Raw genomic sequence first — 144,179 nt, forward strand, 5'->3', positions numbered from 1 at the left:
TCTCAGCTCACTGCAATCTCCGCCTCCCGGGTTCAAGTGATTCTCCTGCCTCAGCCTCGAGTAGCTGAGATTACAGGGGCCCGCCACCACGCCCAGATAATTTGTTTGTATTTTTAGCAGAGACAGGGTTTCACCAAGTTCGCCAGGCTGGTCTCGAACTCCTGACCTCAAGTGATCCGTCTGCCTCAGCCTCCCAAAGTGTTGGGATTACAGGCATGAGCCACCACGCCCAGCCCCATTTCTAAGATGGAGGGAAAGGTGTAGTTTGGAGTCCCCTACCCTTGTGAGTCAGCCACAGTGGAGCTGGGTTGAATTGGAGGCTGCCTCTTGTCAACCGCAAAGTCTTGATTTTTCCCACTGAGCTGTGACTAGGCAGTCACTGGGTCTCTTCCCTATACTTTCCCCAACTTATTTTTTTCTCCTATCACCTATGGGTTTTGGGAAACCCATATGGTTATAGGAGAACCCTAAAGTTGCCTGGCAGGTTGTCTAGTTTAAAAAAAATAAATGAAAGGCAGCACCTTTGGAGGTGTTTTGGGTTACTGAGCTAGTGTAGTATAGTGTTCTCAGCCCATCTTAAACAAAGACAGAGTAATGTGATATAACAAAGTTTCAACCTCTGTGAACAAAGAAAGGGTAGGAGAAACACTGCCGACACAGACTCTGAAATTAAGGAGCCCACTCACGTTGTCTTTAATACTCATGAGGGTTGTTTAATGAGCTCCCTGGCTTTGAGGATGTCCGGGAAGGATCATGTTTGCTCATTCTTTGAGGAAGGGAATAACAAGTTTTTCTACCCAAGACAAGTCCACTGAAGTAGATCCTGTCAAGATTCCTAAGAACAGAAATTGATGGAAGGAAGAAAACTTCCATGGCTTTAAACTTTTAGACAAGAGAGGATTTGCTTAACTTGCTTGACTTCAGTGGAAGTAAATGAGGGGAGTTACAGATAATACTTTTTCAAACTGGCTTCAGGTAATGTACTATTGAGGAGAAATGCATTTTCAATGGTCATAAGGACTTGGAAGCTCTCCAAGGAGGCTGAGAGAAGTCTTGAACACATTCCAACAAAGTAGTTATAGTATTCAGGAGTTCATATGCATTTTAAGTGCCGTAGTCACCCCAGGATCATGTTAACACAAACTAGAAAAGTACAAATATTCACCATCTTCACAAGCCCTAAGTAAAAAGTATCATACCCTTTCTTGAAATTAATGATGCTACTGAGATTAATAGATCAGATTTCATATCCTCCTCAAAGCAAATTGGTTTATCTTATTTGTTCATTCATTCAACAAATATTTATGGAGTGCTTGAGAATAAGGACACTGATGATTCAGTGTTAACAAGACCCTACCTCCCCAGCAGCTTAAACTCAAGTGGGAAAACTCAAAAACTATTAATGGAGACTTACACTTCCAGTCCCAATGGATTAACAGGGACCAGATTTACTCTCCCGTCAGACATAACCAAAGCAGAGAAACGGGAGCAATACACAAAACCATGGCTTTCCAAACTCTGAACTTCAGGCAATGCAAGACAGTGATCCTGAGAGACAGAAAACAAGGTGAGACCTACTGCCTTGAAAGACTTTCCACGCTATGCAGAGAAGGACAATCCAGGCAGAACCCAGGGGGTTCTGGAGTTCAAAAACAGGGCTGAGGACTCGGGGTGACGAAGGCAGCTAACATTAGCAGGACAGAGCTCCAGAGAGGAGACAGCTGCACAGAGAACCCTGGCTATCTGGAGAGAGAGAGGAGAGCCCTCTTCTAGAACCATCTGAAAAGATTAGAGGGGGCTGGGTGCAGTGGCTCAGGCCTGTAATCCCAGCACTTTGGGAATCTAAGGCGGGTGGATCACCTGAGGTTTGAGACCAGCCTGGCCAACATGGTGAAAACCTGTCTCTACTAAAAACACAAAAAAGTAGCCAGGTGTGGTGGTGCATGCCTGTAATCCCAGGTACTTGGGAGGCTGAGGCAGGAGAGTCACTTGAACCCAGGAAGCAGAGGTTACAGTGAGCTGAGATCGCATCACTGCACTCCAGCCTGAGCGACAGAACAAGACTCTGTCTCGAGGAAAAAAAAAAACCACACACACTCACATTAGAGAGAACAGTCCTCAGTATGCACACAGGAAACAGTGTGAGTTCAATCAGCCAGGCTGAAAAACTCGTAATTCATAAGGCATGGTACAGCACTCAGGAAAATCAGCACTGGGGAATGATTTGCCCTAGACTGAGCACTGCGCCAGACCTGCCTAACAAATTACAAAGCGAGACCCGTAAGGATCAAGCTACTTCCATGTCACTGGACGGCATCCCTACGCAAAGATAGAGAGTATATATAAGAATGCATATCCAGCACCTAAGACGGTAAAATTCACAAAGTGTGGCATCCAATCAAAGACAATGAGGCATGCAAAAAAAAAAAAAAGACTCATTAAGGACTTGTATCCAGAATTTATAAAGAACTCTCAAACTGTTGGGCGTGGTCACTCATGCCTATAATCCCAGCACTTTGGGAGACCAAAGTGGGCAGACCAGTCTGGGCAACATGGCAAAACCCCGTCTCTACCAAAAATAAAAAAATTAGCCCAGCCTGGTGGTGCACACCTGTAGTCCCAGGTACTTGGGGGCGCTGAGGCATGAGAATTGCTTCAGCCTGGGAGGCAGGTGTTACAGTGAGGCAAGATCTCGCCACTGCATGCCAGCCTGGGTGACAAAGTGAGATTCCATCTCAAAACACACACACACACACACACACACACACACACACCACAATACAAAACAAAACCAACCAAACAAAAAGAACTCTAAAAAAATCACAAACCCAGCGTGGGCAACATGGCAAAACCCCATCTCTATAAAAGCTACAAAAATTAGCTGGGTGTGGTGGAGCAAGCCTGTGGTAAGGAGGAGGTGCTAGGATTGCTTGAACCTGGGAGGTTGAGGCTGCAGTAAGCAGAGATTGCGCCACTGCACTCCACTCTGGGAGACAGGGTAAGACCCTGTCTCAAACATACGCACACACACACACAGGCAAACATATACACACACACAGAGGCAAAAGATTTGAACAGACACTTCCACAATGAAACACCACTACACATCTATAAAAATGGTAAAAGTTTAAAAGACTGACCGTATCAGTAACAAGCATGTGCAAGATTGGAACTCTCATAGGCTGGAACTCTCATAGATTGGAACTCTCATAAACTATCACTTTTGGTGGGAATGTAAAATGGTACAGCCATGCTGCAGAACAGTTCAGCGTTTTCTTAAAACACTAAACACATACCTACCATATGGCTCGGTCATTCCGCCCTCAGGTATTTGCCTAAGAGAAATGAAAGCATACGTCCACATGAAGACTTGTATACAAATGTTCATAACAGCTTTATTTATAACAGCCCCAAAATGGAAACAACCGAGGCGTCCATCGATAGGTCAATGAACAGATCTATTCAATGAAGTAGTACTCAGCAATGAAAAACACAAAAACTCTTGACACATGCTACCACATGGATGAATCTCAAAATAACTAGACCGAGTAAAATAAGCCTGACCAAAAAAGGGATACATATTGTATGATTCAATTTACATAGAATTCTAGGACATGCAAACTAATAAGGGGGCCCAAGAGCACTTGGGGATGATGGGTCCGCTCCTCACTTCAATCGCGGTGACAGTTTTATGTGGGGTACACATATGCCAACACACTGTACACTTTCGATACGTGCAGTTTATGGGGTGTCAAGTACACTTCCTAAAATAAAAATATTGATGGGCTCTACATTCTGGAGACACTGGCAGTAGAACTATTATTTTCAGCTTGAAATATTAGCTACACTTTGGTAAAAATACTTTTGAATTTTATCTTCACAGTGATAGCAAGGAAAACAAAAGGTATACACATTCACTGATTGAAAAAAAAGTCATAAAGTTGTCCCCGTTTCTGTGGGGGGTTGGTTCCAGGACTCCTGAGGATACCAAAATCATCAGATGCTCAAGTCCCTGATAAAAAATGGTGCAGTATTTGCATATAACCTACCCACATCCTCCCGTACACTTTAGATCATCACTAGATTCCTTATATGATCCCATATAATGTAAATGCTGTGGAAATAGTTGTTATACTGTATTAGAGAATAATAACAAGAAAAAAAGTCTCCATGTTTGGTACAGATGCAATTTTTTCTTAAATATTTTTGATCTGCAGTTGGTTGAATCCACAGATGCGGATACAAATACAGCAGGCTGTCTATATACTAAGAAAAACTACAAAGTGAAAATGAGGAATTCTCATTCGGTAAATGAAACCAAATCTACCGTATTTCTCAACAACAAATAAAACCACCTAAGGGTCAATCATTTGGTGTCTGACGGCCGTCTCTCTCCTGCATATTGCTGTGGTTTACAGCAGTGGTGCTCTTGGGTTCAGAAACCTGAACTGTGGTCTTCAGTTGTTCCCCAAGCTCCTCTATCAGAGGTCCAGACACTCCAAGAGGCTGGGAAGAGGCAAGGGGCTTTCCCTGATTGGCATCAGACTCCTGGATGGCTGTGTTTTTGCATACTCCACCATCAACAATAAGAAGGGCACTGCTTTCTTCAAGAAAGGGACCTTGCAAAGAATTGACTGTCTCAGATGGACTGTCTTTGAGTTCATCTTGTTCTGAATCTGAGTCTGAGTCTTCGTTTCCAGATGACACGGTGCTGTCTGAGTCCTCCGAATCACTTGCCTCAGAGCTGGAGCAAAGTGTCTGCTGCCCAGAAACTGAATGGGCTGCTTTTAATGCAGTTTCTTCCTCCTGGACAAGCAGTGCTGCTGCTTCTAGTTCTTCCAGTTCTAACCCCAGCTGGGCCTTTGTAAGGGAGACTTCCTTTAAGGCTTCTGCAAGAGCTGCCAACTTTTTGGATCTTGAAAACATTTTAAGAACAAAGATTAGAATTATTTATTAATTGGCCTGAGGATAACAGGGTATGCAGCTTCCAAAAAAATAAAGTTGAATCCATATTTTAAATGGCACACCAGGATATATACCATAACAGATCCAAGATATATATGTAAAAACAGATCCAAGATATACATATTTTTTAAAAAGCGATTAAAAGTATTACAGGGAAACACAGACTTCCTTTATGACCCTAAGAAGGAGGAAGGCTTTTCTAACTATGACTCAAAATTCAGAAGCCACAAAAGAAAAGACTGATAAATTCAACTAAATAAAATCAATTTCTTGGCCAGGCGTGGCGGCTCACGCCTGTAATCCCAGCACTTTGGGAGGCTGAGGTGGGTGGATCACCTGAGGTCAGGAGTTCAAGACCAGCCTGGCCAACATGGTAAAACCCTGTCTCTACTAAAAATACAAAAAAAAAGCTGTGCACAGTGGCAGTCACCTGTAATCCCAGCTACTTGGAGGGCTGAGGCAGAAGAATCACTTGAACTCAGGAGGTGGAGGTTGTAGTGAGCCAAGATCACACTACTGCACTCCAGCTAGGCAACATAGTGAGACTCCGTCTCAAAAAGAAAAAGAAAAAAATCTATTCCTTCTGGGTAATATATCTATAATAAGTGCATATATATATATATATATACTAATAAACCCTAATTCTCCTAACAGAGTTCCTAATAATGGATATATAACAATCTAACAGAAAAATGGACAAGCAGACAATTTTCACAAAAGGAAATATAAGTAACTCTTAAATGTATTAGATGTTCAACTCCAGTCAAATAAGAGAAATACAAATTAAAGTCATATGTGAGATATATTTTTTATATGTCAGATTGGCAAATACCCAAACATTTGATATTATTCTGTTAGCAAGACTGCAGGAGAAAAGGCACTTTCATATACTGATGGAGGGAGATTAAATAGCTACAACCCCCAAGAAGGAGAACTTGGCGATAACTTTCAAAATGGAAAATGTATATACCCTGGACCCAGCAAGCCCCATGTCTAAAAATTAAACACATGTAGCACACACACTACATAACATAGGTCTGAGGTTATTTACTATGACATCATTTTTTAATACCTAAAAATTGGAAACAACCAAATGTCCTTGTTATAAGACTGGTTGACTGGTGAAATAAGTTATGGCATATCCACACAAAGGAATAGCCTACAGCTGTATAATGAATGAAGCTCTCCATGGGCCAATCCAGACTTACTGCTTAACACCACAAAAGGCTCACCATATGTATATGCTACATATATATAAAAAGGGAAAATAACAGGAAAGATATCAAAACAGATGTTTCTATTTGCTTGTATACTTCTCAATAAACTCTCCAAAGTGACAAAAAACAGTAACTTATGTAAAGGAGATAGGGTGGGAACTGGAAATATGGGGGATGACACAGGATGATGTGATGGAGCCTTTTCACTGCCATTGTTTTATTTTTAAACCTATATAAATGTATAAATGTTCACAATCTTAAAATGTACAAGGAGGAAAAGCAATATCAGCAGCATGGAGTACTTTTTCTTAAACCATTTCATATTATTTCAGAAGATTTTTTTGAGACAGAGTCTCACTCTGTCGCCAGGCTGGAGTACAGTGGCGCGATTTCGGCTCACTGCAACCTCCACCTCCCGGGTTCAAGCAATTCTCCTGTCTCAGCCTCCCGAATAGCTGGGACTACAGGTACGTACCACCAAGCCCAGCTAATTTTTTTGTATTTTTAGTAGAGACAGGGTTTCACCATGTTAGCCAAGATGGTCTTGATCTCCTGACCTCGTGATCCACCAGCCTCGGCCTCCCAAAGTGCTGGGATTACAGGTGTGAGCCACTGCGCCCAGCCGAAGATTCTTTTCCTCTAAATTACTTGCTAGATTTATAATATTACATTGTATCGAGTAAATAAACTTTTCCATTATTAACTTGGATGCAATTAGTTGTTTTTTGTTTCTAAAAGAACCAACATGACAGAAACTGACATTCTCCAAAGATGACTACTCTTCTAAAGGGGAAATCTAATGTGACAACTGAAGAAAGGTGGCAGTGAGTGAAAGTGGTAAACATGCTGACATGGTTTCTATGTTTCCCCAACTCCAAAGATAAAATGAACGTACAAAACATTGAGTGGCTTTGATACAAACTGGATGAGGGTGAGTTTACAAGATAAATTCATTTGTAAAAGTGTAGTCCATCCCATAACATTGGGAAAATGAGACTTCGTTTCAGTGCAACTGACAGTACAATAGGAAATACCGAAGATGGTATTTTAATCTGGGTGTCCGCATGTACCTGAAATGCTATTTCTCAAAATACTTAGCACAATAATGAGATTGTGCAGGGATTGCCCCCCACCCCCCACAAACCCTGCTGCCCCTTCACACGTGCAATCAGGCCGCAGAAGCACCACTGCAGTGCCCAAGGGTGAGCGGGAGGCACAGTGCGGTGAGTGGGACAAGGGCAGTCACCATTGTTGATGGGTAGCTTTCTCTTATGCAAGGAAAGCCCTGGGTTTCAGTGCCAGAATTTCCAGAGCGCTTAGAAAAAGGGAGGGGTTAGGGTAAAGAGGAAAACCAAGGTGACATCCACTAGAGTCAGTTAATGATTCACCAAAGCGTTATAATCCCTGGCTAATCTTTTATCAGTCTGAGGCATTTTTAAAAGCATAGTTATGGAATATGACGGCTGCAACATAATTTGCACTTATACCCAAGATAGTTGTAGATGATGTCCACCAATATTTTTAAACCTTGACTACCAGTGCCAAAGGATTCAGTCTGAGCTGCTGCAAAGTTCGTTCAGTCTAAGAACTAGTACACCACTCTGTTTCTCCATGAAGGGGAGTCCTCTCACGCAGCTTAAGAAATAAAGAGTAATAAATTTGGGAAAATGGATACTGCCTCTAATACTAGAAATAAAAACATGTAAAATAAAAGCTTTTACTTTACTGACTACATATCTCATTTTAATCGTCACGACAAATACGTCTCAACAATATACAAAGGATGATGTTCCACTAACATCACTGCACTTGCTCCATTAACCACCCTGTGAATCAGTACCATTGTTATCCCTACATTACAGATGAGGACACTGGAGCTTGCAGGGGTAGGAGAGCCACTGAGGTTCGCTCAGCTAACAAGGAGCGGTCACGACTGGAAACCCAAGCCTCAGAACTCCAGTCCTCTTCCCGTTCCATCAAAGGACCTCCCATGAATACACAGGCTTTGCAAAGTGTTCTTTTTTTTCTTTTCTTTCTTTTTTTTTTTCAGACAGAGTTTCACTCTTGTTGTCCGGGCTGGAGTGCAATGGCACAATCTCGGCTCACCACAACCTCCACCTCCTGGGTTCAAGCAGTTCTCCTGCCTCCGCCTCCTGAGTAGCTGGGATTACAGACACGCACCACCATGCCCGACTAATTTTGTATTTTTAGTAGAGACAGGGTGTTTCCATGTTGGTCAGGCTGGTCTTGAACTCCCGACCTCAGGCGATCTGCCTGCCTCGGCCTCCCAAACTGCTGGGATTACAGGCATGAGCCACCGTGCCTGGCCAAAGTGTCCTTTCTTAAAGCCACATTCTTTACTTCTTCCCAATTTGAGCTCCACTCAGCATCTTCCAACTGAGCAAGTTCTGACTTGCACAAAGCCCAGAATCCTCCAAAGCAATTGTGACTAATATATTTAGCTTAACGATGTTAAATGAAGTATACATACAAACATCATCTATGGAGGTTCAGAAAAGAAGGGTAAAGTTCAAATCATTTTTGTGAATTTCACTGAATATATTAAACATGCCAATTCTCAGGTTGATATTATTTGGATCTTTGTTATTGTCTACTATACAGATATTGTGTCCTGTCTTTTATACCTGTAGAAATGTGGAATTCCAAAGCTCCTCCCCTAGAATCCTGGCTCTTCTCAGAAAGCATACCCCACACACAGGGGGACTAAAAGTATCAAGTGTAACAGGCAGAAAAGTGGTGAAGCTGAATCCAGGGGCCCAAATAGGAACTCCCGTCTGTAACCAGCTGATGCGAACTTTTATCCTTCAGGAAAAAGTTTTTCACTTTCAGCATTATATTATGCTTAAAATTACCAGGCTACACAATAAGTGGGTGGGTGGATGGATGGATGGATGGATGGATGGATGGACGGACGGACGGACGGACGGACGGACGGACAGGTAGAGAGAGAGAGAGACAGACAGACAGATTTCTGATTCTTCACCAAGCTTCATTTCTATTTTATTATCCCACCCTTACTACTTCAAGCTGGCTAGCTTCCTAAATTAATAAAGTTCTGAAAGAAACTTTAATAGAAGAAACATTCTGAACTCTCTCCCATTCTTAAAGAATGCCAGGATAAAAACTGATTAAAATTCAAAATAGCATCGGTGTAGAATGTGCCCCAACAGTCTGAGGAATGAAAGTTGGGTTTGTTTTTATTCAATTACTTAGCACAGATAACCTAGCAATCACTGCTCACGAAAAGGGAAATTATTCCTGTAGGGAAAAAAAATTAAGCCATGAAAGAGTAGCTGTTTTGTTTTTTCAACCACTAGTACAATTAGAGTTGGTTCTAATCTGCCACTCCGTGTAAATTCTAGAATCTACTTCTGTAACAGACTTACCTTTTCAGAAAGCAGCTCACTTAAGGTAGGTAGTGTCATACTCAAAACAGACTAGGCTAGTTCATGTCCAAAAGCCTGGTCAAATGACATTATTAGATAACCACTCTTACAAACATCAGGTATCATTTATTTATTTATTTATTTATTTTTATTTTTTTGAGACAGGTTCTCACTCTATTGCCTGGGCTCTGGAAGTGCAATGGTGCGATCAGGGCTTCCTGTAGCCTTGACCTCCTGGGCAAAAGTGATCCTCCCACCTCAGCCTCCTGAGTAGCTGGGACTGCAGGCATATCCATCACACCCAGCTAATTTTTAAATTTTTTGTAAAGACAGGGTCTCCCTATGTTGCCCAGGCTGGTCTCGAACTCCTGGGCTCAAGTGATCCTCCCACCTTGGCCTCCCAGAGTGCCGCAATTACAGGCGTGAGCTGCAGCCCTGGCCATGGTACATTTTGATACTCTCAACAAACACATAGGCTGAGTTACTAGTTATAGTATATGTTTTTTTTGTTTTGGTTTTTTTTTTTTTGAGACGGAGTCTCGCTCTGTCGCCCAGGCTGGAGTGCAGTGGCCGGATCTCAGCTCACTGCAAGCTCCGCCTCCCGGGCTCACGCCATTCTCCTGCCTCAGCCTCCCGAGTAGCTGGGACTACAGGCGCCCACCACCTCGCCCGGCTAGTTTGTATTTTTTTAGTAGAGACGGGGTTTCACCATATTAGCCAGGATGGTCTCGATCTCCCGACCTCGTGATCCGCCCGTCTCGGCCTCCCAAAGTGCTGGGATTACAGGCTTGAGCCACCGCGCCCGGCAGTATATGTTTTTTGTTTATCTGGTTGGGTTTTCTTGAGAGAGTCTCACTCTGCCTTCCAGCCTGGAGTGTGGAGTACAGTGGCACGATCTCAGCTCACTGCAACCTCTACCTCCCTGGTTCAAGTGATTCTCCTGCCTCAGTCTCCCGAGTAGCTGGGATTACAGGCATGCACCACCACACCCGACTAATTTTTGCTATTTTTAGTAGAGACGACGTTTTGCCACATTGGCCAGGCTGGTCTCAAACTCCTGACCTCACAGTGATCCACCCACCTTGGTCTCTCAAAGTGCTGGGGATTACAGGGGTGAGCCACCATGCCTGGCTAGTTATAGTATATGTTTTATATCTCAGTGAGGATCACCTACCTGTTAAGAATGTATTTATTATAGAATGAAGAGACTCTGCATTTAAAAAAGACAACTGGATACCACTACTGTCATATTTTAATAAAACCACACGCAGAATAGATTTTTCTTAGAAAGTTACTGGAAATGTAATCCTACGATGTAACTTTAAAAACACCTTTCATTCTTTTTGCATATGTGAAATAATATCCTATTTGGAGAATTTCTCTTTAAAGACTGAAGACAAGTTATGCTACATGTAACTACCACCAAAGAGTAATTGCAACAGCAGAAAGTACATGCCTTGACTGTGGCAAAGCTGATACAAAATTTCCTCAATTATTTTACATTTGGTGACTGTATTTAGGAGGGGGAAAGCCTCCACAGCCTTATGAAGCAACCAAAACAAAATGCAAAAGGAGCCTGAAATGTAGGGGCAGGGAGAACTGGGTATAAATGGAAAGCATACATCCTGTTTTTTTGCTGTAGTTTTGTCTCAAACTATCAATCAACTTTTCACCACTTCCTGCAATAGCAGGTCTACTATAAATCTTATAGTAACCGACTAGGTTTCATTTCCTCTGCCCAAACCTAGAAGCCTGCCAGGCATGACATACTGAGACTAGAGCCCACAACTGATCACAGAGGACAAGACTCCAGTGAGGCAATTCCAGACAGTTCAAACTGGATGCTTACTGACTAACCTGGCCTTTTAATTTCACAGCATACCACACACACAATCTCAGGTTCTATCTGGGACCAAACAGTAGATCAGATTTCTTTTTTTTTTTTTTTTTTTTTTTTTTTTTGTTTGAGAGATGGGGTGTCTCTGCATTGCCCAGGCTGGAGACCAGTAGTCAAAGGAGCAGTAATACCACATTACAATGTTGAACTACTGGCCTCAACAGCCTTCCTGCCTCAGCTTCCCAAGTAGGTGGAACTATGGGTACGTGCCACTGAGCCCGGCTTCAACTTTCTTTCTGAAGGGCATTTACTGCCTATCAATGGTAGACTGGATAAAGAAAACATGGTACATATACACCATGGAATACCATGCAGCCATAAAAGGAACAAGATCATGTCCTTTGTAGCAACATGGATGGAGCTGGAGGCCATTTTCCTTAGCAAACTAACGCAGGAACAGAAAACCAAATACCACATGTCTCACTTATAAGTGGGAGCTAAATGATGAGAACACATGGACACATAGAGGGGAACAACACACACTGGGGCCTATTAGAGGGTGGAGGGTGGGAGGAGGAGAGGATCAGGAAAAATAATGAGTACTAGGCTTAATAACTGGGTGGTGAAAATAATCTGTACATCAAACTCCCATGACATAAGTTTCCCATATATAACAAACCTAGACGTGTCTCTGAACTTAAAAGTTAAATTTTTAAGAAGGGCATTTGTGATAATAACATGTCATTGTTCCTCTCTACTGAAAAGAACCAGTTCCAAACTTTAGGTTCCTTGGCCCAAAACACACATATGTAGCCTGATCTAAAGGTAATGCACTGGCTTTAAGAAGAAGTTGCTGGTGAAATTCCTATCTTGAATCTGAGAGCCGCCAAGGAAAACAAATACCAGTGGATGCACAGAGGAACGCAGAGCTGTCTGTTCTTATTCTGTAACAGTGAGAAGCACTTCTAGCGCAGCCATTAACAAAAACATTCAATCTCTACGAACAAGAAATGACTAACTTAATACAAGGAAGGCTGCAAGATAAAGAGTTATTTATCTTTATCTTATTGACCCATATCTTATTGGTCCATACCTAGTTTGGGCCAATAAAACAACTTCTCATACACATTTCAACTGGCTTTTATGCCATTTTGTGGGCGCAGGCTCTGGGAAACATCATCTAGTCCATGGATCAGCAGAAGCATTTTCTGAAAACTCCCTGTATTAGTTTCCTAAGGCTGCCATAATAAACCATCCAAAACTAGTAGCAGAAAACAAGATAAATAAATTTATTTTTCACAGTTCTTGAGGCTACTTTTTTTTTCTTTTTTCTTTTTGAGACAGAGTGTCATTCTATTGTCCAGGCTGGAATGCAATGGCACGATCTCGGCTACTGCAACCTCCGCCTCCTGGGTTCAAGCAATTCTTCTGCCTCAGCCTCCTGAGTAGCTGGGATTACAGGTGCACACTACCACGCCCAGTTAATTTTTGTATTTTGGAAGAGACGGGGTTTCACCATGTTGGCCAGGCTGGTCTCGAACTCCCGACCTCATGATCCGCCCGCCTCGGCTTTCCAAAGAACTGGGATTACAGGCGTGAGTCACCGCACCCGGCCAAGGCTACTATTAATAGTTCAGAATTAAGGCATTAGCAGGGTTGGTTCCTTCTCAGGGCAGAATCCCTTCTATACCCTTTTCTTAGCTTCTGGTGTTGCTGGCAATCCTTGGAGTTTCTTGGCTTGTAAATGCATCACTCCAAGCTCTGCCTCTGTTGTTACAGGGTGTTCTTCCTATGTGTTCGTGACTTCACATGGCCATCTTCACTCTGTGTGTGTCTTAGTGTCTCTTCTTTTCTTATGAGGTCACCAGTCACAGTGGATTAAGGGCCCACCCTACTCTAGCATGACCTCATCTTAACTAATTACATCTGCAATGACTCTATTTCCAAATAAGGTCACATTGTGAGTTTCTGCAAGGACATGAATTTTGGACGGACATCACAGGGCATCACTGTAACACAGTACACCTTGTAGAGCTAAAATAAATAGTGGAGATGCTCATTAATAGAGGGTAATAGACCAGAAAAAAGTAAGCCAACTTAAAATGGAGACCAAAATTTAATAGTAAATAATGATGATAAGCTTAAAACTTCACATTGAGGCTGGATACAGTGGCTCACGCCTGTTATCCCAGCACTCTGGGAGGCCAAGGTGGGCGGATCACTTGAAGTCAGCAGTTCAAGACCAGCCTGGCCAACATGGTGAAATGCTGTCTCTATTAAAAATACAAAAATTAGCCGGCTGTGGTGGCAGGTGCCTGTAATCCCAGCTACTCAGGAAGCTGAGGCAGGAGAATCACTTGAACCTGGGAGGCAGAGGTTGTAGTGAGCAGAGATTGTACCCACTACACTCCACACTCCAGCCTCAGCAACAGAGGGAGACTCTGTGTCAAAAAAACAAACAAACAAACAAACAAAAACCAAACACTTCACCTTGAAACAAAATTACAAACTACAAAAATAAATTTATGAAATATTTAACAATGTTAACAATATGTAGGTTACAACTGCAATCACGTACTAATTCTCAAAAACAGCAAAGAATGAACCAAATAGTAATTGTATTTGTAACTGTTCTAACAAAATTCTATTACAGCACCATCTAACATTCATCATGTCATGTTGGTCTTTTTGTAGCAGAATCAGAGAAGGTAAATCTTACAGAAAAAAATCAAGGGTATCATCAGTTTCCTCAAGGGCCTCTCAATCATGTGAGGCTCAAATCAATCCTTTAATCAATCCTTTAATATTCAAAATAAGAATTTTCCACTAATTTCACTATTATTGTAGAGTTTTCTTCTTCAATTGTTTACTATGGTGAGCAGTTCCGTGTGGTTCAAGCACATCCCCCATATCACTTCCAATGTTTTCGTGAAATCCTTGATCTTTTGGTTGACTTGCAATTTATTTGCACTGTACAATATCAATGATCAACAAGAAGTCAAACAACAAAAATACTGGCAAGATGGATGGGAAAGATGCTGGGAAGGAAATGATATAGTAGAATGTGGATGAAATTTATTAAGAGGCTTGCTCATTATTTTTGAGTTTTGACTACCATCGCATTTCTCTAACTTTTTAAGTGCAGAAACTCAATGAATATTCAGAAAGGACTTTCTGCATGACACATATAGGTGGCTGTATTAGAGAGATCCACTGAAATTTCATTCTTTAAGGGAGCACAGAAGTCATCTACTCCAATTCTTCCACTTCATAAATGCAGTTGACATGACTGGCTACTTTGATGCAGCTTGAATGTTTGTGTGACTTAAATTGGAAGAGTTGCAACAAGATATTAATCCCAAAGTTCCAAGCTTAAAGGGTTCTTCTCTCTCACCTGCTCTCTTTCAACTGCTTACAGGGTAGTTGTTATGACAGTAATAGAAATTATTTAATTTTTGAAAAAGACTGTTGAAACCTTCAATGCTATTTAATTCCTATGGAGAAGTCAGCTTGACTGTGATGTACTAAGCTTAGGAAAAATACAATGTGGAGTTAGAAAATAATCAGTATCAAATCATTCCTTAAGGAAATGACAGTGACCACTTTCCAAAAGTCCCTGGCAGAAAATAACTTCTGTCTTCTTGAAATATTACAAACTATATAAAGGTTTTAAAAATCACAAAATAGACCTCCATATCCCTTTATGAAAAGTCAACTGTAGGTTTCCTGTACTTAGATTGATAAAAGCTCTCAAGATGATTCCAACGATTCAACAACTATGCCACTTTTCAAAAAAGTTTATGACCTCTGGTCCTTAGCGCTTTAGTAGAGAATACAAATATTCATGAACGCATTAATATATATCTGACACATTAGACTACAGATCCCAAGAAGGTGAGGGAAATAAAATTTTTATTTTTACTTATTTTTAAATTTTTTGTTATTCTTTTAGGGATGGGGTCTTGTTCCATTGCCCAGGCTGGAGTGCAGTGGCTCAATCACAGCTTACTGCAGCCTCAACCTACTGCGTTCAAGCCATCCTGCCACTTCAGCCTACTGAGTAGCCAGGATTAGAAGCACACACCACCATGCCTGGCTACTTTATAAATTTTCTGTAGTGACACGGTCTTGCTACATTGTCCAGGCTGGTCTCAAACTCCTGGGCTCAAGCGACCCTCCTGAACCAGCCTCCCAAAGTGCTAAGATTATAGGCATAAGCTACTGCGCTGGGCCAAGAAATAAAATTTTTAGATGTATTTGAATAATAGTGTCAAATCACTACGGCAAACAGTGATAATAAAGACTCAACCACCTCTTGGATGCTACGCAAAAGGACAAAGGTTCTTTGACAGTATCTGTTAATACAAAAGGCTTGCACTTCCTGTGCAGTAACTCTGTGCAGGCTTTCTAAGTATTTCACATGGTAAACTCATGAAGTACTTATAGCAACCCTGTGATATAGGTACTATTATTATCCTTACTGGTAAAATAAGAAAATAATGTGGCACCTTCTTTGAGCCATGGAGGACCAAAGAAGATGTCATATTATCACAGAACGACAACTCTAAAGACCTCAAGCAGAACATGTCTTACTTTTTATGTTAATATGTGTGAACTCACATACAGTTTCCCCTAGTTCACAATTATATAGAGAATCATTTACTTTAATCTTCAAACGATAAACAGGTGGGCTACATGTTTAAAAAGTCCTCCATCAGAATTACTCTTCTGCACAGAAGAGGTGAAAAGCAGGGGAGCTAAAGGCAAGGAGATAGGCTCTAGCTCCAGCAGTTCTTTTTGAGGACAGTCTGCACATAAACATGTACATACATACATGTGCCCACACACACACATACATGTGCCCACAAACATGTACATACATACATGTGCACACACATGTGCCTATACAAACATCTGCCCACACACATTAGTAAACACATAGACACACATCCATTTTTTGAGAAAAATAAATGACTAAAAAAAAAAAAACTTGCTATGGCAATGGTAAATACTGAAAAGAATGGCTCTCATAAGGTTTATCCAAATGCAGAGAAGCCACCATTTGGCTCAACCCCAACCACCACTTAAGAAATTCAAGGGTGAGGGCGACAAATAGGTTAAGAAAGGTACAATGTTGGCCGGGTGCGGTGGCTCAAGCCTGTAATCCCAGCACTTTGGGAGGCCGAGATGGGCGGATCACAAGGTCAGGAGATCGAGACCATCCTGGTTAACACGATGAAACCCCGTCTCTACTAAAAATCACAAAAAACTAGCCGGGCGAGGTGGCGGGCGCCTGTAGTCCCAGCTACTCGGGAGGCTGAGGCAGGAGAATGGCGTAAACCCGGGAGGCGGAGCTTGCAGTGAGCTGAGATCTGGCCACTGCACTCCAGCCTGGGCTACAGAGCGAGACTCTGTCTCAAAAAAAAAAAAAAAAAAAAAAAGAAAGGTACAATGTCCATAAAGAACTGTGTGAAAGAAACACAGTTCACCCCAGCTTTGCAACTCTTTTATATTTTTGCCAGGCCAGATCAAATTCTCAGAGATGGAAATGTGGGTCTCATAAATTTGCCACATTTCTCTCTACTCCCTAGCAGAAATGCTTTTGCTGAAATGTGCTTCACTGTGATCCCAAAAGCTGATTTAAATAACAGTCCCATGAAAATCTCTTGGAATTGTATACCTCACTTGAATTGTGTACCTCGCAAGGTCTCCCGTTCCACATGGGCTGTTCAAATCCGTGACTCACTCAACATGAGAGAATGTACCTAGAGCTCCTCCTTGCTCCCAGTTTCATTTTGTTTCTACTTTTTTTTTTTTTTTTTTGAGACAGAATCTTGCTCTGTCACCCAGGCTAGAGTGCAGTGGGGTGATCTCAGCTCACTACGACCTCTGCCTCCTGGGTTCAAGCAATTCTCCTGCCTCAGCCTCCCGAATAGCTGGGATTACAGGCACGCACCACCACGCCTGGCTAATTTTTGTATTTTTAGTAGAGACAGGAGTTCACCATGTTGGCCAGGCTGGTCTCGAACCCCTGACGTCAGGCGATCCGTCTGCCTCAGCCTCCCAAAGTGCTGGGATTATAGGCATGAGCCACCACGTCCAGCCTGTTTCTGCTTTTAATTTTCTTCTTTTACCTTCACCTTTATTATGCCATCTTGTTTTACACACACACACACACACACACACACACACACACAGAGAAATGCTTTAAATAATTTCTAGTACAAGGCAGAGTATAAATTATGAATGAAACCAATTATCTGCTTAAGTAAAAGACACCTTTGTAGGATAGGAAAGGACAGGAGAAACGGGGACTACAAGTCGCAGGCTGAAGCAGAGCTCTCCAATCCACTTTCTTCTCTATGACTATTCCATGAAGCATGGTATTTGGGCACATCAGACTTGGAACAATTCTGACAACATTCCTACATTTCACCTGTTTTGTGAAAAAAGGGCAAACAGTGTTGTTTAATGATGTAGGATTTTGACCTGTTAACTGTTCAAATGAAACGGCTGTTTGGATTCAGTTAAACTAAGTAGAGGTCAGTCAACTAAATAGAGAAGGTGTCACTATAAAGTTGGTGGTAGAAGGAAGATACTGTGGGTTGAATTGTGTCCCCCCACAAAGATGTGTTGATGTCCTAAGCCCTGGAAGCTGTGAATGTCACCTGTTTTGGAAACAGGGTATTTGCAGATGTAATCAAGATTGGATACTGGATTAGGGTGGGCCTTCAGTCCACCAACTGGTGTCCTTATAAAAAACACAATGTAAACACAATGTAAAGACACAGGGACACAGAGAATGCCATGAAGGTGGAGGCAGAGATTGGCATGATGTGCTCGTATGCCAGAGGATGTCTAGGGTTGCCAGCAACTGCTGAAGCCAGCAGAGAGGCACCAGAACAGATTCTGCTGCAGAGTTTGCAGAAGGAACCAACCCAAATGACACCTTGATTTTGTAATTCTAGCCTCCAGGAATGCAAGGAAGAAAGGTCTGTGGTTTTAAGCCACCCAGTCTGTGGTAATTTGTTACAGCAGCCTTAGGAAATGAATATAGAAGAACATCAGTGATCAAGATCTTTAGAGCAGAACAGAAATTAGAAAGCATTGCACAGTATGCTCCTGAGTTTACAAATGGGGGAAAAAAAAAGACACCACTAAAAGTAACAACAGCAAGGCACAGAAAAGTTTTCTTTGCATAATAACATGAGGGGAATAGATTAGTTTGTTACTAATTCCCATCCAAGCCCAAAATGCTACACTTTTACACTATGATCACAATGTTCCCCTGCTAAAAACCTGCAATGACTTCCCAAACTCAGAATAAAATCCAAACTCCCGACTGAAGACAAGGCTGTGTAAGACCTGGAACCCACCACTCTTGGCTCTCTCATGATTCTCATCCAGGCCACTAAGCTAACCCCTAACTGCCCTCTCTCTGTCCCAAGGACACATCAACAAATTCTCACACAGCCTTTGTACTTGTTCCCTTCTTTCTGGAATGCTCTTCCACAAGTATTCCCATGCTGGCTCCTACTCATTCACAATTCAACTAAAATGCTCTCAGAGAGTCTTGCAAAAGCAGTCTAGTTAAAGCAATGCTTCCCAAGGCGTTTCGTATCATGGAACACACAGAAAAACTGTCTCTATCCAGCATGGCGCGTTGGGTAAACTCACCAGGCTGGCCCACATCCTACCTGCCATCCCGAGGGCTGAGGGGCAATATGCACACTCACCTGAAGCCCTACTTGTGGTGTCTTGGACCACCAGCTGGGTTGCTCTGCCCTTCACCCTCCACTGACATTCACTATTATGAGCTTAACATTTGAGGAGAGTTCTGAGGTGTAAGGAAGTAGAAGTCCTGGGTAAACTTTCAAATGGCATCTCCTTTAACTTCACTGTCCCATTTTGAAAGCAGAATAAAAAATAACTGCTTTCAAAATTTCCTGGCATACTCAGAAAAAAAGACAAGGTCAAGTGACTTCATATGTTTTCTTTGGATGTTTGTTCTAAATGCTAATTTTTCTTTGGCTACAAAATGTAAAGTATGTGTGCTATACTGCTTTCACAGTACTAAGACAAACTACTCAAGTGTTGGCGTGTTGACTGCGTTATGCAGAAGCAGAAGCATGCAGGTCTTCACAATATAATAGGAGGCAAAAACTTCGAAAATTCAGAATATTTATGCAGTCACTGTTACAATATGCAATGAAATGTCTTTTTTTTTTTTTTTTTTTTTTTCCTCCCGAGACGGAGTCTTCTTCTGTCAACCGGGCTGGAGTACAGTGGCGTGATCTCGGCTCACTGCAAGCTCTGCCTCCCAGGTTCACACGAGATTCTCCTGCCTCAGCCTCCCAAGTAGCTGGGATTACAGAGGCACACCACCACAGCCGGCTAATTTTTTTGTATTTTTAGTAGAGATGGGGTTTCACCATGTTGGCTAGACTGGTCTCGAACTCCTGACCTCATGATCTGCCCACCTTGGCCTCCCAAAGTGCTGGGATTATAGGCGTGAACCACTGCGCCTGGCCAAAATGTTTTCTTAAATGCATGCCACAATGGCATGAGTTAGTTAACCCAGAACCATTCTATGGTTTCTTAATGCCAATCCTATTCTACAAAATGAATGAAAGTAATGCATTGCCCGCTGGCTCAGTTTGAGTTTTCAGGAATTATTAAATGACTGACATGTCACAAAAGCTCTGCCTCTTCCCAGTCATTCTGAACCTAAAAGAGTGTCTGTAACCCTTGTTTTCCTACAGAGAAAGCAGGGATGAACACAAGAGGGCACCGTTATGGCACAGAGGCACGGGACAGGGCCAGTCACAACATGGAGTGTCCATCTCTCAGGCAGAGCTGCTGTACTGTCCCATAGTCCTAAACAAACAATCCCACACTGTGCCAGTCAGGATAGCTCACTGACTTAATAAGAACAGCTATTTAACTTGTGTCTCTTCTGTAGGAGAGCCAGGCCTAGGAGCTGTAGCATTCAGCATTCAAGAGATCCTTCTGAACACAGGTCCTTGTTGGAACAGAGAGGACTGTGCTAGGGGTGGGAGGGAGCCCTGATGGCTGGGTCTTAGGTCTGATCAGCAAAGACCAAGAAGAAAGTGCTCAGGAAACGTGCCCATCTGTAATCTACTCAATATCCAACCCTCCCCAGCAACCCCACTCACACAGAGTTACATTACTTGCTGCATTCCTTTTTAGGGTACAGTGCTCTCAGGCCAATTTGTTGGGAGAGTTTTTTTTAAGGTGCCCTAAAGACACTTTTAGGAATTGATGTTGAGAGTCAGATTGCTCCAAAAATAATGCTGAATGAATGAAGCGACACACAAAAGAGTATGTACTGTATTTATTATCTCAATTATACCAAGTTCAAAAACAGGCAAAGTCAGTGGCTAGTGACAGAGCTCAGGACAGTGGTCACAAGGTAGGGTGTGCATGAATGGTGCCCCTGGAGTGACTTTAAGGCACATTTCTTGACTGGGGTGGTTGTTACATGGAGTTTTCCTTTATGAGAATTCATTGTTTGTATACTTATAATCTATGTATACAATAAAAATTAACTTAAAAATTCCATGAGTCCTGGAAAGAAGTCTCAAGCCAGAGAGAGGGGAGGACAGTCCTGAGGGTGGACGGGATCCCAGGATGGCACCCATTTCCTCTTGAAAACTGTCAGGACCACCAATACTGCATCCTCATCTCAAACTTCCTTTTATAAGGCATGGAGCATTCTACCAAACACAAAAAGAATTTGAAAACTATGCCTAGAGAAAGATCCATTAGCCATCTCTTTCAATGTGCACACTATACACAGAAAGTTTTTCTTTGCACAAGTGCACACACAGTTCATTGCTATTGAGGTTGTTCCTGAGGTATGAGTAAAGCACTATGGGTCATTTCCAATATCATTTTATAGGCATTTTCCCCCGAAGATTTCTGGCCTACAGACCAACTTTAGTACTTTCTGGGCTAAGTATAAAACAAGAATTTCCATTATTTTTACTTTACTTCCAAGCCTATATAATATTTCATCTTATCCAATAAAAAATCTGAACATGAGCTACCAAGAACCTTTATGCCACCATATAACCTTTATGCCAAAATATAAATATTTTACTCAAGGTAAACAATTTTTTCTAAGTTGTATACTACAGAGTAAAGCTTACTTTCTCGAAACAGGCTGCATGTGGTGGCTCAAGCCTGTAATCCCAGCACTTTGGGAGGCTGGGGTAGAAGGACCGCCTGAGCCCAGGATTTTGAGACCAGAAACATAGTGAGATCCCATCTCTACAAAAAATTTAAAAATTAGCTGAACATGGTGGTGAGAACCTGTAGTCCCAGCTGCTCAAGAGACTGAGGTGAGAGGATCATTTGCACCTGGGAGGTTGAGGCTGCAATTAGCCATGGTTGAGCCACTGCACTCCAGCTTGGGTGACAGAGCGAGACTCCTCTCAAAAAAAAAAAAAGAACAACAACAACAAAAAAACAGCTTTAAAAAATCGGGCATAATAGGCCCCCATTCTATGTCTATAATTACAAGTAAAATGTACACAATAAAAAAAGAAATCTGGCCAGGCACAGTGGCTCACACCTGTAATCCCAACACTTTGGGAGGCCGAGACGGGAGGATCACGAGGTCAGGAGATCGAGACCATCCTGGCTAACATGGTGAAACCTGTCTCTACTAAAAAATAGAAAAAATTGGCCAGGTGCGGTGGCTCACACCTGTAATCCCAGCACTGTGGGAGGCCGAGGCGGGCGGATCACGAGGGCAGGAGTTCAAGATCATCCTGGCGAACACAGTGAAACCCCGTCTCTACTAAAAATACAAAAAAAATCAGCCGGGCGTGGTGGTGGGCACCTGTAGTCCCAGCTTCTCGGGAGGCTGAGGCAGGAGAATGGTGTGAACTCCTGCCTTGGTCTCCCAGAGTGCTAGGATTATTTGCATGAGCCACGGAGCCCAGACTACTAGGGTTTAAAGTATTCAATGACTGCCTCAGGAAACATGGGATCTGAAAGCCAGACATGACAGCAGTTCTGACAAGTGGTCCTCCATAGAAAATCCAACTTGGGAAAGTGTATTTTATGCTTGCTTATACTCTCTCAAAAACTAAACTGAAGTGAAAAACATCTGTCTACCAGAATACCCTTAAATGACAGTCCCTAGACCATCTAAGTAGAATTTTAAAATACTTTTAATAAAGGCAATTGACTTCAATGGCTAATATTTAGTTTCTTTCCTTGATAAAGCCTTGCTTCTGAAAGCGTAACACTAGACCAGGAGCAGCAGCAGCATCTTGGAACTTCTTAGAAATGCAGAACCTCAGGCCCCATCCCAGGTCTCTGAATAGGAGTCTTTTTAACAAGACTCCCAGGTAATACACATGCACTATGATGTCTGGAACGCCCCAGAGAGCTGTGACTACGATGAAGTCATTATTACCAGCTGACACTTTTTATTCACTATCAATATTGTGGACTCTTGGATCTGATCAAACTGTGGGATGGGAATTGGTGGGAGGGTCCCCTTGTTCCCGAGTCAACTTGAAGTGAAGCATTGCTGACTTCACACATTGTGTACAGGGCAGCCTGACTCTGCTCCATCCCTCTTGCACCCAGAGCATGAGGATGAATCTCCACCTCGCATTTACTCACCAAACTTGGCTTTAAGTAAAAAGATGCATGGGGCCCTACTCTAATGGTTACATGGCTCAAGAGTTCTTTCCTTAGCCCCTCTTCTAGGCCAGACTGATCCTGAGGCCCAGACTTGGAAACATTTTATCTCACAACCCTGATTCTGCAAAGCTGGGCTTTCTGCCCATTAGTTGCCTTATTGTACATGATCTTCAACTTTCACAGGGACCTTGCCTGAAGCCAGGGTCCACATGCCTGCCCCTGAACCTATTTCTGTCCATTCAGATGCCACCACTTGCCTGTCTCCTCAGACCTCTGCCCGTTACTTCCTTATCTCCTTCTATGGCACTAGCCTCCCAAGAGTCGCTCTACCTCCAGACTGCACTGAAACTGCATCAGGCCTGCAGTTTTCACTCATTCATTCTTTTTTTTGAGACAGAGTTTCCTTCTGTCGCCCAGGCTGGAATGCAGTGGCAAGATCTCAGCACACTGCAACCTCCACCTCCCAGAATCACATGGTTCATATATATATATTTTTTTGGGGAGACAGAGTCTCACTCTATCACCCAGGATGGAGTACAGTGGTGTGATCTCAGCTCACTGCAACCTGCGCCTCCTGGGTTCAAGCAATTCTTGTGCCTGAGCCCCCGAGTGGCTGGGATAAAAGGCACGTGCTGCTACACCCAGCTAATTTTTGTATTTTAGTGGAGACAGGGTTTCACCATGTTGGCCAGGTTGGTCTCGAACTCCTGACCTCGGTGATCTGCCTGCCTCGGCCTCCCAAAGTTCTGGGATTACAGCCATGAGCCACCGTGCCCAGCCAAATAAATACTTGAAAGTACTATGTGTTCAAGCCCCGAACAAAACAGATCAATTCCTGTGCTCATGGAGCTTATATTCTTGTATAAGATAATAAATACTAAAATAATAATAGATAATAAAAACTAAGTAAAATACAGAGTGTGCTGGATGATATTAGTGCCATGAAAAAAAAAAAAATTGAACTGAAAAGGTAGCCAGGGAGCACCTGGGCCAGGGGGTGTTCAATTTTTTATGAGTATTTAGGGAAGGCCTCACTGAAAGGTGACCTTGGGGACCCTATACACCACTGAACAGCCTAAACTGCAGGACCTAGCTTATTCTTGTTTTCAGCTATTCCACCTCTTCCCAGCTTGAACCTCCAGTCTATTAAGCTTAGCGTAAGACACTCACAACGACTCCCTGCTCCCGGTTCTAAAAGCCATCTGGATATCGATTCTGATATAGCTATTGCTAGTCTCCAGATGATGTATCCAACCCTAAACCATTGTTCTCGTACCGTCCATCCACCTCTGTGGAACAACCTGCACCTCCAAAGCTTCATCTGCTACCCAAGTTCATACTACACCACTGCTGCCTGAGCCCAACACTGAGCCTAAGCTGTCCCATGTACACAGAAAATGACCACAGGTCATCTTGTTCTTGACAAGGAAGACCTAGAGGTTTAATAAAAGAGGAGGAAAATTCTGCCCAAGTCAGAATTTTGGGTAAACAAGATAAAACTATTTGAGGGCTCAGGAATGTGTCATTCTACAACTTACCTCTTCTAAGAAACTCACTGCAGAAGGTATCACAGGAAGCGTTCATGCCTCAGACACCAGGCAAACAAGGAGGGAAGATTTCAGCACATCCAAGCCCTGGTATAGGTGTGCCAGGGAAGGGAAGGGGGAACTGAAAGCACAGGCCTCTTTTAAGGACTTCATGAGTCATTTTGTTGAAGTCTAATCAATCCCCAGCTGGAGGAAACCTGCTAGATAACTGAGTTCAGGTTGTCCAGCGGACTTCACATGATGATGGAAACGTGCTGTCCAATAGGGTGGCCACTAAACCCATGTGGCTGTCGGGCATTCGGAATGTCAGCGTGACTGAAGAACTATACCTTAAATTGTATTTAATTTGAACTAATTTAAATGAAAATAGCCACATGTGGCAATGAATACCAAATCAGACCACACAGATCTAATCTAAAGCCCTAATTTGCTTGGCAAAGATGAAGCCTAGAAACTTCAGTGGCATAGGTATACCACAGGCTAGCCACAAACCCAAGCACTAATCCTCCACATGGCATCAGACTTGAGGGCTTCCAAATTGCTTTCATATGTACGACCCCATCCGATCCTTTCATCAGAAACATAAGCAGGTTCAATTCTCATATTCCTCCAATGTTCAGAAGCGAACATTTGCCCCATGCCAGCGGGTTCCTCCCTGATTAGCCAGAACTCCTCCTGTGCAGACCCACTATGCACTATGCTGTGCTGGCTCATGCTCTGAAGCAGGGACGCCATCTAAAGAGTTGATTACCGACATACAAGTTGAACAAGATGCTGGAAGATGACATTTGCCAGCAGAACCACCGGAGAATCTGTCCTATGTCACTGGGCCCAGTCCGTGACAAAACATTTATGCAAATTAAGTCTCCTAGAATAGTTGTACCAGGTAGGGAGCTACAATTAATCTCTTATATATTCTATTATAGTGATCATGACCCTCAACAATTAGGACTCAACTAATTTGCGGGATACCTTTTTAAAATCCTACATTCACTCTGTCCTCAAGACTTACTGGCAAAAACACTCCTATAATTAGAACTGAACAGTTGCCAACATGTCCCAATCAGACCCAAATTACTATCTACAAAAATTACTGATTACCAAAAATAAGAATGAAAAAGGGTCTCTGAGATACTATTTTACTAAATATAGGAATACACAGTACAACTTAATCCTCCACAGAGAGATGGTTGCCAGAACCAAACCTGTTGGCTGCCTAGCATTTCATGTTCCTACAAGAACTGGATGCAAAAGCCTAATTATGGCTCGATTCAAACGACGCTATCAAAATGCTTCCTGCGTGGGGCGGGAGATATAAGGGCTTTGCTCCTTTCATTCCCTGTCAGGGAGTCTGGGTGGTTTTTTTTCTTGGAGTCACCTCATTCCACTGAGACAAATCCAGCCCTAGAAGGAACAGTTTACAAAAAAGCAGGGAATGCTGTCAGCAGCGACCACAGAGCTTGGCTTTGATCACAGCTGCAGACCCCACCTGCTTAAAAAGGCAGCAGCAATGATACAACTCTTCATTCCCTTGCTCAAAAACAGAAGAAATCAGCAGAGATAAGCCGACAGGGAAAACATTACACAAATTGCTGACCCTGCTGCAGGCAGAGAAGAGCTGCCTCTGCTCGGCTTTGATTTTCCAAAGCCTGAGCCTGAGGGAGAGGCAGTTTGACTTTCTTCTTTCCTAGTGCTCCCGATGGCAAGGCACATTCAGATGGAGCCTGGAGGAATACCAAGTGCAGAAGAAAGGGAAATAAATAAATAAACAAAACAAGAACACAGGCTAAACCATGGAGAAGAGCTGCCATCAGCAACTAGGAAGATCATATCCCTAGTCGAAAGCAACTCGGTTTTACAGGTTTTTGCTAAAACACACAGAGCCCAGAGCTGTGGCTGTGATCTTTGTCATGTTGTTGTCCTGCTGAGTGAGGCAAATAAGTATGTGCCATAAGCCTTCCTTATGCATTTTCTATTCCTATTGTTTAGTACGTGTCCAAAGAAAACAACAACAGGGCTGCCATCCACGTCAGTGAGGGGAGCTGGAAACAGAGCACTGCATGGCCAGCAGTTTTTTCCTCGACACAAACACAGATTGTTCTCTGCTTTATAAGCAGCCTATTTGCTGCTTAATGGTCATCCACAGTGTGCCTTTAGAACAGGGTTCAACATGAGCCACCAGGTCGAATGGTGCGTGCCCCAGTCTGTTTTCCCCTAAGCATTCTAGAACCCCGCTGCAGCTTCCAAAATTGATTCCACTATAATACAGTCACTGCTGCCATCCAGGTGCCACATTTATTGAGTGCCCAGTATTTGCTGGGCATTTTTCTAGGCCCCAGCTATACAGCATTGCACAAGAAAAACATGGCTCCTGCTTGCATGGGACCTGCAGTTTGGCAGGAAAAAAGTGCAGGTCCTTTGATCCAGTAACAGAGCTTACACATTAGGCCAAGGCCACAAACTGCTGCCCCCAGAAGCCAAACAGATGGAGTCTAGCAGGCAGGTGGGGGTCTGTGGCAGAATGGAGGGCACTTGTCCCACATAATGGAGACAGCTGGCCCCAGTTCTAGCCAATTGTTACCATGTGGGGATGTGGGCCCAGCAACTGCCAGAACTTCCGTTATTTCAAGAGCAGCTGTAAATCCAGACTTTTACACAAAATCTTCCAATTTTTAAGTGTTGACAACCAATTTAAAGTCTTTAAAAACTCACTGAGAGCCAAAAGTGACCCAAGGGCCACTAGCTTGCAACTTTTACATCCGCAGACTTAGTTCCATCTCCCCAATTCCCTAATATATTCTATATATCTCAATACATAGCTGCTCCACCAATGTGACCGGTTTATCACTGCTTCCAGACCCAGAACAATTGTTTTTACTTTGGGATGTGCCTCAAGTTGTGTCCCTACCTAGCACATCTCCCTGCTTTCTTTCCGTGCCTGGTCAGATCCCACCCATCTTTAGTTCCCTGTTCAAGACTTTTACTCCACTAAGCTTGCAGACCAGCCTGGGATCCCCTTCTTTGAATCAATATGCCTCTTGCAACGGGGCCAGGGCTTGCTCAGCAGTCCTCGAATTCTGCCCTCTGCGTATCTTGTCTTGTCTCCACAACCAGACTAAATGCTCCACATTGGCTGCTTCACCAAGAAAATGTCCTGTGTTTATCAGGAGGTCACGTGTTCTGGAAGTCAGCAAATGACTGACTGACCACAGCAAGGAGGTTAAGAGCTCAGGCTCTGAAGTCACGCAGCCTGAGATTAAGTTAACTTAATCTCTCTGAGCCTCAGTTTCCCTATTCATAACCTGGGGTGATAAGAAAATGAGGACATAACCCAAATTCATATGGGGCTTGTGAGATCATCAAATGAGATAATCTCTATAAAGCACTTAGCACAATGCCTGCTATGCAGTAAGCCCTTGATAAATGCTAGCTATTATTGTTATGGACTGATTGCCTGATTCAGCCAATGCTATTGTTAAACAAGCATTGCATCAATGGAGCTTTGTTCTTAGCAAATATTATTGACCACTTACTCTGTGTTAACATGTTCTAAACAAATTGCATGTGTTAGCTCATCTAATTTTCCTAATTCTCCCCCATTTTATGGATAGCAGAAGCACAGAGAGTTTAAATGGCTTGTTCAAGGCCATACAGACAGAGCTGAGATCTGAAGCTGCCAGCTGGCTCCAGAGCCCATACTCTTAACCATAATACTCTATGGCCTCGCTACATTTCTAATGGCAGGGGACAGCTTTCTGACCTCAGCCTTCCCAAATCAGAAACAGGATTTGGCTTTGTGGACCATGGCTTAAGATGACAGAATGATCAGGGCCTGGTTTGAGCCAGACTACATCTCAGAAGTTCCAGGAAGGAACTTGCTTTTGCCAGTTTCACCAAGGGCTGTCAGTCTGTTCAATAAACTAATCATGACAAGGAAAGAGGAAAAATGCCCAGAAAGTACAAGATCATATCTATTATTATAGAAGGGGAAACTGTGATATAGATTAATACTAATGACAAAGGTGTTCTGCTGATCACAGAATAACTGAAGAGGGAATCAGAACAATATACCTAGCCTCGAATATCCACACAGAAGACAGGAAAGAGGCAAATGTGTCTTCCTTAACTTTTGAAAAGAAGGAAAATGATGAAACCATAGACCATGAACTCAAACTATGCGATATAGGCAGATAAGGGATGAAGTAGGTGATCCCCAGAAGTTACTATGGATTCACAAACTGATGCCATCCCTTGGACTAGCCCGCACCTGGGAATCCTGTGCAAAGATTGTGTCTGGATTTTAACAAAACATATGACAATCTCCTACGGTCTCTTTATGGACAAAATACAAAGTATGGGTGTATGATTATATAGTTGTCTAGACTGACATTTGACCTTGGAGGTGAGACTGATTTCCACCTGAAGGAAGGTATCTAGTGGAAGAGTACAAAGTTCTGACCTCAGCCTTCCTCATTCAACATTCTACTCACTGTCTTAGGTGAAATCACAGAATGTTCATTCTAATTCCTTAAAGCCAGAAGCCGTATCTAATTCTTCTTTAGTTCCACAGTGCCTAACCTTGTGCTTGCTCCAAAAAATGATTGCTCATTAGATTTCAGGAGTCAAGTTTACAAACAGTGTTACAAAGGTGTAAAAGATCAAGAAATAACCTAGGTGACAGATTCCAGTTCCAAAAAGTTTGTAACAGGTGGATGGGATATGCCGAATCTAACAAGGTGAAACTAAACCGGGACAAATGTAAAGATTGTGAACTAGCTAGCACAGAAGAAGAATTATACTTAAAGACGAATATGAAGAGTTTCAGCTAGTCATAAACTAAGAATATAGTGAGTTAAGGTTTCCTATGATAAGTAGATGGCTGACAAAGTAATATTCACAAAAACCAAAAGCAATAGCTTCTCTCTGGTCAAACCTGAAGTATTATATTTAAACTGGAGGATACTTTAAAAGGGTCTGGACCAAAACAATAAATAAAGGGAGGGGTTGAGGGACAGTGACAAAGTAGTGTGCCCAAAAAGAGACCAAAATGGACAAAGAGTTGGAAATTTGGACCTATAAGAATAAGGCAGAAGAGGTTGATCTGGAAGACTGAGAAAGGATGCAATAGTAATCAATCCTCCAGATAGCTGAAGGCAGACATTTGAAAAGAGAACTTATTCTATATGGATACAGAATTGAAATTAATGTGAAGAAAGCAGATTTCAATCAGATTTAAAGGACAACTTTTAAGCCCTCTAGCCTGCTTCAGAGTAGGAGGGTCCTCATTTATAAGTGAATTTGCGGGTATCGACTAAGCAATCACACAGCAGTGACAGCGCAGGGGGGAATTAATCCACAAAATAAAGGCTTACAAAAGAGAAGATTTTGCAAGACTTTTCAGTTCCATGACTGGCTGCATTACAGATAGTCATCACCAAGAGGAGTGATGTCAGTGTTAACTTCAAGTCTTACAATGCAGAGATGACTTAGTTGGGGTCGTTAGAGAAAGCTTAAAGCAAAATGTAATAAATATGGTAGAGAAAATGGAATGTACCAAAACAAAAAAAAAAGCTGCAGTTTATGGCAAATTTGGGAAATAGTGAGTACATCTACTTGTCGGGGTAGGGTGCGGCAGCGGGGCGGGGGGGGGGGGGGGGGTGCCTGATCAGCAAGAATGAGGGATTAAGCTTAGAAAATGAGGAGAAAGATGCAGAGGGTCTGGAATTCAGCTCAGCTCAGGCATTTAGGCTTTTGTCCTGTAGGCAAACCATCAAGAACTTCTGAGGAGACCAGTTCAAAGACAAGATTGTCAGATGTTCATTCATTTGGATCTTCAAATGCACATATGGATGCATCTGGACCCTCAGACAGTTATATGATAAGTCAGACACAATGTAAGCTTCAGAGCATGTGAAGATTGGGCAAATTATCCAGAACCATTTTTAATTAAACTAAAAAATATTTTCTTAGGGCTTGTATATATTATTGTAGAAAAGGAAACAGAAGATGTACCAGATAACCTTGATGGTGCTTCTATCAAGGAAGAGCTTGATGGTGCACCTCTGGAAGATGTAGATGGAATTCCTATTGATGCTACTCCCATTGATGATCTTGATGGAATCCCTATAAAAAGTCCTGATGATGATCTTGATGGAGTGCCTTTGGATGCAACTGAAGACTCAAAGAAGAAGGAACCCATATTTAAAGTTGCCCCATCAAAATGGGAAGCTGTGGACGAATCTGAATTGGAAGCACAGGTTGTTACAACTTCAAAATGGGAGTTATTTGACCAGCATGAAGAATCAGAAGAAAAACAAAATCAAAATCAAGAAGAAGAAAGTGACGATGAAGAGGATACTCAGAGTTCCGAATCTGAAGAACATCATCTGTACTCTAATCCAATCAAAGAAGAAATGACTGAGTCCAAGTTCTCTAAGTACTCGGAAATGAGCTAGGAAAAACAAGCCAAACTTTGTGAAATTGAGCTCAAAGTCATGAAGTTTCAGGATGAATTGGAATTTTGGAAAAAGACCTAAAAAACCAGGCCAGAGTTTTTAGGAGCAAGTAGAACACTACAGAGATAAACATCTTCAACACGAGAAAGAGTTAGAAGGAGAATGAGAAAGAGACAAGAAAGACAAGGAAAAACTGGAATCTAGCTCCAAAGACAAGAAGGAAAAAGATGAGTATACTCCAACAAGGAAGGAAAGGAAAAGGCGACACAGTACATCCTCCAGCCTATCTCACAGTAGCAGTGGTAGATGAGTGAAATCCCCATCACCAAAATCGGAGTGATCAGAGCATTCAGGAAGACCTCAGAAAGAGAGCTTAAAAAAAAAAAAAAAAAAAAAAAAAAAGAACTTCGAAGAAGACAGCCACATCCAAAATGGCATTTCAGAACTGTCAGACTGGCATTACTACAGGAAAGAAACAAGACGTGGAGTGAGACTGTGGTGGCAAGGACAACAGGGAGGACACTGTAGCAAGAGATGAGGAAATAGAGGCCTGAATTCAAAAAAAGGTGGTGAGACCAAAAAGAGGGATTTATATGAAAGGGATTGAATAGGAAGAATTAGAAGGATTTGCTGACGGAGTCAATGTGGAGTAGGGAATCAAAGACAGAAACACATGACTTAGAGAACCCAAACATGTCCACCTGCATAACGACAAGACCAAAAACCCAAAAACATCTAAAGTCACAACTGGTTCCCAAATTACTGATTCATCACAGCTTTGCATCATATGTTCAGAGCATATTTTTCACACATACAAAATGTAAGATTTTTGTAGTTAGGTTTGAATTTACTAGAAGCCAGTCATCAAAGGTTTATTGAAGAGATGTTCACAAAAATTAAATCCTCCAAGGACAAGAAGATATTCCAGGCCAATACTAATCAAAAGAAAGCTGGGATAGCCATGTCACTATCAGACAGAATAGATGGTAAGGCAAAAAGCATTATTAGTGATACATTTTAACCAACCAAGAAGATAAAACAATTATAAACTAACTAATAACACCAAATAACATGCCTCAAAATATAAAGTAAAAACTGATTGGTCTACAGGAAGAAACTGACAAGACTGACAACATAGGAGATTTTCACACATCTCTTTCAATTCAAAACAGACAGACGAAAAAGACAAAATATATCAGTAAAGACACAAAAAATAAACAGCCCAACAAGTTTCATCCAATGGACAGACATGAAGCACAGCAGCTAACAATTCGAAAATCAACATTACTTTTAAGACTAAAACCAAAAGTGAATGAAAACTGAGACCATTCTAGACATAAAACTAATCTCAACCAATTTCAAAACAATGATATAATTCTCTAGCAGAAATGCAATTAAGTTAGAAATCAATAACAAAAACTTTCCTATAAAAATCTATATGCTTGGAAAGGAGAAACATTTCCAAAATTTCATGAGTAAAATGAGAAAATACGTGGAATGAAACAGTAATGAAAATTCAGTACATTTCCAAACCTGTGAGAGGAAAATAAAGCAGATACTTGAAAGAAAATTTAGTTTTAAATGAAGAAAGGGTCAATGTTAGTAAGTTACTAACATCTATGTGCAGAATCTAACAAACTTCCAAGATGTAGATGAAATAAAACGATACAGGTAAAAGCAAAAGTAATGAAATAGAAGACAAACAGAGAGAGGATCAAGAGTGTGAAATGGGTCGGGCATGGTGGCTCACACCTGTAATCCCAGCACTTCGGGAGACCAAGGTGGGTGGATCACCTGAGTTAAGGAGTTCGAGACCAGCCTGACCAACATGGTGAAACCCCATCTCTACTAAAAATAGAAAAATTAGCTGGGCGTGGTGGCGGGTGCCTGTAATCCCAGCTACTCGGGAGGCTGAGACAGGAGAATCGCTTGAACCCAGGAGGCAGAGGTTGCAGTGAGCAGAGATCATGCCACTGCACTCCAGCCTGGGCACCAGAATGAGACTCCGTCTCAAGGAAAAAAAAAAAAAATTAGCTAATCAAATATACCCCTTACAAAAATAATTTTTTAAAAAAAGAGAGAGACAGCACGAATATTAGGAATGTAAAAGACAACAATTACAGATCTGTGGAGAAAACAGATAAGAGCAAATAAAAACAACTCTATGCCAGAAACTTTGAAAATTTAGAAGAAATGGACAAAATTTTGGAAAAATAAAACCTATGAAAACTGATTCAGAGAAATAAAGAACCAGAAAAGTCCTGTAACAATTAGAAAATCTGAATAAATGGTTAAGAATTTTCCCATAAAGAAAGCCACAATGGCGTTTTTGTTTTGTTTTGTTTTGTTTTTGGTGAATGCTACTGAAGATTCAAGGAATGTATCATTTCAATAATACATGCACTGCTTCAGAGAACAGAAAAGGCAATGCCCTTCTGTCTAAGTCATTTTATCAGGAAAGGACAGTACAACAATGGGAAATTATAGGCCAATCTCCCCTCCTCCCATACATACCCTCCTCCTGACCGTAGGCACCCAAAGAGTTTGCAAGCCAAATCCGGCATCATGTTTAAACAATACATCATAATCAAGACAGGTTTATCCCAGAAATGCAAGGCTGAATTTGTTTGAAATTTTACACATGCCATTCATTACATTAACAAATTAAAGGAGAAAATTTTTAAGATCATCCCAAGGATGAGGGAAAAAATGCAATAAAATTCAAAACTATTTAGAATAAAAAACTCTTTGCAAACTAAGAATAACATGAATCTTTCTTAACTTGATAAAGGCTATCTACAAAAGCAAATATCATATTTAATGGTAAAATGTTGAAAGCATTTTCTTAAAGATAAAGAACAAGATAAATATATTACCACCATATCTATTCAGGATTGTACTGGAGGGCCTAGACCAGTGCAACAAAATGAAAAAGAAAAAGAAATGAAGAATATAAAGACTGGAAAGGAAGAAACCAAACTGTCATTACTTGCATTACTACTGCCCATATAGAAAACTGGACAGAAATGATAAATAAGAGTTAATAGTAGAGTCTGGCAAGGTAGCTGGGTATGAAATCAATTTTTAAAAGTGAATTACATTTTTATATATGTTAACGTGCCACATAATAACATTGTGGTCAAAGATGAACTGCATATGGTGGTCCCATAAGAGTATAATATTCTAATTTTACTGTACCTTTTCCATATTTAGATATGTTGAGATATACAAATACCACTGTGTTACAACTGTCTACAGTAATCAGGACGGTCACATGCTGTACAGGTTTGTAGCCTAGGAGCAATAGGCTACACCACAGAGCCTACGTGTATAGTAGACCATGCCATCTAGGTTTGTGTAAGTGCAATCTATGATGTTCAGATAATAAAACTGCCTAATGACGCATTTCTCAGAATGTATCCCTATCATTAAGCAATGCATGACTGTACTTTAAACAGGCAGTTTACAAATAATTTTTTTTAAAAAGGTATCATTTTTATCAAGCAATAAATCCAACAAAAAATGTGTAAGCCTTTAATGGAAAAAAATTATAAAATTTTATTGAAAGACATTAAAGAAAACTTAAATAGAGAGTCATACCATATTACTGGAAAGAGTCACAAAATGTTTTAGTCTCTCCAAACTGATTAACAGATTCAAAGCAATTCCAATCAAAATGTTTTTCATGGAACTTGACAAGCTGATTCTAAGATATAAAGCTACAGTAATTAAGAAAGTATGGTACTAGCGCATGATAGACAAGTAAATCAGTGGGGCTGAACAGACAGCCTAGAAACAGATCCACACATACATGTTAACTTTATTTATGAGAGTGAGCACTGCAGGATGTATGAGGAAAGGATAGACTATTTAATAAATGAAGCCAGGATACAGTTATCCATATGGGAAAAATGAAACTGGATCCCCTATTTCATAACATATAAAAAATCTATTCCAGGTGGACTAAGGACTTAAATGCAAAATGCAAAAGAATAAAAATTTTAGAAGATACTACAGGAGAATATCTTTATAACATTCAAATCATAAAAACTTTCTTAAACAAGAACCAAAAGCACATCCATAAAGGAACATACTGAGAAATTCTACAGCATTGAGATTAAAAACTTCTGTTTATGAAAATACTACAAGGAGACTGAAACATAAACTATAAACTGGAAGAAAATATTTGCAACATATTTAACCAATAAAGGACTAGTATCCAGAATACTGGAAGAATCCTATAAATCAAAAAGAAAGGAAGTCCTACTGAAAAACAGGGGATACAATAGACAGACATTTCATAGTAGAGGAAACACCAATGGCTCATAAACACATGAAAAGATGCTCAGCTTCACTAGTAATTAGGAAAATGCAAATTAAAATTATAACAGAAACTATTTCATACCCCTTCAGATTGTCAAATCTTAAAATTTGAACCATATAAGTGTTGGCATGAAGGTGGAATCAGGAATATTCTTATACATTGCTGGTTAAAGTATAAGTTGAAATAAATTGGTACAACCACTTTGGAAAACAGTTTGACACTGCCCATTAAAGGCTAACATATCACTGTCCCCTGATCCCAGAAATTCCATTCCTAGGTATAGGGCTTAACCAAAAAGTTGCACAAGTACACCATGAAACATGTACAGTGATATCTGCAGCAGCATTTTCTTAATAGCCCAAACTGGAAACCATTTATTAGTGGTTCCACAGAACAACAGATAAACAAACAGCACTATATTCAGACAACGGGATAGTACACTGCAGGACAGAAAAGAACAATCTACAACTCTATGCATCATCATGGATAAATCTTTTTAAAATCAAAAGAAACAAGTAATAGAAGAACCATATAGTATGATTCCATTACATAAAGTCCAAAAGCAAGCAAAGCTAAAAACTAAACTTGAGATATATGCACGAATGGTAAAACTATATGGAAAAGTAATGACTGACACAAAATTTAGAGTTGTGGTTACCAGAAGTTAAGGTGGGAAATACAATTGGGATTGGTCCCACAGGGAATCTCTAGGAAATTGGTGATATTCTATTTCTTAAGATTGGAGGCCAGGCATGGTGGCTCACGTCTATAATCTTTCCACTTTCAGCACTTGGAGAGGTTGAAGTGGGAGGATCACTTGAGCCCAGGAGTTCAACCAGCCTGCGGTAACAGAGCAAAACCCTATCTCTACAAAAAATAAAAAAATTAGGTGGGTATGCCTGTAGTCTTAACTACTCAGGAGGCTGAGATGGGAGGATCACTTGAGCTCAGGAGTTTGAGGCTGCAGTGACCTATGATCACATCACTGTCCTCCAGCCTGGGTGACAGACAGAGACCCTGTCTCTTTAAAAAAAAAAAAAAATCAGTGGTAGTTACATGAATATTCAGTTCGTTACTATTCTTTAATTTGTGTAATTGTATACGCTTAATTTGTGTAATTTGTATACGCTTCAAATATTATTGCATATTTCATAAGAAAACATTTTAAGAAAATAACCCTACAAACATTCAAAAAAGACATAAAAAGGCAAACCTCCATAGATAACTGAGCCCAGTAGTTCATTAAATAATAAAGGCAACAATACCAGAGGCAAATAAAGAAAACTGGCCACTATCCAGAATTATGATTAAAGTACAGATCACCACAAAAGATTTTAAGTTCTGTATAAAGAAGAATTCCTCTAACAAAAGCCAAAACGCTGAGATTTCCTTTTCCAAAATTAGGTTTTATCATTCATTCAGCTGTGCAGGCTACAAACCCAGGCATCATCCTCCATGTTGCCTTCTTCCTCATTCTCTAAATCCATTTGAGTTCTTAAAATCTTAACTCCCTAGTCAGGCTACACTCACGCCTCATAAGGACACTATTAATAGTCTTGAAACTGGCCTAAAAAGCTCTTTACACTACAACACCAGTGATCTCCCATCATATGCTGAAAATCCTCCACTGGCTTCTCACTACTCTTAGAAAAAGGATAAAAATTCTTAACATTACTTAAAAGGCACTATACTGTCTGGGTTCTGGCTAAATCAGCAGCCTTTTATTGATCCCCTGCCCCCACATATATACCCTTTCTCTGTGTTCCAGCCACCTTGATCTTCTTGCAATTTCTTGAAAACATATAAAATTCCCTCCTGCCACAGACCCTTTGCACATGATGGATCTACTATATATTCCTGAAGTCCACCACCTTTCTTAGGTTAACTCCTACTTGTACTTCAGTACTCAAACCAAACATTTCCCCAGGGGATCCTCCTTCTCCTCCTAATTCCCTCACGAGGCGAGGTCAGCCATCTCTCATGGCAGTATGAAACTTTTCTTTTGCACCACTTTCCAAGGTTTTAATTTTACTTTTTGTGTATGCAAGTATTTGATTAATACTTCTCTCCCCATCAGACTACACATTCTAGAAGGGCAGAAGCCAAGTCAAGTTTTTGATTACCATTGGCAGGCCCCTGGCAGAGAAGCCTGCACACAGTAGGAACTCATAAACTATTTGTTGAATGAATGGACTGATGAACAGATACTCAAGTCTAAAGCAGTCACAATTAAACAACCACCATTACCATCACATAGGATAACAAGACCCCAAAAGATAGAAAATGAAGTCAGTATCTGGCTTAACTCTCATGCCCAAGCCTCAAGCGGACAGCCCATCTTAAAATGCCAGGGGACTTTGAAATAGTATTATTAACAGAAACAAGTAACACTGACCTATACAGAAGATGGAAAGATCTATGTGGCTCTGGTTTAAAAACAAAAGCAAAACTGTTTTCACACAAACCTGGAGCAAGGTTGAATCTTTCTGATAAAAACGTACCAGGCCAGGCGAGGTGGCTCATGCCTATGATCCTAGAACTTTTGGGAGGCCAAGGCAGGAGGACTGCTCGAGGCCAGGAGTTCGAGACCAGCCTGAGCAACACAGCAAGACCTGCCTCTACTATTTAAAAAATATTTAATTTTTTAAAAAAGGTATGATAAACCTTACTTACCAGGTAAAATTTTCGGATTTGAAATATGCATCTGAAACCATGGATCACAATACAGCTTCTGAAAGTAAGGATATATAGTGCTGCTACATTCAGAACACAAGCTTCACAACTAGAATTTTGAAAGCTTGACCTGTGTGATTAATCCAGCATTTAATATAAAGTGGAGATCCTTTGCCAACAGTTTTATTCAGATCACTAACTTATACAGCATTAAGTGAAGTCCTTTTAACTGTTATGTCCCTTAAAACAAGCAGATGGGACAAATGCTGACAACTGTAATCTTAAATATCAAGTTGAAAGTGAAGTCAATTTCTTCCAGTAAGAACTAAATCCTTATTTTTCTGAAGCATTAGGATATTCTAAGGATAGAAAACAAATCTAAATTGGTTGGCAAGCTTATTTGGAATGGCACAAAGGTACTTAATACCATATGTGAGAAGGTGTTTTATTCTTTGCTAAAAGAAAGTGTCTTTGGGTTCTAATAAGGTGTCAAAAGTGACAGCCACAAAGAAAAACTCTGGGTGTGTATGTGCTCTGGGTTTATAGCGTACGTACACACCCAAAGTGGCAGGAGTCAGGAGAAGAGATGATCATCAGAAGAGACATTACTTTTTGCCTTTCGCTCTGTCATTTAAAGTATACCACATAATTACAAATCTGGGATGTAAAGTGGTATTTCATCCATCACGAGACTAAAATCAGGCAAACTAACCAAAAGACAAACATGCCATGATATTAGAGGTGTATTCCATCACTTGATGTGCTGTACAACTCAGAGAATCAAGCGATTCTCCTGCCTCAGCCTTCTGAGTAACTGGAATTACAGGTGCCCGCCACCACACCCGTATTTTTAGTAGAGGCAGAATATAGAAGTAAATAAAGTAAAAAGTATGGTGGTCTGCACTCAAGGCAATTTTCTTTTCTTTTTTTTTTTTGACAGTCTCACTCTGTCACCCAGGCTAGAGTGCAGTGACGCAATCTCGGCTCACTGCAACCTCCACTCCTGGGTTCAAGCGATTCTCGTGCCTCAGCCTCCCAAGTAGCTGGGATTACAGGCATGTGCCACCATGCTCAGCTCATTTTTGTATTCATAAGTAGAGATGGGGTTTCGTCATGTTGGCCAGGCTGGTCTTGAACTCCCGACCCCAGGTGATCCGCTCACCTTGGTGTCCCAAAGTGCTGGGATTACAGGTGTAAGACACCATGCACAGCCTCAGGTGAGATTTTCAAGAAGGGCTTGCATTTCAGAAAAAAGAAAGCCCTTATACCCTACATGAAATGAAATAAACATAATAATTATAATTCATCAGTGCTGGTTTGAGTTTTCTCAAATACGAACTTAGCATTTAAGTCAGGTAGTCAATTGGACGCTACAAATGCAGTTTTTCTCATAGTTTTGGTGCACCATTTTATTATTTATATAAAATTACAGAGCAGAAAGAAGAGACCATATCATTAGGAGTCTTTAATTGGCAGAGACTGACGAGAGTCCCCGAACCCCAACACTAATTTCCTAGCAGAGGCAATCCCTGCCCTGACATAACTTAGGCTTTGAGAAAAAAGGTATAAGACTCTCTTTGAAAATAAGAATGGTTGTTCCATGAAGCAGTGTGCCTTTTAAGCTTCTAATCAAATATCACATCACTAAAAAAAAAATGTATGGTAAGTAGCCACTAAAAATGGTTTTTGCCATCAATCCATGTATGAAATATTAATGAAGCTTATTTCATTCTCAAAAAATAAGGATAGATAGAAGGTCTATTACAGTTTTCCTATACCCCAAAAAGATTGTTTTACGTACTTCCTGGAAAAAGTGGACCTCCACAGGAAGCCACAGCAATAGAAAATTTGGAGAATAAATATATACTCTAAATCACAGTTTCAGGATATTATAAAACTCTCCAGGAAAAGAGAGTAAGACAAACACAAAACAGAAAACATGATCCACTTCATGAAAGTCCTAATTTACACTTTAAATTTAACAGAAGTATGAAGCTCTTATGTGAAAAGGACAATAGAAACATGTAACAGCTAATATTTCCTTTAGTTTAAACTTTCCATAATGCCACACTAAATGAAAATATCTAACATTGGATCAGAAATTTGCTGATATCCAACCGTTAAAATAGAATTTGTCAATTTCTCTCAACACTCTGCTAATATCTATGTTTTCTGAAGCAAAAACACTTTCCTTGAAAGCTGTTTAAATTGAAACAGTACAAGAATAATCAATGAAAAAAACTGTAAAATGTCATATAAATCACTTCAAATCCAGAAATATACCTCAAGAAGGTCCTTTTCCAACACTCCATGCCCACCAATACAGAGTTCCGTAGCTCTGTTTATTATGTTCCCAGCTTCTATTTATTCAAGAAAGTAGTCAGAGCAGGAAATGGGACAAGTCAAATGATCACAATCAATCTCATCACCTTCGCAACATGCTGGGAATGTAATTAATCCTCTATTTATTTAGGGGACTTCACACCCCTTACATTAAGGCAGCAATTCCCTGTTGGCTTCAGCTGAGATAATTATGTTATAACAAAGATTGGGTTTCAATCATAATAGACAGAAGAAAAAGGAAATTGTACTTGAAGTTGTCAGTTTTTCTAAAAAGCTTTCTTGTGACTCCACTGAAAGAATGCTCTTGACAAAGCTCTACTTAAACAGAGCACTTTCTAAGTATGATAACCACACATATGCCACATTAATCAATGTAAGCCTTTTCTCTGAATAAGATGTTAAGACAATTCAAGCATAGTGAAAATTCTACGTGAAGTAGAGAATACTGGTTTTAAAAACCTGACTAAATAAATCACCTAACTCACTTGATCCTGTGGGTCTCCTTCCAAAGAGAATCCTCCTAAGAGTTTTGAGGTACAAAAATACACAGGAACCAAGAGATGAAGGAAAATAGCAATTTGCTTACTCTGTAAAAAGCCATGGCTCCACTGAGCCAAAACCAAGGACTTGAGCAATCTAGAGACAAGTATCAGGAACTAAAACAAGAAAGAACAGAGACATCTAACACAGCCACTCAGTTATAGTTATAAAATGGGCCTGATAAACATACTACTCCCTAAATAAAGGTACGCTATTTTCCATGCTTATTCACCTCTGAAAATGGTTCATACATATCTCCACATTTTCTCCTCTAACCTCCTCCACCTTAAGAAAATTAAGATGAAAATATAAAGGCCTTGCCCAATTTATTTTTATAAACCTTTTATTTATGTATTTATTTTTTTTTTGACATGGGGTCTCCCTCTGTCACTCAGGCGGGAGTGCTGTGGCATGATCTTGGCTCATTGCAGCCTTGAACTCCTGGGTTCAAGCACATGCCATCACGCCCAGTTAAGTTTTGTTGAGACAGGGTTTCATGTTGCCCAGGCTGGTCTCCAACTCCTGTCCTCAACTGATCCTCCCACCTCAGCCAACACACCTGTAAGTGTTGCAATTATCAGTATGAGCCACCACGGCCAGCCCTAAACTTTCTCTATTTTTATCAATGTATCATAATCATGATGTCCATGGTATACGTGTGAGTAAAAATGATAAATGAATTATGTTTCTATTTCTAAAAATTCTCAAATATTTATTTTTTCCAAGTCTGGATTCATGATGATTAGAATGTTTCTATGTATTAAGCTCCTCAGGTACCTGAGTATCTCAATAATATTTCACTACCTTTCATAGCATTTAAGCTCCTGAATAACCAAAATGTCCAAGAAATGGAGCACTACTCAATTTCCAGTTCTTTAGTAAAAGCAAAACAAAATGTGGTCTCATGGAACAGAAAAAGGACATTAGGTAAAAACTGAGAAAATCTAAATAAACTTTAGTTAATAATAACATATCAATATTGGTTCATTAATTGTGACAAATATATAATTCCAATATAAGAGGTTAACAGGGAAAACTGGGTGGGGGTACATGGGAACTCTGTACTACCTCTGCAATTTTTCTGTAAATCTAAAACTATTCTAAAATAAAGTTTACCTGAAAAACAACAACAACAAAAAAAACAGGATACAAATTCCAAATTTTTTAAAAAATGAACAAAAATATCCCACAAACCTTTAACATTCAAATATATGATGCTTTTGTTAGTTTTTTCAATACACTTAATTACAGGAAGCATTCATATCTTTATAAAAGGTTATTTTAGTCTTAAATCTGTAGGAACATTTGTAATCCTGTGATTTACTGGCACATTTCTTGTAAGAGAAGTCTAATGAAGAGCGACAGTCCCCAGTGGGCACTGCTGAACTACTGGTGATAAGGTGCAGAACCATTAAGTAAATCCTTTCTATATGAAACCACGCTGAATGGATCCAAGTGAATGGATACTGCCTTGTACTAATCTTTTCTTATGGAGATAAAAACCCACTTCCATCCAGGATGAATTTGTGGATTTAATTAAAAATAAACAGTAAAACTAAAGAGCAACTTGACATGCCAGAATAAGCACCTTACCAAGAATGATTTTAATCCAAGGAGGTTTAACTTGCTTGAAATTACACACAATTGTTTCTTGAAATTTCTACATGCTAATCATTAGCAGCTAATGTAACACTTAGCATTTCACCATTTGTCAGAGAAGAAACTTCCCATACAAACGTAAAACCACCAAGAGTGTCCGATTATCACTCTGTGTGCCTGAATTTAACAGATCCCCAAAATCACCTTCCACACTGTAGATTCATTATAAACACCAGTGACTTGGAGGGTGGTAGGTGTCATGGCTTTCCCCCAGCTATGGCTCAAAATGGTATTGCGAAATTACAGCAATGTCTTCATGAGGTGACTGCATGTCCTCCACCTTCACTTTCTTAGAAATGCCACTCACTACTTCTGATCCCAGTGTGCCCAAGGCAACTGGACCAGCAAAACTTACCCTTGCTGAGCCAATCACATTCTTCCTCCCCTGGAATTACAAACAAGGGAATCTATCCCCACTGAAAGTAAAGACACGTAAACTCAGAGTTGTGGAGTGGCCATCCTCCATGTGCAGTGAGAGAGAAGAGTGGCAGTGCCTTGCAGAAAGCAGCACCACGCGAGACCACATGTAAGAGCAAGCCGAATGCCTCACTTTCTCATCACCTGACCTCCTGGTATCCAGATGTACTCCTGAAAGTACAGTTCCAGGGGATAACCTACAGTCACCCAATAAAGTTCCTCAATTTTACTGTAAAAGTCTGAGTGAGTTTCTCTTATGTGACCAATTGACAAGAAGTAGTCAAGAGCCATGCTCCTGTATTCCCAGCTAATCCAGAGGCAGAGGCAAGAGGCTCACTTGAGCCCTGGAGCTAGAGGTCACACAGCGATATTCCATCTCTTAAAAAACAAAAAGAATTAGTTAAGAATACTGGCAGGCTCCGGCACACAGACTGAAGAGATAGGATTTCTTATCTGGCCCTATTACTAAAACATCGTGACCCTCAGAATGTTAACAGTAGACCCTCTTATTTAACAATAAAGGATAAGACCCTCTTATCCTTATTCGACAGCAAGGATAAACTATGATCCAAATGCAAAAAGCCTCACATCCACTCTTGTCCTACCTACACACTGTAGATAGAACGAGAAAATTTATTCACAATGTTGCATACCTGTTCTCCTTGTCTACTCCTCTGCATGACGTTATTTTCCCAGTTTGAAATGCATCCACTCCGATTATTATTATACTTATAGGTAACACAGTACCATGTAACCAGAGAACATTTTTTATGTTTTGTGACTTAATTCATTTCCCTTCTTGTCTAAACTCTTCTTTATACATCTGTCCCAGCTGTGCTCCAAATGTTCCTGGCTCCCTCTTTACTGATATTCCTTAGCGGCCTCAAACCAACATTTCCAAAACTGAACTTCTCATCTTCTCTCCCAAACTGCACACTCTTCATTAGTATTTAATCTTGGCAAATGCACCCAGTTAGATGCCCAAGTCAAAACCCACATCTCATCTTGGCTCCTCCCCTTCTCTCTCTCCCAGCAGCATCCAATCAATTACTAAGTCTGTCTCATCTGCCTCTCAAATCTGCCAACTAATCTCCTTCCCCATTCTCACTCACCTGGCTCAAGCTATTTTTCCTGGAATACTCTGCTTCTTAACCGGCCTTTAAGTCTTGAGCTCTGAGCTCTGTCCCACCACAATTCATTCCCCACAATGTCACCTGATGGATCTTCCCAGAATGTCAGTCTCATCCCCACACTCATATAGGCACTTCATCACTTAAAACTCTTCAGATGCTCTATATTCTCCCAGGACAAAGGCCAAGCATCTTTAGAAGGCCAAGCCTCTACATGAACCTCTAGCCTCACTTCTTTCCTCTCCCTTCTATACTATGACCTATGCAGCCTGGGTTTTCAAGCCCTTCAAATGGGCCATATTCTTTTGTCTACTGTCTGAAATATTCTTCATCCCCACTTCCCCACCTGCATCTTACCAATTCTTACAACCTTTCAGCTCTCAGCTTAAACTCTTCCTCTGGAAGCTTTTTCCTACAGCCCTGTGTCCTCTTAGATGCTTCCACAGCACCCATATTTGCCCACTGTAGCTGCTACTGGGTATAATATATTACATCTACATTTCCCACTAGAAGACCAGCTTTACAACGACGTGTCTCTCTTGTTCACCATAATATTCCCAGCACCTATCTCACCACCTGGCGCATAATAGAACTCAATAACTACTGTTTGAAAAAAATACATGACTCCACTTTTAGATGCAATTCTGATGTTGTACCTCTGCATATGAGTCTCTGACTCCCTAATTTTGGCAGATCAACCAGGAACAACAGACAGCCAAAAGGAAGAGATGTATGTTATCTATCCTGTTCTTAGCATAATCCTATCCCCTTCAAAAGCACACGCACATAGAAAGCAACTCAAGCAATCTAAAGTAATCGTAAGGTCTTAAGTTTTCCACAATTTTAGAACTTCAGTGCTGAAATGACTTAGGTTCGCTTACAACTGAGGAAACTGAGGTTCACGATTTATCCAATGACAGATAACTATTTTGTGATATAGCTGTTTCCCTCTACAAACTTCCCACATTAGTGTCCAAAAGACCGTAAGATTTCAGGCAAAAAGTGAATTGCACTGAGTATTAGAGTTAATTAACCATTAATCAGTTTAATGCAAAGAGAGTTTAGCATTTCAAAAACACTTTTTTCTTTTTCCCCATAACTACCTACTTAAAAAAACTACACTACAGAGAAAAAGTGTGATTTAACATCTTAATTACAAGTTCACATTTGTACTGATAAGAGTCAGGATTTTAGATTTTAGTTTCATTTAAAAACAACAACATTTTTCCATGTAGCAAAAACAAAAGAATACCCTTCTTGATCCCCTGTCATTTCAAAATGTGCTATGTATTAAAACCATAGTTTTAATGTGAAATTTTCTCAGTGAGCATATATGTACTCTTTTTATAATGATGAATAAATTAGTTACTTAAAAAAAAAACTCTGTAATGGATGTTATAAAGGGAAATGGTTTATAGGGTATTATCATGAGTATAAAACAGGCTACAGAATGGTATGTACAATATTGTTTCCACTGGTTTAAAAATGCATTAGGAAACAAATAGAGGAAATATCAAGATACTAACACTGGTTGAATTAGATTAAGTGACAAAGTGACTTGCTAAGGTCATACGGTCAATGAGAAGTAGAGCTGGAATGTATTACAGTTCATTATTTTCTAACCCAACTTATATAAAAAGGTGCCAACTCTTTGAATGAAATGACTTTTTTGCTTATCTGCAGTGGTGGATATCACAAAAATTATGCATGGACCTTTTTTTGGTCCATGCTATCGTTAGTATTAAGTGCATTTTATGTGTGGCCCAAGACAATTCTTCCAGTGTGGCCCATGGAAGCCAAAGGGTTGGATACCCATGGAACTGTTAAACTTTCAGAGGGTCAGAACTATCACTGCTACTGATGGCAGCCAACCAGCAAAGAATCGGGGAACTTGTATATGTAGCTGAAATATCAATAAAAATAAGTTAGAATTGATTTATATTTTTAAAGTCCTACATTTTAAAAAAAATGAAAAATGTTCCTTTAATCCGGTCTAACAGGTATCATTCCATTTGAGTAAAACTGATTGTGCTCACAAACTGTGATGGGCCCAGATAGGTGCTCATTCACAAAGACCTTAGTATTTTAGAGGGGAAAGAGTTACGCATCTAGATTCCTACAATATAAGGCAGGCATGAGAGGTGTCCAGTGATCTCTCAACCAAGTGCTACGGAAACATCCACGAGAAAGACAGACGTTTCATTCATTACCTTTCCTTTAGGAAAATCTCTCTGAAGAAAGGGCTTTCATCTTTTTTCTCCCACATGCTATGGGTGGAGACAACTGGTTGCATACGTGGCGTATCTTGAAAAATATGAAATCTGGAACCAGAAGACCTGACCTATCTCTTATAAGACATATAATCTCAAACAAATCACTTTCTAAGGCTGCCAACCAGAGAACATTTCCTGTAGTGAGCACCACACTTGAAACTTCCAGTGAAGCTTATAGTGAAGGGTGGGAGGGAGCATTCTTTTCAGAAAAACAATTCGTAAAGTCTCTAACTCAGAATGAGACGCCAGGAGCTTCAGTTTTTCAGCTTTGCAAATACGCACTACAAGACACAGAAACCACAGGGAAACGTAGTACAAAAGCAGAAGTAATAATAGATGTTGCTATAACTTCATTAATTCAAAGTAAGAATGACTTTGCTACCTATGTTTCCATAGGTTTTTGCCAAAGCATGTATCTGACTGTAAAAATGGAATGCTGTATTTGTGCTAGTCAGAATTTATCACTTACCTGGTATTTCAAACAAAACCTTACATAGTTTTTATCATTATAATCAAGAACATCAAACTAAACTAAGAAAAATACACAGCTCTTTCCAAACATAAAAATAAGGTGCTAGATTTCACTGATAAACTATATGGAGAAGAAATAAACCAGAAGGTAAAAGTGAGGAAAAAATTACTTATGAAAATCATGGATCTACACTGCAATAGAATTATTTAGACCTAAGAAGTTCACAGTAAAGGAAACACTAGAAAGCTCAATCATGTTGTGCTTGTAAAATTAAGAATGAAACTAGAAATTTTTATAAAAATTAGATAAACAAATGTTTTATTTCAAAAGAGAAAAAAACAGCTGGGCTACAGTTAAATTTAACATACAAACTGAAAGCAACACACCTGTTTAGGGAAAAGAAAGTTATGTTCAAATTGGTAAAGTTGTAAAAACCACTTTTGCAAAGTAATTTGAAGAGATCCTGCTGGTTTCTCTCTCCTACCTCACTCCCCAATACATTATCCCTTTTTAAAAAATTATTATTAGCACAACGATTACAAACAACCTAAGAATTTCGCTTCATGTCCCACAACGTAAAACCAAGAGAAAAAGTTTTTTCAAAGTCAGTCGATAATCCCTACTCTACTTGAGAGCCTATATCTTTCTACTTTAATGAAAAACAATCTTCTCTCTAGTTAATAAAGAATATCACAAAGAGAGAAACAGGCACTCATAGAAATGGGATCCTTGCACAAACCTCAATATTCATTACATGTTTACAAAATCATCACTCCTTAAAAAAAAAAAGAAAGAAGAAGAAAAACCAAAACCCACACAGATAGACTATCCCCATTTAATTTTATTATGAAAATGAAAGTAACAACAGGAAACGGCAGCAGGGTATTTGATAAGCTCAATTAGCAGGAGGATCAAATGAAGTGGTGACATGCCATTATGACCTCAGGGGTTAAAGATTCAATTTTCCATCTGGCGAAATCTAGATTTCCAACACGAATGCTGACACCACCTGCTGTATGTTATTAGGCATTATCTTGAGCAATCCCTAAGCATTTTCTGTACAACAGGTATAGCTTCAAGTTTTTTCATATTTCATTCTGCAATATAATTGCTTTCCCATGAAGAGAAATAAAAAATAAATCCCATATAATGGCTCATTCAAAACAGATATTAAAATCCACACTAAAGCATTTATTTATCAATCATGGCAGTAGCAAAAATATCCAGATCATTTTTCTTCTAAGTCACAATTGACATTGTAGCTATCATTTTCTATAGCACCTAGGAGTCATTCCAATTAAGAGTTCCCTTCATAGGTTTTTGTTTTGTTTTTTTAATACAGACAGGATCTCACTATGTTGCCCAGACTGGTCTTGAACTCCTGAACTCAAGCAATCCTCCCACCTCGGCCTCCCAAAGTGCTGGGATCACAGGCATGAGCCAACATGCCTGGCCCATTTATAGGTTCTTAATTAACAGCCTCTTGCTACTGAAATGGAATTTCGCCCTGTTTACTAAGAATCAGATCTACAGAACTTCACAAAATGAAAATTCACTGGCCGGGCGCGGTGGCTCACACCTGTAATCCCAGCACTTTGGGAGGCCGAGTTGGGTGGATTATGAGGTCAGGAGATTGAGATCATCCTGGCTAACACAGTGAAACCCTGTCTCTACTAAAAAATACAAAAAATTAGCCAGGCATCCAGGCATGGTGGCACACGCCTGTAATCCCAGCTACTCAGGAGGCTGAGGCAGGAGAATCGCTTGAACCTGGGAGGCGGAGCTTGCAGTGAGCCGAGATCGCGCCACTGCACTCCTGCCTGGGTGAGAGTGAGACTCCGTCTCAAATAAATAAATAAATAAATAAATATTCACTGCATTTCAAAATTTAATAGTTAATCTATTATGTTTCTTTGACGCAATGGTAAACACTTTTAAAAATGTTTATACACCGAGTGCTGGAGCCCATCTGTGAGTGTTCGGACCCTTCCATACATGCGTTATCAAGAATCATGCCATTAGGCTCTGCAGGTGGTAAGCCAGTGGCTAGCCAATGAATGCAGAGCTCTCATCTGGATTCATTTGATGTGGTTTGCATACTAAAATGTTTGCACACACAAACATGAAGGCACATACATCTACACACACACTCTACTGTAAGTGAACTATAGATACAAGTTCAGATACTCAGTCTTGAGATTTCATACTGGACAGTCAACAGCAAGGCAATAAATATCACAACTGTTTTAATACCTGTTTTCCAAGATATATCAATACCAATTTTTTCTAATAAAATTAACTTTTCACCATCTGTACCTTCTTCCCTAAGAACATTCATCAAGCTTCCCATGTTAATCCAGTTACTTTTTAGTGTTTGGTAGGTCTATGGGTTCCCTTCTCATTAAAACTTATTCCTGACCAGGCACGGCGGCTCTCACCTGTAATCCCAGCACTTGGGAGGTCGAGGCGGGCAGATCACCTGAGGTCATGAGTTCGAGACCAGCCTGGCCAACGTGGTGAAACCCCATCTCTAATAAAAATTAAAAAATTAGCCGAGAGTGGTGGCATGGCCTGTAATCCCAGCTACTAAGGAGGCAGAGGCACAAGAATCACTTTAACTTGGGAGACAGAGGTTGCAGTGAGCCGAGATCGCACCAATGCACTCCAGCCTGGGTGACAAGGGCAAACCTCTATCTCAAAAAAATAAATAAATAAAAAATAAACCTTAGTCCTCAGGTGATTTCGTTTTCTTCCTCCTGGGTAAATATGTCAGCAATGTGAGCATCTAAAAATTCATAAGTAACTCTATGAAAACTTACTTGACTTTCTGAATCCACACACAGTAGTCTGAGATGTAGAGATCATTCAGTATGTATGCTGGGTCGTTTTCCTGAAAAATTTTGTGAATATCCAAGAGACACTTTAAAACTGCACTTTTACCTGAAGAAAATTGAAAAAAAAACATAAAATTATCCTTAAGAAAAAGAAATTCAGATCCTGAGAGGTAATATATTTAAAGCAGTTTAGAATCCTGATCATTTCTTAAGAATATTTTTAAACGCAAAAAAATTTATGAGTCCTATTAGGTCTAAATCCCTTTATTGACTTCCTTAAGAATTACACATAATCTTTGGCCGGACGCGGGGCTCACACCTGTAATCCCAGCATTTTGGGAGGCCGAGGCGGGCAGATCACGAGGTCAGGAGATCGAGACCATCCTGGCTAACACGGTGAAACCCCGTCTCTACTAAAAATACAAAAAATTAGCTGGGCGTGGTGGCGGGCGCCTGTAGTCCCAGCTACTCGGGAGGCTGAGGCAGGAGAATGGCGTGAACCCAGGAGGCAGAGCTTGCACGAGATCATGCCACTGCACTCCAGCTTGGGTGACAGAGCTAGACTCCATACCACCCCCAAAAAAAAAAATTACGTATAATCTTTATATTCTATTGTTACAGCTGACTAGTTGTGGTTATCATTAAAATGCTATGAAATACAACTAGGTCTATTAAATGAAAGGCAGGAAGTTTTCTAAACCAAATGAATATTTAAATGCATCATAATTTTAATTAGATAATGTTCTTCCAATTCAAGCTTTCAAAATAACATGGAAAACTGTATTCTAAATTTCAAACTTCTTTATTTCTTATGTCAACATTTTCTGTCAAGGAATTATCTACTAATAAATTATTTTATCTTAAAGAATTGAAGAAAACTCAGTTTGAACACTCAAACATCATAGCACTACTTCAGAAATAAGCTGACAAAACTCATATGAACAAAAGCCATCAAGGATTAAAGTCTTGTTCAACCTAACTACTTCCTCCTGGTTTTTAAATGAACCTAATTTTAACCTAACCAAAGTCCACAAAAGGAGCCTTTTACAATTCAACAATTCCCTAGGTGTTCCACACTTCATGATATTCCCTGAAATTTATTAATTATAAGGTGAACTATTAATACCATATCTAGAGTATTACCACTTTCTTTGACCTGTGAAATTCAGTATTTTCAGTTTAACAGTTTCATTCTTATCTTCACAGTTCTGAAACACAGAAATACTGTATACTGAGTTCATGAAGACACTCGATGCGCTTTCATCGACATTTCCCATTTAACTTTTAGATCATAAAAGAATCATGAGCTAGATGATGACATCTCAAGATCCTAAAACTGCTGACACTAAATTTTTTAACATAATTAACACTAGAAAGTAAGTTTCAAAAGAGCAGGGGCTTCTGTTTTACTTAGTGGTTAATCCCCAATACCTAGAACAGAACACTGCAGCAGCAGGTTTTCCATTTAAGTATTCTAAGAATGAATGAATACATGACAGACACAGTAATCAACCAGCTTAAATCCTTAAAATTTCTTTCATTCTACAGTCTCACCCATCAAATCCTCATGATTTTTCCTTGGAAATGCTCCTTGTATCTGCCCTTTGTCTGCCACTGCCTGAGCTCCTATGTTCACTCATATTCTCATCTCACGTCTCGATTTTAAGAATCTTCTTGCCCATCTTTCAGATTCCAGACTCTACCCCTTCTAACACACATTTTTTAATGCACTGTTTTCATGGAATCTCTTCCCTGCATATGTTCTCAATGCTCTTTCTACAGACTTGTTTCCACGCCTTTTTCCCTTCTCATGTGACCTAGCCCGCTATCAAGGTCTAGCTCCAGTCTTCACTCCTTCGGGAAGCTCTGGGCTGACTTTCCTAGTCTTCACGGTCCTTTACTAAATGCTGCAAAGAAGTGGAAAGGAAACTCAAAATGGGGAAAATCCTCCCCAAACCTCTCCTGTTCAATTCCCAGGAGGAAAACTGGAGGCTCCAGGATGGGTAAGATACAGGGCCACTGAGTTGAGGGACCAGGATCTAAATTCCAATCTTAATGGCTCCAGAGGCTACCCACTGTGCCATGCTACCTGTATGTTCTTGCCCCATCCAGTCTATATCACGTTTTTATTACTCAAGGACTTATTAGTGACTTTAACCCCTAAGTAGGTAGTAAGTCCTTGAAAACAGAGTCCATGCCTTTTTAAAAAATATTAACTTGGTGGCTTCCTCATATGCAGATACAATAATGAATGAATGAAGAATGTCAATGGAAGCTCCACTGCTAGACTGATTGTGAAGAGAAACTAATATTTAGAAGGCCTAAAGCTACAAGATGTCAAGTTGATTTGGTTAAGTCAAGGTCAGTGCTACGGCTTATCAAAGTGGCCCAGCTTAACTATGTCAAATGATTAGTGTGGATCACCCAACAACAAGCCTATTTTAATTACAAACTAGGTAATGTTGAGAGCAGGGTGTGATGAAAGGAGGAGGAAACATAATCAAAATCTGCAGGCATGATGAAACCAAGTTTGCCACATTAGCCATATTACCCAAAGAATCAAGGAACAACTGACCTGTAAGAATGTTTTGAAGTTTTAATTGCCACAGAGAAGACAAATGTCACAGTAAGCATATGCCAACTAATTTCTTTCTTGCTTTCCTTCTCTCTCTCTTTTTAGGGGAAGGAGGGTGCAGAGGGAAGGAGTTAGTTTTATAAGCACTAAAAGTTTTAAATGTCAATCATAAGTCTTTACTGGAAAAACAAACTATTCTCTTGTAACTTGAATAAGCTTCTCTGCTATGTGACACTTCCACAATACTATCTCTCAAGATCCCACACTTTACTAACATAAACAGGTTAACAGAAAATGCAGGATTCAGGCTAGGCGTGGTGGCTCATGCCTGTAATCCCAGCACTTTGGGAGGCCGAGGAAGGCGGATCACAAGGTCAGGAGTTTGAGACCAGCCTGGCCAGCATGGTGAAACCCCATCTCCACTAAAAATATAAAAATGAGCCGGGCATGGTAGTGCGTGCCGATAGTCTCAGCTACTCGGGAGGCTGAGGCAGGAGAATAGCGGGACCCAGGGAGGCAGAGGTTGCAGTGAGCCAAGATCACGCCACTGCGCTCCAGTTTAGGTGACAGAGTGAGGCGCCGAAGAAAAAGAAAAGAAAAAAGAAAAGAAAAGGAAAAAGAAAAAGAGAAAAAGAAAAAGAAAAAAGAAAGAGAAAGAAAAAGAAAATGCAGGATTTGGAGAAAACCATTTGGCTGGAGCAAAGAGTTCATGTAGGGAAAAAAGGGAGAAGCAGATGAGTTTGGTAGAAATCAGACAGAAACAAGGAGGAAGAGAAGAATGCACTTGGACAGACTGAGTGAGAATGTCTCTAAACTTAGGTGTAGGCAGTAGGAATAAAGGACCCTACTCCGGATATCGTAATGTAGAAAGGTACAGAGTTAAGGTCACATATTTAAGGAGGATCCACAGCAGCCATTACCTAATAAAATTATATACAGCTTCATTTAGCAGACATGCCTAAAGTGAGGTTGCCCTCCTGCTAAAGGCCACAGGCAAATTTAAATCTTCCAGCTATCACAAAAATAATAATAATAATAATGAAAAGAAATGTCAAATAACAGGCAGGGCATGGTGGCTCATGCCTTCAATCCCAGCACTTTGGGAAGCCAAGGCGGGCAGATCACCTGAGGTCAGGAGTTCGAGACTAGCCTGGTCAACATGGCAAAACCCCATCTCCACAAAAGTACAAAACGGAGTCGGGCGTGGTGGCATACGTCTGTAATCCTAGTTACTCGGGTGGCTGAGTCAGGAGACTCACTTGAACCCAGGAGGTGGAGGCTGCAGTGAGCAGAGATCGCACCACTGCACTCCAGCCTGAGCAACAGAGCGAGACTCTGTCTCAAAAACAAACAAAAGAAATGTCAAATAACAAAAAATAAGAAATGTCAAAATTTTTTTTAATTTAAAGAGAAGAAATTACATTGTATTTGCATGTTCTGATTCCTATTTTAAAAAAAAAAAAAAAAAAAAAAAAAGACAAATACTCATTTAAAAAATGCTAGGCAGGGCAGAGTGGCTCATGCTTGTAATGCCAACACTCTGGGAGGCCAAGGCTGGCAGACCACCTGAAGTCAGGAGTTCAAGACCAGCCTGGCCAACATGGTGAAACCCTGTCTCTACTAAAAATACAAAAATTAGCCAGCCATGATAGCAGGTACCTGTAGCCCCAGCTACTTGGGAGGCTGAGGCGAGAGAATCGCTTGAACCCAGGAAGCGGAGACTGCAGTGAGCCAAGATCACGCCACTGCACTCAATCAAGCCTGGGCGACTTGAGAGTGAGACTCCATCACAAAAAATAAATAAAATAAAAATAAAAAATCCTAGACGTATATACCCAAATGATATTAACAGTATCCGTCTCTACGTTCACTGAGCAAATATGTGAGAGCCTGTCATGCACCTGACATTGTTCAATATGTGGGAGTACAGCTGTTTATTCTTTTCTATACTTTCCTCTATTTTCAAAACTGTCCACAAGAAACATTCATTATTTGTTTAACAAAAATTAAGACATGTTCAACTACACAGCCAACCCCTGAAAAATTGACAAATGAAGGTTACAAATTTGAATCCACATTTTAAATTATATTTTAAACAACTGAGAAGCAATATTTAGATTAATATTTAAAAATCATATTGCACGGCAGTTTTGAAAGGGAAAGTTATATGCTCTCTTCACAAGCTGTGTTTTACCTGTAAGCCTTAAACTACTTTCACAGTATGTGATGTGACAAATATGGTAAAGATAACCAGGCTACTGGCAGTTGACAATCTAGAATAAAAAGTACATGAAAACCATTCTCTCCCCAACAATATGCATTGTTACTCTGAGGTCACACTTGATCTCTTCTGTTCTGACTATGTCACCATAGATGACTATAGCATCACAGTCAGGAGACTCACCAAGCATGTGGCTGGGCTTTTTTTTTTTTTATTCAGTCTCTTTTGTACTGACTGCTCTTTCTATCAGACCCTCAGCCACTTACCTAGCAGCTATGAGCAAAGGAAAAATCTGGCCCTCTTCCAGGTTGTCACATGGCCGGTGGCCAGAAGCCTATGGGGACTCAAAGTACACGGTGCCTGTGGGGCTCTATCCAGTCGTGGGCTCATCACACATGATATGGGCATAAAAAAATGCTAAGGCCTAAGTCCAAGAGAATCATTTCTGCTCAAAGGCACTGCAGGAAAGTGACCATTTTTAGACAGTTCACTGCCAGGTTCAAAGCAGAAAAAAAAACAGTGCCTTGCACAGTAACCACGGTAACTATTTTCACTGCAGAATGGCACTAACAGCGCTCTCCAGGATGTTAAATCCCAAGAGTTAGGGATTCTTTAGGATGGACTTGGTTGAACAAGTCAACCCTATCCGTGGAAGAATGACTCTAAGACCAAGAATTCTTGTTCACTCATGAAAGCAGTTTAACACTAGTATCCTGGTATTATAAATGACAAGTGCCATGAATGTTTTACTTCAGGGAAAGACTAATGACAACACAGAGAAACGTAACGACAAGATAAAGAAAATATAGATGACAGTAATAAGTAGGTAGGTAGTAAATAAGATTTAACATATTCCCTGGCTTTCCTTTAAAGGAAAGGTAAACTAAGAACAATGTGATTTCCTGTCTGGACAGAAGTGGCATCTCAGGTTAATATATCTTAATACAAAGACAAGATTGAGTTGTTCTAAATAGAATCCCCTGGCTTCCTGAAATCCTCCTATTAGGAGAGCAGGGTTGGGAATAATCTTTCACTGACAGACCAGCTCATGGCTGGAGGCACATAAGAAATGGTTTCCATCTCTAGGAGATGATCAGGGAAGTGGATGTTTTTGCTGGCTAAAAGCCAGCATAGGAAAAACAATGTAAGTTGCTAAATCTATACAGTAAGAGCTAAATTTCTTTTCAATTGCTGGTACATTACAGCTATGTGACTGTGGTTTTCCGGGTATCTACTCTGCCCTTTAAAGTTCTGAGTTACCCAAGACAAGAAGCTAATTGCTTCTTGGCCTTTTGGCTAAGATTGAATGTCATATCTGTCCTTATCAAGAGGCCAAAATAAGAAAATGGACCAGGCCTAGTGGCTCACACCTATAATCCCAACACTTTAGGAGGTGCCAAGACAGGAGGATCACTTGAACCTGGGAGTCTGAGACCAGCCTGGGCAACATAGTGGGACCCCATCTCTACAAAAAAATAATAATAATTTAAAAAATAATCAGTAAAGAAAAGAAGAGTGGTTATTCCAAACATCTGAGGGAAAGCACTGCTTGGTCTTTATTTGTAAAATCATCTCAAAATAACAGCCAACATTACTATCATTTAAAATACATAGCTTAGTATAATAGATACCTGGCTAGAAAATGGGTAGAATTCTGGGATTCTGATGAGACCATATTATCAAAACAGATATCTTATGATTTCAACACTAATTTTCATATGTCATTTGACCATAAAAAGGGAGAAGGCAGAAAACCTGTGTCAAATTAATCTAAATTAAGAGAACCAAAGTGGGGTAATTTGCTTTAACACCAGGCCCTATCAGGAAATAGAATAAAGTCAAATTCCTAAAAATTAACACAAACACACACATTAACTTTAGCATTAAGAAGGCTTCTAGGTCTATGCAATTTTTTTATCCTCAAATTTCTCAGATGCCATTTAAGCCTAGATTTCTGAGCTGTATTAAGAAACACATACTTGAAGCAATGAATTACTATTTTGAACACAAACTTATGGTCCTGTCAATTTAAAAAGTATTCTTTGTTATTAAAATTACATATATTATCTGTATACTCGCAAACAAAATTAACAGGAAGCAAACATGTACTTTGTAGATGTCCCCTTTGCCTGGAATGTACAACCCTCAATTCAACCCCAAATTTACCGTCTATCCAAGTCTCAAATCAGACATTACTTTTTCTGGGAACAGGGTTCCAACTCTTCCCCCAGCTGGTTTAGGGTTCCCTCATATACCCGACATACGCCCCTATTACAGTAGTGCTATCGTTTGAATGCACCCTGCAAAAAGCATCTGTTGGAAAGTTAATCCACAGTGCAACAGTGTTGGAAGATGGGGCCCAATGAGAGGTATTTAGGTCATGAGGGCTCTACCCTCATGAATGTTAATGCCAATTATAAAAGAACTTGAGGCTCCCAGTTCAATCTCTTGCCCTCTTTCTCACCATGTGATACCCTCTGCCACATTCTGATGCAGCAAGATGGCCCTCACCAGTCCCGTGATCTTGGATTTCCCAGCCTCTAGAACCATGAGCCAATAATTTCTGTTCTTTATAAATTACCCAGTCTGTGGTATTCTGTTACAGCAGCACAAAACAGACTTAAGGTAAGTAATTAGGAGCTACCCACTTGCTCTGCACCAGATACTTTATATAATTACATGATTTAACCCTACAAGTTAGGTACTTTCTTCCCTGTTTCACAAATGAGAAAACTGAGGCTCAAAGATATGAAGGAGTTGGCCAAGATCACAGCTAGGAAGCAAGAATCAGAGCTGGAAAATAAGTTGTCTGACCCTCAGCCACTATGCAATAAATCCATTGTCAGTATTTATCACCATGTGTGATGAAGTCCTTGACAGGAAAGGACATGACTTTTCATCTTTCTTCCTTGGCCTAGAACAATCAATGTCCAGCAAATTGTATGATCCTGTTCAATAAACGCTGGTTGTTAATCTACAGTCTGGAGTACAAAGAATCTAACTTTAAACACACCCAGTCAAATTGCTCAGTTAGCATATACTAGTTATAAGATCTCTGTGGTCTACAGATTTGCTTTAAGTTATTTGCATCGTGACAAACATGGCATATACAATTTGTTTACTCCTTCCCTAATTACATATTTCCCTGACGAGAAAAGAATGTAGCTGTACAAACTTTATTACATCACTGTACCATTAAAAGTTCAAATAATGAATTTAACCCAAGGCTACTTTTTGCCTTTTCTGCTCTAACAATCCCTGCAAGATTCGCCAGTTTGGAAGGACAGCCTTGACATTAACTCTGTCCTCTTTCTTAAGTAACTTGTCAAAACAGTGACTGTTTCAGTTTAGAAATACATGACTAGATGCCATCAAAACTACATAATGGTAACATGACTAATTTCAATTTCTTCAGACAACTAAGAATGAGGCATCCAAGTTCAAGGTAGAACATTAAAAATATATAGTCCATCTACGCAGTAAGGAGAGAAGTAGATTAAAAAGCTGAAGATGCATGGGAAAAAAAAACTCTTTGAAACAGCTGCAACCTAAACTTGAACTTTTAAAAAACCCACAGGCATAGAAAACTTCAAAATTTTGTGGGTAAAATTTGTATTCAATTTTTCCATCTTAAGAATTACAGTATGTATTTCAATGCCCTTTGTACTTTTAATTAAAACAATTACACTCCATTTTTTCCAATAAATACCACTTAATAGAGTTCTAATTCTTTGAAATTTGTTTTATTTCAAAATGAAAAAAAACTAAAACTTCATGAAGTCGGAAAGAAGAAATAGGAGTATACAGGAAAAAGACAACTGGATATCTCAAAGAGCTCATAAAAAGAAAAACCAAACCTAAACCTAATCCTACCACTGATGAATTTATTTTGGTGATCTCAAGTACTGATAAGTATGTCAAGGTAAACAAGGAGAAAAACTAAACCGTTTTGAAATCCTCACTGTGTTTCAGTGAATATGTTTGCTTTCTGCTAAATGGTGTGCACACTGGTAGACTGAGCTATGCTTCTTTATATTTTAATCAATGGATAATAAATATAATTTAATAAAGCTGATTAGATATGTATCTCTACATGTAAGTTTAATTTATATGAAAAGGATGCATGAAAATTTTGACTATGAAATTAAGATCTTAGAACTGTGTTCCCCAATTCTAAAAAGCCAAGGAAAGATCATTAAAAAGCTACACATAAATAATCTTATGCAGTTCTTAGCTAATTTCTCACAAAGTAAAAATGGTAACAATCCCAACAGTTCCACTGGGGACCAGCTGTGCAGCCCAGAGTTTGCTTGCTTCTGGTATCACTTCTTAGCTGTTTGGTACTTAATCTGAATCTGTTTCCACAGGGATAAATTAGAAGAAAAATTCTTAAGAATTGCCATGGAAATTAAATGAGACAACAAACATGTAAGTACTTTATATATAAAAAAGGAAGGACGACAACAGGTCATATGATCAGCCCTGGCACTCCCGTTACTGGTCCCTGCCCCCGCTACCTGTGAAGCACCTGCCCACATATTCCTTCCTCCTCAGTGCCGTGGCTAGCGCTGTAGTTCAGACCATACTGCCTGTCCCCAGACTACCTTGGGTCTAGGCAAGAATAAGTCTCCTCTCTTCTCCATGCCCACTAACTTCACCCTTCTCAATGACTCTATACTAAGTGTTGCTGCCAGATGAATCTGATTTCATAAGCCTCTCACCGGCTCCAATGCCAAACTCTTCAGTGGTTCCTCCCTGAATAAGACCCAAACTCATCAGCAAGCCATTGCAGGCTCCTTTTAGCCCAGTCCCTGCACACTGTTTCCATCTTTACCCTACCATTCCCCTTCACACCTCTGGCCTCCAGACAGACAGGAATTTGCCGTTTCTTGGACATGGAACTCTTTCATTTTCCTTTTTCTGATTTTTTTGCCTTCTACTTTCTCAGGGAATACCCTTCCTCCACATCTTCTTTTCTAAATCCTACACATTCTTTAGTAACTATCATTATACATCACTCATTAATGCTGTTTGCTCCTTCCCTATTTATCCCTTCTCCTCCCACTACTAACAAGCACTCTATCAGGGTCAGAGTGAAGTATGGTAACTGAAATCCTATCACTCATTTCCTCCACCCTGACCAGGCTCTGGCTGACAAGATTAACAATACAAAGTAGTCAAAAGAGAGGCAGGGCATCCACTTTTTAAAAAGGTTTTTTGGTGTTAACTACATTAGACAATGCGGGACATCTCTTACCTCCTTTGCCTGCCCCAATCTTAGAACCTGTATCAGGCTGAGACTCAGTCTCAAGCCACGACTGAAGGAGCAAAGACCTGGTGCAAGCCTTCACTGCAGCTAGAAACAGGCAGGTCCAAGAGGGTATGAGAAAGACAGGCTGGCACTTAGCTTGCTTTAGAGCAGAGACTGAAAACCGGGGGCCTCCCAGGCTGACGTGGGCTCTCAGACATGCTATGGCTCTTACATTGTGATTTAAAATTATTTTACTTCTTTGTTCATACTTAAGCTTTAAAAGATTTTAAAGCTTTCTACTTTAATTTTACTTTCTACTTCTTTTTAAAACTGGCAATACTACATATTCACACAGCAACAGTAGGCTACAGTTGAGCCATGTATCTCTCGAGTTCACACAGGCCTCATTAGTCTCTATTTCCTTAAACCCTAGCATCCTTATTCATTTACCTGCTTGGCGAAGTAGCCATCTCAGTTTGCCTCTCCTAATGTACAGAAGTCTACTCTAATGTGAGCCAACTAGATCAGCTACATTTCATCCTGTGGGAAGGCGAGAGAAAACAGCTGAAATGATCTACTTCAATGCTGGCCACTATTTGGAATGGCAAGCAGCCAAAGACCTCGGCTCCCTACAAAAGGGCTCCCTCCAACCTCCATGTACATACCCAAGGCAGAGGTGGTAAATTTTCTCTGTAAAGAGATAGAAAGTAAATATTTTGGCTTTGCAGGTCAATATCTGATGCACTTACTCAATTCTGTCATCTTATCAGAAAAGCAGCCATAGACAGTATGTAAGTGAATGAGCCTGTGTTCCAATAAAACTTTATTTATGGACACTAAAATGAGAATTTAAAATAATTTTCCCAAGTCACAAAATATTATTTTTATTTTTTTCAACGATTTAAAAATGTAAAAAGCATTATTAGCTCAAGGGCAATAGAAGATGGATTTAGCCTGTGGATGGCCATTAAGGTAATTTCTTTTTTTTTTTTTTTTGTTAGAGACAAGGTCTTACTCTGTCACCCAGGCTACAGTGCAGTGGTGTGATCATAGCTCCCTGTAACCTCGAACTGCTGGGCTCAAGCAATCCTCCTGCCTCGTGATCCCAAGTAGTTAGGACTACAGGCACACACAACTATGCCCTGCTAATTTAAAAAAAAATTTTTTTTTCTAGAAACAAGGTCTCATTATGTTGCCCAGGCTGGTCTCAAACTCCTGGCCTCAAGAGATCTTCCCCCTTCTACCTCCCAAAGTGCTGAGTTTACAGGCATGAGCCACCATACCTGTCCGTTAAGGTCTTTTTTAAAGGGAGTCTCTCCTTTGTATCTTATAAAGACTTACATTTTGTTCTTGTTTTGAACATTTAAGTTCTGAGGTATATGTGCCATGGTGGTTTACTGCACACATCATCCCATTACCCAGGTATTAAGCTGAGTATCCACTAGCTATTCTTCCTGATCCTCTCCCTCCTCCCGCCCACCCCCTCCCACCCTCCGAAAGGCCCCAATGGGTGTTGCTGCCCGTGTCCATGTGTTCTTATCATAAATACTTACATTTTGTACCCTATCTTTTGACCTATCATTCCTATTACACAATAAACTCCTTAAGAGCTAAGACCAAGTCATAAATATCTTGTAACTCTTCACCAATTCTGTTATACTCCCTTGCATGGAGAATAGATTTGATTCATGTCTGTTGAATAAATAAATGTCTGCCACTTGTTATTTTCCAACGCTAACTTCTTACTTTAAACTTTAAGTTGGGATATGGTGGCTCACACCTGTAAACCAGCACTTTGGGAGGCTGAGGCAGGAGGACAGCTTGAGCCCGGGAGTTTGAAGTTGCAGTGAGCCATGATTATGCCATACTGTACTCCAGCCTGGGTGACAGAGTGAGACCTTGTCTCTAAAAAATAAAAGAAATGAAATGAAACTCTAAATTACCTAAATATATATATAATCAGATGTTGCTTAATGATTTGGATATGTTCTGAGAAATGTGTCATTAGGTGATTCTGCCATGTGAACATCACAGAATGTACTTACACAAACCTAGATGGTAGTCTCCACTACACACCTAGGCTATAGTATAGCCTATTGCTCCTAGGCTGCAAACCAGTATAGCATATGACTGTCCTGAATGCTGTAAGCAATTGTAACACGGTGCTAAGTATTTTTGTATCTAAACATATCCAAGCATACAAAAGATACAGTATATTCCAGCTCTTTTCTGATTCAAAGAAAAACAAACAAAAAAAATTAGTAAGAAAATAAAGATACAGTAATCACAGTATTACAATGTTATGGGACCACTATTGTACATGTGGTCCATCACCTACTGAAAGTCGTTATGTGGTACATAATTGTAATTCTTACATGTATTCCAGGTAAAACATAAACAATTATTCAATTCAGTTCATCAAGGCCTTAGTATTAGTATACAATAGGACCTTGATTCATTAGGGTCAAATAGAAGGTTTTCTCTTTGTTCCCCCAAAGTTGTCTTAAATACATACAATTTTCTGCTGCTATTTTCTTACAGAAAGTTACTTCCATAAAAAATCAGATCCATAAAAATAATCTCAAAACTGACTTTAAATTTATTTAAAGAGGCACTAATTATAGAAGTTTTTTTTAAGCCATACATTCAAACCATGTAACTAAGTTCTAGGGATTTCTACACTGCTCAGCTCAGAAACTGCTGAAATTAACAAAAATAAGTAATACAGAAAATATAGTGTAGATTTAAATTGTATGTAATATTTAAGAGGTCAGCCGACTTGAAGCCATCACCCATCAGTAAGCATTTCTATATAACTCCAATTTTCAAAGAATACTAACATTTTAAAATATTTTAAGTGATATTTTTGAAGCCAAATAACCACAAGCTATTCATCATTTGTTGCAATTAAAGGCAATTTATTATTTGTAAGCCATATGGGAAATGCTTCCCTCTACTGTGTATTTTAAGAGAACCAAGAATGTTTTATACAAATGTAACCCAAAAATTACCATGAAAGCAATCTAAACATTTTTAGTGATAAACATTATTTAGAAGTATTAGGGGGAAAGGGATTCTATGGAGATGACTAGAATTTGATATTCTTTCTTTTAATGTTTACATTTATACACAATACCCTTCTACAAAGGGTTATAAGTATAAACCTGCAAATGCTCTGAGGTTAAATAATACATATGAATGGGAAGAATGTACTAATTTAGGAGGCTGGGAACATAGACTTGTACTCCAAGGAAGAAACAAGAGTAAAAGGAATTCACTTTGCCTCACAGAAGGAGAATCCAGAGTTCTCCCTTTCAAACATTCAGCAGCAGTTCATGATTTCCAGGAGTTAACTCCTGCTGTCCTCTGAAGTTCTCTCCTTTCTTGGATTAGTTGGTATGTAAAATGGTCAACAAAAACAGGTACAAATGCTACTTCAGTAGCTGACTTTAATTCCATGCTGAAGTTTCTGAGAGCACCGTGATTGTTCTATTCTTAGAAACATTAATTGGTATGGGGAATTAAGTCAGAAAAAAAAAGTTCAAGAACAATTTAGAATAGGAGGAAGAAAACACAAGGAATTACCATCTCCCGGGTAAGGAGCAGGGAATTAAACAATAATATTTGAAAAGTAGAGATGTAAATTCCAGTGACCAGTTAACTCAGATAGGAAAGAAACTATCAACTAGTTTTAGAGGCTATAGAGCAAATCTCAGCATCAGATAGCATATCGATTTTCCATCATCTCATTCCAACAAACACATTTTCATAGCAGAAACTATACTATCCCATGAACCTCCTCACACGGTTTACTCACAATGTTTACAACATTCCCTCCATCCTTCAAGTCCCAATTCAAATCTCACAGCCTCTATGAAAATTTCCCTGACCCCTAGCGAAATGTGTCATCTCTCTCTTTTTTCAACTACTTAATCCACCTTTCTTGTAAGGCACTTACCACAGTTGACTATATATTTTATGTTATTGAGGGACATCTTAGCTCCCTGGCTAGTGAACAGGCTCCCCCAAAAAAGCCCACACATTTATTTATTTTTCTATTGCTCTTTATATTTACAGGGTGCTTTGCATGGACTGGCTCCTGAGTAGGTATACATTCAAAATATGTATCGAACAAATCAATGAATAGATGAACTCATCAAGCAATTAACAAGTACTTGAGGGCGCTAGGAAACTAGTAGAAGCTGAGAATTAAAGGTCAAATAAAGCAGAGGCTCCCACAATAGGAAGTTATATGTCTTCAATGACTTAAATGTAGGTCAGTTTCCCTGGCTTATATTTTCACTTTCCATATTTCTCTTTTGAGCTACTTAATACAAATGCAATTTTTCAAAAACCCTGGTAGTTGTGTAATTCTGTGCCCTGTGCCCCCATTAGAACTATTATATCTTCAGAATCCAGCTCAGCAGCCTCACACGGCAAGTTCTCAACAAATACTTGTTGAATAAATCTCAAAATAGTTTCATACGACGTATTTAAAGAGTAAAAATTAAAAGGCCTAACAATTCTTTAAAATGTCCAGAACTTGGAACTTACAGAAATTAAATATAGATAACTGTCAACACTGGAAAATCGCAGTGATTTCATCTTTTAGTTTTCGAGTTTGCAATATCTCCTCTACAATTCAATTTTTTAAAAAGTCATTTGCTATACTGACTCTGGAATAAATAAAATGTAAACATTAAAAAGAAATTCACCTCTAAGGTCTCCTCCAAACTCGGAGCTCATCCAATACACTTGCCAAACCTCAACGTTTTAAACATCCATTTTTCTTTTAAAAAACTGATCAGTCATAAGCCCTGGGCTTGGTGCCATAGCTCTTCTTTTCTTTCTCACTGATTGTGTTATTTTATCTACAGAAGAGGTTAGTAAAGCAGTAATCTCTGAAAATGTGTTTATTAAGCCCAATTAATAACTGATACGTAAGGGTTATTAATTATCTGAAGTAATACAAGGTTTTAATTGGTGACAACAACTAGACTCCTGAAGGCTGTTTCTTGGGTTACTACCTGTTCGGTAGCTACTATTCATTAGACTTCACATGTTATTAAAAAGTAGGTTTCTATTAACCTTAAAAACAAAACAGCAAATAGAAAGAACAACTGTATATGTTTTTATTAGTATGGTGGTGAAGAGTAGTATGGTGGTGAAGAGTCCAGACTTAAGAAAAAAAAGACTTTGTCTAAGGGAAAATCACAACATGTACAAAAATAGGGAACACAGTATCATGAATCCCACATACTCATCACCCAGACAGCCATCAACTTGTAGCCAACCTTGTTTCAGCTACACCCCACCCACTTTCCCACAACCCACTCTGGACTATTTTGAAGCAAATTCCAGGCTTCATATAATTTCATTTATAACTAGTTCAATATATATAAGCACACAGACTCTAAGTTACACAGATCTGGAGTCAAATCTAGGGTCTCCCACCTACTAGCTGTAAGACCCTGGGCCATTGACTTCACTTCTTTGAGCCTGTCTTCTATTTGCAAAATGGGGATAGTAATGCTTGCTTCACAGGATTGCAACGTGAGCAAAATGAGATATGGCATCTAAAGAACTGAACTTAGCGCTGGCACACAGAAAGTAGCTAACACACGCAGCTATGGTTATTATTAACAAACTAGCCAAACCAGAGCTACTTCTATTTAAATTATGGGGTGTCCAAACAAATGAGCCTCTTCAGTGGCAATAATGGCATCCCTGTGCCATCCACCTGTACGTATTATCAACACATCAGGACAGAACTCTTTCTGACTCTTTTCTAACGAGGCTCACAAAGAAAGTAACTGGTATCAAGTATCCCTATATTTTAAAGAGATACTAACCTCTTTATGCTGAACTTGTAGAGACAGAAACTAAAAATGATTTGTAATTCATTTGCCAAATATTCACCTTCAGGAGCTTAAGAGTAAAGAGGTCCAGAAAAAATCTCCATGGATAAAGGTGGTAGAGTGCTGTGCAGTTTCTTACTATACTCCATGGGTGCGGGAAGGAGGTGCTTTTCTGTTACCTCAAACCAAGAGAAACGGGGTTTCAATAGGCCCTAAGAGAGTACAACTTGCTTACCCTGGAAATTTTAACTGTAGACATCAACTGTAGAGTACAAAGATTGGTGTCTGGCTTCCATTAAGAAGCAGGACAGAGCAGCATGTGGTGGCCGAGTGGAGGAAAGCAGTATGTCCTGTCAAAGTGAAAGGGGTCCTCCTCCCTGCTGCTGGTCACCCACCCTCAGGCAGGTCCCAGCTGGGGAAGGGAAGATTTCCTTTTGTAATGAAGTTCAAAGTGGACATTTTAAGTGCCGAAATTAGACTCCTCTTGTGACTAGAAGTGGTAAAAGAACTTTTTAAAAATCTAAAGTGAAAGAAAAAGTTATAGGATATATATTATAGGAGACAAATATACGATATGATATATATAGGATATATATTCCATCCAAGAAGAAGGAAAAAAAAAAAGAACCCACAGAATGAGTTCAAAGGGAGAACTGGAAGCAAAAATTAAGTTGGTGTTTCTCTTCCACCCCATCCCATCCTACCCTTCTAATGGAAGTAAAGTAAGGAATACCTTCTATACATTAATAAGATGTAGACAATGCACTCACTAAATTACATAAATAATGTATGATCAAGTATTAAACTACGACTTGTCACTTCTAAAATGAGTAACTCTTCTGAGTGGGCCAGGTGCAGTGGCTCACACCTGTAATCCTAGCACTGTGGGAAGTCAAGGCAGGCAGATCACTTGAGGCCAGGAGTTCCAGACCAGCCTGGTCAACATGGCAAAAGCCCGCCTCTACTAAACATACAAATACTAGCCAGGCATGGTGGTGCATGTCTGTAATCCCAGCTACTTGGGAGGCTGAGGCATGAGAATTTCTTGAACCTAGGAGGTGGAGGTTGCAGTGAGTCAAGATCCGCCACTGCCCTCCAGCCTTGGGCAACAGAGCAAGACTATGTCTCAAGGGAAAAAAGAAAAAAAAAGAATAACTCTTCTGAAGATACATTAGAAAATCTGCTTTTTCTCTTTTATTTTTAATTGACTAACAGCAGCTAAGTGATGCTTCCATGAAAAATTTTATCCATTCTTCCAAAAATAAAGGAACAAAGAGGCAATAAAAGTTGAAGAGACAGAGACAGAGGAAAAGAAGGAGTCATGTGCCCCAAGATGACTGATCCAAAGAGAGCAAGGTCCTTTGTTAAGCACTAAAACAGTACTTAAGGGGCAAAGCAGGATTTCCTGCCCTTAAGGAGTTTGGATTAAACAAAATAGCAATCTCCAGAGATAAACATACAGTCTTCTGGAGGAGGGGATGGAATGAAAAGAAATGCAAACCTGAAAAGAGCCAAAGGCCTAGTAAAGAATCCTTGTAAAGGCTACTTGTGAAGTCACATGAAGCCAATTCCTGGCTCTTTGAAAACTCAGATCTTAGTCAATCAGTTATAATGACATATTCTGTAGTTTCTGAAGCACTCCTACATTGGTTTCGAAAGCTCATTCCATTTAAGATCAATCCTTCTTTGGAGCCAGGGTTATTCATTACTTTCAACTATGGAACACTATACTGACCTTTATAATAAAAAGTGTGAACACTGTGACTGCATTTTGAATTATAAGTAGGCATGAATTCATTCTTGGAAAACAGTAAATGCCAAACCAGAGCTACCTTTATTTAAATTATGGGGTGTTCAAACACATGAGCCTCTTCAGCGGCAAGAATGGCATCCCTGTGCCATCCACCTGTGCAAAGACAGGTGACAATTCTCATCCAGAGCATGTCATCTCCACAGCTTCTGGCACAAATTCTAGACAACCCAGCCCTCAGTTTTAGCACTAACTAGCCACAACCCAAATTAGTCACAGAACACACTGTACATGGTACATAGAGGGTTCAGGTTCATTTTTAGCAGTGGCCTCCAGTGTGTTACTTCAAGTTTTATGTTGCTATCATAACACAGTTGATAAAACTACTTCTTGTTGTAGTGATAATGAATAAAAGTTGAGTCTCATTTTCAGTCCTGGCTTACTAAAACGGTTTGGGTAATTGATTTCTGTGTAAGTCAAGGCAATCGAATTTATTTTTGGTTATGCAATCACAGAACTGATTACTTTTCCAATAAAAGTCAAAAGAACTAGATTACTTCCCAGAATAAAAAGTAACAAGCAGTAGTTTGTATATGTGAGTGAGAGTGAGAGAGGGAGAGTGAGTGTGTGAGTGCGTGAGTGTGTGTGCAAACGGGCATGTGGAGGTTCTGCCAATTCTCCATCTGGAAGCCACGATATAACAGGATAACCGCAAACTGCATTCTCACTGGTTAAGTCCATGAATAATGCCCAGATAATCTAGCAGGCCTTAAAAAAGAAATGAATGGTGACGTGTAACTGAGGCTCACACAGTCATTTATAGTAGACTGATTTTCCAAGGTACTTTTAGCAATTCAAAAAACATCTTGGATGGAAGGCAAGAAGAAATAACACGTGAAAAAACAAAGCAGTTTGTTTCCCACTGCTAAGTTAAAGAAAATAGATTTCTCAATGATAGCTCTTTTATCCTATAATCAACAATCCTTCAAAATAAAATACGGCTAGTCTAAACCAACTGGATGAATAAAAAGGCATCTTTCATCTAACCATGATTCATTTTTACAATTATTGTCTACTTTAAAATAATCTACTTCAAACGTGATTTTCCTCCCCCATCCCCGCCACCAGGGCAAGAAGACCACAGGTTACACAGTAGGCAAAGCACACCTCGAGGTAGGAGAAAACATTTGAGATGTGATTCTCTTCTGTAGGTCAGTGAAGTCACCTGGAGGTAGAGGGAAGAACTTCCTTTCTTTCCCCTTCTTATTCTCAAGTCTGAAAACCAAGTTCCCAGAAACACTTTTATCTAAGGGCAAAGGAATGATGAGTCTCCCCAGGGGGAGAATATAAGAAATGACCATAAAGTACTAAGAGTGAGTTTTAAATAAATGTGCCAGAACTAATACACACAAATGGATGGTGCCCCCTTCAAAGTCATTACCCTGGAAATTATGTACTTATTCTAATGATAATATTATGGGCACTTTGGAATTTGTTTCAGAACTCAGAATTTCCCACATCCTTAAAGCTAGCAAGTGTTTGTCTTTTCGGGTTGAATTTAGCAAGTCAAAAGTGCTCAGAGTAGCTGTACTTTTTGTTGGAAAATCTTTCTTGAGATGCCAAATCTAAGTTACTTGTCCCCTCCTAAATGATCCCTGGACTTCTCCCAGCAGAGTACTTTTCACTCTCTCTTTGGAACTGCTTACTTACTCATCATCTGTCTGACAAAACTGTAAACTTCAACAGAGCAGGGAACTTTTCTACCTTCTTTATTATTAGACCCTCAGCCCCACCATAGAGCCTAGAAGATTACAGGCAGTCAAGAAATACTGAACCATGCAAGCTATTATAATGTAAAATGGTTTGCAATACTGTGTGCGCCTTATTTGTTTACCTTCCTTACTCCTCTCGGAAAAGAGTTTTTATTACGCCTCTGTGCAATTACTTATCTACATATATGTTATACACAGGAATTTTGTACTTTAAAAGTGGTTGGATTCATTTTTCATTACTTATTTATATACAGAAAAAAAACAAAAATAATTGTATCTTCGCAGATTAAAAACTTACAACTTTTTCCCTCCCAAATTTGCAAGCGCAATAATATCTTACCTAGTTGCAATATCTTTATAGTGTCGCTGCAGGCCTTCACCACCAGCTTGAAATGGCGATAGAGTGGGTAACACAGCACCCTTCTTCCAAAAGACACCATGATTTCATGAACATTAGTCCAAGTCTGTGAAGTGACATTTTAATAAGCAGTCATTTCCATCAAATGTCACACAAACAAAAGCACACAATGAAATAGGAAGCTTTTCTCATTTAAAAGCTGTAAGTTCGGATCATTGTGATGCCAAGTAGAAGAGAAACATAAAACCATGAAATAAGATTATTTTCATATACCTTAAAATAAAACATAGAATCTTAGTTTTTCTAATTTCTCACACTATCAATACATCACAAATGTCACAAGAAAGCTTTTTAAAGTCCTAAGTATTTTAGATTCTTACAAATAAGAATCTAAAACACATGGCATTAACAAAATACAGATGCACATAAAGGATATTTTAAAATAATTTACATTTCATGTTTTTGTCATCTAGGGCTATTCAAGATGGCACACATCAAAAATGTAGAACTCACCGGGCACGGTGGCTCATGCCTGTAAAGCACTTTGGGACGCCAAAGCGGGTGGATCACCTGAGGTCAGGAGTTCAAAATCTGCCTGGCCAACAGGGCGAAATCCCGTCTCTACTAAAAATACAAAAATTAGCCAGGTGCGGTGACAGGCACCTGTAATCCCAGCTATTCAGGAGGCTGAAGCAGAGAATTGCTCAAACCTGGGAGGCAGAGGCTGCAGTGAGTCAAGATTATGCTACTGCACTCCAGCCTGGACAATACAGCAAGATTCCATCACAAAAAAAAAAAAAAAAAGTAGAACTCTTTAGTAAAGTATGTTCAACTTCCTCTCCTCGTTTTTTCTTTTCTTTTTTTTTTTTTTTTTTTTGCACTGGACATGGGTAATACAAGACATTTACTTGAGTAATTTGCTCTTGCTTATCAAACTGATTTCTACGGAAAAAAAGGTGTTCTATCTTGAATGGTATCAAACTGATAACATTAGCAATTCAAAACTTACTAAAAACACTAGACAACAGAAAATTTCCACAAAATTGTTTTTCGATAAACAAAGTATAAAAAATGTAAACCATATGTGAAACTTAAAACCAAGGGAGAAAGATAATTTACATGTACATTAATCCTTAAAACTATGAGAAATCTGATTAACACTGAGTATTTGACATAAAGAGAATTATGAACTTAAAAACCATAAATAGGTGAATTTTCATGTAGATTTTTAATAACTACACCACAAAATCATCCAGTCACCAACTACTTCCAACATATTAATAAATGCTAACACAGAAACCGATTCCTCTTATATGCTGATCATGGCAACATGAGGAACTCCAATGAAGCCTAGAGGGGAGCACTTTTCATCTTCAGTAGGCATACAAACTCCCCAGAGATCTTGCTACAAATTCTGGTTCTGATTCGGTGGGTGTGAGGTGGGACTGAAATGCTGTCTTTCTAATGAGCTCCCAGCTGAAGCCGCTGGTCAGGTTGTTGGTCCTTGAACCATTTTTGGAGTAGTAAGATTCTATAACGAAGTAAGTGTTTCAGTTCCTGTTTACATCTTACCTATTATTTTAACAAAGTGACGTCAATGAACCAACCTGGATTTTGCAACTTAAAAAATACTGGTTGTTTTCATTGATGATATAATCTTGATACTTTTTTAAAGTTTCTGCTTTTAATTACTGTTTTGATGCACAAGTTTGTTAAAAACTTATAAATTTAAAGATATTATCCTTTGGTATTTTTGGTGAGACCTGCACAACCATCTTTCAGAACACAGAAACAATTACTACCATACTAAAAGAGTTATCAAATGTAACCAGACTACATTTGAATTGCAGGACTTAAGATAAGTGATTTAAGCTATATGATCTAAGTTTCCTCACCTGTAAAACCTGCAACACTTACCTCACAGACTTACTGAGAACAGGTGAAGTTTTTCTTACATATACATATATATATATATATAAAAAACATATAAAAACATTATTTTTCGTGTGTGTGTGTGTGTGTTTATTCTTGGCATAGACCCTGATGGTCACTTATCACCTAGGTTTGCTTCCATCTTTGAGTTTCAAGCTCCAATAAATACATGCCAGCTTACAAACACACCTCTCACTCTGCCCCACATTCTTTCCCAACAAACCATGTCTCCATCCTCTCTCCGAAGTGTGTTTCCCTCCCCCAACTTCCAAAATACTCTACCTGGTTTCATTATCAGAATTTTATTAAAAAGATGGAAAACAAACTTGTACAATAGAGCTTCTATTTTTAAAAATTCAAGGAATTGCTTGAATTACCCCAAATGATGTAAAAACAACAAAAATAACTTCCTGAACAACAAACTCTAAACAACTGCAACTGGAAATCATACCTCAAACCAGCATAGTGTTGGACTCAGTTTCCTGATATTCCATGCAGATTCAACCTGTATTTGTTTTGGAGAAAAGAGTACCATCACATTAAAGGTAAAGTCATTTAAACAAACCAAAGAAATCCATTTTTTCAACCAGTGTCTGAGGATCACTGACATATGAGAACTAAGAAGTGTTCACAACTATAGAAAAATAATTATTTTGCTGATGCAGAGACTATCAGTGGGAAGTTTCTGTTTACTTTACTTGGGATTTTTGAAAATAAAACTTTTCTACTGATAAAAGTACCAGAACACAAGAGCAAATAACCAGGGGTTTTGAAACTAAAAGTTAAAGCAAAGTAATCCCTGCTTAATTTCTGTCCTTTTTCAACTAAGTTACATGCCTCCCAAACAATCCATAAATAATCTATCAAAGGAATCAAAGATAATGTTGAAGTATTACCTGTGGCACTTAAGAAGCTGCTAGAAAATTTGATCTTTCAGAGAATGCTGGTGAGAATAAGCACATTCTAGAGGAGGTCTCAAGTTGTAAGACTTGATGATTTTAAATACACAAATACAAGAATAAAAAATGGTAAATTTTTTCAAGTATACCTAAACACTCATCTTTTCAAGATTTAATATGAAGCATTTTTTGTCAAAGAAAACATTTTCTCCATTTACAGTATCTTTAAAAGATGAGTGAAAACCAAAAGTATTTTCAGATATATTAAGTAGCCTTAGCACACTCAATTAATAGTCATCTTGGAGTCAGACACAAACGTCAAGAGTCACCCTAGAAATTTTCAGAATCATGACAACAAAAAAATTGGTACACAGAAAATTCTAACTCTAATACCATCCTAGTGCCATAATGTTGAGTGAAAAAAGCAGGTTAAATAGTATATACGTTAGGACCCAAGGTAAATACACACAATATAGACACATGTGCACACTGAAAGAAGACTGGAAATAGATACATCGCTACGTAACAACGGTTATTTCTGATGACTAAAATTACAGGAAATCTTAATTATTTCCTTCGTTTGTATATTTTCCTTTACAATATGAATTATTTGTGTAATTCAAAAAAGGAAAGTTATGCTCAGATCAAAAATAACCTTTAGAGCGAGGACAATTATAAACAGCTGCAGCGCCACACTAACTAGAAAGGCTGTTTTTTGGTTTCCAGCCTTTTTAAATATACAATCAATGGTATAGGTGAAAAGGAAGTTTACAATATCAAATATGGTTTAAGAAGAAATACAATAAAGTCTATATTATTTTTTAAAAGATTAAGAAATAATTTACAAAAAGATTTACTTTTATAACATGATCCCTTTAAATAGCAAAAAAAGATATAATTCAGGTTTTAAAAAATCTGACTTACATATAATTTTTCAGAAATCCACATACTCTATGAATTGAGGGATTCGACACTTGCAGGTAAATACTAAGATTTCTCTATTTTGTAAAATGCCATATTTTGCATCTGCTGACTTCTGGCTGAGAGAAAGAATATAAATGGGTATGGTAGTTTACCCCCTGGCCAATGTGAAGTGTCATGTGACAGAGCACTTCTCTGGCCTAAAAGAGATGAGGGCTCAGAGTAGCCTTCCTCTCTACTCTCAGTTTTACTCCCTTAAACTTCCCTACTCTGCTATTTTGCAGAGACTAATCCCAAGAGAAAACTGAAAAAGACCGACTAAGCAATGTATGATTGCATGTGGGTACCCACCACCACCACCACCACCCCACACACGCAACCCTGCCGGGGGCATCCCCTGAATAACTAATCACCACCAGTTCTACTCTAGACAAGAAAGACTGATGCTTTAATGCAGTTTACTCAGCACAGTCATCTATGGCAACACGCACACATACAAGCACTTACATTCTTCTCTCCTTCCGTGACACGGGTTTCATAGCAATATGCCAGAAGGATATCAATCAAACTGTAGTACACTTGACGACAGGCTTTCTTGTCCAGCAGATAAGATTTATTGACAAATTTTCGTAGCTGATATTTCTCTTCTTCAGAAAAAGACACTAGAAGAAAACGCATTTAAAAATTAGATGTTTCATTCATTTTTGTAAATCCCCCAATGTGGAAGATTTGTCAAAATTAGAACTTTGATTATAGAAACTGAAATAAAAGTTATTTCTACTTAACTCTGGATATATAAATAACTTAAGTAGACGTCACAGTTTTAGTAAGAGCTGTGAGTCTGCTCAAATCCTAATAGGGCTGAATAAAGATTTTTTGAAATAATACCTAATCCTTAATTCCCAACCCTCCCTTTTTTGCCACACTGTTCTGTACTTAAGGTGTCTGAATGCCAGTTACTGACTTTAAAATTAAGATAACACATTTTGACAACAGAAAGCGCTAAAGTACACTGAAAATATTCATTATCCATTTGAAAGTTCTATACCAAGAAATAGGAATATTCCCAGATATTAATCAATTAAAATTGTTACATTTAAACTAAACTAAATTTCAATTCAAATTAATCCATTAAAATCTCATATTGTCTACCATATAAATCAAGTTTTACATATGACCACATCACATACATTAGACTTGTGGGACGAGACTGTTTCTTTACAACACGGTTCCTTTTTCCTTTTCTTCTTTTGCTTGGCACCCTCTCTCCACCTGAATATTCGTCAACAGCCTCTCACCCACTAAAAATCTAGTATATACCATTCCATAGTTTTCTCTACAGACATGTAATCATATACAGACACACAAGCATACATACTAGGGAGTTTGTACTTCCTACGCCCTCCCTTGACCCAAATAACTAGGTCATTTTTCTCCATCTAGCCCTTCTCACTCAACAATACCTCTGGCAAATCCCTAAAAGTCAACTGGTGTGTAACTAATTTTTGTAAAGGAGTATAATATTCCAAAACGTACCATGCTCTATCCAACCACTCCCCCTACTGATGGGCACTGACGTTGCTTCTAGCTTTCTGCCACTGCTAATAATGCTGCAATAAATATCCTTATCCTATGTCCTTGGATATTAGAGGCTTTATTTCCATAAAGTAGACTCTCGAGACTGGATTGACTGGGTTAAAAAAGTATCTGTTTTAGAAAGATACTTTACTTAAAGGCTACAATAACTCTCCTTTCTCACAGTCATGAATAGAAGTTCCTCTTCCTACACATACCTCCCACCTTCCCCTGGCAAGAAATGTAATAGCTTTTTTACAATCATTTCCAGGTTAATAAATTGAGTATAGCAGGCAGAATTCCAAGATGACCTCCAATGAGTCATATCACTATGTGGGGATGGAGCCTGTGATTTGCTTCTATCCAACAGAATACGGCCAGGCAATGGGACAGTCATTTCCATGATTACATTCCATTATTAGCAGACCAAAGCCAGGGACTCACCTGCTAGTTTTGAAGAAATGTCACACGGTGAAGTGAGAGAGCCTGTGAGAAGGCTATATGGCAGGGACCTGTAGGGGCCTCTAAGATCGAAGAGTGGCCCCCAGCTGACAGCCAGCAACGAAGTAGGGGCCTCAGTTCTGTATCTGCGAGGAACTAAATTCTGCCAACAATCATGTGAGACTGGAAGAAGACCTTGAGCTCCAGGAAACACAGCCTCCAACATTTGTTTTTTAAAAAAATAAGATGGGTATTTTTGGCTACAGCCTTGCAAGACCTTACACAGTGGACCCAGGTAAGCCAGGCCCAACTTCTGACTCGCGGAAACTGAGATCATGAACGTACACTGTGTGAAGCTTGTGATAATTTGTTATGCAGCAAAAGAGAACTAAAACAGTGACTTATCATTGTTATTTCACTTAGTATTTCTCCAAATGCTCAACTTTAAGCACTAGTTCCTTGGTTTGTAAGCAATCTGGATTTGCACTCTTATGAGTAACCCATTCGGATGTGTTTTGTCCAGTTTTTTCTTCCACTGGATGGCTTGTCTTGTCAAATTAAGAATCCTGTATATTATAGATATAAACCCTAATCATCTTTCCAAAGCTACCATATCTCTACAGACATGTAATCATATACAGACACACAAGCATACATACTAGGGAGTTTCTACTGACTTTGTTTATGGTACCTTTTGCCATTGAAGCATTTATTTTTCATGTAGTCAAATATGTCCATCTTTTTTTTTTTTTTAAGACAATATTCTGGATTTATAGCTTTAGTTAAGGTTTCCCCAATCCTTGAATTGTACATGAAGTCTCTTTAAGATTAAATTATCCATTAAGTGGAGGTATAGCATCATAAATAAAGGTCCTCATCCTGGTCTTCACATTGAGTAGACTGAGGAAAACGAGGAAGAGGAAGGCTTGGTTTTGCTATCTCAGGGGTGGCAGAGGCAAAAGAAAATCCCCATAAAAGCAGACCTATGCATTTCAAACATGTTTTGTTCAAGGGTCAACTGTGTTTAATTTAAAATTTACTAGATTTAATCAGTAAGACAGATAAACTGAGTGTTGACTGCCTCATTGGAGGACACATCTGAAGATTCCTTAATTTAAATAAAAGCTCTCAGTTCACTTTAAGCAATTTGATTTAAGGAAATGGCATGAAGGAACATACTCACTGCAGGAAGAAAGCATACCTGACAAAATATTTTAAGACTCCTGGTATTTAGCAAGAAGGTTTGAGACAGTATTCCCTTAGGTATGGTTTTTGAGATGTTCATTAATTTAGCTAATGGGAAAATGCCAGGTGTTCATGATATCTGACTAGAGAAATATCTTTATATCCTAGTTGACTAATAAAGATCCCTGCTCCCACATAATTCTCAATCACAAAGTAAGTTTGCCCAGAAACTATTTAGCAACATGTCAACTCTCCACATATTTATGCCTTCATTTTTAAGTAATCATACCTATCAATGCTTAATCATTTGTAAAAGTTGATCTAGGCAATGTAGGCTCTGATGTTACATTACGCACATGGAAGTGTTTCTACATTAGTCATTTTCAGTAACTGTGCACAGAAGAAAAACCTACTTGAATTATTCTTCTGAATTCTTGGATACTAGGAGCTGTTAGACTTTCCCTAAAACACTTCCACCTTTTACTGAGCATTTATAAGTTCCATTGTGGCCTACTTCATTAATAATACACAAATGCATTTAAATTCTGAAATTCAAGCAAAGAAATCAGAGATGATAAATAACAATAACAACAAACCAGGAAATCACTAGAGAAACCAAAAGTCTGAGCTCCCTAAGGCCTTTTTTATTAGAGCTATAAATCATATCACCCAAAGGGGAACTTGGGGGAAGTTTGCACACAATCAAGTCTAACCTAGCAGCAGTACTGGAAATAACTACAGATGCAGTGCCAACAATGCTTGGATGATTGCCACCATGAGTAACATTTGTCAAGCATTTATATGACTTAGCTACACTACAAAGCAGCTTTGCCATATAGTTCACAATGTTTTGGTTAATTATACTTTTAAAAACAATCTCCAGTGAAATAAAAGTCAGTTGAACTCAGTACATTTGAGGAGGAAACTGGTACTCGAGCATTGAAGCAAATGGCCGAGGACCACCTCCCAACATCAAAACGCCACCAATATGTCTGAAGGCTGCAAAGGGACTCTCATCAAAATGGAAAGATGTCTGCAAGGTAGTCACTTTTCTCTCCTAAATATTTTCTAATTTTGTTATTTTTAAATCCTCCCTTCCTCTCTAAATCCCCCTCCCAAACATCCCTCTTATCTAGGTCAACAATTAAATCACAAAGGATCTCGATGCTCTCAGAGTAATGCACATCTGTCTATTACATTGTACATTCACTGGAACCAGATCAAGGGAACCAGAAAAAATTGTGCTGCATTCAAACCTTCAGCCTAAATGGGTAGCCCTGCAGTGCTACAACTTTTAAAGTTGACACTGACAGTTATCTCTACAAACACTGAAGGGCTCACTGGTGCCAAACAGGATGTCCCTGCTAGGAAGTTCATTGACTATAAATGTTATGTGGTGTCATAACATGCAATAACGTGCCAAGACTTTGGAGCTTCAGATTAACCACTGAAAGACAACATGGGAAATGCGGTAAGTTCATCCTCATGAAACCAGAGCTCAGGGGAAGCATAGCGTTTAACACTTCCATTTACAAGCCTTTGGGGAGGAAAATCTGGATCACTACAAAGCTGGAGAAAAGTCTCCCTGTTGTAACTCAGGGCTGTGATGAAAATGACAAGAATTACAACCAAGGGAGAAAGAGAGGGAGCAAAGTTCACCACCTAAGGCTTATCTGGAATTCAAAGCAATCTAGGTTAATATTTTATGATACAGAACAAATCAAAGGTACACCCCTCACCTGCACTGTTATATCTGCCTGGCAACACCTGATGAGGAGGTGTTAAACAGACAACAGCCCACAGCTATGACACAAGGAGGAAGAAGGCCAGAGAGGCAAAGAACAAAGAGGAAGAGGGGAAAAGGTACAGCAGCAGGCACCGCAGGTAAGCAGAAAACTGTGAGGTTTATTTCTTGGTTTATTTCTTTTCCCCCATATTTTATCCTGGCTCAACACACTTCAATTTATTCCTCCAATTCTGAATGCCTCAAATATTTGAACCAGAATTTTTTAAATGAGAGAGAAATTTTGTTAACAAGGAACTTTTCCTTAAAGCTTTCTAAATGTATAAAAATTGTAATTTCACAGAGAAACTAACCAACTCCTGGCTCTCCTGTGACTGATTTTACTCTATAATAATAATTTCTAACATTTACAGGATTTTAAATATAACGTTTCATTCAATCTCAGGACAACTCTGAGGCAGGTACAGGATTTCCACAGCAACCCAAAGGTGCAAGATCATATCGCAAGCATGTGGTGGAACAAGAAGTCCAACCCCAAGCCTACATTGAGTTTATATCTTATATTTGGTATTATTAGAAGAGACACTCTGTTCAACACAAAGCTCAAGTTCTTCTACCTTAGATCACATGTCCTTGCTATTTTTAAAGGTGGTTTTTAGAATGAATCATCATAATGGCTTTGCAGACTATGACTGTTCCTGATGCACCAGCCTGGCTATCAGCCATGGGTCAGATGAAGGGTCAGGAGGGCAGGTGGTTAAAAGGACTGGGTGGCTTGATCTCCTGCTAAAATTACACAGAGAAGACTAACTCAAAGCATTGCTGACACAGAAAACTGGACTGAGAATAAGCTACAATTTATCAAAGTAGAGCAAGTTAGAATTTAAATCAAAGGGAATGCCTTCTCTTGATTTTTAGGGCCACTAGCTCACCCTGGTGGACAGAAAACTCAACTACGCAACCATCAATTTTCTCCCACACCACTCATTAAAATACTGTGCAAAAATTAGGGAAACTGACTCAAACCAATTGATATACTAGATGATTTAAGTTTGCTCAAACTTTATGACCAGATCTATCTAGCATATACAGTTAACTATCTAAATTGTGTTAGCAATCCTAAACCTGAAAATGTGCCTATATATACACATAGAACGTGAGAAGTCTGAAAGCTGCTTAAACTCAAATATAAAAGTCAGGATTTGTTGAAAACGACAATAAATCTATAACAAGAGTCACTATAATGAGCTTCTGTGATGCACTAAAGCTAATCCTCTTTTTTCTAAAATATTATAGTAGCAATGTTTTGATCTGGTAGAAATCACCTAAACTTTAATAAAACTTAACCATAAAAATATTTATTACAATATTTATAGATATTTATTGAGTACCTTTGTATAACAGGCACTATACTAGACACTGAAAAAATAGCAGATAACAGGTTATTGCATTGATATGCAGAAAATAAAAAACTGTGATGCATTAGAGACCCTGCAGCTACTTCAGAATGAGTGGTCAAAGAAAGTCACTATATATATTATTTGCAACTGCAGAAAGCAGGAAATCACCCAAATGTCCACCAGTTGTAAACAGCCCAAATATCCATCAATCATGAAAAAAAATCCAACGGGATACTAGGTAATCATGAAAAGCTTCAAGTAGATCTGTACATACTGATATGGAAGATGTGCAACACACTACAAATTGAAAACAACAAGGTACGAACCAGGTATACGTGAGTCTATGTGTAGACATTTCTAAAAGCAACTATTTAGATGTGGGAATATATATTTCTAAAATATCCCCAAAATTACTAATAGTGATTACTTCTGGGAAGAGGAACTTGAGGTGGAAAAAGTCTATATTCCATTCAGTATTCTTCAGAATGTACATATGTGTGTATTCTTTCCATTTAAACATTGAAATTTTATTTTTAATATGTAAATAAAAGCCAAATCAGTGTGACAGAAAACATGGGTGTTCTTTCCTTGATCTGTCTGCAAATGTTATATTTCTAATGTATAGTCTTAATATATCAACGCTGTACTTAGACAAGGTGGTAATAACATGTCCATCTAGGTCTTTTCCCACCTGGGTCTTTTCCCCCCATTACTAATACTCAAATGTCCTTACCAAAGAAGAATGTTCATACCTCTTAAGCAGGTTATTGAGAAACTACAAATGTCCTGTGTGATCATATCCCTAAATTTAGGTTTTAAAAAATAATTAATTGTAAAAGAACTCCAATGATTCTAAAGGAAAACATACTTCAAAAGAATTTTCCAACACAAATAAGCCTAATTACTTAGTGGCATGTTCCAGTCAGAGGCAAAGACGTCATTTCCAAAACTAGCAATTCAAACTCATATTTTAACATTATAAGGCAATTACATCTATATGCTTAATAATATGGAAGGCAGTAAATGTGGTACATACACCATGAGATTTTAAAATGAAACAAATTAGCCGAATTTGAGTTTCTTACCTAATGCAGCATGGTTTTCTTCCTCCTGACTCTTTTCCAAAAAGGCCTTCATTTTTGAATATTTGTCAATCCACCAAGGATTATATTTCAAAATCTGTTCAATCGCCTCATCTTCAAAAAAGTCAGCTCTAGGAAAAAACATTGAAAGAACTTATTATACTGGCTTTTACTTTTTAACATTTTATCTTAACTCATATTTGTACCAGAAATACAGATTTTTAATTCAAAGTACATTTCAAGGAAAGACTGAACACTATATTTACTTTCTTTGTAGTTACCAACCACAAACATAAGTTACTTATCATAAAACAAAAGTAAGTATCTGATTAAAGGGATATATAAGATTTCTGATCTTTTTTGTTGTTGTTGTTAACTTTTTTAAAAAGAGATGGGTCTCACTCTGTCATTCAGGCTAGAGTACAGTAGCATGATCGCAGCTCACTGCAGCCTCAAACTCCTGGGGTCAAGCAATCCTCCTGTCACAGCCTCTCAAGCAGCTATGACTATAGGCACGTGCTACTGAGACTGGCTAATTTCTTTTTTTTTTTTATAGAAACAGGGTCTTGCTTCCTTGCCCAGACAGGTCTTAAACTCTCAGCCTCAAGTGATCCTCCCACCACAGCCTCCCAAAGTGTGCTGGGATTACAGGCTTGACCCACTGTGTCCAACCTCTGATCTCTTTAAATAGAAGGTACGTAGAAGACTGGTCCTACCCTGAAGTCCCATCCCATATTCAATGATGTGAAATGAAGCAAATCTGAAGACACACTGGAATGAAATCTAGCACTTGTGCTAGGTCTGCAAGTACCACAGACTTCAGTAAAATTTCAATAAAGGAAAAAATTTTTGAACTCAACCAGCAAAGAAAAACAAGCAGATGAGTAGGAAATTCAGGATACTGCATCTCCGCAAAGACGCTAAAAGGGGCTATACACACACACACACACACACACACACACACACACCATTTTTGGCATGTGCACTCATATTTTCTACCAAGATACAATCTATTTTATTAAGATATGAATTTTAACAGTTCCTTAAATTACTGAAGAAGATAAAAGCAACATTTGTAGAGAACAGAAAGTTAATTTTCCCGTACTCTACATTCCTGTTTTAATTAGAAAAATAACAGCCACATTCAAAATATACCTGTCACTTTTAGAGGACACTTATTTAGAAATGATTCTATCTTGCATTCAAAGTTGGAAACTGGTATTCTTGGGAAAAGCATTAACAAAGTATAACTCAATGGTGAAAATTTTATTTATATTTTAGTTAACCAGAAACTCAAGGAATTGGTTGCTTTGATACACTGAATTTTCTAACTGATAGTTTTACAACCTTAGACACTTGAAGTTCCCTTTCAACTGAGATACTGAAATCGTTTAAAAATTAGAAAGATCACAGACAACTTACGGAGTTCTTTGTATGTTCCAGGCACTGCACCAAAAGCTTTGCATCCATTATTTCCTTGAATCTTCACACCATCACTATGAGCATGGGGTACTATTAATACCATCATTTTACAAAGGTAGAAACTGAGGCTCAGAAAAGTTTTGTAGCTTGGCCAAGTTCAGAGAACAAGTAAAAAGCATAGCTAGGATGTAGACCTACTTAACTCTTACTCCAGATTCCAAGCTCTTAACCAAATAAATATTCCATTTTTATATAGGAGGAAATAAAGTACATATTACACAAAACTGAACAGCTAATATCTTGAAATAGGAATTGTCAGTAACTATTTCTGACAGGTGCACAGACATGGGAGACTAAGACAAAATAGCTGCTTCATAAACTAATCCTGCTAAGCCTATTTTCTTCTTAGCTATCTCTTTCTCCTTAAAGTGAAGGAACTCTTTTGAATTGAGGTTCTACTATAAACTCATCCACAAATCAGAACGTGAGCTTTTTTCCAGGAAATGAATTTTAAATGGATAAACAATAATCAATGACTAACATGCTAAATAAGTCATTCATTCAACAGAAAGTATTGACATTGTGCCACGTTCCATGTTCCATGTTAGGCACTAGGGTTCCACTGCTGACAAGACACAGACAGTCCTGGCCCTCACACAACTTACAATCCCATGGGAGAGTCAAACAATTACAATATAGCAAAATGCTATGACATAACAGCAGTGTAAGATTCTAGGGCAAAATAAATTAGAATGACAGGCAAGGACCCTGGAGGATATAATATCTAAACCAACGGTGGAATGACAAAGAACAGTTAACCAGAGGAAGAGGGGTAGGAGAGAGTATTCTGTGATGAAAAACTGGTTGGCAAAGGCTAGAAAACAAGAAGGCACATTTAAGGGGAAAAAAAGTCGAAAGAAGCTGAAAATAATATAGTGGCAACCACCTTGTAAGCCATATCTAAGAAATCTCAAAGATTATCCCTACCAACTAAACACTTAAAAGCTTTGCACATAGGGGAATGACACTGGCATGGTTTAGAAACATCACTCTTATTGCAGCCTGGAGAATGATTTAAAGGGAGAAAGTCTGGAGAAGCAGACATAATGGTGGCCTAGAATAACATAGTGGCAGTAGACACACAGCAAAGTGGATGAATCTGACCTACATGTAGATGGCAGAACCCTCAGGATGCAGGGAACGAGGAGCTCAAGGAGTGAAAAATGACACAGAGAATTCTGGCCTCCATAACTCAGTGGACAACAGTGTCCTTCATTGAGACAGGGACATAGGAAGGAAGCTAACAGATATGAGTGAGAAATAAAGACCCCTGCTTGGGATAGGTTGAGTCTGACATGCCTTTTCTTAGGATTTACAAACATCCCGTCCAATAGGTAGGTGGACATACAAGTCTGATGCTCAAGAGAGAGATATGGGAGTCATAAGCAGTTAAATCAAGAGGAGGATAAAATTGCCCAGGAAGAACTGGCACAGTGAGAGAAAAGGGCCTTGGACACCACAGCGCGGAGGACACCAAAGGCAAGAGTAGAGGAGCCCATCTGAAAAGATGCTGTTTTCCTCCCCAAGGGACCACGATGAAGGGAAAAAGAAAACTGGCTTGGAAACATGGTATTTCTACCACCTCCATCCCCCTCCCCACCAAAAACACCTCCAAAATGTTTGATTATTTTGAGTAAAATTTCACTAACACAGTCCTAGTAATCCAAACTGTGCTGGTCTATGCTTGACATTGTCCATGAATTAAGAGTTTCATGAACAAGCGCTGATGGTGACTAATATTTTACTTTTCATAATAAATTACTTCCAAGTTCTGTCTGTTTTTTCATTTGAGATCTCAATTTTTTTTCAAGATTTTTAAGGTCACAAATTGAACAAGCATTCACTGAATGCCCTCTACGTGCGTCGTCAGGAAGATGAAGATCTGTAAAATTCACTTCCTGCCCTTAAAGACTCCACAATTTAATGAGAACCAGGTACACAAATACAGAACATTATAAAACAATGTGGTAAAAACAAGATAAACTGTAACAGGGGAACACTGAGGTGGGCTTCCTAAGCCAGTCTAACAGGGCGAGTGCATGGGAGAAACAATGAGCCTAGTCTGAAGAGATAAGAACCACTATTCAGGCAATGTGGGGTCAGGGGAAATAAATGGCAAAGGGATACCATGATAAAAGGAAACATATGAGAAGCAGTGTGGGCTGGGCGTGGTGGCTCATGTCTGTAATTACAACACTTTGGGAGGCCAAGGTGGGTGAATCACGTGAGGTCAGGAGTTTGAGACCAGCCTGGCCAACATGGTGAAACCCTATCTCTATTAAAAACACAAAAGTTAGCCAGGCATGGTGGTGCAGGCCTGTAAGCTCAGCTACTCAGGAGGCTGAGGTGGGAGAATCACTTGAACCTGGGAGGCAGAGGCCATGGTGAGCTGAGATCGCACCACTGCACTACAACCTAGGCAACAGAGCAAGACTCCGTCTCAAAAAAAAAGAGAGAAAAGCAGTGTGGTACAGGTGGGGAAATGCAAACATTCATCATTGTTGAGGCGTAAAACGTGAGCAGGGAGTGGCAAAAGTGAAGCTACAGAAGTAGGCAGGGTCCAGATCACAGAGAACTTGCAATGACACACAAAGGAGTTAGGTACTTTAAGCAGAAGAGCATCAAGGACAGGGTTCAGTAGATTTTCATTTTCAGCATGTAAGACATCATACTAATGGTTCATGGTTGATGGATCTGAAGTAGCCCGGACTAGCAGCAGAGATGCCAGTTAGGCAGTTAGTGAGTGCTGCACTAAACCAGACACAGATGAGGGCCAGAAATTGATGAAATGGAAAAAAAATGGAAAAAAAAAATACTACAGAGATGAATGGTACAACTTCAGAATTGATTGAATGTGTGGGATAAGAGAAAAAGCAAAGATGAATCCCCGCTTTCTAATCTGGGTGACTAGAGTGAAAAATGGGGCATCAACCAAGTTAGAAAATTCACAAAGACTTTAGAGGTAAAATGATGAGTTCAATTTTGGACATGTTGAAACAGAGAAGTCAGTGGGATACCGAGTCTCTCTCTAACCCTTCAATCTGCTTCTTCCTCATAGCACTTAATCAAAATAAAAATAGTGTCTACTTCCTCCACTACAATGGAAGTCCCATGGACAACACAGAGATTGAGATCTTGCCATATGCACCACGGTGTCCTTGGTATCTGTGACACTGCTTAGCATGTAGTTCATTCAGACAAATATTTGTTGAACAAATAAATACATAAATGAAAGAATGGATACATAAAATTGTATTCTAATGCTTTTTCTCAAGTTCTGTGTTTTGAATTGAGAGCCACCTCAGAAGCATGTGATCCTGCTCCCAGTCTTCCAATTACTATTTATTGTCTTAATATCCACTCAATAAATCCAAGAGTTTAATCAATATACCATCTTCTTTCACAAATTTAGAGTAATGAAAAATTATCGCAATTTAAAACAGTACCACAAATGGTATAAGATCATTTTTGTTCCTTTTCTTATCTCACAGATGTTTAGAACACTGACTAAATTCTTGTGCTTCCTTCCAAAGAAAGAGGCAAGATTTTAAGACCTTATTAATGTAAAATGTATGCCAACAATTTAAAAACTATTGGGGAAGAAGAAAACCAAACATTATCAGCAAGAGAAATATGAATACTTGGCTATAATAATAAGCAATGAGGAATGACTATTAAGAAATGCTAGGCCGGGCACAATGCCTCAAGCCTGTAATCCCAGCACTTTGGGAGGCCGAGATGGGCAGATCACGATGTCAGGAGATCGAGACCATCCTGGCTAACATGGTGAAACCCCGTCTCTACCAAAAAATACAAAAAATTAGTTGGGCGCGGTGGCGGGCACCTGTAGTCCCAGCTACTCGGGAGGCTGAGGCAAGAGAATGGCATAAATCCAGGAGGCGGAGCTTGCAGTGAGCTGAGATCTGGCCACTGCACTTCAGCCTGGGCGACAGAGCGAGACTCCGTCTCAAAAAAAAAAAAAAAAGAAATGCTTCAAGAGGGTGGTTCCATGATGGGTGGTTCCATGATGGCCAAAAAGGAACAGCTCCAGTTTACAGCTCCCAGCGTGAGTGACACAGAAGACAGGAGATTTCTGCATTTCCAACTGAGGTACCAGGTTCATCTCACTGGGGTTTGTTGGACAGTGGGTGCAGCTCACCGAGCATAAGCCAAAGCAGGGCGAGGCATCTCTCACCCGGGAAGCACAAGGGGTCAGGGAATTCCCTTTTCCTAGCCAAGGGAAACTGTGACAGACAGCACCTGGAAAATCGGGTCACTCCCACCCTAATACTGCGCTTTTCCAACAGTCTCAGCAAATGGCACACCAGGAGATTATATCCCCGAGTTTGGCTCGGAGCATCCCACGCCCACGGAGCCTTGCTCATTGCTAGCTAAGCAGTCTGAGATCGAACTGCAAGGCAGCAGAGAGGCTGGCGGAAGGGCACCCGCCACTGCTGAGGCTTGAGTAGGTAAACAAAGCGACCAGGAAGCTCGAACTGGGTGGAGCCCACCGCAGCTCAAGGAGGCCTACCTGCCTCTGTAGACTCCACCTTTGGGGGCAGGGCATAGCCGAACAAAAGGCAGCAGAAACCTCTGCAGACTTAAATGTCCCCATCTGACAGCTTTGAAGAGAGTAGCGGTTCTCCCAGCACAGGGTTTGAGATCTGAGAATGGGCAGACTGCCTCCTCAAGTTGGTCCCTGACCCCCAAGTAGCCTAATTGGGAGGCACCCCCCAGTAGGGTCAGACTGACACCTCACATGGCCGGGTACCCCTCTGAGACGAAGCTTCCAGAGGAACGATCAGGCAGCAACATTTGCTGTTCAGCAATATTCGCTGTTCTGCAGCCTCCGCTGCTGATACCCAGGCAAACAGGATCTGGAGTGGACCTCTAGCAAACTCCAACAGACATGCTGCTTAGGGTCCTGACTGTTAAAAGGAAAACTAACAAACAGAAAGGATGTCCACACCCAAATCCCATCTGTACGTCACCATTATCAAATATCAAAGGTAGATAAAACCACAAAGATGGGAAAAAAAACAGAGCAGAAAAGCTGAAAATTCTAAAAATCAGAGCACCTCTCCCCCTCCAAAGGAACGCAGCTCCTCGCCAGCAATGGAACAAAGCTGGACGGAGAATGACTTTGATGAGTTGAGAGAAGGAGGCTTCAGACGATCAAACTTCTCCAAGCTAAAGGAATAAGTTCAAACTCATCGCAAAGAAGCTAAAAACCTTGAAAAAACATTAGATGAATGGCTAACTAGAACAAACAGCATAGAGAAGACCTTAAATGACCTGATGGAGCTGAAAACCATGGCACAAGAACTACATAACAAATGCACAAGCTTCAGTAGCTGATTCGATCAACTGGAAAAGGGTATCAGTAATTGAAGATCAAATAAATGAAATGAACCAAGAAGAGAAGTTTAGAGAAAAAAGAGTAAAAAGAAACAAACAAAGCCTCCAAGAAATATGGGACTATGTGAAAAGACCAAATTTACGTCTGATTGGTGTACCTGAAAGTGACGGGGAGAATGGAACCAAGCTGGAAAACACTCTGCAGGATATTATCCAGGAGAACTTCCCCAACCTAGCAAGGCAGGCCAACATTCGAATTCAGGAAATACAGAGAACGTCACAAAGGTACTCCTTGAGAAGAGCAACTCCAAGACACATAATTGTCAGATTCACCAAAGTTGAAATGAAGGAAAAAATGTTAAGGGTAGCCAGAGAGACAGGTCGGGTTACCCACAAAGGGAAGCCCATCAGACTAATAGCGGATCTCTCAGCAGAAGCTCCACAAGGCAGAAGAGAGTGGGGGCCAATATGCAACATTCTTAAAGAAAAGAATTTTCAACCCAGAATTTCATATCCAGCCAAACTAAGCTTCATAAGTGAAGGAGAAATAAAATCCTTTACAGACAAGCAAATGCTGAGAGATTTTGTCACCACCGGGCCTGCCCTACAAGAGCTCCTAGGAAGCACTAAACATGGGAAAGAACAACCGGTACCAGCCACTGCAAAAACATGCCAAATTGTAAAGACTCGATGCTAGGAAGAAATTGCATCAACTAATGAGCAAAATAACCAGCTAACATCATAATGACAGGATCAAATACACACATAACAATGTTAATCTTAAATGTAAATGGGCTAAATGCCCCAATTAAAAGACACAGACTGGCAAATTGGATAGAGTCAAGACCCACCAGTGTGCTGTATTCAGGAGACACATCTCACGTGCAGAGACACACATAAGCTCAAAATAAAGGGATGGAAGAAGATCTACCAAGCAAATGGAAAACAAAAAAAGGCAGGAGTTACAATCCTAGTCTCTGATAAAACAGACTTTAAACCAACAAAGATCAAAAGAGACAAAGAAGGCCATTACATAATGGTAAAGGGATCAATTCAACAAGAAGAACTAACTATCCTAAATACATATGCACCCAATACAGGAGCACCCAGATTCATAAAGCAAGTCCTTAGAGACCTACAAAGAGACTTAGATTCCCATACAATAATAATGGGAGATTTCAACACCCCACTGTCAACATTAGACAGATCAACAAGACAGAAGGTTAACAAGGATATCCAGGACTTGAACTCAGCTCTGCGCCAAGCAGACCTAATAAACATCTACAGAACTCTCCACCCCAAATCAATAGAATAGACATTCTTCTCAGCACCACATCACACTTACTCCAAAATTGACCACATAATTGGAAGTAAAGCACTCCTCAGCAAATGTAAAAGAACAGAAATTATAAGAAACTGTCTCTCAGACCACACTGCAATCAAACTAGAATTCAGGACTAACAAACTCAATCAAAACCGCTCAACTACATGGAAACTGAACAACCTGCTCCTGAATGACTACTGGGTACATAACGAAATGAAGGCAGAAATAAAGATGTTCTTTGAAACCAACGAGAACAAAGACACAACATACCAGAATCTCTGGGACACATTTAAAGCAGTGTGTAGAGGGAAATTTACAGCACTAAAATGCCCACAAGAGAAAGCAGGAAAGATCTAAAATTGACAGCCTAACATCACAATTAAAAGAAGTAGAGAAGCAAGAGGAAACACATTCAAAAGCTAGCAGAAGGCAAGAAATAACTAAGATCAGAGCAGAACTGAAGGAGATAGAGACACAAAAAACCCTCCAAAAAATCAATGAATCCAGGACCTGGTTTTTTGAAAAGATCAACAAAATTGATAGACCGCTAGCAAGACTAATAAAGAAGAAAACAGAGAAGAATCAAATAGACGCAATAAAAAATGATAAAGGGGATATCATCACCAATCCCACAGAAATACAAACTACCATCAGAGAATACTATAAACCCCTCTACGCAAATAAACTAGAAAATCTAGAAGAAATGGATAAATTCCTGGACACATACAATCTCCCAAGACTAAACCAGGAAGAAGTTGAATCCCTGAATAGACCAACAACAGGCTCTGAAATTGAGGCAATAATTAATAGCCTACCAATCAAAAAAAGTCCAGGACCAGACAGATTCACAGCCGAATTCTACCAGAGGTACAAGGAGGAGCTGCTACCATTCCTTCTGAAACTATTCCAATCAACAGAAAAAGAGAGAATCCTCCCTAACTCATTTTATGATGCCAGCATCATCCTGATACCAAAGCCTGGCAGAGAAACAACAATAAAAAAAAGAATTTTAGACCAATATCCCTGATGAACATCAATGCGAAAATCCTCAATAAAATACTGGCAAACCGAATCCAGCAGCACATCAAAAAGCTTATCCACCATAACCAAGTGGGCTTCATCCCCGGGATGCAAGGCTGGTTCAACATATGGAAATCAATAAACGTAATCCATCGTATAAACAGAACCAAAGACAAAAACCACATGATTATCTCAATAGATGCAGAAAAGGCCTTTGACAAAATTCAACAGCCCTTCATGCTAAAAAACTCTCGATAAATTAGGTATTGATGGGACGTATCTCAAAATAATAAGAGCTATTTATGACAAACCCACAGCCAATATCATACTGAATGGGCAAAAACTGGAAGCATTCCCTTTGAAAACTGGCACAAGACAGAGATGTCCTCTCTCACCACTCCTATTCAACATAGTGTTGGAAGTTCTGGCCAGGGCAATCAGGCAGGAGAAAGAAACAAAGGGTATTCATTAGGAAAAGAGGATGTCAAACCATCTCTATTTGCAGATGACATGATTGTATATTTAGAAAACCCCATCGTCTCAGCCCAAAATCTCTTAAGCAACTTCGGCAGTCTCAGGATACAAAATCAGTGTGCAAAAATCACAAGCATTCTTAAACACCAATAAAAGACAAACACAGAGCCAAATCATGAGTGAACTCCCATTCACAATTGCTTCAAAGAGAATAAAATACCTAGGAATTCAACTTGCAAAGGATGTGAAGGACCTCTTCAAGGAGAACTACAAACCACTGCACAACGAAATAAAAGAGGACACAAACAAATGGAAGAACATTCCATGTTCGTGGACAGGAAAAATCAATATCATGAAAATGGCCATACTGCCCAAGGTAATTTATAGATTCAATGCCATCCCCATCAAGCTACCAATGACTTTCTTCACAGAATTGGAAAAAACTACTTTAAAGTTCATATGGAACCAAAAAAGAGCCTGCATTGCCAAGACAATCCTAAGCCAAAAGAACAAAGCTGGAGGCACCATGCTACCTGACTTCAAACTATACTACAAAGCTACAGTAACCAAAACAGCATGGTACTGGAACCAAAACCGAAGTATAGACCAATGGAACAGAACAGAGCCCTCAGAAATAATACCACACATCTACAACCATCTGATCTTAGACAAACCTGACAAAAACAAGAAATGGAGACAGGATTCTCTATTTCATAAATGGTGCTGGAAAAACTGGCTCACCATATGTAGAAAGCTGAAATTGGATCCCTTCCTTACACCTTATACAAAAATTAATTCAAGATGGATTAAAGACTTAAATGTTAGACCTAAAACCATAAAAACTCTAGAAGAAAACCTAGGCAATACCATTCAGGACATAGGCATGGGCAAGGACTTCATGACTAAAACACCAAAAGCAATGGCAACAAAAGCCAAAATTGACAAATGGGATCTAATTAGACTAAAGAGCTTCTGCACAGCAAAAGAAACTCCCATCAGAGTGAACAGGCAACCTACAGAATAGGAGAAAAATTTTCCAATCTACTCATCTGACAAAGGGCTAATATCCAGAATCTACAAAGAACTTAAACAAATTTACAAGAAAAAAACAACCCCATCAAAAAGTGGGCAAAGGATATGAACAGACACTTCTCAAAAGAAGACATTTATGCAGCCAACAGACGCATGAAAAAATGCTCAACATCACTGGCCATCAGAGAAATGCAAATCAAAACCACAATGAGATACCATCTCACACCAGTTAGAATGGAGATCATTAAAAAGTCAGGAAACAACAGGTGCTGGAGAGGATGTGGAGAAATAGGAACACTTTTACTCTGTTGGTGGGACTGTAAACTAGTTCAACCATTGTGGAAGACAGTGTGGCGATTCCTCAAGGATCTAGAATTAGAAATACCATTTGACCCAGCCATCCCATTATTGGGTATATACCAAAAGGATTATAAATCATGCTGCTATAAAGACACATGCATGCGCATGTTTATTGCGGCACTATTCACAATAGCAAAGACTTGGAACCAACCCAAATGTCCATCAGTGATAGACTGGATTAGAAAATGTGGCACATATATACCATGGAATACTATGCAGCCATAAAAAAGGATGAGTTTGTGTCCTTTGTAGGGACACGGATGCAGCTGGAAACCATCATTCTCAGCAAACTATCACAAGAATAGAAAACCAAACACCGCATGTTCTCACTCATAGGTGGGAATTGAATAATGAGATCACTTGGACACAGGAAGGGGAACATCACACACCAGGACCTGTCATGGAGTAGGGGAGGGGGGAGGGATAGCATTAGGACATATACCTAATGTAAATGACGAGTTAATGGGTGCAGCACACCAACATGGCACATGTATACATACGTAACACACCTTCATGTTGTGCACATGTACCCTAGAACTTAAAGTATAATAAAAAAAAAAAAAAGAAATGCTTCAAGATGCTGTCAACATATTTTAGTGTAAAACTAATACCCCAAAGGAATTACAAATAAGAAATGGATAATAAAAAACAATAAACATTTATGGATCATCTGTGATATGCCGATCACTGTAGTGGGCTGCAAAACATGCCAAAAAAAAAAAAACAAAAAACAGATTATACCTAAATAACATCCAGATTTTACAATAAAAGACTTTTAAATAACAATCTAAAATCATATATATGCCTTTGAAATGTATAATTTTTTCTTTACAATCAATTGACTTCACTGTGTTCTGCTTAGGCTGAAATTAAAATTCATTTTCCTAAAGCCCCCCAAATCCTGACAACATGAGGAAACACTATGACTTGTAAAGACAAAGTCAAACAACTTACAAATAGGTAATATTATATACATTATTGATTATCCTAATATATACATTATGTGTTACAAGTGTATATTATAATGTATTATCTACACGGTGATAGTAATTTAAAGTGAGTCTTTTTTTCTCCACTGTTTTAACCACTAACAACAACAAAAGCACTGAGCTAAAAAAATTTTTAATTAAAAATTTAAAAGCATTTTAGTTGCATTTCATTTAATATTAATACATTTGGATGAGTCAGGTAATATTACGCTAATATTATATATATTATGTATTACATGTGTATATTGCAATGTATTATCTGCATGGTAGATGGTAATTTAAAGTGAGCCTTTTTTTCTCCACTGTTTTAACCACTAACAACAAGAAAAAAGCACTAAGCTAAAAAAAAGAATTTTTAGTTAAAAATTCAAAAGAATTTTAGTTGCATTTCATTTCATATTAACACATTTGGGTGAGTCAGTCAGCTAATAATGAGTAGTAACACAAAAATTACACTGAGCCAAAGTCTTACTGCTATCAGAAAAGTCACAAAGAATCTTTACCTCATGACTCCCACTCTCCTCACTTAGCCCTAAATTTAAACCATTCCTGTAAGAACTGTTCTTTGAGAAGTGGAAAGAATATTTCATGCATAGCATTAAAGAAAATGAGCTTCTGGATAAAAACACACAGAAGACGGAGAAAAATAAGGGCTGCTTATAATATCACACTGCTAACTATAAATTCCAATTTCCTAATTCTCTCAGGCCATAGTTATTCTTCTAGTTTTGGAAGAGAGATAGGCAGTTCTTCTAATTAAGCTCCCTCCCACTTGAAATTTCAGTCTTGTAAAGCTCACTCTGTTTTTATGCTAGCCTGAGAAATTTGCTGACAATGAAATTTCCACTTTAAATATTCAGCATGATTTTAAATGGGTTTCTTCAAATTACTCTTCAGTGGACCTTTAAAACCACAATTGGAGAGATAAAGGTAATTAGAAATAGCAATGTAAATGGAGTTCAATCTCTCAGATGTCCTCCAAAATGTAACATCCCCTGCTCTTACCCAGTTTCCCTTAGGATGTTAAACAGTTCAACCATTTATCATTACACATCACTCATTCCATTTGCACATCACAAGATATATCCCTGCCATTCCAATTAGTATCCTACTGTGTCACAGGAGATAGAATGTTAATCACAAGAGCTACAGCAGTTAAACTGAAATAGTGTACATGAAAAGGATATACAAAATGACAAATGGAGAGACTCTTTTCAAGTCTTGGCCAAGCCACTTAGTAGTAGTGTGACCTTGAGCAAGTCCCTTAACCTCCTCTCCTCATCTGTTGTGAAAACTGAATAATTACATGAGTGCACTTTATAAGCTGCAGGTACTATACCAATATAATGAGATACAATGATTATAGCTATATATGTAAGCTAAAAAAATCTTGACCCAGAATAATAATTGAGGTCTACATCAACCTAAAACACTCATTCTCCATGCATCCTAATAGAGCCATGTGTCCAAGAGAGGTCAAGCAACAATCCTTGGAAGAAACGCTGCTATCCTGGCCAGCGGGAGGTATCACAATCTCTCAGGTCATCATGTACCTATCTGTTAATTAGATAAGTTCTTTACGCAAATGTAAGCCTGATGGAGACACATTATAGCCAAAAACACAATTAATGCCAGTGGGAAATACAGCAAAACTTCAAATTAAATTCTATTTATACTCTACCACAAAGTATAGTTACTTGTTCACTGGAAACATACCATTGATTACAAGGGCTAGTGGATGAAAGCATTAGGAAGATCCTGGGATCAGCCAAGAAATATAGTACAGGTACATTCAAATTCTTAAAGAAACTGAAACATACTTTCACTTATGCATACCGTTAATCACAACCAAAAGCTTACTTAAAAGAAGTGTAACAGTCTCATGAATTCAGTATTTTTTATATATATTTTTTTGAGATGAAGTCTCACTCTGTCGCCCAGGCTGGAGTGCAGTGGCGCAATCTCGGCTCACTGCAAGCTCCACCTCCCGGGTTTACGCCATTCTCCTGCCTCAGCCTCCCTACTAGCTGGGACTACAGGTGCCCGCCACCACACCCGGCTAGTTTTCTTTGTATTTTTTTAGTAGAGACGGGGTTTCAGCGTGTTAGCCAGGATGGTCTCAATCTCCTGACCTTGTGATCCGCCCGTCTCGGCCTCCCAAAGTGCTGGGATTACAAGCGTGAGCCACCGCGCCCGGCCTCAGTATTATATTTTTAAGCCTGGCAAGAAAAAAACTAAAAAGTATGTTAGAAGAGTTCTCTGTTGCTAAGATGAACAACTTGAGATATAAGAGGCAACATCTTACAAAGACTACAGAGATACAACAGTTGTAGGTTAATTCAAACGTCCATTAAGGTCTTCAGTCTTCAATAGTTTCTAGAATCCAAAACACACATCCCTAGCAGAGTTAAAAAGATACTCAAAAATTTTAAAATAAATGTCAAGTAAATTATTTAATCCTCAAAAACCTCATTACTCACAGATAATGATCAGGATCAAACTTGGCCAGCTCAGCAGCCAGGCGCTTCTGTCTTCGTTCAGCTGCAGGGGTGAAATCTGGATTCTTAATATCAATAACATCATTCAATTCATCCTGAGGACACCCAGAAAAGAAATAATTGCTATCTCCTATTTTTAGCATTTAAAACTCAAATTTTATACAAAATGCCAAAGCACAGGAAGAACCTAACTGATCAGTAAACCATGATGCCACCTGTGACATTTAGATTCAAATCCAACAAATGTTTAAGCACCTACTACTTGGTAAGCCCTGTGAGATCTTTCTCATAACTTATCTCATTTAATCCTTACAACAAACAAGCTGACTGACAGATATTAAGGCTATAAAAGTTTAACATAAAAAACAGAATGGAATAAACCCCTACAAGCAAGCAGGAACACTTAATTCAACATCCATTTCCCCATTTACATCTAGATATTTGAAAGTTATTAACGTAGAGTGGCTTGATTTTCAGACATCTACACATAGTCTCTTCTTTCTTCCTATAGTCTAGCTCAGCTGGCCTAAAGAAGCATTACCATACAGACAATATCCCTTATACGAAATGCTTGGGATCACAGTGTTTTGGATCTTGAATATTTCTAAATTCTGGAATACCTGCATTATACCAGTTCATCAGGCCTATTCCAATAATCCCAAATGCGAAATGCTCCAAAGAGTATTTCCTTTGAGGGCCATGTTTGTGCTCAAAAAGTTTTAGATTTTGGATCATTTCAGATTTCAGATCCTGTAAAAGACTACATACAAGCTGAGCGTGATGGCTCACACCTGTAATCCAAGCACTTTGGGAGGCCAAGGCGGGTAGACTGCTTGAGTCCAGGAATTCGAACTACCCTGGGCAACACAGCGAAACCCCATCTCTACAAAAAATACAAAAATTAGCCAGGCCTGGTGGCTCACGCTGGTAGTCCCAGTTACTCGAGAGGCGGAGGTGGGAGGATGGCTTGAGCCCAGGAGATGGAGGCTGCAGTGAGCCAAGATCATGGCACTGCACTCCAGCCTGTGCGACAGAGCCAGACTCTATGAGAGAGAGAGAGAAAGAGAGAGAGAGAGATTATAGGCTCATGCCTATAATCCCAGCACTCTGGGAGGCCAAGGCAAGCGGATCACGAGGTCAGAAGATCGAGACCATCCTGGCTAACATGGTGAAACCTCGTCTCTACTAAAAATACCAAAAATTAGCCGGGCATGGTGGCAGGTGCCTGTAGTCCCAGTTACACGGGAGGCTGAAGCAGGAGAATGGCATAAACCCAGGAGGCGGAGCTTGCAGTGAGCCAACATCATGCCACTGCACTCCAGCCTGGGCGACAAAGCGAGACTCCGTCTCAAAAAATAAAATAAAATAAAATAAAATAAAGCAGCTCTTTTCCTCTCTCCTCTTCCCCCTGGCCTCCAGATTCAGGGCCTCCACATACAGTCATGCAACATGTACACAGCAGAACGTGAGTGTTCTATGGCAGTGCAAGCCCCACCCAGGCTTGTTCTATGCACAGTCACATGCAGCAGCCCTGTTCAAACTGGACCCTAAAAAGAAACAGAAACAAACTAAAAGCAAAGGTAGCTTGGGGTTTAGAAGTAGAAGGCATCAATCAACCAAACGGAAGAAAGAGGATAAGAAGTGTTCAACTACAGCAGGAAAAAAAGGTTCCTTTTTTTTTTTTTTTTTTTTTTTTTTTTTGTGAGACAGAGTCTCGCTCTGCCGCCCAGGCTGGAGTGCAGTGGCGTGATCTTGGCTCACTGCAAGCTCCGCCTCCCGGGTTCACGCCTTCTCCTGCCTCAGCCTCCCGAGTAGCTGGGACTACAGGCGCCCGCCACCTCGCCCGGCTAGTTTTTTTGTATTTTTTAGTAGAGACGGGGTTTCACCGTGTCAGCCAGGATGGTCTCGATCTCCTGACCTCGTGATCCGCCCGTCTCGGCCTCCCAAAGTGCTGGGATTACAGGCTTGAGCCACCGCGCCCGGACCCTTTTTCTTTTAAACAACTGCTACGGCCACTAGTTACTACAGCTATTTAAAGATAGATATTGTCAAAAAAAGGTCATGTAGGATTTAAATTAGGCTTACAGAAGTTTACGCATAGGTTAGGCAGAGACAATCCAGAGAGAAAATAAAGAACAGTGAACACATCTGGCTAGTGGGTCTCCTGGAAACAATGGCCTCAGGTCCCCGTGTAGCCAAAAGGACAGGGCCAGCAAGCCTGGCGTCCTGAGGCGCTGGCAGCAGCAGTCCCAGGAGCTTGCTGGGTTGGCGCCCAAAGACTCTAGGATTGTTGCTGCTGGCAGCCACCACTGCCAGAAGCTTGTTGTGAAGTCCTGACTTTGAGCAGCCAGGGCAGTTTTCCAAAGGCACCCTGGTGGCTGGCAGCAATTTCAGAAAGGAAAAAAAGACTAGGACTGGGGAGCGTATATCTCTGTGTATGGGGAGTAGAGGGAGGAATGTTCAGAGAATTTGTTTCAGCAAAAATATTTTATTTTCTTATTATCAGTATAAAATATAGAAGTTTACAAGCAAATCCTGTCTAAAAAGTTGGAGGCAGGCCAGGTGCGGTGGCTCACACCTGTAATCCCAGCACTTTGGGAGGCCGAGGTGGGTGGATCACGAGGTCAGGAGATCGAGACCATCCTGGCTAACACGGTGAAACCCCCCGTCTGTACTAAAAATTACCAAAATATTAGCCAGGCATGGTGGTGGGAATCTGTAGTCCCAGCTACTGAGGAGGCTGAGGCAGGAGAATGGTGTGAACCCAGGAGGCGGAGCTTGCAGTGAGCTGAGATTGCGCCACTGCACTCCAGCCTGGGCGACAGAGCGAGACTCCGTCTCAGGGGAAAAAAAAAAAAAGTTGGAGGCAAAAAATGTGAAAGACTTCTGTAAAGGGCTAAATTATTCAATGAAGAAAAGATCCCTGAGTTGAAATTATGAATTTTTTTACTTTCTTCTTTGTATTATATTTTTATAATAAATCTGTATTGCTCTTATTCTTAGAAACAAAAAAAAGCCATTTTTCATCTATGGAGGGAGGAAAAAGCTGTAAAAATACTGATATGAATAGTTAATGAAGCTGTATGGACATCTCTTCATCTACAGGCAGAACTAGAAAAAATAAACTTGTACGAAAATAGTATTTGAGAAAATGGTGAAGTTTTCAAAATCATTTTAAATTAGAAGAGATGTTCTAAAATATCTTATTTGTGATCATCATTTCAGTTTCTTCTAGCTGCTTTACTCACAGAAATAGGGTCACATTATTAACCTCACATGATCACTCAGTTTTGAACCACTTGTTACAGCTGCCATAAACAGAGCAGCTGTGAATGCAGACAAACTCTACAAGTAATTAACCAATTATGCAAGATTTCTGTGGCAATATTTCATAAAACATATCTACCTTAATACCTTCAAGAGGATACATTTGAATTTTTGGAATCTTGGGTTTACACTTGATTTCTGAAAAAGTCTGGTTGCTGCACACAAAGCACTCAGCACAGTGCTATCCAAATCCCCTGGAGCAAGGTGAGCTTCAGGATTCACTCAGAGTTTGGAAAGGTAACATGGCGCGCACACCATATTTTACGTAATACCCTCTAAGATGTCTGGGGCAGCGCCCATATCCAAACACTACTTCTACAAGGAAGTTTTGAATATGTACACTAAGTGGGATTTAAAAACCTGTATCATTTCAGGTTAAGTTTTGCCATCAAATTAAATATTTTAAAACTTTTAGTTTTCAGAACTTTGTGTGATCCCAGCATTCCACATATGGGGTTATAAACCTATACTACAAGTAGTATACTATTCACTTTATAAAACCCTTAGAGTTTTCCCAGATGCTCAGTCGTTTTTCCCCTACATTAGGGAATATGCATTCAAATTGTTTAGAAAAACAATGCTCATGCAGTTAAAATTTGAAGAAGAGTTTAATGATTTTAGACAATTAAGCCATTTTAAACGCTTAGAATAATAAACATTACATTCAGTGGTTCATTTCCTTTTTTTTCCTTTTTTTTTCCCCCTGAGATTTAGTCTCACTCTGTCACCCAGACTGGATGGAGTTCAGTGGCGCAATCTCGGCTCACTGCAACCTCTATCTCCTGGGTTCAAGCGATTCTCCTGCCAGCCTCCCAAATAGCTGGGATTATAGGCGTGCGCCACCATGCTCAGCTGATTTTTGTATTTTTAAGTAGAGACAGGGTTTCACCATGTTGGCTAGACTGGTCTCGAACCCCTGACCCGCCCGCCTCACCCTCCCAAATTGCTGGGATTACAGGCATGAGCCACCACGTGCAGCCACAGCAGTTTATTTCTGATGGGAAATAAGAGGGATGTAAACAAAAAGGGATTAGACAGGAGTGAACTATATTGGTTAATATTTAATGTTTTTAACCTAAGTAATAAATATCCAGGTATTTGACACATTAGTTAAGACATCCAAAAAGACAGAAAGTATAGCAGCTTTAAAAAAAAAAAAAAAATTAAATTATTTATTAAGTGAACATTTTCAAGATACAAGAATTTCTGACCTAAAAGGGACTCGTTCTAGGTTCACATTATGGCATTCCTGCAACATCTCAGCAACGTGTCAGAAATCCTTCAAAAGGATTTTCCGTAAATAGCAGCAACAATTAAGTAACAAACCCCTGGCCTCAAGAAGCACTTCTAATCTAAATGTAAAATCTGTACTTAGCCGTGTGACATTTATTATCATTTATGTATAGCGTTAGATTGGCAAGCCCCAAACAGCCTGACCACAAACTATCTCTTGGCCAAACAATTGAGGTCCATTCACTGTAGTTCCTGCTACAGACAAAACTGACTATTCTAATTACCTCTGAGATCACCAGCGATTGTGATCAAGCAGAGAATATGGGCAGACTACAACTCAGCAGAAAAACACCTAAGTTTTTAGAAGGAAGGCTATTTTATCAGCATTATTTGCTCCTAAGTAAATCTCAATTTTGTTCCCTTTAAGGAATTTTGAGAGCATTTTATATTTTTCAAGGGCAGGAGTCTTTACAGCATTCTACACTTTCCAAAGACTTTTCACATACATTCTCTTCTTAAATTTTCAAGACAGCCTTATAAAGTAGGTGGGCAAATTTATCCCCACTTTCCAAAAGAGGAGACAAAACTTACTTGTGGTCAAATAACTGGCCTGGTATCCCAAATCTAAACATAGGCAGAAGCAGGACTAGAACCTGGGTCTTTTCCCTCTCCTTGGTAAATTCAAATATGTCTTAAGATAATAAACCACATTCTAAACAGGTTTTGTTTTGTTTTGTTTTGTTTTTTGAGACAGAGTCTCGCTCTGTCGCCAAGGCTGGAATGCAGTGGCGCGATCTCAGCTCACTGCAACCTCCGCCTCCTGGGTTCAAGGGATCTTCCTGCCTCAGCCTCCCGAGTAGCCTGATCTACAGGCAGGTGCCACCATGCCTGGCTAATTTTTTGTATTTTAATAGAGACGGGGTTTCACCATGTTAGCCAGGATGGTCTCGATCTCCTGACCTCATGATCCGCCCGCCTCGGCCTCCCAAACTGCTGGGATTACACGCACCACCACATCCGGCTAATTTGGCCAACATGGCAAAACTCCGTCTCTACTAAAAATAGAAAAATAAGCCAGGCGTGGTGATGGGCACCTGTAATCCCAGCTGCTTGGGAGGCTGAGGCCGGAGAATCGCTTGGACCCAGGAGGCAGAGGTCGCAGTGAGCCAAGATCATGCCACATGCACTCCAGCAAAGTGAGACTCTGTCTTAAAAAAAAAAAAAAGAATAAATAAACAATGGGCTGGGCACAGTGGCTCATGCCTGTAATCCCAGAACTTTGAGAGGCCAAGGCAGGCAAATTGCTCAAGTTTGAGACCATCCTGGCCAACATGGTAAAACTCCATCTTTGCTAAAAATACAAAAAACTAGCTGGGCGTGGTGGTGGGCACCTGTAATCCCAGCTACTCAGGAGGCTGAGGCAGGAGAATTGCTTGAACCTGAGAGGCAGAGGTTGCCATCAGCCGAGATCGCGCCACTGCACTGCACTCCAGCCTTGGCGACAGGGTAAGACTCCGTCTCAAAAAAAAAAAAGAATAAATAGACAATGGTGCGTACTACACACCAAGAATTAGACAATTTGATCAAAACACATAATCTCACTCTCGCCAGGAACATTCTATTTCATGTATATACAGAAAAGAAGAGACATCGTGCCGTAAGTACATGATCACATTTTTCAGAAGTATAAAACATAAAGCTTTGCAGGAAGTATGAGAGAAGAGTTCTGCTTCGCACTTTGGAAACTTCATGTCTAGAATACTGAATAAAGGGGAGAAAAAAGAAAGCCACGGGGCATCTGTAAGAGCAGTACAGTTAGGCAGAACAGCCAATGATATGGAAGGGAATGAACATCTATGTACTTTAGCTATGCTAAGTGCTTAAATACAATCACCTCCTGTAGTATTACTTTTAAAAACTACTGAGTATAAGCATAACTGAAATTAAAATATCCAAATGGAAAAATTCTATAGATCAAGATCTTTCAGAAAGACAACATACCTGTAACCGCTGAAACACTCCTGATCTTAAGTTTCCAAATCCATAGTGGCACTGCGGATTCAAAGCACTTTCTGATACCTCTTCATAGGGTGTCTGCTCAATTTCCCAATCAAATTCTTCATCGTCAACTACTTCCTCAGGAATCTCAGAAGCATCTGAATGTGTTAAATTTTAATTTAATTTTTTTAAAGTATTGGACTTAAGCACAACTAGGGGAAGAAAAAGTATAGGAAAAAATGCCCACACAGATGTACCAAAAGACACGTACAAGAATATTCATAGCTCCGCTATTCATGATAGCAAAAAAAAAAAAAGAACCAAAAATGTGGTATATTCATACAATGGAATATTACATAGCAATGAAAGCAAATGAATCTCAGCTAGAATATGAATAAATCTCACAAAAATAATGTTAAGTGAAAGCAGCCAGACAAAAACAACACATACTGTATGACCTATATATGCAACACAGTAACAGGCAAAACAGAGAATAGTGGTTACCCTGGAGAGAGCACAAAGTAATGGAAGAATACAGGATGGGGTTCCGGGGTGTTGGAAATGCTCTATTTCTTGACAGAGGTGGTGTTCACTTTACATCGGTGGTCCCCAAACTTTTTGGCACCAAAGACTGGATTTGTGGAAGACAACTTTTCCACAGATCAAAGGGGTAAAGAGATAGTTTTGGGGGATGAAACTGTTCCATCTCAGATCATCAGGCTTTAGATTCTCATAGGGAGAACGCAACCTACACCGTTCGCAGGCACAGTTCACAGTAAGTTCATGCTCCTATGAGAATCTAATCTGATCTGACAGGAGCCAGAGCTCAGGCAGTAATACTCCCGGCCCTCCGCTCACCTCCTGTTGTGCATCCAGGTTCCTAACAGGCCATGGATCAGTACTGGTCTGCAACCTGAGGGTTGGGGACCCCTGTTTTACGTAACTCACTGAACTGTATACTTCTGATGTTAGCTCAAGATGCTAATATTTTGCCAACCACAAAATGCTGCTTCAATTGGTCCAAAAATGTGAGAGATCTGGTTCAACAGGATTTTTAATGTCTTAATTATATCACCAAAGAAGCTATTTTCATATGGTTTCACATGAGCACCTTATACCTGAAGTATTTTCTTCAATTTCCCATTCACTATATCCCATTTCCCCTACAAATACACAGCATTCCAAATATTTCTATCTATCTTAATTTCCTCCCAACTGCAATAAACATACCTATTTCTTCCACAAGTGGTTTTGCTGTCCTGGATTTTCTTGGTGCCAGAAGAGCAGTTAACATGTTCAGCCCCTCAAAATGCTGGCCAGGAGTTTCTTTGGGCAGGCGAATGGTAAAAATTCCTTAAAGATAAATTTGTTTTACGCTTAGATTAAAAAGCTGGACACAATAGCTCACACCAGTAATCCCAATACTCTGGCAGGCTGAGGCAGGAGGATCATTTTAGCCCAGGAGTTCAAGAACACCCTGGGCAACATATCAAGACCCCATCTCTACAGAAAATAATAACAAAAATTTTTAATTAAAAGTAAAAAATAGGCCGGGCGCGGTGGCTCAAGCCTGTAATCCCAGCACTTTGGGAGGCCGAGACGGGCGGATCACGAGGTCAGGAGATCGAGACCATCCTGGCTAACACGGTGAAACCCCGTCTCTACTAAAAATACAAAAAACTAGCCGGGCGCGGTGGCGGGCGCCTGTAGTCCCAGCTACTCGGGAGGCTGAGGCAGGAGAATGGCGTAAACCCGGGAGGCGGAGCTTGCAGTGAGCTGAGATCCGGCCACTGCACTCCAGCCTGGGTGACAGAGCAAGACTCCGTCTCAAAAAAAACAAAACAAAACAAAAAAAAAAAAAAGTAAAAAATAAATAAAATAGTCAAAGACTTCATAAATATATCTAAGAAATATATGCCTTGGTAAAATACAATTCTATTTTACAGAGCTCTAAAACTATGTCCTCATAGATTTGGTGAATACAAGTCAAGATAGAAAAAGGTTCTTAACAAGGGTTTTTCAGAAGCTGTCATTTCTATAAAAAATTATTAATCTGGCTGGGTGCAGTGGCTCATGCCTGTAATCCCAGCACTTTGGGAGCCTGAGGTGGGCGGATCACGAGGTCAAGAGATCGAGACCATCCTGGCCAACATGGTGAAACCCCATCTCTACTAAAAAATACAAAAATTAGCTGGGCGTCGTGGCAGACGCACCTGTAGTCCCAGCTACTCAAGAGGCGGAGGCAGGAGAATCGCTTGAACCCAGGAGGAAGAGGTTGCTGTAAGCCGAGATCGTGCCACTGCACTCCAGCCTGGGCAACAGAGCGAGATTTCATCTCAAAAAAAAAAATATATATATATATATATATATATATATATCTTAATCTGTTAAAGCTATAGAATACTTTAATCTTATACAGTATGACCTTCACCTACTGATAATATTAAAAATCTGAGTTAAAACTTCTAAAAATCAATGGCCTAAGAAGGTAATAGCTTAGAATTAACCAGGAGTTACTAATTAGACTTCTGGAAAAGGAGGAAAAAATCCAAATACCTAATCCAATGGAGAATGGCAGCAGTTTTAAAAATACACAGAATCTTAGATACAATAACTATGGCTTAATAAGGTTTTTGGGCACGTCAGGAGATCTATCCCTAAAGTCTATGGCAGACTCAAATTCTATGTACTTCTTTTCTTTCCTTGACTGAGTTTATCAATCTTATTTAGGCTTCCCTGGGAACTTACTACATTATTGAGCACTCTTATATTTTAAAACATTTTGCCTCTTTCAGTGTACTGAACTGAATTTCAACATATCAAATACAACTCAGCCCAAATATGTCCGCATATACAATCTTCCTTAACTCCTGTGTACATTTAAAATTTAATAATTTTGTTTCAATATGCAACTTACCTATAACTAAAAGCCAGTTTACTATCTAGGAAGGCAGTTTCACTATACTTCATTACACATTAATTATACTGCATTATGGGTTAGATTTCTGTCATTTAACCCACCTTAGTCCAGTTCAGTAAGGTCAATAAATATTCATTGAATAAAGTACACAAGAGTACACAAGGTGTTCTAAATCCAATGACAAAGGAAGCCAGTGGCTTCTATAAAGGAAAAATAAATGGGTTCATGGCTAGCTGAAATGAAGGGCTCATCAATCACGAGGAGAAAATTCAATTAGCCTTTAAATGCCACCCATGCATAGTTTCTCTCTCACCTATCTGTTATTAAAATTCAAGTGTGAAAATTATACAAGAAAGATTCCATTCATAAGCTCATAAGTCATCTACATTTTTTATGATCAATCATTTCATGTTCTAATTTTTACTTTTAAATGTCTACTAAATGTAGGGAAAGTACTCTAGGAAACAGAACCAGAGCATTTAACTTTACTTTGAAGAATATTGTGAAATACTTTAAAAGACTTGCGGGGGACAAAAACATCAATAACAGGCACTAGACACTAAGAAGCAAGAAAGAGTGATCAGAACAGATTGTACTTGAAAGATATTGAAAGGTCCCCATGGTACCTTGAAAGATTATTATGTAAATAATGTGAAAAATCCCAAGAAATAAACTAACAAAAATTCCGAAGACGATACCTTTATCTGCATCATAGGACCCTTGCTCGCTTCCATTTTCTACTATTCTTCCAGGAAGGGTTAATCTGCAGATTTAACACAGGTCTCATGAAGTCCTTAAATTATAACATAAGTGGCCATCAATACTTGTAAACATTTAACCATCAAAATAATCATTTTTTTAAAAAGTTCCTCAGTATTACTTTCACATTTTAATAAACTAAATAAGTTAGATTCAAAATAAGTTAGATTCTTTCCCCAACTAAGAAAGCAGAAATCAGAGATGACTCATCTTTCTATTTGAATACCCTTAGTCACCAATAAAATAGATACTGAAAAAGAAAAGCCATAATAAATAATAGTTATCACTACTGTTAAAATACAAGTTGAGTATCCCTAACCTGAAAATCTGAAATGCTCGAAAATCTGAAACTTTTTGAGCACCAACATGACACCACAAAGTGGAAAACTCCACACTTGACCTCACGTGATGAGTCACAGTCAAAAAGCAGTCAAAATTTGGTTGCATACACAAAATTAATAAAGGTATTATATAAACCTACCTTCTGGCTATGTGTATAAGGTATATATAAAACAAATAAATTTCGTGTTTAAACTTGAGTTCCATTCCCAAGATATCTCATTATGTATGCACAAATATTCCAAAACTCTAGAAAATCTGAAATTTCAGATAAGGGACACTCAATCTGTACAGACAAGGGATACTCAATGGGAAACAATAAAGAAACATAAAACCAATTGCTTTTATCAAGCAAATTACTACTTTAAAAAAAAAGCAGAAAGCAAAAGTGTCAAATCTCATCATTATTATGTGGGGATTTACCCATCTTTAGTACTAAAAGAAAGGAAGTGATTGGCTGGGTGCAGTGGCTCACGCCTGTAATCCTAGCACTTTGGGAGGCCAAGGCAGGTGGATCACCTTAGGTCAGGAGTTCAAGACCAGTCTGGCCAACATGGAGAAACCCCATCTCTACTAAAAATACAAAAATTAGCCGGGCGTGGTGGTGCATGCCTGTAGCCCCAGCTATTCAGGAGGCTGAGGCAGAAGAATCACTTGAACCCAGCAGGCGGAGGTTGCGGTGAGCCAAGATCACGCCACTGCACTCCAGCCTGGGCGAGAGTAAGATTCTGTGTCAAAAGAAAAAAAAAGAAAGAAAAAAGAAATGAAGTGATTTCCCAGCTTCCAGTTTTACCCTAGTTCAATCAGTCTTCCACTGAGGCCCCAAAAGAATTTTTCTTTTTTTTTTTTTCTTTTTTTTTTTTTTGAGACGGAGTCTCACGCTGTTGCCCAGGCTGGAGTGCAGTGGCGCGATCTCGGCTCACTGCAAGCTCCGCCTCCCGGGTTCCCGCCATTCTCCTGCCTCAGCCTCCTGAGTAGCTGGGACTACAGGCGCCCGCCACCGCGCCCGGCTAATTTTTTGTATTTTTAGTAGAGACGGGGTTTCACTGTGGTCTCGATCTCCTGACCTTGTGATCCGCCCGCCTCGGCCTCCCAAAGTGCTGGGATTACAGGCTTGAGCCACCGCGCCCGGCCCCAGAAGAATTTTTCTAAAACAGGAATCTAATTGTCACTTTTCTATTTTAAAAAACGTCTATGGCTGCCTGATATTGCCTAGATAATTTAAACTCATCAGAAGGGCATCTCAGGCCCACTCCGTATCATTCCAAACTTGAAATTTGAGCTTCCTTTCCTCCCATGGCCCTCCCCCTTCTTTCCCATTAAATACAATTAAAAACAAAAACACCTGACAGTCCCAAACAGCCCAGAGCCTTTAGTCCCAAGGTTTCCTCAAGCTTCAATACATTTTCAGAATGAAAATCCCTCTAAGCCAGAATAAGGAGTCAGTTTATGGATGAGTTTGTTATAATGGTTACAAACACTAACTTTAGTGTCAGAATCTGAATTAACTCCCAGATCTGCCATTTACTAGATGTGTAACAACCTTCTTTGTACAAGTTAATCATTCTTCAAGAATCATAAATCCCTCTTCTGTAAAGGAGGGAAATAACAGTAACTATCCATGAGTTACTATGAGCATGAAATGAAAATGCAAAGAGCTCAGTGGTTGGCACAATAGGTGAGCATTCAGAAAATGTGAGCTATTATTACCAGCTCCCTTCCCCTAAACTCTAAAAGCCTAGAGTTCAATTCTTACTGCATAGGAAATCATATTTGCTTACAGGGTGCCTCCCCAGCTACACTCTCCGTTCTTCAAGGAGAGGGACCAGGTTTTATTCGTCCTTGGTATGCCACAGCAAACTGTATTTTTTTTTTTTAAGACATAGTCTTGCTCTGTTACTCAGGCCAGAGTGCGATAGCACAATCTTGACTCACTGCAATCTTCGCCTTCCAGGTTCAGATGATTCTCTCACCTCAGCTTCCCAAGTAGCTAGGACTACAAGTGCGTGCCACCGAGCCCAGCTAATTTTTTTATATTTTTAGTAGAGATGGGGTTTCACCATGTTGGTCAGGCTGGTCTCAAACTCCTGACCTCAAGTGATCTGCCCACCTTGGCCTCCCAAAGTGCTGAGATTACAGGCGTGAGCCACCACACCTGGGGGCAAACTGTATTTTCAAAGAATGCCCATCTCACAGCACTCTTCCCAACCATGAAGGTCTATGTCCCCTCCTCTTAAGATTCAGCAGGCTCTGGGACTGTTTTGATGAATACAATAAAGCAGAAGTGACACCGGAATTAGACCTTCAACATATGAATTTGGGGGCAAGAGTTGGGGGGGTGCCCATAAATAATCCATCCACGGCAACGGGTAAATAATAAAACCTCATTGTAATACTGTCCTAATAACAAATGAGATAATCCGTATAAAGCACCAATCTGGAGTAAAAATTCAATAAATATTTGCTACCACCATAATCTTCCTATTCTTCACATCCTGGCTTAAATATCGCCTCCCCAGAAAGGCTGTTCCTGACTACTTTATAAAATATGGGCCCCTTTTCATTCTATATCATGCACTTCTTTCTCCTCATAGCACCTGCCACAATTAGGTAGACGGCTAGTTTATTGTTTTCCTCTCCCCAGTGTAAAGTACATGAGGGCAGAACTTTGTCTTGTTCAGCGCAATAATCCCAACACTGAAACTCAATAAACAAACTAAAGAAATAAGTGAATTAAGAAACTGGAAACTGCAATATATTCAAATAGGTACGTTACACGGTATAAGGGAAATCCAAGCAAAACTGGTTCAGGAACAGCGAAAAAAACCACCTTGACTGGTGGAGAAGGTTTGTATCACAAAAGTACTTGGGTGGGAAAAGCAGGCTGCAGCTGCACTTGAGAAAAATTAGGAGGATGGATAAAGAGAAGGACAAAAGATTGGCAATGCTTTACGATGAATATGTAGCAGCGGGTTCTGTGCAATGGGGTTAATAGCAGTGCTTATCCCTAAGCAACACTGTCAAAGTTAAATGAGATACGGCATTACAAAGCACTTAACGGAACTGCTTGTCCACCACACTGCGGGTGATCAGTGTTAGCTGCTACTAAGGTTACGATTCTGCAAGGAGAATAATTTAAACAGATCAAGTACTGACGGCCCCTCACGAAGACTTGGGGGAAATAACCACACATCAGGGGCAAAACCAAACAGAGAAGCAGCAGACAGCAGGGAAGCAGGAGAACTAGGCTAATATGGTGTCAAGAGGTCCAAAAAAGGTAAGAATTTCAGGAAGTAGGGAGGGGACAGACAAGAGATGGATCAACAGAAGGCTGCCTGAGCAAAGTTAAAAGGACCGACGGGTTGGGAAGTCACGGGGATGTCAGCGCGCGCCGTTCGTAGGGAGGGAGAGACTGGGAGAGCGAACGCGGAGTGAAAGAACAGAACAAGTCAAAATGGAACGAGAACTAGGGCGACAGGGCAGAAACGGGCAAGTGACACGGTCCAAACGCCACTTTTTCAAGTGATTCCGCAATCCTTTGATGTGGGATTTAAGAAAGCTTAAGAAGGAAAAGGGCTTCTGCAGCATCTAAAACGCACCCCTGGAAGAGGGAGGGCATTGCCCTGTCACCAAGAGAAGCTGTGGAAACGTCGGGAAATGGCATTCGCGCAATCGAGAACTGCTCTCTCGACCTTGCATTCTCCCTCTAAAGCCGCTAACTAACGAATGCGCCTTTCCTGCGGCCAGGCACCCAGAACTCGCCTGAGAAAGTAGGGCTTGGCGTAGAACTTGAAGTCGGACCCCTCAAAGTAGACGTCGAACTCGGAGACCCGGGCGTAGGGCACGCGGATGGCGATGGTCAGGAAGTCCGGATCCTGGCTGAGGTCGAACGCCGGGGTCAGCATCGCCGCACCGGACGCAACAGCCGGCGCCACTCGCTCTCACTGCCGCCGCGTTCCCGCCACGCAAACTCTACAATTCCCCACGCGCAGGAACCCGCGGTGTCAGCCACAGAGCTTCCGGCTCGAGGCGGAAGTGCTCTCGCGTGGGGCAGGAAGTCCCGCCCCACGCCAATCTCCACGGAGACGGGACGCCGTTCGAGAAGAGGTGGAACTTTCGAAACCGCCGGGAGGAGAAAGGACGTGGCGAGTGGTGCCTGGGCGCAGGCGTTGGACCGACCGGATGACTAGCAACCAAGCCTTTTGCGAGGTTTTTAGAGATGATTTTAACAACACTGGCTTGGCAGGTGGACAGACGTGCGTTTGAATCCCTTCCTGGCCACAACTTCCCAGCTGTAAGACCTTGGGAAAGTTACAAAACCTCTCTATATCTTCTGTGAAACGAGGATGATACGAGAACCTGGCCCCATAGAGATGCTGTGAGGGTAGCATGAAGTTGTGCATGTAGAACTCTAATAACGAACTTGGCAAGTTGTCAACGTTTGATGTGCTGAAGTAGTCACCGCAGTAGCCACAGCAGCACCGTTACAGTGGTTTCCCTTAGTCCTCACCTGCCTTATTAACAATTCCTCTTACACTTTCCCTTTCCTCCCTCTCTTTTTCCACTTCTCTTTTTCTGCAGCTTTCTCTCTCATTCTTAACCGCTTATTTGAAGAGTTTTCTCTTTAACAGATCATCCATCCCACTAATCTCATCTAATCCACGCTGCAAACTCTAAAGAAAACGACTCACAGAGGTTAAGAGTATATTTTATAACCATGCATTTTACAGTGATTAGAACTCAGAACGTTTGCCTCTTACACCGTGTCGGTGATTGCATTCACAAATTAAGATCCCTCTGTATTCCCCTTCTTTCCTTTTTCTCACTCTTGTCCTTACACTTGTCTGAGGACATCTTTTCTGTTTTGTTTTGTTTTTTTTTTTCTACTTGTCTTCCCTGTATTTTCTCCCCTTGGAGTGTGCCCCTTATACTCTCTCCGTGCCTCTCCCACTAGTCTCCCTCTTCCCCCACATATTCCCTTGGTCTTTCCACACATGTCGTTTCCTGTTATTCCACCACTAATTAGAATAATCCAGTTGCGGTATTTATTCCATGGTTTTAAGTATCAGTGGAAAGGAGATGAAAGTCATCTCCTAGGACAGTGGAGATAACCAGAAAACTTCAAAAGACTTTTCAATCTCCAACTGTTTTATGATTCTAAGGAAACATTGTTGAAATTTCATTAGGACTCAGAAAAAAAAAATAACGGGCTAACATTAACTGAATACTTACTATGTGCTAGCACTGCAGCAAACCCTTTATAATGATCTCATTTTCCCTCCTGACAGCTCTATGAAGTAGGCATTATATATTCCCTTGGCTTGCACAGGATCTCACAGTTAGTAAGTGGTGCAATGGGAATTGAAACCCAGGTGAGTCTGATTCCTAGGCCCAGGCTCTACACTATTACGGAGTTGACTCCCTCTGTTATTACCACCTACTTCCTTTGTTTCACATTCTAATGCCAAGCCTGCCTGCTTTAGACCATACTGAGCCTTACAAGTAACAGGCACTCAATATTGACAATGAATTGATGCCAACTTGGATTTAGTAAAGCTCTCAAAAGGTCCCTTGAGATAGGCCTTTGACTAAACTATTCCAAGTTAGCTTCTTTACAAAGAATCTTGGCCGGGTGCGGTGGCTCACGCCTGTAATCCCAGCACTTTGGGAGGCCCAGGCGGGTGGATCACCTGAGGTCAGGAGTTCGAGACTAGCCTGGCCAAGATGGTAAAACCCCGTCTCTACTAAAAATACAAAAATTAGCTGGGCATGGTGGTGTGCACCTATAATCCCAGCTACTCAGGAGGCTGAGGCAGGAGAATCCCTTGAACCCAGGAGGCAGAAGTTGCAGTGAGCCGAGATTGCGCCATTGCACTCCAGCCTGGGTGACAAGAGTGCAACTCCATCTCAAAAAGAAAGGAAGAATCTTTACATCTACCATGGGGCCTCATTCCTGTAGGTCACAAGCATTAATATTTTTAAATTATTAATGCCAGAGAATCAACTGAAACAAGCTATGCTATCCATGAGGAAACTCTAATTGAAAGCACTTTGCAAACTACAGCTGTGCATTTCCTGGGTACTTTATTATGTGTCTGGCAACACACACACACACAGGACTGCAATACAGAAAAACAGACGACATGGTTCAGTGCTGCTCTCATTATAAGAAATATATATTGCATCTGTGAAACCATAAAATACTGATAGTTTCAAGTATATAACAAAGTTTTGTTGTTTTGGGTTTCTGTTGGTTTTTGTTTTCTTACAAGCAACAGTTTTCTTATTTTTGCATTTCTAATTTGTGGTAAATATAAGTTATAGATTCATTCTCACTTAAGAACATAAAGTTCCTTTTGGCTGCCATGCAACTTTGGTTCTTTCTCCTTCCTCAGAGGCAGTCCTTGTAGCTATCACTTCAGACCCATTTCTAATTCTACATCCATTTCTATGGACCCTGATGCCTTGTGTTTAGACCCACTTTATGTGGGCACATTCTCACACTATAAATGTAATTCTGCAACATGCTTTTTTTCCTACTTTGGTTCATTTTTGAGACATAGCTATATTGATTTATAGATCAAATTGAGTTTCTATTTCTGGATACAGATATTGCTTGACAATAAAGACATTTTAATATTTTAAATTAGCTCTGGTTTAGAGGGGAAAAATAGGAATGCAATTTTTCATCATTTTTGAGCATTCAAATGTTGCAGTATTTTTTATCTTTTCATTTTCTGAAAGCTTACTTTTGGATGGCCTACCACTATTTTAAAAATAGTTTTTTCTTCTGGCCTACAGAGGACATAAAATAAAATAATAAGATAAAGTTTTTTCCATGACCAACTTATTTAGGACAAGTGTGTAACCCATCATCTTTCATTATTTTAAATTGGCCCCTCCTCTGATCTAACAACCCTGATTGTGATCCATAAGCTTCCAAATTAAATGTTGAATTAAAAATGGTTTTTATAAACAATTGCAATGTGAGCTTTATTACCAAGTTCTATTGTTAAAAGTCTTTTAATGGTGAAATACTCCTTGTTTCCAGAAGGTGGCATGCATGTAGGTGATTAAAACAATGTTATCTCAAAGAATGGAGTTTTAACCTATGTTGAAAAATAGCTTCCTGAATAAGTTGTTTATATCTCTAGTTCATTCTCTGAGCCATTTTGGGGAGGTGGTGGAATCTGACACATTACTTGCAAACTACATCTTAACCACTGTATTTTGGCATACAACCATTATTTTGGCATACATCTTTTCAGTCTCCTATTCATAAAAGTATGGGAAGTATTTTCAACAAAATAATGTAATAATCTGTATTTGCTTTCCTCACTTAATATAGCATTACAGGCTGGGCATGGTGGCTCAGGCTTGTAATCCCAGCACTTTGGGAGGCCTAGGCGGGTGAATCACTTGAGGTCAAGAGTTTGAGACCACCGTGGCCATCATGGGAAAACCCTGTTAGTACTAAAAATACAAAAAAATTAGCCAGGTGTGGTGGCGCCACCTGTAATCCCAGCTACTTGGAAGGCTGTGAGGCAGGAGAATCCTTTGAACCTGGGAAGTGGTGGTTGCAGTGAGACGAGATTGCTCCATTGCCCTCCAGCCTGGGTGATAGAGCAAGACTCCATGTCAAAATATATCTATATATAATATATGGCATTACAATATTTCCATTTGACTACATTTTTGTCAAGAATAGGTTTATCCATAGTTGTACTCTTTGTACTTTTTTTTTTCCCCCAGAGACAGGGTCTTGTGCTGTTTCCCAGGCTGGAGTGCAGTGGCAGGATCATAGCTCACTGCAGCCTCAACCTCCTAGGCTCAAGCAATCCTCCCACCTAGCCTCCCGAGTGGCTAGGACTACAGGTATGTTTCACCACACCCAGCTAACTTTTTTTTTTTTTTTAGTAGAGACGGGGTCTTGCTATGTTGCAAAGGCTGGTCTCAAACTCCTGGCCTCAATCGATCTTCCCACTTCAGCCTCCCAAAGCACCGGAATTATAAGAGTGAGCCACCACTCCTGGCCTAGTGTTGTAACTCTTAAAAACAGAATTGAATATGGTGATGATTCATTTTAACATTTTAAGAAAGGAAAAAAACAAATACTAGGATTACAAAACTAGGATAAAAATACGAAAGTTAGAATACAAACTAGATAACATTTTGAAGTTTGAAAAAATCCTTTTGTATAACAGTGGTAATACAATGGGACTAGATATCATTAGTTTTTTATTTAAATTTATTTTATTTTAGATTCGGGGGTTCATGTGCAATTCTGTTACGTGGATATATTGCATAATGTTGGGGTTGTCCTTCTAGTTAGCCATCACCCAAATAGTGAACACAGTACCCATTAGGTAATTTTTCAGCCCTTACCCTTCTCAGTCTCCCGCTTTGGAGTCCCCAGTGTCTACTATCTCCATCTTCATGTTCATGTGTACCCATTGTTTAGGCTCCTACTTATAAATGAGAACTTACAGTATTTGATTTTCTATTTCTGAGATTTTCTATTTCTGAGATTTTCTATATCTATTTAAGATAATGGCTTCCAGCTCCATCCATATTGCTGCAAAGGGCTTGATTTCATTATTTTTTATGGCTGCATAGTATTTCGTGGTATACATATACCACTTTTTTATTTTATCTATTTATTTATTTGAGACAGAATCTCACTCTGTTGCCCAGGCTGGAGTGCAGTGGCACAATCTCAGCTCACTGCAACCTTTGCCTCCTGGGTTCAAGCAATTCTCCTGCCTCAGCCTCCCGAGTGGCTGGGACTACAGGCATGTACCACCATGTCCAGCTGATTTTTTGTATTTTTAGTAGAGATGGGTTTCATCATGTTGGCCAGGCTGGTCTTGAACTCCTGACCTCAAGTGAGCCACCTGCCTCGGCCTCCCAAAGTGTTGGGATTATAGGCGTGAGCCACTGCACCCAGCTACCACATTTTCTTTATCCAGTCAACCACTGATGGACGCTTAGGTTGATTTCATGACTGCTATCGTGAGTAGTGCTACAGTACACATATGACTGGTGTTTTGTTTTTGTTTTTGTTTTTGTTTTTGTTTTTTGAGACAGAATCTTGCTCTGTTGCCCAGGCTGGAGTGCAATGGTACGATCGTGGCTCACTGATACCTCCGTCTCCCGGGTTTAAGCGTTCCTCCTACCTCAGCCTCCCAAGTAACTGGGACTACAGGTGTGCACCTGGCTAATTTTTGTGTATTTTAGTAGAGATAGGGTTTCACCATGTTGCCCAGGCTGGTCTCGAACTCCTGAGCTCAGGCAGTCCGCCCACCACAGCCTCCCAAAGTGCTAGCATTACAGGCATGAGCCACCGCACTCAGTCAAGTGTCTTTTTTTAATATAATGATTTCTTTCCTTTGGGTAGATACCCAGTAGTGAGATTGCAAGTTCAAATTACATTTCTATTTTTAGTTATTCGAGAAATCTCCATACTGTTTTCTGTAGAGGCTGTACTAATTTCCATCCCCACCAACAGTGCATAAGCATTCCCTTCTCTCCACATCCATGCCAACATCTGTTGTTTGACTTTCTAATCATGGCCATTCTGACTGGTGTTAAGATAATATCTCATTGTTGTTTTAATTTACTTTTCTCTAATTAGTGATGTTGAGCATTTTTTCGTGTTTATTGGCTACTTGTATATCTTCTTTGGAGAAACGTCTGTTCATGTCCTTTGCCTACTTTTTACAGGTTTTTTTCCCCCTTGTTGAGTTGTTTGAGTTCCTTGTAAATTCTGGATGTTAGCCTTTTGTTGGAGACATAATTTGCAAATATTTCTTGCCATTGATACTCTGAGTTTTGCAATTCCAAGCTATAAACTGCTTCTGAGAGGACACAGATAAATTAATGGGTAACAGACAGATAAATACAGGACTGTAAAAGAGGTTTAAGGGATGATCCCAACAGGATGTAGAGACTAAGAAGACCATAAGTCTGACACTGGTGAACTCCAGTGGTTTTCAAACTCCTCTGGATTTAAGTACAGCTATTTTTGTTCTTTTCCCCAGTCTTTTAGCCCATTCACATTACTGTTAGAGTTAAACTTGCTAAGGAGCACAGTGTTAGCACTAATGCAGCATAGTAATGAGTATTTCAGGGAGGATTCAGCCCAATTCCAGTTTTACACAAGTTCAATAAAGCTCCAAAGAAAATCCAGAATGGTTACAGCTGATGTAAGAGTGTTTTTTGACAAGATTTCTGAGCAATGTACCTAAGGGCTTAGTGATATATATTTCAAGATGCTAGTCTCATCCCATTAAGTGAAATGCAGAATTACAAAAGAATGCTAACTTAACCGCATTTCAAGCCTCCTTCATTGTTTAACATATTTTGAAAAGACATCTGCAAAAGGTACTATTCTGATGCCCTGCCCAGATTCCCTTTATGGAGCCAGGAAGCTCATCTGTCACTAGCAGTGAATGTAATGGCTTCCCACTGATCCCTCCAAAGAATTGTCCTAGCCCAGGATTTCTTCACCCCAGTATCGTGTGCAGGATCATTCTTTGTTGCAGAAGGCTGTCCTATGCATTGTAGGATGTTTAGCAGCATCTTTATCCTCTAATCTCTCAATACAAGCATGAGTTTTCCTGGTGTGACAATCACAAAACATCTCCAGACTTTGCCAAATGCCCTCGAGGGGACAAAATTGCCCAGGGCTGAGAACAGCTGCTTTAGATTGACAGAAGAAACCTCCAGGATTTAATTACCACCACCACCACCACTACCCCCTTGCCCAGGCCTGCAATCACGAGGAATGATATGGGGTTCAGAAGACCAGCTCAAAAGGGAAGGTGACTCTGTGGCATGGCTTATGCGCCAGAGTTTTGTTTTGTTTTTTTAATGGGATCAGGCCAAGGCTAGATTTTCCCCAAACCCACATCTTGATTTGGCTGTCTTCCCTTTTCCCATTCCCTTTCACCTCCTCAATAAGTTTCTCCAGAGAACCCTTCCTCGTAAATCACATGCATCAGAATCTCTCAGGATCTGGCCAGGTACAGTGACTCACACCTGTAATCTCAGCACTGTGGGAGGCAGAGGTGGGCAGACCACCAGAGGTCAGTAGTTCAAGACCGCCCTGGCCAACAGGGAGAAACCCTGTCTCTACTAAAAATACAAAAATAGGCCGGGCGTGGTGGCTGACGCCTGTAATCCCAACACTTTGGGAGGCCGAGGTGGGTGGATCACCTGAGATCAGGAGTTCGAGACCAGCCTGGCCAACATAGTAAAACTCTATCTCTACTAAAAATACAAAAATTAGCTGGGCATAGTGGTGGGCGCCTGTAATCACAGCTACTTGGGAGGCTGAGACAGGAGAATCGCTTGAACCTGGGAGGCAGAGGTTGCAGTGAGCTGACATTACACCAATGCACTCCAGCCTGGGCAACAAGAGTGAAACTCCATCTCAAAAATAAATAAATATAAATAAATAAATAAACAAACAAAAATTAGCCGGACATGGTGGCGCATGCCTGTAGTCCCAGCTACTCAGGAGGCTGAGGCAGGAGAATCACTTGAACCTGGAAGGCACAGGTTGCAGTGAACCGAGATCGCACCACTGCACTCCAGACTGAGTGACAGAGCAAGACTCTGTCTCAAAAAAAAAAAAATCTCTCAAGATCTGCTTCTAGGGAACCTGACTCATGACCACACATAAGGAACCCCTTAAACCTTCTTCACGCTCCTGCAAAATTACTGGAGAAAAGTTTCTACAATACCCATGGAGGAGAGCTGATTCAAGTCTTTATCTTACTTTTTAAAAAGTTCCTACAGTCTAGTTATCCTTAGTCTAACTAATGTTTTCCTTGATTCAGAGTAAACATATTTTTATTTTTATTATTATTTTTTTGAGGTGTAGCTAGGACTACAGGCACATGCCACCACGCCCAGCTAATTTTTGTATTGTTTAGTACAGACAGAGGTGAACATATTTGTAGTCCCTCATGCAGAAATGATTTAAATGTACCTTTTTTGGCTTGAAAGATTGTGGTGGGATTGTAAACTGGTATAACTACCTTAAAAAATTGTTTGGCAGTATCTACTAAGGCTAAACATATGTATACCTTGAAGTTCCTCTTTTACACATAACAGAAGTGAGGTACTATTCCATCGAGAGACATGTACAAGAGCGTTCATGGATGCATTATTTATAATAGTCAAAACTGGATACAATTCAAGTGCTCATTAAGAGTAGAATGGGCAAGGGCCAGGTGTGGTGGCTCACGCCTGTAATCCCAGCACTTTGGGAGGCTGAGATGGGAAGATCACCTGAGGTCGGGAATTTGAGACCAGCCTGACCAACATGGAGAAACCCTGTCTCTACTAAAAATACAAAATTAGCCAGGCATGATGGTACATGCCTGTAATCCCAGCTACTCAGAAGGCTGAGGCAGAATAATAACTTGAACCTGGGAGGCGGAGGTTGCAGTGAGCCAAGATCACGCCATTGGAATCCAGCCTGGGCAACAAGAGTGAAACTCCGCCTCAAAAAAAAAAAGAGAAGAATGAGCAAATTGTGGTATATTGACTCAATATAGACACACAGCAGTAAGAATAAATTACTGCTATGCAGAGCAACATACGTGAATCACATTAGGCACATTAAGTCAAAAAGGCAAGACCCAGGAGAGTATATTTAGATATTATCTAAATATATATATATTATATATTTACTAATATATAATAATATACTAATATATTAGTAAATATAGATATTTCCACTTATATGAAGTTCAAAAACAGGCAAAACCAGTGGTCATAGATGTGAGAATAGTGATTACATCTGTGTGAATGGTTATTGAGGGGACTTGAGACAGCCTGCTGGGGTATTGAAAATTTGGTTTTTATCTTAGTTTGAATGGGAATTATATAAGTGTATTCATACATAAAAATTCATAGAGCCATGGATTTAAGATTTGTGCACATTACTCTGTGTAATATCTCAATAAAAAGAGAATCTGTGGATGCCTGGACAACGGTCAGAAGACCCTGGATGCTGGGAGGGACACTGCTGCTGCTGGCTCACAGCTGTGTACCTCACAGGGCACTGCCCTTACCTAGAGAGAACTACCTTTTCCAGTTACCCTCTTCCAGAGGGCTGATGTGCAAAAGGCCTTACTCCTTTCCACAATATGAGACAACTCCGAAAAGGCTGTTAAATACTGGAGAAGAAAAAGTCATCCCAGCTCCAAAGCTCCTAGTAGAAATGGTATGGCTGGGCGCAGTGGCTCACGCCTGTAATCCCAACACTTTGGGAGGCCAAGGCAGGCAGATCACAAGGTCAGAAGATCGAGACTCCTGGCTAACATGGTGAAACCCCGTCTCTACTAAAAATACAAAAAATTAGCGGCATGGTGGCCGGCACCTGTAGTCCCAGCTACTCGGGAGGCTGAGGCAGGAGAATGGCATGAACCCGGGAGGCAGAGCTTGCCGTGGGCCGAGATCACGCCACTGTACTCCAGCCTGCATGACAGAGTGAGACTCCATCTCAAAAAAAAGAGAAATGGTGGAGGCCTTGCTTGCAATTGTAATGTCCAGTCCCACCTCCCTCTTTGTAGAGGTGTTATCTCCAAAAGCATCCCCCAAAACCATCTGCACTCAACTCTCCTTCTTAGAGTCTTAGACTGGAATGCTGACCTTCCCTTCAATACTAAAATTCCCCATGTAACTCTGAAGCCTCCTTTTGATTTTCCTGCAGTGTCCTCTCCCAGCATTTCTTCACTAAGGGGTCTTAAAGCCATGAGTTTGCCTGTACAGTCTTGTGCCCGATAATGACTTCCCAGTCAACAATAGACCACATGTAAGATAGTGATCCCATAAGATTATAATACTGTATTTTGCCTGTACCTTTTCTAGATTTAGATTTATTTAGATATACAAATACCTATCATTCTGTTACAATTTCCTACATTATTTAGTACAGTAACATGCTGTGCAGGTTTGTTGCCTAGGAGCAAAAGCTTATACCATACAGCCCAGGTGTATAGGAGGCTAGGCCATCCAAGTTTGTAAGTATTCTCTGACGTTCACACAATCACTTAAAGAAAGAATCACTTAATGACACATTTTCCAGAACGTGTCCCTGTCACTACATGATGCATGACTTCACTTTAAAAATCCATCCAGGCATGGTGGCTCATGCCTGTAATCCCAGCACTTTGGGAGGACAAAGCAGGAAGATCACTTGAGGCCAGAAGTTCAAGACCAACCTGGACAAGAGATTGAGACTCTGTCTCTACAGAAAATTATTTTTTAAAAATTAGCTGGGGCTGGGCACAGTGGCTCACACCTGTAATCCCAGCACTTTGGGAGGCTGAGGCGGGCGGACGATTTCAGGTCAGGAGTTCTAGAGCAGCCTGGCCAACATGATGAAATCCCATCTCCACTAAAAATACAAAAAAATTAGCTGGGTGTGCTGGCACATGCCTCTAATCCCAGCTACTGGGGAGGCTGAGGCAGGAGAATCACTTGAACCTGGGAGATGGAAGTTGCAGTGAGCTGAGATCATGCCACTGCACTCCAGCCTGGGCAATAGAGTGAGACTCCATCTCAAAAAAAGAAAAAAAATTAGCTAGGTTAGTGACATGCACCTGTAGTCATAGCTACTTGGGAGGCTGAGGCAGGAGGATCGCTTAAGCCCAGGAGGTTGAGGCTTCAGTGAGCTATGATTGCACTGCTGCACTCCAACCTAGGCAGCACAGCAAGACCCTGTCTCTAGGGGGAAAAAAATCCATTGCCAGCGCGTTCTATCTTGCTGAATGTCTTTTGATTATTGCAGCCACCCAAAAGAAAGCCAGTCTTGTTGAAGGAAAGAAGCAAAACAAAATGAGCTCTAAGTAGGAGGAAAATTGGCCCTCCTGCAATTTGAAACTATTTCTGTAGATTATATGTATTGTAAACTCATTACAGGCACTTCTCTGTAAAGTTAAAATAGTATAACTGGCTTGTTTTATATTGTTTTCCCAGAAGAGTTCACATTAGTTGCTTTTTTCCAAAATAAGGACCAATCCTTTCAACAAGATGCCTTCGTGTTTAAAATGCAGTTAGCAATTTTGTTATTGTCAATTGTACGTAATCAAAACATGCCTTCAGATTCTTCTTCTAATCTTCTTCTTTTGATCTGTGCTCCATTCTCCACCCTGCTTTTTGCATATCCTCTGCAAGTGTTCATTCATCCTTCCAATTTACTTGAACTTCTTTTCTCTACATTGACATTTTCTTTGTTTCATGTCAGTTTTTTGGTGATTTTTTTTTTTTTTTTTTTTTTTTTTTGCCTTATAGGTTTTGTTTATTTACACTTGTTTTTCGTGGTCATTTCAGTATTTAACAGCCTTTTGGTTGTGATTTTTTTTTTGTTCTCTTCATTTTTTTTCCTTTGGTTGTGATTTTTAAATTGTAATTTATAGCCAATTAAGCATATACTCTCTTTAGATAAAACATGAAGAAACCATTTCTGGTCAGGCGCGGTGGCTCACGCCTGTAATCCCAGCATTTTGGGGGGCCGAGGCGGGCGGATCACAAGGTCAGGAGATTGAGACCATCCTGGCTAACACGGTGAAACCCCGTCTCTACTAAAAATACAAAAAAATTAGCCGGGCGCGGTGGCGGGCGCCTGTAGTCCCAGCTACTCAGGAGGCTGAGACAGCAGAATGGTGTGAACCCAGGAAGCAGAGCTTGCAGTGAGCGGAGATTACGCCACTGCACTCCAGCGAGACTCCGTCTCAAAAAAAAAAAAAAAAGAAACCATTTCTACTGGCAGCTCTGGAGCTGGCACGGCTTTTTTCCTCTTCAGTTTTTACCAGCCTTTTCAGAGTTGTCCCATATTGAGGCAAGGAGTAAGGCCTTTGTATCCACATATACTCTCTTATCTAAATATATCTTTAGATAAGACATGAAGAAACAAGAAAATGTAAACATGTCTTCTTGGCCTCAGAAGTCTCCAGCCTCTGGGACAGTGCCTGAACAGACGCTGTAGAGCCAGTTGCCTTCATCATCACAGTTTATGGGATAAGTTTTTTTTTTCATTTCAGGAAATAATGCTTAGGTTCTTCCTTTTTCCTCTGGGCAACGCTGCCCCCAAATCATGATACATTGATGGTCTAAATTAAATCAACAACAATAATAGCTGGTATTTATTGGTTGCTTGTTGTTTGGTAGCCCTTTTTTTCTAAGTGATTTGCTAACAATATCACTATTTCATCCTCCTATCATTTCTATGAGAAAAAGTGCTATCATGTCACCACCACCACCACCTCCATTGTGTAAATGAGGAAACTTGGATATGGAGAGGTTGAGTGATTGTCCCAAGTCACATGGCTAGTAAATGGCACAGCCAGGATTGGGACCCCTGCGCTTATCCAGACTACTGCCTATATTCTTTTTTTTTTTTTCTTTTTTTGAGACATAGTTTCACTCTGTCACCCAGGCTGGAGTACAGTGGGGCAATCTTGGCTCACTGCAACCTCCACCTCCCAAGTTCAAGCGATTCTCATGCCTTAGCCTCCCAAGTAGCTGGGACTACAGGCGCATGCCACCGAGCCTGGCTAATTTTTGTATTTTTAGTAGAGATGGGGTTTCACCATGTTGGCTAGGCTGGTCTCCAACTTCTGACCTCATGTGGTTTGCCCACCTCGGCCTCCCAAAGTGCTGGGACTACAGGCATGAGCCATTGTGCCCAGCCATCCTGCCTATAGTCTATAAAACATGTGTTTCTGTTCTTTATGCTCTGGGAAGAGAGAAGGAGGAGAGAGTCATGATAATAAAAGAGGAAAGAAATCTTTTCTAGTCTCAAATAATTCAGACTTTAGTTACGAAAATAAAACACAGAAGCATTCACAGTTGTGACAGCCAGTTTCTAAAGATGCCCCCTCCCACCATGGCAACTAAACCCAACACTTACCTCCACCTTGTGTAGTACCCTCCCAGAATGAATCTGAGTTGGCCCTGTGAAGCAAACGGAATGCAGCAGAAAAGAACACTGTGTAACTTCCAAAGACCAGGTCATAGAAGGCCTTGCTGCTGCCATCCTCGACTCTTAGAACCTGTGCTCTGACGGAAGCCAGCTGTGGTATCAGAAATCCAACTATCCTAAAACCACAGTGCTGTGGGGAAACCCAACCTAGCCACCTGGAGAGGCTATGTGACCATCCCAGCTCTCCCAGTTATTTCAGCCCAGGTGCCATTCACATGAGTAAAGAAGCCATTTTGGACATTCAAACCCTAGCAGATGCCATGTGGAGAAAATCTAGCTAACAGCCGGAAAGAAGGCTCCAGGCTTAAGGCCCCGTCCCAGCCACCTCCTATCATCAGACCCACCCCAGCAGAGGTCTCAATTATGTCAGATGAGGGAGAAGCCCTCCCCACTGTGCCTGACCTAATTCCTAATTCTCAAACTTGTGAGCATAATAAAATAGCTGTTGTTTTAAGTCAGTGGGTTTGGAGGAGGTTTATAACTTAGCAATTGATAAATGACACAGCAGCAAGAAACAACAGTGTACAAATTAATGTCCGAAAGATCCAGAGATAGAGAAATGCTTGAGGGTTGAAACAATTATAAAATCACTTTTCTAGTAAGAAAGTCTGGGGCCCGAGTAAAGGCTCTGGGGAGAAAAAATGCAGATAAATGGGGTAGAACCGGGTCACCTTATCTGATGTAAAGGATATAGGAACTGAAGCAACAAGCAATAGGATTGGAAAGGAGTCTAGGGCAAATTGTTGAGGGTGATGGATGCCAAGGAAAATAATTCTACAACTGAACAGAACTATAAAAATCATTTAGTCCAACTCTTTTTTTTCTTTAACAGATGAAACTGAAAGCTAGAGAATGTGACTCTGGGAGGTTACCCAGCTGGTTGGTGGAATTTTTTTTTTTTTTTTTTTTGAGATGGAGTCTTGCCCTGTTGCTCAGGCTGGAGTGCAGTGGTGCGATCTCAGCCCACTGCAACCTTTGCCTCCCAAGTTCAAGCAATCTTGTGCCTCAGCCTCCCCAGAAGCTGGGATTACAGGTACATGCCACCAAACCCGGGTAATTTTTGTATTTTTTACTAGAGATGGGGTTTCACCATGTTGGCCAGGCTGGTCTCAAACTCCTGACCTCAAGTGATCCACCCACCTCGGCCTCCCAAAGTGCTGGGATTACAGGTGTGAGCCACCACGCCCGGCCAGAGATGTTAATACTTGAGGCCAAGCTGGATTCTTTCCTCCAGGAACCCACAGTTGGTTAGGGAAAGAGCATCACTGTTGTGTGTCTAAATCTAGGTAGGCTTTCTCCCCTGGCATTAAAAGTACTGTGGTGTAGCCACTCTAAACATCTGTACAGACACTATCATGTTGAAAGCAAGATTCTCTAATTTTGTAGTTGTAAAATCTCTATCAGTTTTTCCTCCTCCTCTCCCTTCATATTAAAAATAAAACAACCAAACCTCTAAACCTTTAGGTCTCTGAACTTTCACCAAATTCTCCATTAAGTTTTTTAAAACAACTTTACTGAGGTATAATTTATATTTCATAATATTCACTCTGTTTTAATTGTACTCACTATTCAGTGATTTCTAGTATCGAGTTGTGTAATCATCAACATAATCCAATTTCAGAACATTTCCATCTCCCCAGTAAAATCTCTCTGCTCATAACAGTTAACCCTTGGTCCAGCCTCTAGCTGCAGGCTACTAACCTACTTTCTGTCCCTGTAGATTTGTCTTTTCCGGATATTTCATGTAAATGCACTCATACAATACGTGGTATTTTGCCTTTGGCTCATTTCACATAATCACGTTTTTTTAGGGTCCATCCATGCTGTAACCTGTGCAGTAGTTCATTCCCTTCGATTGAGGAATCGTATTCCATTGTGTGGATGGGTCTACTGTATTTTGTGTATATCCATTTACCCCTTGACGGATGTTTGGCTCATTCCTAGTTTTTTGGTTCTTATTCATAAGGCTGCATCCCTTAAGTTTTTTTGTTTGTTTTTTGTGACAGAGTCTTGCTTTGTCCGCCAGGCTGGGAGTGCAGTGGCATGATCTCAGCTCACTGTAAGCTCCCCCACCTCCTGTCTCAGCCTCCAGAATAGCTAGGACTACAGGCGCCCGCACCACGCCCAGCTAATTTTTTTTTTTTTAATTTTTAGTAGAGATGGAGTTTCACCGTGTTAGTCAGGATGGTCTTGATCTCCTGATCTCGTGATCCACCATCCATTAAGTTTTAAAAGTAGTAAGCATTGCTTAGTAAGAGAAGCCACGTATAGAAATTTTGGCTGGGCTTGGTGGCTCACAGTTGTAATCCCAGCACTTTGGGAGGCTGAGACAGGAGGATCACTTTAGCCCAGGAGTTCAAGACCAGCCAGGGAAACATAGGGAGACCCCTATCTCTTAAAGAATTGTGGGTTGGCTGGGCGTGGTGGCTCACGCCTGTAATCCCAGCACTTTGGGAGGTCAAGGCAGGCGAATCACGAGGTCAGGAGATCGGGACCATCCTGGCTAACACTGTGAAACCTCGTCTCTACTAAAAATACAAAAAAATTAGCCAGTGGTGGTGGCGGGCACCTGTAGTCCCAGCTACTCGGGAGGCTGAGGCAGGAGAATGGCATGAACCCGGGAGGCGGAGCTTGCAGTGAGCCGAGATTGTGCCACTGCACTCCAGCCTGGGCTACAGAGCGAGGCTCCATCTCAAAAAACAAAAACAAAAAAAAAAAAAAGATTGTGGGTTTTCTGAGGGAATTCCTTATTAAAGGAAAAAAAAAAAAAAAAACTGGAGAACACAAAAAGTAAATAAATTCAGCTTTTAGAGGTAACCACATGTTAACTAACAGCTACATTTTTTTTCTTTTTTTGAGACGGAGTTGCGCTCTGTCCCCCAGGCTGGAGTGCAGTGGCGCAATCTCGGCTCACTGCAACCCCTGCCTCCCGGGTTCAAGCATTTCTCCTGCCTCAGCCTCCGGAGTAGCTGGGATTACAGGCACCCATTACAACGCCCAGCTAATTTTTACATATTTAGTAGAGATGGGGTTTCGCCACGTTGGCCAGGGTGGTCTCAAACTCCTGCCTCAGGTGATCTACCCACCTCGGCCTCCCAAAGTGCCAGGACTATAGGCGTGAGGCACCGTGCCCAGCCTACATCTACATTCTTTTTTGTAAGCCTCTATGCTTTATTTCTGTATAAGACTAAATTGTACTTACTTTTTTATAGCTTATTTTTAAATTAATGTCATAAAAAAGTCAGTAACATTTTATTGAATTGATATACCATAATCCATTATCTAATTGCAATCATTAGATAATTCAGTTATATCCAATTTGTCATTATAAACAACATTGACTGTTGCTATACTCACAAAATCTATATAAACTAAACTAAAATCATAAAACAATTTAGTTCTATTTTCTTTCAGTTATCTTATGGTTTATTGTTTACATGCAACTTTCATCCTGAGTGCATTTTGGCATTAGTTTACCCCAAAGTTATCCTTCCACACTGACTTGAACAGCATTATTTATTGTACTGCACAGTTTAATATTGGCCAGAATGTTTTCCTGGGTTTTTTTTTTTTTGGAGGGTTGTTCTTGTTGCTGCTTCTACTTTTGGAGACAGAGTCTCACTGTCACCCAGGCTGGAGTGCAGTGGCTCCATGCAATCATGGCTCACTGCATCCTCATACTCCTGGGCTCAAGATCCTCCCACCTATGCTTCCCAAGTACTTGGAACTACAGGCGCACACCACCATGCCCAGCAAATTTTTATTTTTTGTAGAGACGAGTCTCACTATGTTGCCCAGGCTGGTCTTGAACTCCTGGACCCAAGAGATCCTTCCACCTTGGCCTCCCAAAGTGCTGGGACTACAGGTGTGAGCCACTACACTTGGTCTGTTTTCTTGGGTTTTATGCTGTTTCATGAAGCTACTTGTGCCAATAGCATCTTGTTTTAATTATTGTAGTGAACAAGTCCATTACTAGCACATAGCAACGTCAGTCTTCCTTCACCATTATCCTGTTTCATATTGTCCAGTTTTCCCCCCTCCAGAAAAAAATCCTAAGATGTCTAATTTTAGTTATATGTATGTCCTGGGAATTTGGGATAGAATTTACACATTTTAGGCCAGGCGTGGTAGTTCACGCCTTTAATCCCAGCACTTTGGGAGGTCGAGGAGAGTAGATCACTTGAGGTCAGGAGTTTGAGACCAGCCTGGCCAACATGGTGAAACCGTCTCTACTAAAATAAAAATTAGCTGGGCATGGTGGCACGTGTCTGTAATCCCAGCAACTTGGGAGGCTGAGGCGGGAGAATCGCTTGAACCCGGGAGGCAGAGGTTGCAGTGAGCTGAGATTCTGCCACTGTACTCCAACCTGGGCGACAGAGCAAGACCCTGTCCCCCTCCCCACAAAAAAATTACACATTTTTTTTTTTTTTTTTGAGACAGAGTCTTGCTCTGTGCCCCAGGCTGGAGTGCAGTGGCGCGATCTCGGCTCACTGCAAGCTCCGCCTCCCGGGTTCACGCCATTCTCCTGCCTCAGCCTCCCGAGTAGCTGGGACTACAGGCGCCCGCCACCTCGCCCGGCTAGTTTTTTGTATTTTTTAGTAGAGACGGGGTTTCACCGTGTTAGCCAGGATGGTCTCGATCTCCTGACCTCGTGATCCGCCCGTCTCGGCCTCCCAAAGTGCTGGGATTACAGGCTTGAGCCACCGAAAAATTACACATTTTAATTGCAAAATCGTATTCAGAGTTCACCATGACAAGAACTGGTGAACTGGTGAATAACTGGGGGCACAATCGTATTCTGAGTTCACGGTGACAAGAACCGGTGACTGATGAACAACTGAGTTCACCAGTTCACTGATTGAAATACCTCTTGGGTGATCTTTGTGTATCATACATCATCATGGTCTTTTCTCTCCCCTTCCTCCATCTTCTAACCAGACAAAACTGGTGAACTTCTTCCCCTTTCCCTGTGATGAGAGGGACATGAACTATGAGTCAAGGTGTTCTAAAAAGTAGATGAATCTTTTTTTTTTTTTTTTTTTTTTTTTTTTTTTTTTTTTTCCCTGAGATGGAGTCTCACTCTGTAGCCCCAGGCTGGAGTGCAGTGGTGCGATCTCAGCTCACTGCAACCTCTACCTCCTGGGTTCAAGCAATTCTCCTATCTCAGCCTCCCAAGTAGATGGGACTACAAGCACACACCACCACGCCTGGCTAATTTTTGTATTTTTTAGTAAAGACAGGGTTTCACCATATTGGTCAGGCTGGTCTTGAACTCCTGACCTTAGGTGATCCACCCGCCTCAACCTCCCAAAGTGCTGGGATTACAAGTGTGAGCCACCACGCCCAGCCTCTGAAAAGTGGATGAATCTTAAAACCATAGTAGACCTAAGCAGCATGGATAAAATGTGTATTAAGTATAAACTTTCAGTGCACAAAACTCAGGTGTGCAAAAAAGTACTTTGATTTTCCATCTCTGAACTTAATTTCTCTCTTTAGCTACAGTTTGCCAAAAATTTATGGTAAACTCCATCAGTTCAGTTTTTCCTCAATTTCTTTGGAGTACATTCAAAAAGTTAAGATTATTTTCTTCCTTTATAATTCCCCTCAAGGTGTCATTTCATTTCTAGGAAGTTTTCAAAGAATCAGGGAGCCTGAGAGGACATCTGATCCTTGGAGTCCTGTCTTACACAGACGTGTGCAGGAATGTCCAGTCCCATGTGGTCTCTAGGCATGAAGAGGAGTGTTTGCTTAGGCATCCAAAGTCCTATTTTATAGCTCTACAGTCTGAGACATTCCCTCATTGGCACATGGACCTACACTTTTCTTTATATCCTAGCTAGAGGAAGGGACTGTATTAGTCTGTTCTCATGCTGCTAATAAAGATATACCAGAGACTGGGTAATTTATAAAGGAAAGAGGTTTAATGGACTCACAGTTCCACATGGCTGGGGAGACCTCACAATCATGGTGGGAGGCAAGGAGGAGCAAGTCATGTCTTACCTGGATGGCAGCAGGCAAAGAGAGAGAACTTGTGCAGGGGAACTCCTCTTTATAAAACCATCAAATTGGCCAGGCACGGTGGCTCAAGCCTGTAATCCCAGCACTTTGGGAGGCCGAGACGGGCGGATCATGAGGTCAGGAGATCGAGACCATCCTGGCTAACCCAGTGAAACCCCGTCTCTACAAAAAAAAATACAAAAAACTAGCTGTGCAAGGTGGTGGGTGCCTGTAGTCCCAGCTACTCGGGAGGCTGACGCAGGAGAATGGCATAAACCCGGGAGGTGGAGCTTGCAGTGAGCTGAGATCCAGCCACTGCACTCCAGCTTGGGCGACAGAGCAAGACTCCGTCTCAAAAAAAATAAAATAAAATAAAAATAATAAAACCATCAAATCTCCTGAGACTTATTCACTGTCACAAGAACAACATGGGAAAGACCAGTCCCCATGATTCAATTACCTTCCACTGGGTTCCTCCCACGCTACAATTCAAGATGAGATTTGGGTGGGGACACAGCCAAACCATATCGGGGTCCCTAGTGGACCCTATGTTTTATCAGCTCCACACTTTGGCCTTCCTGAGGCAGTGCCCTCCTGTCTAGAGACCAAACCCATCCCCCCTTCTAGAACACACACTGGATAGCCAAGACCCCATAATTCCCTACATTAATGATCCTGAGTCTGTTTCCAGGGCTGGTATTGACCTCTTTGCCAAATGGTCCTCCTGAAGGCAAACTGTGCCTCTGGTGTACAGCAGCTGTCTGCAAAGACACGGATGAAGCGTGGACATGTGGACAGGGGTGTCCATGCATTCCCAGGGGTGGAGGGAAAAGGGATAGAGCAAGGGCTGGGGACTGGGGACTGGCCTTCCACCATGGCCATGTACGAGTGTAGAATTCAATGTGCATTATGGCCTTCAAGGTCATTATAAAAGCATATTTGTCGAGCAGAAGCATAGAACTCATTTGACAGTGGTTAGTTTGACTTATAACTTCTGTCTAAACATATAGTAGGAGGCCTTCATTTGTACTCCTGCCTCAGACCCTGTGAATACTAGGGATGAGCCTGATAGGACTCTCTTGCTCAGAAACCTAATATTCTCCCTGAGACGTAGAAATTTTAGCCATTCTGTGACCTACTCCAGGGCCATGGGAGGCTACCTCAGGTTTCTCTCCTCTGAAGATCTCAGTCATCCACTCCACCTTATTTTTCTTGCTCTGTGGAGCCCGGGGAACACCTTTGAGATCAACACCTCCCAGGGCTCCAGCAGCAAAGCAGATTCCAGTGTCCTTTAGCCTCAATTTCCTCAAAATAACTGGAAAATTGTTCATCACCTTAGGGATTCACTCTAGTATTTATTTATTTATTTATTTATTTATTTATTTATTTATTTGTGGTTTTTTTGGAGACAGAGTCTCACTCTGTTGCCCAGGCTGGAGTGCAATGGCGTGATCTCAGCTCACTGCAATCTCCTCCTCCCAGGTTCAAGAGATTCCCCTGCCTTAGCCTCCCGAGTAGCTGGGACTACAGGTGCCTGCCACCACACCCAGCTAATTTTTTGTATTTTTAGTAGTAATTTTTGTATTTTTAGTAATTTTGTATTTTGTATTCACCATGTTGTAATTGTTGTATTTTTAGAAATTTTTTATTTTGTATTCACCATGTTGGCCAGCTGGTCTGGAACTCTTGACCTCAGGTCATCCACCGACCTCGGCCTCCCGAAGTGCTGGGATTAGAGGCGTGAGCCACTATTCTAGTGTTTCTTTTGAAATTACCATAGGCTAATAGACTCAAAAATTATCTTGAAATGTTTAAAACAATAATCTTTTTTAGATTTAGAAAAGCATATCAAATACATATATCACAAAGAGAATATGCTTCCTCTCCCACCTTCCCAGAGAAAACCAATAACCTGACTTCTAATACCAAAGATTTGTTTGACCTGTTTTTGAGCTTTATATGAATAAAATAAGATTAGTGTATACTCTTTTGTCTTTGGTTTTTTCCCCTCAATATTAGGTTAATGCAATTCACCCACAGTTGGACATAGCAGTAGCTTATTTAATCTCACTGACATGTAGTATTTCATCACATGAATATGCTCATGCATCCACTCTACTTTTGTTGGGCATTTGAATAATTTCCAGTTTTTAGCTATCATAGATAAAGCTGCTCTGAACTTTCTTTTGTGTATCTTTTGATGCACTTAAGTATGATTCCTATTAAATATATATTACATCTAGGAGTGTAATTTCTAGTCAAAGATTATGCATATATGTAGTTTTAATAGGTTCTGTTGAAGAGTTTTTCAAAGTGGTTGGACCAGTTTACACTCCCACTGGGAGTGTATGAGTTTTGGTTGCTTCATATTCTCACCAATGCTAGATATTATCATTCTTCTTCATTTTAGCTGTTCAGAAAGATATGTCATCATTGATTATGCCTCCCAATATTTTGTTATGAAATTTTTTGGCCGGGTGCAGTAGCTCACACCTGTAATCCCAGCACTTTGGGAGGCCGAGGTGGACAGATCACCCAAAGTCAGGAGTTCAAGACCAGCCTGGCCAACATGGTAAAACCCTGTCTCTACTAAAAATACAAAAATTAGCTAGGCATGGTGGTGCACGCCTGTAATCCCAGCTACTCAGGAGGCTGAAACAGGAGAATTGCTTGAACCCAGAAGGCAGAGGTTATAGTGAGCTGAGATCGCACCATTGCACTCCAGCCTGGGTGGCAAAGTGAAACTCTGTCTCATATAAATAAATAAATAAAAGAACTGTTTCAAACACACAAAGAAGTCTAAAGGAACATTACAATGAATATTGTATATTCACCTATACTCTTAAATTTTTAATATTTCCATTTATCATTAGCTATACATTCTGTTAAAAAAAAAGCAAACAACTAACTTTAGATTTTGTTAGGAAAAATATAGCTAATATTACTATTTTCCTTCTGAACAAAACAGGAACCTTAACTTTTTGCTTTTCTTCTTCTTCTTCTTTTTTTAAGTAACAGGGTCTCGCTCTGTTGCCTAGGCTGGAATGCAGTGGCATGATCTTAGCACACTGCAGCCTGCAACTCCTGGGCTCAAGTGATCCTCCCACCTCAGCTTCCTGAGTAACTGGAATCACAGACATGTGTCAGCACACCCAACTAATTTTTTAATTTTTTTGTAGAGACAGGGTCTTGCCATGTTGCTCAGTCTGTTCTCAAACTTCTGGACTCAAACAATCCTCCTGCCTTGGCCTCCCAAAACACTGGGATTACAGGCCTGAGTCATTTCACCAGGCCTTAACTTTTTAAATCCACTCTGACTTATTCCCACCTATCTTCCATGTTTTTGTTTATAGAGGTCCATCATATGTTGATTATAAACCACCTCCAAAGTATTTTTGTGGCTGTTTTTACATTTGTCAAAATATTTTATCATTTTCTTTCTTTTTTTCTTCTTTAGACAGAGTCACACTCTGTTGCCTAGGCTGGAGTGCAGTGGCGCAATCACAGCTTACTGTAGCCTTGACCTCCTTGGTTCAGGTGAACCTCCTGTCTCAACCTCACAAGTAGCTGGAATTATAGGCATGCACCACCACATCCAACTAATTTTTGTATTTTTTGTAGAGATGGTTTTACCATGTACCCCAGGCTGGTCTCAAACTCCTGTGTTCAAGTGGTCCGCCCACCGCAGCCTCCCAAAGTGCTGGGATTACAGACGTGAGCCACCATGCCAACCTTTGCTTTTTCAATCTAAAGATTTGTATCTTTTTCAGTTCTATAGACCTCTCAACCATTTTCACTTTTAATATCACCTCCCCTTCCTCCAACCGCCAGTCTTTCCTTCTAGAACTCTAATTAGAAGTGTGTTAAATCTTTTCACCCTTCTGTCTTTAATGTCTTAATTTTTAATTTTTTAAATCTCTTAGTGCTTTATTTTCTGTAACTTTCTTAGCTCTATCTTCCAGGTTTTTTAGTTTCCTCCTTAGCTACTTTTTTTTTTTCAGATGGAGTCTTGCTCTGTTGCCCAGGCTAGAGTGCAATGGCACAATCTCGGCTCACTGCAACCTCCGCCTCCTGGGTTCAAGTGATTCTCCTGCCTCCTGAGTAGCTGGGATTACAGGCATGCATCACCAGGCCTGGCTAACTTCTGTATTTTTAGTAGAGACGGGGTTTCCTCATGTTGGTCAGGCTTGTCTCGAACTCCTGACCTCTTTATCTGCCCACCTCAGCCTCCCAAAGTGCTAGGATTACAGGCGTGAGCCACGGTGCCTGGCCCCTACCTACATTTTGTGTGCTATTTAGCCCATAAATTGTTTCTAGTTTTAATCATCACATATTCTGTATTTTAGAAATTATACATTTTTTTCTAATCTTCCTTGTCCCTTTTGATAATCCCTTATACCTACATCATGGTTTCCATAACCTTCCAATTTTTTTAGAACTATTGAGCATACTTATTTAACATTCCACATTGGCCATTCCAAGGCCTATACTGGAAGTTGTTCTCTGCAGTTTGTTATCTCTGCTCATTCTTGCTTATCGTGGCTTATTTCTTCATGTGTTCTATGGTTTTGGATTATGAAATCAGGGTCCTTGAAATTTTATATGTGTAAATCCCTTGAAACCTAGTGTACTAGCTTCCTAGGGCTGCCATAGCAAATTACCCCAAACCGAAGGGTTTAAACAACAGAAATTTATTCTCTCACAGTTCAGGAGGCAAAAAGTCTGAAATCAAAATGCCAGCAAGGCTATGCTTCCTCTGACGGCTCTCTGGAGAATCCATCCTTGCCTCTTCCAGCTTCTGTGGCTCGTAGCATTCTTTGGTTTGTGGCAGCATGATGCTAATTTCTCTGTCCATCTTTACATGACCTTCTTTCACAGAGAGGACTCTCTATATCCTCCTCTCCTCTTCCTGTAAGGATAAGGACATCAGTCATAAGAGCCCACTCTAAATTCAGGATGATTCATCTTGAGATCCTTAATTGATTACATCTGCTAAGAACCTATTTCCAAATTAGGTCACATTCTGAGGGTGCTGGGTAGACACACATTTTAAGGAGACACTCTTCAACCCACTACAGTGAGGATTAGAATGTGTGTGGCCAATGAAAATTTGTTTTTGCTTTTGGAAATTGGAGGAACTACCAACCTGGAACTGTTTTAACCTAATATTTTGGCTTGGGATTTTTTGTTGTTGTTTTTTGTTTTTTGGGGGTTTCATTTTTGTTTTTGTTTTTGTTTTGAGACAAGGTCTCACTCTGTCACCCAGGCTGGAGTGCAGTGGTGCAATCACAGCTTACTGAAGCTTCGACCTCCTGGGCTCAAGAGATCCCCGCACTTTAGCCCCCAGAGTAGCTGGGACTACAGGTGCATACCACCATGCCTGGCTAACTTTTAAATTTTTGGTAGAGACAGGGTCTCACTATGTTGCCCTGGCTGGTCTAAAACTCCTAGGCTCAAGCAATTCCCCCACTTTGGCCTCCCAAAATGCTGGGATTACAGGTGTGAGCCACCACACCTGGCCGGATTTTTTTTTTTTTTAACGCATATAAGAACCCCATTTGAAGGTGGGTTATTAAGAATTCTCAAATTTTTTTTTTCCTTTTCCCTCCTTTGAGAAACACAGTTCACGTAGACAATATTTCTCCCGTCTTCTGTGAAGTGTTTTCTAGATTCTAGTTTTTTTTTTTTTTTTTTTTTTTTTTAATGGAGTCTGGCTCTGTCGCCCAGGCTGGAGTGCAATGGTTCGATCTCGACTCACTGCAACCTCCGCCTTCCAGGTTCAAGCAATTCTCCTGCCTCAGCCTCCCAAATAGCTGGGATTACAGGCGTCCGCCACTACACTTGGGTAATTTTTGTATTTTTAGTAGAGACGGGGTTTCACCATGTTAGTCAGGCTGGTCTCAAACTCCTGACCCCAGGTGATCCACCAGACTTGGCCTCCCAAAGTGCTGGGATTACAGGCATGAGCCACCGCCCCCCGCGTGTTTTCCAGATTCTTAATCAAAATGCTAATCTATGAAGGACCTCGTTTTATTTTAAGTATCCCAACTCTAACGTCACACCTTGCTTGGGATCTAAGCTGTCTCCTGTTCAAGGAAAAGTTTGGTTTTAATGCTGAAAAACCGTTCTGGTGTCTAATTTTCTTACAGTGTCTTTGCCTCAGAGATTTTCTTCATTTCCCCACCAGCTCAGTCATGCATATCAAAAGAAGTTTATGCACCACTGAAGGACACCAGTTAAAATTTGAACACATAAGAGATGTGTAATCATGTTGAGTAGAAAAACTCAACATCATGAAGATTTTAATTCTCCCTAATTTAATTTATAAATTTGTCTCAGTACCAATAAAGTTTTTTTTAAATTTTAGAATGAGACAAACTAGTTTTGAGTTCAGATGGAAAAATAAATTTAAATAACCTGGAAAGCTTTAAAACTATGGGATTTATTCTACTAAATATTTAAACACATTAAAAATGTTAAGTAAACAAAATTGCATTTGTATCTGGGAGACAGACAAATAGAATAAGATTGAAAGCCCAGAAATATTCCAACATACACATGGGAGTGTATTACATGACAAAGGTGGTATCTCAAATTGATGTGGCAAAGACAGACTATATGGTATTGGTTTGAGACAACTGAGTAACCACCTGAAAAGAGAATTAAATTAGGCCCATACCTCCATCAGGATGAACTCCAAGTGGATCAAAGATTTAAATTTTAAAATGAAACTGTATTTATTGATAAGAGTTATTTATACATATTCTGGATAGTCCTTCAAATCAATAAAAGAGAAGTAACTCGAAAGAAAAAATGGCCAAAAGACTTGAACAAATACATCATAAAATAAGATGTCTAGGCCGGGCACGGTGGCTCACATCTGTAATCCCAGCACTTTGGGAGGCCGAGGCGGTGGATAACCTGAGGTCAGGAGTTCACAACCAACCTGATCAACATGGTGAAACCCTGTGTTTGCTAAAACTGCAAAAAAATTGGCTGGACATGGTGGCACACGCCTGTAATCCCAGCTACTAGGGAGGCTGAGGCAGGAGAATCACTTGAACTTGGGAGGTGGAGGTTGCAGTGAGCCGAGATCGTACCATTGCACTCCAGCTTGGGCGACAGAGCAAGACTACGTCTCAAAAAATAGTAATAATAAAAATAAGATGTCTAATTGGCCAATGAATAAATGAAAAGATGTTTAACTTCATTAGTCATCGGGGAAGTGCAAATTAAACCCATAATGAAATACTACTACAGACCCACCAAAATGGTTAAAAAAAAAAAAAGACTAATGATACTAAGTACTGAAAAAGATGTGCATTAACCGCAACTCTCATACCCTGCTGATGGGTAGGTAAGTTGATACAATCATTTGGCAAAAATGTTGCACAGCATCCACAAAAGCTAGGTATAAGCCTACTTGGAGACACAGCGATTTCCCTCGTAGGTGTATACCCAACAGAAATGCATCATATTTTCACCAAAAGGCAAACACAATGATGTACACAGCAGGTATATACTGAAGAGATTTCCTTTCACCCCTGTCCTCCATCTGCTCTGGGCTTCTTACTGTATAACATAAAAATGTCTTCATTATTCAAATCCTGCTAATTAAAGTGTTGGAACAGCAGCAGCAGCAGGATCTAACAGCTTACTACAGCTTGTCAGAAGTGTGGAATATCTGGTTATGCCCAGATATACTACATTCATACCTGCATTTTTATAAGATCCTGAGATAATTCATCCACATTGTAAAGTTAGAAAGCCCTAGTTTAAGCCATTGTTACTCAAGTATTCTCTTCCGTGCAGGTGAAAACATTCTAATATAGACAGAGCCCAAAATATCTTTTCCCACCCAAGTTATTCATTGACTACTACCTCATATATGTCAGTTTATAGCCTTCTGTTTGCTCAAGCAAACATATACATACAAACACACACACACACACACACACCCGGGAAGCATGATTAAGTACATAGACACCTGGGAGTCTGAGGTGGGCGGATCACAAGGTCAAGAGATTGAGCCCATCCTGACCAACATGGTGAAACCCCGTCTCTACTAAAAATACAAAAATTCGCCGGGTGTGGTGGCGTGCGCCTGTAGTCCCAGCTACTCGGGAGGCTGAGGCAGGAGAATCGCTTGAACCTGGGAGGCAGAGGTTGCCGTGCGCAACACTGCACTCTAGCCTGGCAACAGAGGGAGACTATCTCAAAAGAAAAAAAAAAAAAAAGCAAAAAGAACATAGACACCTTAGCGGCCAGGCATAGACACCTACAGGCCAGACACAGAGATGCATGCCGGCAATTCCAGCACTTTGGGAGGCCGAGGCAGGCTGATCACTTGAGTTTAGGAGTTCGAGACCAGCCTGGCCAACATGGCAAAACCCCGTCTTTACAAAAAGTACAAAAATTAGCCAGGCTTGGTGGCGCACACGTGTAGTTCCAGCTACCCCGGAGGCCTAGGTGCAAGGATTGCTTGGACCTGGGAGATCGAGGCTGCAGTGAGCCAAGATCACACCACTGCACTACTCCAGCCTGGGCAACAAAGTGAGGTGAGACTGGCAAAAAAAAACAAAAAACAAAAAACAAAAAACAAACATAAAAACAGAACAAAAAACCAAAAAAGCAAACCATAGACAGTGGAGCCAGAATACCTGAGTGAAAAACCAAAAATAAAAATCTACTTTTTAATAGAGCAGTTTTAGGTTCACATCAAAATTGAGTAGAAAGGAGAGTTTCCATATGCTCTTTGCCCCTCACACATGCACATATATTTTTCCATATACTCTGTTCTCCACTGTTTAGTTCATTTTGTGCTGCTACAACAGAATACCACAGACTGAGTTATTCATTCATTCATTCATTCATTCATTCATTCATTCATTCATTTAGAGACAGGGTCTTGCTCTGGTGCCCTGGCTGGAGTAAAGTGGTGCAATCATAGTCCACTGCAGCCTTGACGTCCTGGGCTCAAGCAATCCTCTCACCTGAGCCTCCCAAGTAGCTGGGACCACAAGCACAAGCCACCACATCCAGCTAATTTATTTTTATTTTTTTTTAGCGATACAGCCTTACTATGTTGCTCAGTCTGGTCTCGAACTCCTGGGCTCAAGCGATCCTCCTGTCTCAGCATCCCAAAGTGCTAGGATTACAGCCTCCCACCTCAGCCTCCTAATGTTCAGGAATTACACGTGTGAGTCACTACATCCAGCCCATTTTCAAATAACACTGTATCATTTCGCTGGTAATGCAAATGTCTTCTTTTTTTTTAAAACAGTCTTTTTTTTTAAAAAATAACTTCCAATTTTAACTCTTTTTTGAAAGCATTAAGACCCTTATTGTAGATTAGGTATCATCTCCTCTTTGGCTATGAGACGTGTAGTTTTGTTAACCAGAGACATTAATGAGTTCAGTTTCTGAGACAAGTCATTTAATAAATTATTTGGATCCTTGGGTCTCTGGAAGTTGTTAATTCCTGCTAATCTGTCTACTGTAGCAAAGATGGTCTTGTTAATGACTAGATTTGAGAGAAAGGCTTTGGACTCATCAACAGATAGATCCAGAAGCTGTACCATCCTTTTAATTGTTATCTGAATATAATACTTGGCCATTATTCTAATATTATGTTCAACAACTCTGTTCTTCAAGCCTTTCCACCTTTTTTTGCCTTCCTCTGTAGAACCAAAAACATCAGTTGCAGGACTCTCAAGGGAACCTTTTCTTAATTCCATTCCATAGTCCTCCACAAGTGTGGACCAACACATTAACTCTATTGTGGTAAAAAGTTTTAGAAGATCCTTGTATTGGGGAATTTCTATCAGGAGATAGGAAGCTGCCCACGCACCTGCTCCGCAAATGTCTTATAATAACAAAATATTCTTAATACTTCCTTCCCATCCCTTGTGTTATTACTGTCATTCCTTCCACTTATACATAAGCTTTAATCATCAAATATATTGTTATTATTTTGAACAAATCTTTTGTTATATCAATTAAGAGTTTTTAAAAATAAGCATTGTATTTTATCTTCACTTATTCATTCTCTTACGCTCTTCCTTTCTTTATGTGGATCCGAGGTTTGGACCTACATCATTTTCCTTCTCTCTGAAGAATTTCTTTTCACGATTCCTGCAAAGCAATTATACTGGCAACAAATTCCCTCAATTTTTGTTTGTCTAAGAAATTCTTTATTTCTCCTTTACTTTTGAAGGATAATTTATCAGGATACAGAGTTCTAGACTGGTGTTTGTTTTTTTTTTCTTCAACACTTCACGTATTTCACTTACTCTCTTCTCGCTTGCATGGTTTCTGAGGAGAAGTCAGATGTAATTCTCATCCTTACTCCTTTATAGTTAAGATTTTCTTTTCTGACGTCTTTCAAGATTTTTTTCTTTACCTTTGATTTTATGCAATTTAAATATGATATGCCTAGGTATAGTCTCTTTCTTTCTTTTTCTCTTTCACACTTACATTGCTTAGTTTTCTGAGCTTCTTGGATCTGTGGCTTAGGGTCTGCTATGGTTTGAATATGGTTTGTTTGTCCCTGCCAAAACTTGTGTTGAAATTTAATCTTCAATGTGGTGGTGTGGGGAGATGGGACCTAGTGGGAAGTGTTTGGGTCAAGGCGGCAGATCTCTCATGAATTGCTTGGTGCTGTTCTTGTGGTAGTGAGTGCTCACTCTGGTGAGATTAAATTCGTTTTTGAGAAAATGGATGTGTTCCCTCAAAAATGGGTTATTATAAAGCCAGAATGCCCCTTGAGTTTTCTCTCTGGATGTGTCTACTTCCCCTTTTACTTTCTCCGCCATGTTATGACACAGCGCAAAAACCTTTGTCAGAAGCCACACACCCTTATCTCTCTAGCTTACAGACCATTAAGCTAAGTAGGCTGAGCATGGTGGCTCACGCCTGTAATCCCAGCACTTTGGGAGACCAAAATGGATGAATCACTTGAGGTCAGGAGTTCGAGACCAGCCTGGCCAACATGGTGAAACCCTGTCTCTACTAAAAAATACAAAACGTAGCTGCGCGTGGTGGCAGGTGCCTGTAATCCCAGCTACTTGGGAGGCTGAAGCAGAAGAATCGCTTGAACCCAGGAGGTGAAGGTTGCAGTGAGCTGAGATCGTGCCACTGTACTCCAGCCTGGGCGACACAGTGAGACTCCATCTCAAAAAAATAAAAATAAAAATAAAAATAAATTATCCAGCTTCAGGTATCTTTTTTTTTTTTTTTTTTTTTTTTTTGAGACGGAGTCTCACTCTGTCGCCCAGGCTGGAGTGCAGTGGCCAGATCTCAGCTCACTGCAAGCTCCGCCTCCGGGGTTCACGCCATTCTCCTGCCTCAGCCTCCGGAGTAGCTGGGACTACAGGCGCCCACCACCGCGCCCAGCTAGTTTTTTGTATTTCTTAGTAGAGACGGGGTTTCACCATGTTAGCCAGGATGGTCTCGATCTCCTGACCTCGTGATCCGCCCGTCTCAGCCTCCCAAAGTGCTGGGATTACAGGCTTGAGCCACCGCGCCCGGTCTCAGGTATCATTTTATAGCAACACTTTAAGTGGGCTAAGACAAAGCCCTTAGATTATAAATCATAGTTGTTTTAAATTTCCAGTCTGATCAGTTCTCAAAAGAAGATATACAAAGGGCCAATAAACATATGGAAAAATGCTCAACGTCACTAATTATCAGGGAAATGCAAATCAAAACCACAAAACAATACCACCTCACTCCTACAAGAATGGCCATAATAAAAAAAAAATCAAAAAATAATAGATGTTGGCGTGGATGTGCTGAAAAAGGAACACTTTTATGCTGTTGGTGGGAGTATAAACTAGTACGACCCCTGTGGAAAACGGTGTGGAGATTCCTTAAAGAAATAAAAGTAGCTCTACTGTTTGATCTAGCAATCTCACTGCTAGGTATCTACTCAGAGGAAAAGAAGTCATTGTACGAAAAAGATACTTGCACATGCATGTTTATAGCAGCAAAATTGCAATTACAAAAATATGGAACCAGCCCAATTGCCCATCAGTCAATGAGCATGTATACCATGGAACACTACTCAGCCATAAAAAGGAATGAAATAATGGCATTCTCTGCAACATGGATGGAATTGGAGACTACTCTTCTAAGTGAAGCAACTCAGGAATGGAAAACCAAACATTGTACATTCTCACTTATATGTGAGAGCTAAGCTATGAGGTCACAAAGGCATAAGAATGATACATTGGACTTTGGGGACTTGCGGGAAAGGGTGGGGAGTGGCAAGGAATAAAAACTACACATTGGGGGCCAGGCGCAATGGCTCACGCCTGTAATCTCAGCACTTTGGGAGGCCAAGGTGGGTGGATCACGAGGTCAGGAGATCAAGACCACCCTGGCTAACACCATGAAACCCTGTCTCTACTAAAAATACAAAAAATTAGCCAGGCATGGTGGTGGGCACCTGTAGTCCCAGCTACTTGGGAGGCTGAGGCAGGAGAATGGCGTGAACCTGGGAGGCGGAGCTTGCAGTGAGCCGAGATTGCGCCTCTGCACTCCAGCCTGGGGGACAGAGTGAGACTCCGTCCCCCCCAAAAACAAACAAACAAACAAACAAAAAAACAAACAAAAAAAACTACACATTGGGTACAGTGTACACTGCTTGGGTGATGGGTGCACCAAAAGCTCAGAAATTACCACTAAAGAACTTATTCACATAACCAAACACCACCTGTTCCTCAAAAACCCATTGAAATAAAAAAATAAAGTAAAATAAAATCTATCTACCAAAACAATTAAATAAATAAATAAATGTCCAGTCTGATAATTCCAACATCTGTGGCATATCTGAGTCTAGTTCTAGTGTTTGCATTGTCTCTTCAAACTGTAGTTTTAGTCTTCCAGTATGCCATGTAATTTTTTGTTACATACTATATACGATATCATAGAGAAAAACTATGGTAAATAGGCTTTTAGTGATATGGTGGTAAGGTGTCAGGGGAGGGGAAGCATTCTATAGTCCTATGATTAGGTTGCTGTCTTTTAGTAAGCCTATGCCCCTTGGCTAGAAACTTCACAAGTGCTTCCAGTCCCCCTCTCTGTAGGTGGGACAGGATAGTTAAAGGGAGCTCAAGTTGGGCATTTCCCTTCCCCAGTTCACTTAGGCTCCGATAAACCCCAATAGGTTAGACTCTGATAAAAAAATAGTTTCTCTTGAGGGCAGGCAGAAGGCCTGATGTATTTAAAAATGATTACTGTTTCCTCCCCTTGCCAGAGCAGGAGGGGATTTTCCTCTAGTGTTCACTGTGAGAACTTGGCAGAGCTCCTGGAGGTAAACTCCCAAGAGTGTGGGTCTCATAAGACTGAGCACTGAGTGCCCCCAACCTCCAGGGTTTTTAACTTCTGACTTTTCCACATTAAGCCTTCAGTAATTTGTGAATTATAGTTTAGGTTTTCCTACCCCAGCACTGGTTCCTGCAGAGGTTTCTGCTTGGGTTAAGTTGCACTTAATTCTCTGTATTTCCCTGACTCTTCAAATTCTGGGACAGTGGTTTGCCCTGTGATCTTACTTCTCTGATGGACCTAAAAAGAATTGTTAATTTTCAGTTTGTACAACTTTTCACTTGTTGTTAGGACAGAATAATGAGGTACAAGCTCCTTACATGACAGACTGCAAACCAGAAGTCCTGTCTGCTTTTTCCTTTTAGCTGAGCAAATTAGCTAACTCTTCTGTGTCTTAATCTCCTTATCAATAAATGACATAATAGCATCTACCCCTTAGATTAAATGAGTTAACACATGTAAAGTTCTTAGAATGGAAATAGCCTTCAGTAAGACATAATGAATGTTAATAATGACTACTATTATTAGTACATTTATGATGTAACTTCAAAATAGGAATATATGTGTGTGTGTACACAGATATAATAAATATTTTATAATATCAATAAATATATAACTCCTTAATCACTGCGTTGCTAGATCAATGTTGGCTGGATAGAGCTCCAGACTGGGCCAAGTTAGGATGAATAGCTAACAACCAGTAGTTGACAATGAATGCTTTATGGTAACCATTAATTTCACATAGAATTGATGCACTTAATTCTCACAAGAAATATATAAATGCTATTATTATCCTCATTTGATACATGAGGAAATGAAGCTTAGGAAGAGAAAGTAACATGCCCAGAAGTGTGCAGCTAGTAAAGAATGGAGCTAATATTTGACCCTAAGAAATTTTACTATAGAATGTGAGCTCATATTTTTCTGCCTTCTGATTTATTATTTTTAAAAAGCTGTATAATATTCTACAATGGTATAAATGGTCAGCTGATTTACAACAAATACTAATAAAATTCACTAAGAGAAGGATGATCTTTTCAACAAATGGGTTAATTAAATATCCACAGAAAAATATAAATCCTGTCCTCTACCTTTATACTTTACACATAAAAATAATCCATGATGGGTTGTAGATCTACTTGTGAAAAATCAAGTAATATAGAGTCTAGAACTGTGCTTTCCAACATGGCAGCCACTAGCCCTATGTTACTATTTAAATTAAATAAAATTAAAAATCATTTCCTTAGTTGTACTAGGCACATTTCAAGTGCTCAACAGCCACATGGAGTTGGTGACTACCATATTGGATGGAACAGACACTGAACATTACCATTATCACAGAAACTTCTATCTTTTGTTTATTATTTTTATTTTTGTAGACATAGGGCCTCACTTTGTTGCCTAGGTTCATCTTGAACTTCTGGCCTCAAGTGATTCTCCCACCTCCTGTCCCAAAGTACTAGGATTACTGATGTGAACCACCATGCCCAGCCCAGACAGCTCTATCGTAAAAGAAGATAAAATAATTCCTTGAGACCAAGAGGTAGGCAAAGACTTCTTAGACAAAACACCAAACCTACTAACCCTGAGAGAAAAGACTGATAAGCTGAACTTCAAAAAAAAAGAAAGAAAGAAACTAGATTCTTCCAACAATCACATGAGTGAAACCAGGAGCAGATCTTTCCCCAGCTGTGCCTTCAGATAAGACCACAGAGGTGGGCCAACAACTGATGGTAGCCTTGTGAGAGACTGTGAAGCAGAGGGCCCAGCTAAGCTATGCCCAGATTCCTTACCGACAGAAACTATGAGATTATGCATATTAAGCCACTAAATGTTGTGGGTCATTTGTTTTGCAACAATAGTTCAGTCATATAAGAGGTGAGGGAAAGAGGATGGTTTTCACATAATTTCTGGCTCGAGCCACTAGGTAACTAGAGGAGTCAAGATTCTAGGAGAAAAAATAGATTTCAGAGCTTCCAAATTATTAAATATTCCCATATCCAGA

At 40.2% G+C, this 144,179-nt stretch overlaps 1 protein-coding gene and 1 pseudogene across 1 annotated transcript; one reads left to right on the plus strand and one right to left on the minus strand.

Annotated features, from left to right (window-relative positions):
- Positions 1 to 3,370: 3,370 nt before the first annotated feature.
- On the minus strand, positions 3,371 to 109,897 carry SHQ1 (SHQ1, H/ACA ribonucleoprotein assembly factor). The gene is made up of 11 exons (XM_050781354.1): positions 109,615 to 109,897; positions 105,453 to 105,517; positions 103,065 to 103,187; positions 101,838 to 101,992; positions 95,259 to 95,371; positions 80,743 to 80,870; positions 73,820 to 73,974; positions 71,944 to 71,997; positions 69,543 to 69,666; positions 49,761 to 49,881; positions 3,371 to 4,915 (listed from the first exon to the last, which is right to left on the minus strand). Exons 1-11 carry the CDS (start codon positions 109,755 to 109,757, stop codon positions 4,363 to 4,365), a joined length of 1,734 nt encoding a protein of 577 aa, XP_050637311.1. The 5' UTR covers positions 109,758 to 109,897; the 3' UTR covers positions 3,371 to 4,362.
- LOC126947764 (U2 snRNP-associated SURP motif-containing protein-like) lies at positions 25,427 to 32,433 on the plus strand (annotated as a pseudogene).
- Positions 109,898 to 144,179: the final 34,282 nt, after the last annotated feature.

This window comes from Macaca thibetana, chromosome 2, assembly GCF_024542745.1.
Source record: "Macaca thibetana thibetana isolate TM-01 chromosome 2, ASM2454274v1, whole genome shotgun sequence".
NCBI classification, from domain to species: Eukaryota; Metazoa; Chordata; class Mammalia; order Primates; family Cercopithecidae; genus Macaca; species Macaca thibetana.

Excerpts from the sequence above, each read along its gene's own strand:
- SHQ1 (XM_050781354.1), bottom strand. The coding sequence starts at position 109,757 with ATGCTGACCCCGGCGTTCGACCTCAGCCAGGATCCGGACTTCCTGACC. Across the intron at positions 95,372-101,837 it reads GAGTGTTTCAGCGGTTACAG|GATGAATTGAATGATGTTAT; the intron begins GTATGTTGTCTT and ends GGGTGTCCTCAG. Across the intron at positions 4,916-49,760 it reads GTGTGGATTCAGAAAGTCAA|ATCCAAAAAGTTGGCAGCTC; the intron begins GTAAGTTTTCAT and ends AATGTTTTCAAG.